A 121896-nucleotide genomic window follows, 5' to 3' on the forward strand; every position below is an offset into this window, starting at 1 on the left:
GGTCATGTTAGAAATGTTTCAAAGCCGCAGATCTGTGATAGTTTTGGATGGTAAAATTTAAATTTAAGTTTACCAGGTCTAAAGCTTTTGTATACCAGTGAAACTAATCTGGAGGTCAACTACATCGACATGTATAAATCATTTAACAAAAAAATACATTGCAAAGTTCTAAATAATTTTCTGTAATATCTATATTTTCAAGAGATCCAATTAAATTATTAAATCTATCAGCAGTCCTCAATTTAGATAAATTTCTTAGGATCTTCAACAACTCAGGCTAGTACATTTTAAAACTTCTAAATTTCTAAGGTGTCAGGACCACCTCAGGATTTCCCTGCATTTCTGTTCTCCTTCAAGTCAAAAGAACATGTAATTTTCCTGGGAGGGAGAGCTAGGAAGATTCTTTCCACTTGATTTCTTGTGCATGAGAACCACTCTGGGGAAAGTACAGTCAAGGAAAAGAGAATGGGAAGAGCTGTCTATGAGCTCCATAGAGAACAGTCTACTTGATGTTGATAATTGGTAATGCACTAGTGAGGTTGTTAGTGAGTGTTTGGAGCATATCAAATGTTACTCATTTCAACACTTGGAGTGAATAAAACTTAAATTATGTAAGCATTCTTTGGATCTCATCATTGAATTTCATATTTCCTTATTATTTCCTCTTTAATATCCAAATACTAATATCCATTAAAAGGTTTTGTTGTAAACCATTGCAATAGAAAGTCTAATGTCTTTAGGTTGCCTTAATAAAGACTGAAAAAATAATCTCTAAAGCTGGCACTGTGGAGGTCATGGAAACGAACATGATTTGAAATTTGTATTTGATCAGTTGGATACTCTTGCATCATCTTGACTTGCTTTATTCATAATATGTTTCAGCCCATCAGTAAAGCAATGCCAAAATATTAACAATGCAAGCTTTTGAAGGCTTGTTTCATTGCATTATATTGTATCATCTTTGGCTTCATCTTTAAAGTTCAGTTTTTATGTTTCTCCTTAGGTAGAAAATTCTTTCCCTGAAGGGATGTCATTCACACTGTCAGTGAGTAGGTGCTAAGAGATGCAATAGACTCTCTCTAAATTATATTAGCCAGTTTTATTGCCTTTTCTGATGGAATTCCTGCACCTAGTGTTCTAGTGTTGATTGGCCCCTGATGGGCTTTGGCTCTTATCTTCACTGCGATGCAATAGTCCCTTTCCATGCTGTTTTAACATTAGATTTTAGTCCACACAATCCTTGTAGCCTAGTAAAAACTAACTGAGCTTCCCTTAAAACCAATTTCCTCACTGGAAGGTTCCAAGTGATTTCCACAGACTTACACTTGAGTCTCCCAAGTCCTTTTGGGAGATAAAAGTTTCTCAGCCAGTGGCCCTTGTTAAAGGCTGTACATTTCAAGCAGGTGCCTCACATTGTAAAGCGAGTAAAGTGGCTAGAGTAAAGAATGATTTTGAAATTCCCATTATTAACTCTTCCTGTCTGGCTGCCTTGCTTACCAGATGGCTTAAATGTGTTGCTGTGTCACTCTTATACATTGACTCAGCTAGACTGTGACCTGAGATTTACCTCAAGGCACTCAAGCCAAAGGAAATAGTTAAGTAGGAGCTAGAGCAAACAAATAGGCCCACATGCCTTATATGTTTACTATAATCACCTGCTCAAATGGAGACACTGTTCATGCAACTAAGAATTCTTTCTGCATTAATAAAAAATATATATTTCTGGTTATATCTAATAGCTAAAGTAATTTTGATTAGGAACAGTGGTTGCCAGAGGCAGATAAACTAGATGGCTAGCTTAAAAGGGAGGGAGGTATAAGTGGGGAGACTTTGTATTTCACTGAATGCCCTTTTGGACTTTGTATAATGTGCAGGTATTATCTATTCCAAAATAGAAAATAAAAGAAAAGTAAATATAAACAAAGACAGAGAAGGGAAAGGACATAAGTAATTTTGCCCAATTACTTTGATTAAAATGGAAGCGTAGGCACACTGGTTTTTGGAGATCTTTTTTTGTTGTTATTGTGGTTTGGCTTCTGACGTGTTTGCAACTTTTCACAACCTAAGGTAAAACTCTGCGGGGGGATACTTGGGTGAACTTTTCTGCAGATGCTATTTAAGGTAAAAACTCTGTTTTTGCTCACATGCCATATCAAAGCATGTGCCATTTTGCATCTTAGGTTTCATTTGAATAGAATCAGAATCAGAAGAGATGCTATAGACCATCATTTGGAATTAATATATGTCTTTCTTTCCCTCTTTGCAAATGAGAAAGCTGATGTTGAGGGACCACTCTAAGACACATTTAAGGTTATACAGGCCTACAAGAACTGGATGGGATGCCAGATTGGGGGCTCCTTCCCTAATACAGTCATATCTGATGACTTACTTGAATAGAGGATTGTCCACATGATCTAATTAGTGAATGTAGCCATACTTAAATTATTCCACACAAATCTTAAAATAATTTGTTCTAACTCTCTGAAGAAAGTCCATGGTATTTTGATAGGGATTGCATTAAACGTGTATATTGCCCTGGGTAATAGTGAAAGGGAAAAGAAGGGAAGGGGGAAGAAATGTGTGGGAAATATCAGAAAGGGAGACAGAACATAAAGACTGCTAACTCTGGGAAACGAACTAGGGGTGGTAGAAGGGGAGGAGGGCGGGGGGTGGGAGTGAACGGGTGACGGGCACTGGGTGTTATTCTGTATGTTAGTAAATTGAACACCAATAAAAAAATAAAAAAAAATAAAAAAAAAGAATTTAGTGCCAGTGTCAGGAAACCCTAATGATTCTTTATGATAAGGTATTTTAAAATAAATATAAAAGCCCTATTGAAAATAATTTCATCAAGGGAGGGACAGTGTAAAATACAGTCCAACTTCATTTTATTACTGGAGTGAAAATTTGTATGGGAAAGGACAGACTTTGTGCAGCAACGAACATTCTTAAAAGTCTTGTACCTAGTGTGAGAATTATTCGTTTTGTTTTCCTTGTTCCTATATGTTTGCCTTTGTGCCCACTGAAAAGTGGGAATAGAAATAGCAAGACCTTTCCAGGAGTCTAGGTTAGATGACCTGCTCTTTCAAGACCTCCTAGTAGCAGGCTATTAGGGAAATCTTGTATTAGAATGGGACTTTCGGTGATTAAAATCCAAACAATCTTGTGAAAGTAGATCAAGAAGCATGTGGCAGAAGGAAGTTGTGTTGTCATGTAGATGCCATCCTGGGGTGCCTGGTAGCTCATTCTGTTAAGCATCCAACTCTTGATTTTGGTTCAGGTTATGACCTCAGGGTCACAAGATCATGTCCTGGATTGGGTGCTACACTCAGTGGGCAGTGTGCTTGAGATTCTCTTCCTCTCCCTGTTGCTCCTTTTTTTTTTTTTTTTGTCTCTCCCTCCCCCTCTAAAATAAATAAATAATTCTTAAAAACCCCCAACCCTGTATCTTTGAAAAAAAAAAAAAGAAGAAGAAGAATCCTAATAGCAAGGGGAGTGTACTACTCTATACTAGGGATTCTCTAGAATAGGGATTCTTGCAATTGGGGCTGCATTAGATTGTGCCCAAGGATGGGGCAGTGGTCTGGACAGAAGTGACTTGACTGGTCAATTTTTAGTTGTAGCTTGCAAGAGCCTCTGAAGTCATTTTCCTGACATTGTATTCATGTCACTGCAACCCATCTACATGTGGCTGATAGAATATAGTTTAGAAAATGCTCTTCTCCTCTGGTCAGTATTAAAGTCCCTTGACAGCTTCTCATCGCCTTTGAAAATTCCTTAATGAGGCTTGAAAAGCACTTCACAATTTGATCCTTGTCAACATCTCAGACCCATTATCCTCCATTCACTATTAAGCCTGAACTACTTACAATGCCTTGAGCATTGTGTGATCTCTCATGTCTCTGAAACCTGGTTACCAGAAATTGTAAGGTGCTTCTCTCTCCTTTAAAAAAAAATCCACTTCCTGCTTATGTTTGATATTTCAATTCAAGCACCATTTCATGTAATATTTATTCATCAAACACTATTGTCATTGGGGATTTAAAGATGTAAAACATGGTCCCTGCTCTGAAGGAGCTTTAAGTCTATGACGGATAGTTATGTAAACAGGTAAATGAGCTATTTATAGACACAAGTTATAGTTGGCACATGTGACAGTAAAGAAGAGGAACAAATATTCTTTGATGTCTCTAGGCTCTCAAAGGCTCCAACTCAGTGCTCTCATGGTCCTAAGCCAATAAACCTGCCATTTACACATATCACTTGAATCTTAATTATTGGCTTTTTTCTCCTGGAGTGAGAACTACTTCAATAATTTTTAAGTCTTCAACCCCTACTGTATTATTGGCCTATGGTAGGTACCCCAAGAATGTTTTCTTTTTAAGTGAATAAATGTAGAAATAACTACACCCAAGAAGTATTGGAACCCTGTGTCATGCAGCCAATGGTAGGGAGCTAGACCAAAAAAGTCATGAAGAATCAGACCCAAAATCTATGGCATACCAGGCCAAACCTATCCATAAGCTCAAACCACAGGACAACAATTAGAGTCTTGCAGAGGAAACCATTTTGCAGACAGGATAATGGAACAAATGCCAGAAAGAAGTAGAAAGAAACCCTACGAGCAGGAAAGAAGGGGAAAGAGAGAGGTGCTAATTCAGTCTCTGGTTCAGGAAAGTCAGTGTGATCTAATTTAGCTGAATTGCATTTCTGACAGAGCTCCATGTACCTACCAAGATGTTCTGTTTCCCCTCCCTCACACCTTCTCCACTCTCTTATTTCCTTAATTTTTAGTGGACTTAGTTAGGTTTTTGTTTTATGCAAGCCCAAGACATTTGACTACATGCTATTAATGTACTGAGACTTTTAGAACAGCACAGGGGAAAATGATCAGTATATAATTCATGAGCTCATGAGAACTCTTTTCCCTGCTGACTATATTTCAATCAGCTGTCACGTGGTTACATTTAAAAATATTTCTGGATAAATTAAACAGTTTTAAAGAGTTAATCTTGTTATCTGAAAATGAAAATTACTGGGACTACTAAAGCCCCGAGAATGGATTAAATGAATCCATTATTTACATTATTTAACTAGTTGTCATTGTTATGTTTTGGTATAAATGACCCAAAAGAGTGTTCCAAAGTATCTCCCAGGAAACCTAAGCAGTCCTGAACCTGCAGGAGTAGGAACATCCAGATCTCTGTAATTATCTAACTATAGTAGTAAATGGCAATGTAACCCAAGAATAATTGGTAGAACTTTGAGTACAAGCTATACAAAGAAAGTGTTCTATTATAATAACAAAGTCAGATGTATAGTGATATTAGTAAAATCAAGAATTTCCCAGTATTCTTGAAAAGGATTAAGTTTTGACTTATTATTTTGATATTTAGATGTAGAATAGAGAAATAAATTCAATTGTGCCAAACTTTCTAATTATTTAAAGCTAAAAAGGGCAGCCCGGGTGGCTTAGTGGTTTAGCCCCGACTTGGGCCCAGGTTGTGATCCTGGAGACCCCTGATCGAGTCCCACGTTGGGCTCCCTGCATAGAGCCTGCTTCTCTCTCTGCCTGTGTCTCTGCCTCTCTCTCTCTCTCTGTCATGAATAAATAAATAAAAGTCTTAAAAAAAAAAAAGCTAAAAATGTATCTGGAGGGATTCCAAACACTTATAATTTTTTATAAATATATATAAGAAAAAGAAGTCTTTCTTGGTTTTAGGGAAGCATAGGTCTGCAAGCTATGTTTCACTGCAGAAACTTCTTATGTTGCAGTACATCTATTTCATTCTGAATTATGTTCTTTTGTTCATATGTTAATGGTTTATTATAGATATATCATCTATATTAAGCCACCCTTAAATCTTTTTAAGAAGGAATCAGAGGCCTAAATAATGAAGAGAGGACATTTCCCATTCTTGTGGCTGCATTGGCAAACCTCTTGCAATTTGTATTTGATTGAATCAGAATTGAACTCCCTACTACATAAGGCAGACAGGAAAGCCTTGTATATATTTAGACAGTAGGCTGGCCCCAGAAGGCAGCAGAATTTTGTTCCTTCTAAGTCCAAGACCTGACTTAGAATCTCTAAATAATGTACAACTCAAAGTTCTGGGCAATAAAAATGACTGTGACTGATTTTATTGTATGTAGGATATTTATGATTGTATGTAGGATATTTATGATTACCAACATTTGTTAATAATATATGCTTTCATGTTAATAACTAATACCTTGAGGAAGTAGTTTATATATCCCCACTTAGAGAGGAGGAAAGCTAAGGCCCAAAAAGAATCTTAGGGGTGGGTATTTATTTATTTTTTATTACATATTACTAAAGCAATACATGTTAATTATAAAAATTCAAATAATACACAGTAGGGAAGGAGAATTTCTTCATATTCTGGAACCCTCAGTCTTTGCCTTTAAGGTCTTCAACTGATTGGATGATTTCTACATTCCCACATTCTGGAGGGTTATCTGCTTAACCTAAAGTCAACTGATTTCAGTGTTAATCGCATCTACAAATATCTTCACAGCAATATTTAGACTGGTGCTTGACCAAATAACTGGGTACCATAACTTAGCCAATGAGGAACATAAAGCTAGCCATCATACAGTAGATGCAAATATCCAAAAGGAAGCACTAAGCAATGGAACCTAAATGTTGATCAATCAGAAAAAAAACCTATTATGATCAAATTAGTTTTATGACAGGAAATGCCAGAATGGCTTCACATCAGACCTGGGCTTTTAAATCTTATTCTTTGGATTTCAATTAGCCTGTTGATGATCTACTCAATGCTTCCAAATTGATGTACTTAAAATTAATTTCAAATTCTAATACTTTGGTTGAAATTCGCCTTGGAAACTATGGTATACTGCTGGATGGGATCTGAGAAGAAAGATGACAACGATGTGGGATATCTGGGAAAGGAAGCTTCCATTGACAAGCACCTCTTCCTTCTTGGTCCTTCACATATCTTTGGTGACAGATGGTCTCAGTGAAGGTCTGCATTCTTACACATCTATTGGTTTTGGATTGAAGATTCTGTTTTCTGAAAAGCTTGTTGGATTTTTCTTGCCTGGTTTTAGAAAGAGATGTATGCTATGTGTATGATTTTTTTCCTCCAGAAGATACTAATATATATATAGTTGTATAAGCCTTCAACCAAGAATGACGTCACTTAAAGTGGAAGGATACCACATATTCACATTGACCTTTCTTTTGTGATCCAAGTCATATTCTGTCCATACTAATTTACATATGAGTGCTCAAGTTAAGAAAAGCAAAAAGGCAAAAAATGTCCTTGGACCTTTGCAAAAATGACTCAAACTGTTAAAAAGGTGACAGACATTTTGAACATGGGCAGTTATTTGATATTATGGAGTGATTGTTAATTGTTTTAGTTGGTGTGATGACTTTTCTGGCAATTTTGAAGCATAATTATTACATAGATAAATATAAATTATAGAAATATATCCTGAAATATTTATGGATGAAATAATATGTCTGGGATTGCTTTGAAATAATACAGAAGGAGGAAATAGGTGGGGATATGGGTCAACTAACTATGAGTTGCTGATAGTTGAAGGTGTGTCTTGGGTATATGGGAGTTCATTATTAATTCTATGTACTTTTGTTAGCATTTAAAACTTTATGAAATAAAAAGCTGAAAAATAAAGTCAGAGTTTTAAAATGCTCTACAGATAATTCAGATCTTCTTCCTGCTGTCAAGTCAGGTCTTGGTTCTAGGAATTATAGGGTTGAATAGAGAGAGGAAAAAGACCAGGCACAGAGCTGGTTATTGCAGGTTGTGATTGTGTGTATTTGTGTGGATTTTTTTCTGTAACTATGTGTTTGGTCATCCATATAGTTCATTGATTAACTTCAAAATTTCAAATATACATCAAAAGCTTAAGAGTGTATGTACTGTTTTTATTTTTTAAAAGATTTTATTAATTTATTTGAAAAAGAGAGAAAGAGCACAAGTGGGGTGGGAAGGAGCAGAGGGATAAGGAGAAGCGGACTCCCTAGTGAGCAGGGAGCCCCACATGGGGCTCCATTCCGGGATTCCAAGACCTGAGCGGAAGGCAGATGCTTAGCTGACTGAGCCACCCAGGTGCCCCGGTATAAATGGGTTTTTTAGATGGATATATTGAATTGTCCTTATCCCTTTTAGTAGTTATGTGCAATTATATAGTAGCAATTGACATGTGAGATATCTTTAGTTCTCATATTTATTAACCGTGCTATCACCAAATTTTCAGGTAGACATTGTTACTTTTGCTTAATCATTGAAAAAAGTTTTAAAGATTAACTTTCCTTAACATTCATTGAGTTAGTATAGGCAGAAAATAAGACCCTGATAGAGATATTTTTAGCTCCCAGTTTACCAAATCTTCATGTCATCCTAACATTCTCATGAGTTTTAGTCACAATTTTTGTTTTTTTACTATAACAAGTCAAATACTTTAAAACTTAGGCATCATGGAACAAGTTCTGATAATGAAGTGCCAACTGGATTTTGGCCCCATTCCTTACATATTTGTCATCAAGAGTCAAAAGTAATAGGAAAGAAATTAGGCAGATGAAAGCAGCTTGGTTTTGCAGGAACGGAACTGACTTACAGTCAGAGCTGTGGAATTCTGAATTTTGCCACTGCAACTACCACCACCATCCTCTCTAATCAGTTTCAGCAGATGTGTTAGGTTGAATTAATATCCGGAAATCCTCTACTACAATGAAACTAAACATTTCTGCCTAAGTCTACAGTATTTAGTCATAGCTCATGTTTTTCCTTTTACGTTCCGAAACTATTATACATGGCCTGTCATTGAATTACCTTCAATCAATATTCTCTTATTGAGTTTTGCCAGGAAGGCTGCTTGGTCTTTTGACCAACTAATATGGTATTAGGAGGCTTTTGGAACTTCTTTTTTTTTTTTTTAAAGATTTTATTTTTTCACGAGAGACAGAGAGAGAGCGAGAGAGAGCGAGAGAGAGAGAGAGGCAGAGACACAGGCAGAGGGAGAAGCAGGCTCCATGCAGGGAGCCCAACGCGGGACTTGATCCCTGGTCTCCAGGATCATGCCCTGGGCTGAAGGCGGTGCTAAACCGCTGACCACCCCCCCCCACCCCCGGTTGCCCAATATAACAATGTTTCCAAAGTCAAAGTTTTAAATGAATTCTCTTTGTCTGCTTCTTTGATTTCACTGACTTGAGTACAAGTTGATTCTATTTTAAGGTAATCTCTCTGTTATGTTTAACCACCAAGTATACCATTTTTTAAAAAAAGATTTTACTTAGAGTAACTATTACCCCAATTTCTTATATATGATTAAGTAGAAAACATTTTGTAGCTACTTATGTGGACTTGGAGGGAGTTCACCACTTGTTATAGAAAGACTTACTACTTTGCCTAGAGAAGACGTGAAATGTGTATACTGCACTTGAGATCTCCATAGGCTAGAATGAAGAGCCACAAAATGGGTAGAAGAGTCAATAGTCATTATCTTTCCAGGTATAGTTTATTCCTTTTGTTTTTGCCTAATTCACTCTTTCAGTGCCAAGTTGGTAGAAGATTCCATAGGGGGAAAATCGATATATCTCTCTCATCTATTTATCTATCATCTATTATCTATCTATCTATCTATCTATCTATCATCTATCTATCTATCATCTATCTATCATCTATCTATCATCAGGTAAATTGTGGGCAGGGAACAAAATCCAAAGCTTATTTTTGCTTATGAGTAATTTTTAGGTAATTTTGAAGATGTTATACTAGTTTTTATACCATGGTAACCAATGTAGTTCCTCTGGAAGCCAGTTTGCTGGTGACAGAATTGCAAAAGTCATGAACAAATAGCATTTTGCCTTTGTATAAATCCATATGATTGGTTTTAAAATTAGGGAGCTTCTACCATTTTCAATGAAAGAGCCTAAGGAAAAAGGAAAGTATATTAATGACACATTATGGTCACATTGTTCCTCCCTAGCCATTGAAGAGCACATTATAATAATAGAGGTATTAATTCTTGCTTGTCCCACCATTAAACAAAGATATAATGATGATCAGGGTTCTGAATGGAAAATTTCATTTGTGTAAGTAAATTATCCTACAAGCACTAATCCTTAAAGAAGCACAGAAGAGGTTAAAACAAGAACAGAGAAAATTTCAAAATGTTTCTATGGTCATGTAGATGGCTGCTTCAGAGTTTAATCATCCTCCATTTGCCTTTTAACAGACTGGGCCCCTCATTTAGGTATCACTTGGAACAGCCAAGTAACAATTCCTCTGCAGCATGGATTCAGGTGACAGTGTCCCATATCCTTCAGTGGCGATGCTATTAGAGGTCAGATCCAACCACAAAAATATACACCACTGAGGTATTGGTAGGAAATTAAATCTAAGAACTATTCTCTTCTATTTCAAAGTCGTTCTTTCAGAATTGGGTCTTTTTCACTTGAAAAGATCAATATGTTTTAGAAAATGCCTAACTTCTTATTGAATAACTAATTTGCTGAATAATAAAATTGGTTCAGAAAAATCTGAAGTTGCCATCTATACAGTTTTCACTCACATGATGAAGAACAAACCAAAATAATCTTTGCATTAGGTGCCCAAACATGGAGAATAAAGAAAAAAACCCCAAAGACCACTGTTTGTGCAATTCTTGACCAAGCATTGAAAAGTATGATATGAAATGCTTATTAAACACCTTATAGACACATATTAACATTCTCATTAAAATTAACCTGATCTTGGTTCAATAAACTTGTGCCACCAAGAAATGTGACATCTGTAAAATGTTTAAGCTCAGTAATTGGGTCACAAAAATACTAAACAGAGACCTAAACTCACTTGGAAATGTTTACTTTTATTTAAAAACAGAATTCTCAAGTGCCTCTCTGCTTTGTGATTTCATCCAGGACAAGAATGAAAATACTGAAATGTGGCAGGATTTCTAACAGGATGAAAGCCAAGAAACACTGAAAACACAGTCTTGAGATTTCCGGTTTAATTTCCAGGACAAAGAGATTCATTGTCAGTTTATATCATCTTTGCTACATGGATACCTGGATCAACAAAAGCTGTTGACCTCTGTGGGGTCACCCTGTGCCCCATTTTGGCTCTGATTTTGCACTATTCCTCACAGTAGTGAAGTGCTGGGATGAAGCCAGGCTTTCTTTACCACATTGGCTCCTAATCATTCCCAAAGGAAGAGCTGGAAAATATTTGGGATTTTTCTTCTATACTTTCACATTGGTTTATTCTCAGAGCACTTATCATTTGTGTTTTCAGCCACATGTTGGGTAAAGATGGAAGAAGCATTTAACTACTTTTTTTCCCTAAAGAGCAATATATTTTTGTTAGTATAGTGCTTTGTTTTGTTTTGTTTTGCTTTGACACATGGCTTCTGTAAAAACTTTAGTCTTTCTCTTTGGACTTAAGTACCCAATTCAAGGGAATAAAAACAAACACCAGTGCCTGACTTTTTCATGTTACGAATTCAGTTGCTTTTCATGATCAATCTTTTTTATGGTATCATTCAACTTATTATCATCTTACACCTATTATATGTAAAATATAAAAAATATAAATTTTGTGAATTTTGTGACAAAATTCATTAATGCTATGGGTCTCATGTAGCTTTATTCTTCATACCTCATTTCCTTTCTTTGTAATCATACTTCATTTTTATGGTCAAATGTGGGAATAAGATAAAAAAGCAAGATTTTGTTAGCAGTCAAACCTTTCATATCACCTTGACAGATACAGTTTCATGAAATAGGACAAAGAAGAAGACAAAGAACTGTAAAGGGAAACAGAGGTTATTAAATTTGTCCAAAGGATGAAATTTGGTTCTCTACTCTCCTGATTTGTTTTGGGTCAGAATGCATTGAACAGATGTTATTATTTGTTCATTGCTGAAATCTGTATGTGGCTATGTTCTGGCGTGTCAGTGTATTTTATGATACTTTACCGTGTTTTTCATATCCATTTCCTTTTTTACATTCCCATAGCCCCCGCTCTGTGTCAACTTTTAACACCTTACACTTCAGAAATCAGCCATAGTTTCCTAGTTGGAAATGACAAACTTAGGTGACTGTCCACAAGAACAGTAGGGTTAAGCTGGGAACAAGTTGACCTGAGAGAGGCTAGGCTCAGTAGATAAAAGTTCTGGAGTCACCTTATTGCTCATTTGACTTCCTATCTTGAACCACCGCTGCTGAATCACTCTATCTATACCCATTGTCTTTTTACTACCTGAACCACTGCTTCCTAATAGATTCCTCCAGTGACTCAGCCACTAAACCAAAAGCTCCTGGTTTGACTTCAGTTTGGCAAGTAGGAATGACTGCTCTTCCATGTTCTATCCTGATATCTATCCCTCGTTTTTGTTCCCCATTTATGCTTCCCAGTCTCCTTCTGCTCTGCATTTGCTTTAGAGAAGCAGCACTTTACAGCATGAGACTTCAGCTTTCCTTGACATAGTGAAAATTATGGAAGAATTACGGCTCATCTTGATACTCAGGTATCAGTCACCAAGGGAATTGTTCTAGTGATTTGTCTTCTGTGTACACTGTTTGTTCCCTTTTTGGAAACACTCACCAATTATGTCTTTATAAATGCAAATTGTTCTCTCTATTGGAAGGGAAGATAGATGGTATTAAAGAATGTTGTTGTTTTTTAATCTGGCAAATTATCAAAATGAAAGAGAGGGTTTCTAAATTGATTAGAAGAATCTGCCAGGTTACATGATATCTTTTAGCGCAGTGGCTTTTTATGTTCTGATATAATTCATTTTAAAGAAATAAAATCAGTTCACAACACATCAATATTGCTATCCATTCCATGGCCTTGACTTATTTATATTTGTATCTTCTGATTGATCATTGAAGGAAATGTGTTATATGGTTTATGGCATCTTGATCTTTGGGTCTTTGTCTTGCTTCTCCCTGTTCTATGCTGGGTGTTCTGCTCTGTTCTTAGTTTTATACTAATCTTTTCTTTTTCCTTCTGGTATCTTTTTTTTTTCCTTCTGGTATCTTTTGATACTGAATAAACCACAGACAAGTCCGCCCTTTTGGCAAAAATTGCCAGTCACCCTCCTTTATATAACCTGGCCCTTAGTCCCCAACTTATATCCCAATTTTAACCCATCTGCTATTTTTAGGCCTGTCTGCTAATCTGCTTTCCCCAGCTCTGACACGTTTTATGGTTGAAACTAATTCCTTTGGCTCTTTTCTTTTTTAAAATTTTATTTATTTATTCATGAGAGGCACACAGAGAGTGGTAGAGACATAGGCAGAGGGAGAAACAGGCTCCCTGTGGGGAGCTGGATGTGGGACTCCATCCCAGGACCCAGGGATCATGCCCTGAGCCAAAGGCAGATGCTCAACCACTGAGCCACCCAGGTGCCCCGCCTTCAGCTGTTTCCAATCGTAGTCACATGGGATGGGATTTCCTTTTGCCCTGTTCCCAGTTCCTGAGAGCTTAAAACTTGATAAGTTTTACTTTTCTGGTCCAGAGAATCTTGATCCTCTAGTAAGGGCCTTCTGACATGAAATGCTGCTGATTACTTTTCATTTTCCTCTCCAAATTCATTCTTTACCCTTCTCTGCCAAGCTTTATTTCTTGAAAGCCTGACCTCTTTATGGATTGTGCCACCCAAACTCTCTTGCCTTCTGGTTTTCATGTGAGCTTAGTAATGATGGAAATTAGCAGACAGAAGATAAAAGAAAGTGGAATTTTATTCTCTCTGTTTCTCCTTGCCTTGTTTGGTCAATGGCCATCTTCCTTTACCTATAGTTCCAAGTATTTTAATTAGGTGGTCCTGTTCTTATGACTCTGGCCCTCACTAGGGTAACATGATCCTCTTTTTTTATCTCATCTAGTATGGAGGAGGTAGAAGCTTTTCATGATAGCTGGTCCTTGCATGTTTCATCATTCTTCATTGGTAGTCTTAATCTGGTCCACATTTTTTATTTTTTAAAGTCTTTATTTATTTGAGAGAGAGAGAACATGAGTGGAATGGGGGAAAGGGCAGAGGAAGAGGGAGGAGCAGATTCTCTGCCGAGCAGGGAGCCTAACACAGCCTATCCCAGGGCACTGAGATCATGACCTGAGCCAATGCAGATGCTTAACTAACTGAGCCCCCCAGGTGCACCTGGTCCACACTTTTGTAAAGGTACATTATTGAGGCTTCTTCAGTTAGTCCTTTGTAGCATCTATTTCTTACAGGATTTCTGACTGATACATAGGTTTGAGAATAAGACACAAAGCATATGTAATTGATGCTAATAGGTCTTTATAAATATGACTACCCTTTGGGGGATGGTGATGTGATGGTCACAATATATGTCCCAGAGTTATATGTACATACATTTTAGGCAGATGAAAAACAGTTACTGTGAAGAGAGGATTGCTTGAGGAATATGGAGAGTTAGGATTTTCTCTCTAAGGGGATGAAATATTAGAATGCTTACACTTGGATAACATTCTACTCTTCTGCTAAGTTAGTACTTTATAGAATAGGCATAGTAACAGGCAATAGAATAGGCATATGGAAGGTTAGAGCAGAAGTTGAAGTATATGTGCATGAATCAGTTAGTCCGCCCAGAGTAGATTTGGACTGCTTTTCTCCTTTGAGGATAATGAATGTCTACCATGCTAGGGTCAACTAGTGAATTAAGTGTAAAACTGCATAACCTTGGTGATTGGCTTTCCCCTCTGAGGCAGAAAGAAACAGTGGGCAAAGCTCCATCCACACCTCAAATAGGGAATAGTTGGAAGATTTTAGGATCCTGTTGAGGATACAACAGAGTCATTTCTGGTGGTAATTAGACTTTAGTGGCTCTGTGCTTCATAAGCTGAACAAGAAGACACACCATGGGCATGCATTTTGTTAAGGGTAATGACACAGGATGCTGAAACTTTCTCTAAGACTGGTGAGGCTATCAGAGCAACAGGAAAAGTGGGACCATTAAGAAGTTAGATCATCCTGATGTGCACTCATTTTCTGGGGAGACCTCTTTGTAAACATGACAGTGATGCTACATTCAAAGTTCAATTGTAGGTTACCAAATTATTGCCTTAATCCACTGGTCTACAGCCCAAACATGTCTATGTATCTTTAAGCCTATCAGCAGAAAATTTGGGGTATTCAATCACTGTGTGCAGACTCCAGTACTTTTGTCAAAAACGTTGAACTACACAGCCAGATTTAGGTGGGGAGTTTAGGAATTATCTGGTAAATTACTTTGTGCCAACAGTTAAATGGATTCATCCTGGACCCAGGTTGATTTCTTGGGGGGTGGGGCTCTTCAGCCAATCTGAACTGGCTGTCTATGGCAGACCAAATTTAACAGATCATGGGCTTTTAGACAAGGGACTATCACAAGCAGAATGAAGTGGAGTCATATTCAGGGAAATAATGAAATCCCTGTGTTTTAGCTGGGATTAAAAAAGAAGAGCAAAGAACTATATGTATGTAACTTTTTTTGGGGGGGGGAATATTGATTGAAAGTTAGTATTAAAAACAGAGTTCCATGTTCTAAAATTTCAGGTCACAGAGAAAGGGAATAGCAATAAATATTAATCTTTTGACCTGTATCAATTGAAATGGCTGATAATACAGACCCAATTCACCAGGTTTTTGTTCTGTGTTTATTGGGCAAGGGTGATTCCAGACAGTCCCTCAGCTTTTGTCTGAATTAAATCTCTACTCTTTATGTTTCTCCAGTTTTGTCCTACTCAATAAAGAACCACACAACCCACACTCATAGTGAACAAAGCTATTATTTAATGGAATCTTTCCACTGTGAAACCAAATTATTTTAATTGGCTTAAAATATTACTAAATGCTGAAAGCCAAGTACATGACCTCCGGCCCTGCTAGTGTTTAAGATATCATACTCTTCATACTTTCTAGTGAAAGTCTCAGGCCTGTTTCTGAAGAAGGGCCAAATGTAAATAAATTCATATTGTTTAGATCAGGGTTTTGCCAATGTATATTATGTCTCATATAAGCCTTTATTATATAACTTCCTTCTTTTGGTTTTATAGAGTTCTTGTTTGTTGACATTCAGGGTGTGTCTAGAAAGTATATTTTTGATTAATCCTGCTCACCTAGGCAGAGTGCCCTGGACATTAGAGGATCTGCTTTATGCTTCATGGTTTATTTTTTGTGGTTGTATATTTCCTACATTTTGTTCATGTGCCCTTGGACTTCTTAGGAAAAGCTTGACAGCTCATTTTTATATATCAATAAATAAGTAAGTAATAGATCATGGATCAAAGGCCACAGCAGCAGTACCGTAGAGAGAATTATATTGTCCTAGGCACTTATGTACTTATAATGATGATATCCTTGGACTCAAGGCCTAACACATTTTTCACTAGGACTATTAGATTCCATACAAGATCAACAATTACAAACACTCTAGTGAAGAATATTAAAATTCAACAGACTTCTTTTACAGGCTTCAGAGTTTAGTATTCTCATATCTTCCTCTTTGGCCTGACTTCTTTCTGTATTTCAGAATTCCCTTGTTTGATTTCCAAAAACTACTCTGTTAATACCTCTTAAACCCAGGGGCATAATTGAAGAAGAATGAATCTTGGAATTTTCGAATCTTTAAAGGGCGACCTAGGAGGCAGGTCCAGTTTAGGAATTCCATCCAAGAGCAAGCATGTCTATCACTCTACATGCTCCAGGTCAAACTTTAGCACCTCTAGTCCAGAGGGGATTTTATCTTTTGTAAAATCCACCAGGTTTCCTTTGGGAAGAAAAGAGCAGGCTTGAGAGGGTGTACTCTTCAGAAGCTGTGTTCTAGAATGTACTTTCTGCATATGTGGATATTCATCTCCTTATTTAGCACTGTCTCCCAGCCCCTAGTATAGTGCCTGGCTTAGAGTAGGATTCACACATTATTTGTTGAATCCATGAATGAATAAATATAATTTTTAAAGGCAGGTAGAAAAAACCAACAATTTTGTAGGTAGTCTTAAATCTTTAACTTACACATATCACCTACATTTTAAAGCAATACAAAGGACATTTTATGAATAAAGGAAAATAAAATATAAGGAGATGGGGAAAAAAGGAGAGACAAAGTGGAAGGCAGAGAAGAAACAAGATTATAACACTTTGTTCAGATAATGTGATTGAATATTTTAGTATGATAGTATGCTTAGTTGTCTGTTAAATTATCTTGTTTTGACTTTTTCTGTTTTGTGGTCAATGTACTGGACTGACTTAAGCAAAATTACAGTCATTGAAATTTGTCTTAAAAGCATCTTCATCCCTTTCATCATTTCATTCCCAAGTAATTAGAATAACAATGTCAACATCAATAAAGATAGCTCACATGTTTAGAAGCTTTACTCTGTGCCAGGCATGAGCTTAATGGTGCTATATTCATAATTGCACTGAGTCCTCATAACTATTCTATAAACTAAATGCCATGATTTCTTAAATTCTACAGATGAAGAGATTGGAGATGAGGAGATTTAGAGACTGAGTTCCTTTGCCCAAGGTCACACAGAATGCATGTGGCAGGTTGGAACCTAGGTAGCCTTTCCCTATATCTCCTTTCTGGGTGTCCAGGGTCCTTAATGCACCCTCCTGGTATACAACCACACTACAGTGCTCACTCCTGCTATGAGGCCTCAGGGGGCCTACAGTGTATCTTGGCTTTCCTAATCTTACACCCTTCAAAACTTGTTTGTCTTGTGTGCTTCAGAGCCCCACACTGAGAAATAAATCCTTGCTAATTGATTAAGAGCTGATAATGAGTTAATTTGTTGTTGTCATTCCAAGGAGATTTATTTATATATTTAACAGAGGCTTCCTGGAGATTGTGCTTTGCCCAGAGGAGTTACTACAATATTGAAAAGTTTAGACAGTTGGTAGATCTTTGGAAGAGGGACACTAATTTGGTCTAGGCTGACTTTTCAGTGCCCTTCACATCACACTAAAAAAGCAGACGTCTTTTTAGCATATGCTCTGGGAAGATGTGATGAGAGAGTAAGTGTTGCATGTTCCTTCATTATTTATAAGTAATTCTAGTCAGGCTCATTCATATGTATTACTCATTTCCCCTTTTGGCTATGAGAGCACCCAGGGAAGTTTTTGCCTGTATCCTTTGGGGTTTCTTGGGAGAGAGGGCAGTTTGACACTGGAGAAGAGAGACTGCATTGCTCTTTTTGATTGACATTTATGCTGATGCAGCAAGCAAACAAGTTTCTCTGTGGGTGTGTGTGTTCTGAATCAATTCAGAATTACTGTTTTTGTGGTATTGTTTGTTGTGTATGTATGTGTGGGTGGAGAAAAGGAGAGAGAAGATGAGAGAGGGTAGAGAGAGAGAGAGAGAGAGAGACAGAAGGAGAGAGAAAGAGAAAGAGAGGATAAAGCTCTGGATTTAATTAGAATTTAGTTCACATCTGTGCCTTTCTTTGAGAACCCTCCTGTATCCTAGCTGTGACACCTTGGGCAAGGTAACCTACTCCTCTGATACTCAAAATGTCTATCAGCTCTGGAGTGTTAGTTGTGCCTCAGTGTTGTCACGGCATGAGGCAAGGGAGCTGGGTTTTCTATCTCTGTTAGTTGTTAAGGGGCACCTTGTTTCCTCTGTTCATCTTCTCCCCAGTTCCCTGAACTTCTCATATCTCCCAGGTATGCATGCCTGAATACAAAGGGACTCTAGCAGCCTGAAGATAGTTCTTTTGAAAAAGAATGGGTGCTAGCAGTTAGAAGTTAAAGCATATTCAGTTTACATAGAGAGGAAGATGGTAAATAAGACTTAGAGAGCAATCACTCTCTTTCCAGGACTCACCAGTGAGGCCAGTTGCCATTGTCAAACTGAGTCAATTCTTATCCTCAAATCTGATTGCTAGCAAAGTTTCAGGAGACATGGGAAAGGCTGCAGTATAGAACTTTGATTCTCTCCTAGATCAGTATCCACCTAAGGCAGAGTTAGCCTTAGGACAAAGGTTATCTGCTCTTGGGTTGTCTGGGTGGTTCAGTTGGTTAAGTGTCTGACTCTTGATCTTGGCTCAGGTCAGGTTCTTGGGATTGTGGGATTGAGTCCTGTGTCGGGCTCTGTGCTTGGCATGAAGCCTGCTTGAGATTTTCTCTCTCCCTCTAACTCTGCCCCTTCCCCCACTTGCTCTCTCTATCTCTCTCTCTCAAAACAAATAAATAAAATTTTAAGAAAAAGTTGTTTGCTCTTTGTGTATTATGTCCTGAATCTTAAAAATGAGAATATTCTAAAAAAGAATCACATGAAGGGTAAAAACTAAAAGATAACTGGGGGAATCTATGCATATTCAAATATCCTTAAAAGCCAAGATATTTATGTTCAATTTTCAGGCAATAGTTTTATTCTATTCTCAGACATACTTATTTTTTTTAATGAGTTACTCATTTCTTTCAAAACATCTACATACTTAAAATGTTTTCCTTATGAATCAATTTTTTATTTGACAGAAGTGAAGATACTTGTGCCCATAAAAAATGCCATGTGTTTTTGAAGTGTTAGAAAAAACAGCTCTTTGGCACTAAACAAAGCTGAGGCAGGAACGTAGGAGAGCAGCTGCAGAATGACAGAAAAAATGTAAGATAATGAGACATGTGAGAGAATGTATAATTTAATGTGGGGCTTGAAGCAAATGGCGGGAGGAGGAACATAAATGAGAAAACAGTTAAAAATAGTGACTAAAATGACTTTAAATCCAATAAAACATAAAATGAATCAATTAGTGCTTAAACGTTGGAGGAGGCATGATGCTGTGAAAGAATCTGGAAAAGGCTGACAGATTTTTAGTCTATGAATTTAAATTCATAGGACCAACAATTTCTCTGCCTAGAGAGATTTATCTGCTGTTTTTTCTTCTTATACTAGTTGACAAAATGACTTCCTTTCTTTTCCACTTTCTGAGATGTGAATCAATCTGTTATAGAAGCCTCGGTTTTTAGTTTTCTGAAAACATTCCACAAGATGTATGGAAAAATGTGTTCAAGTTTTAGAAAATTCTTGGAACTCCTGCAAAACTGTGGATCTCCCTGCATATGGATATTAGAAGTACTTCTTAATTATTGACCAGAGGTGGCTCATTGTGCTGGGTTGATGGAATTCTGGGGAATGATGGCAAGTACCATGTGGCCCCCTTTGATGTCTATTTACTTCTCCCTGGTTTTTAATGATACTGTCCATGATCATTAGATCCTGAAACAAGAATGTTCAGAGACTTTGCAGTGACTGTGTATTCCACGGGAAATTATGGGAAGCTTTTAAGAACCTGAAAGCTTTTAAGAACAGTCTATCTGTCTTCCTGGAATAGTTTACCTGAAACTTGTATTCATGGAAGTAAAGGGCTGGATAGTTTCTGGAAATACTTCCTGTTTCTAGGAAAATAGTGTGTTCTTCATAACAAGTACTCACTCACTACTGGTTGGATACATGAAGGGATAAAATAATAGGAAATTGAGGTTCACAGGTTATGCCAGCAAAATGACAAATTTTCACTTAGTATTAGGGGGCAATAAGAAATCTTTTATTTTTAACTAAAGTCCAGTCTAGCAAACATCTTTGTCGCACTTAGTTTTTTACATTTTCAAAAATCTAACCATTGATTTCTCTTATAATAGATGTGTGCCTCTAATGGATTAGTTTTCTAGTTTTTTTTTCCCAATTTTCCTCCAAACCAACGTTATGTGTAACAATCAGCTTAGCGTGAAAGAAGCATGGTAGGTAACATGTTTCTTTCTAAGAGCTCTGAAATTTCCCTCCTATTATCTTATTCATTGCAAGAATATACTTTGTGGAGAAATCTGTTCAGACTGTTGTGACCAGCTATGGTCTTCTATTCCTATCCATTTACATTTAAGGTAGTATTTCTAGAACATGTCTGTGAACACACTGCCTCAGAATCACCTTGAATACTTGTAAAAATCCAGATTCCTGGACTCCAAGCAAACCAATGAAATAGATTTCTAGGGCTTGGGATATGAAATCTACATTTTTCCAAGATCCCAAAGTAATTCTTGTGAAAAGTTGAGAACCACTGGCCTAAAGCGTAGAGGGTACCTCAGGCAAAATTGTGCAGTAGGTTTTGTCTTCAGGGATGTTTGGCTACTCTTCCATATTTCTTCCCTGCCTTCAGCCCCTCTGCTTGTTACATCAGTGCACCCAAATATATTTTACAATGAATTTATACTGTTGTGTGAATGACATGATTTGTTGCCTATCTTAGATTGTATATTTTAAAAATATGACTGCTAAGGATAGTAAGCTAGGACTAAAAATGACTGCCTTTCTGATGGTGGGTTTTTAGTCATTGTAACAAGAGTTATTTGTCCGGGGGGAGGGGGATGAGTAACCTCCCCAGCAACCATCACATCACTAAGGCAACCTTCAACCATTCACCTACTCACCAGATGGCCCTTCTAAAGTCACTTAGTGCAAGGTCTCTGGAAGCAGGAGTCTGAATAGGGATAAGGCAAAGCCAATAGCAATCTTTTGTTTCCCACTGTCACTTGAAAACTATTTAATTAGGGAAAATTCTTGCCCTATCCCCTATGAAAACTTCTGCAGTTTCATGACATTCTGGTCCTTCAAAGTAAAAAAATGCAGTCTCAATGGAGTCATTCACGGTGTCTAGTTTCATGTAATAATCAAAACTTTGAACTTGATTTAAAACTAAATCTTCCCTTTTCTCCAGCTAGGCTTTGCCTTGGGCCGTCTGTTCACAATGGCCTTTTTCCTTTTTTCCCATCTGGTATTTCTCCTCCTCTCTTAGCTTGATAACTACTTGATAAATATTTCCTATCCTGCCAGGATTGAACTAAGGGAACAGTGGAAGAGTAAGAGGGATAGGAAAGTTCTTATTGGATTGGTACTATCTCAGGATGGTTTGGCATTCTGAATTATAGAGTGCTTCAGTCAGTTCTTCAGAAACTGCCATTGGACCCATTTGATTGTGTGTCTTGTGATATGGATGATACTTAAGTTGTCTATCCCCTTCTCAGCTCATGGACCCCCCCCCCCCCGCCCCACCTTCATTCCTTCTTTCCTGCTTTTCTTCTCTTCTTCCATCTTTTTCTTTTCTCTTTGTTTGATCACTCCACACAGATGTGCTCACCCCAAAGTAATTCTCTTAAGCAGTATTTTAAATGGCTTCAAATAATATCAAATGCTCTCTTCCTTTTGTGTCAACACATATGGTTCTTTTTCCTCAATAAATCCTGGGAACACAGTCAAATTACAGTACAGCTGCAGCCTCTCCTTTACATTGTACTAGTTAGCCAGCTGTTTCAGATATCTATTGCTGCATAACAAACAACCCACACAGTGACTTAAAATAACAATGATTTGTTATTTCTAATGGTCCTTTGAATTGACTAGGTGATTTCTTTGCCTGTTTTGGCTGGGTTTGCTCACAAGCTGCATTCAGCAAGGGGGTTGGCTGGATTGGATCACCCAAAATGGCCTCATATGTCTAACAGTTGGTACTGGTTGTTGCCTGGGGTGTCCCTCTTCTCCCCTCAACCCGTGTCTTTCAGCAGGTGAGATTGACTTTTGAAGTAGCAGTCTCTGTATAACATCCCAAGAGAGAACAGTAGAAGTTGCAAAGCTTTTTAAGGCTTAGACTTCTAAGTCACTAAATGTCACTATTGTCACATTTTATTGGTCAAAGGAAGTCCAAAGACCAGTCCAGATTCAAGGAGTAAGGAAATAGATGCTGTGTCTTGATGGAGGAAGTGACAAAATCACAATGCATAAGAGCTTAAATAGCATGATGAGAGGAATCTGTGGTCATATTTTGCAATTACCACATTGACTTTTTAGAGTTTTTCAGATTTCTGACAAATACCAGTTCACTGTGTCTCTCTATAACTTGCAGAAGATATATATTGAGTTCTCTTAGTGGTTCCATTGAAGAAACTCCCTCATCCTGGGCTTGAGGGAAGGCAAAACAGGCGACAGAAGGACACATAAAAAGCTCATCCCAAAGAAATCCTCTTTATAAATATCTCTCTAATTTCTGATACCCCATCTTTTTATTTCATCTGTGTGGCTAAGAATCAAGTAACCTGTTTATAGGAGACTTCTTTGTAAATTCTTTATGTGGTCTCATACCTCCTTTCAAATTCAATATTTATTGCATTTTGGCATCTTCATCCAAACTTTATCTTAACATTCTCTTATCTTATTTGAAAAAAAATTTCCCAGACAAGCTTCTCTCTAACTTCTGGGCAAACAATAACGAATAGGGTAGCTTTGGAGTCATATGGGCTCTGGTTTGACTCCCATTTCCCACTCAGTTCTTGTGTCTGAACCTTATGCGATCATCTCTGTAGTGAAACTAATAAGACATATCTCATGTGAGACTTAACGTGCATTTTGATAATCCCATTTCTTTTTATCAATTTGTCTACTGTGTGGTGTGACCCAGTTCTGGCTAATTACATGTGAGATGAAGATGAAGTCTGCTTGGGGTTTGCAAGAGAGCTCTAAAAGACAATGCCTCTTCCCTCCTTTTTAAAGTTAGGATGCTATTATGCAAGGACATATCTGGAGCTAGGGTAGTCATGACCATTCATCATGACCATTCATCTCATGAAGAGGTGTGAGACTCGAAGAAGATCCTGAATGAGACACTGAACCAGCCAGAAATGCCACTTCCAGAATCTTACTAAGTGAGGGAATTAAGTTTCTTTATTATTTTGTTACTGAGTGCTGAGTATTTTACTTGCAGCCCAAAGTATTCTAATTGATATAGTGATTATTATTGTATGCAGAGAAGGGGTTAGTACCTAACTTTTTCAGATAGATTAAAAGAAGAATAAGTAAACAAGGCTGAGAGACCATCCTATTAATCAATAGCAGTTAGGAGACTAGGGACTTTTGACTTCCGGGATATATTTCCAGTCAGCAAATATTTTACTGAGCACCTACTAAATGCAAGTCCTTAGAAGGTACTATTTCCATCATTGGACTTGCATATCAGGAGGCAGTGTGATGTGGGGAGAACACAAAGGTGGCAAAGTGAAGAGAACACAGGCTTTGGATCCATAGATAGCCCATTTCTGTCGCTTAAACAACATGTAATTTGGGGCACGTCCCCTTCCTCTAAGCCAAGTTCCCACAGCTATCATGTGCATTTATACTGACCTAGCAAGGTTGTGAGGAGGATTATATGTAAAAATAAGTAAGGTAGTGTCTGTGAATTGTGTCCAAACTAGCTTTATTAAGATGTCAACAACGTGGTTGCTTTGGAATTTGTTCCCCAAAGGATGGTAAAACAATACAAAATTGTTCTGAAGGGCAATTTGGAGTCCTTGGAGCAGGAAGCAAGCCTATCTGGGAAGTCTTTATCCTAAGAGCAAACTCAGGGGTCAGAGACCAGCTCCAGTTGATGACAAGAGTGGTAGGTGGAACTGGAGTCAGAGGGGGCTATATTGTCTTAAAAATATATATTAAAAGCCTTAGGTCCATTCTTTTCTTCTCTTCCAACTGTTATAATAACAACCAGTGTATAATATACTTGGTTTCTTTCTTTTTCCTTCCTTTTCACTTGGTTTCTAAGATTGGTATTACCTGTTATTTTAACATTAGCCCCTGAGATAAACATTTAATGAGTGACTACTATGTGTTCTTTACTAAACACTTTCTATGTATTTTTTCTTTCAATCCAGGCACCAGCTCTATCAATTAGATACAACTATACCCCCATTTTATATATGATGATACTGAAATGTAGAGGTGAGGTGATTTGCCCGAATTCTTGCAGCTAGTGGCAGAGCTGTGGTTGGAACCCACGTGGTTGAATGACAAAGCTTGAGTGCTATCCTTCTACAGTGCACTGGTGATCACTCAACCCTATCCCAGAAGTTAATAAGAAAGATATGAGTAAATACCTTGATCTCTAGAAAATATAATGCTATTACATTTAAGAAAATAAAAATTAAGAAATAAACTTAAGATTTTTAAGAAAGGGCATAGAAGTACTATTTGAAGATCATTTATACGTACATCAGCTGCTTTGCATATCCAGCATAGTTTGATACCATGGGTGACTGGTGCAGACCCTCCATCTGAAGCAGACCAGACAGAGTCCTAACAGCAATAACCTTTAAATCAAGAAAGTTTACCCCAAATGTTCTCAACATAGCCTAAAGCCAGAAAAGTTCACAGCTCTACATTAAAATGTTAGAAAAAGATCACATTGCAGCAGCTGCTTATGTGGATTACCTAGTCTAGCCATTCTGCTAAGACTTAAAAAAACCTGTCTGAGTTGTAGGAAGAAAAAAAAGTAAGCCTCTAAAATATCAAGTTGGTGCTTGTTGGTAGAGCTGTGATTTCCCATTTGTTGCCCCAGAAGACTCAGGTGTATCTGAAATAGAGTCAAGATGTTTTTCCAGACTCTAAGGCAGTGGAAGGTTTCATTTTTGTACTTACCCTCACTCAGTCCTATGCTGTTTCCAGAACCATAGCTTCCCTTGAAAAAAATTTAATCCTTGAGGTGTTTCTCAGTGATCCAAAGCATATTAGGAAATCATAGTCTTATAGCCAGTTTATGCAACTTCTTTTTAAAACTTTCCTAAAAAATAAGATGAAATGGACTCTGACCTTTAATGATGTCTTCTGAATAAAAGCCAGTGATTCTATTATTTTGTGTGTGTGTGTATGTGTGTGTGTGTGCGCGCGCATGTGTACACACTTGGCCCTTTTGAGATTTAATGCACCTTAACATTAAGATTTTTATCTTTAAAATATCAAAGCATGGTCTACAAGACACAGTATGATCTCCATTTTATAGAAGGGGAAACTGAAGTACAGCCTTGGAAAAGCTCTCACAATGGAATTAGAAACCGTTGTTGGGCTTTTCAGCTACTAAATTGTATATCTCTTAACTGAACTGCTTACATTCTCATTTCTCTCCATAGACCTCTTTTCAACAATATTGGTTTCTTGACTTTCCTTGTTGCTATGGTTATTGTTGGGGATTAATCACAGTAAGAAAAATGCTGAAAGTAGATCCACCAATAGAATATTTCCTTGTGTGGTGTTATTAAAGACCTGAGTTGTGACATCATAAATTTAATTCCAGTATTGCCATCTAGACTCATGGTAATGAAGTAGAAATAATTTTCTTTTCAGAGTTAAGAGATGCATTGAGAGGGAAGAAAGTATTAGAGTATAAAGGTTCTGGCCCCATACTACAATCTTTTTATCACAAGGAACAAAATAAAAGCTAAATCGTCAATCTAACATTGAGGATGTTTATGAAAAGTTGGGATTACCTGTAAAGTATCTGTGAACCTGAAACAGAGAGATCATATTTCTCATTTTGCTGCTTTTAATTTCAGGATATTTAGGCTTCTGTTGTGAAATGTTTTCTCAACTTAAAATTCCAGGTTTCCTCATGCATGGAGAGAAGTGGCATAAAAATATACACAACTGATGTCACTTCAAGAAAGGCCAATGAAATTCATGGTGTTGCTCTTGGAAGATAAACAGACTAAAAAGAATCTGCATGATAGATCTCTTGGTTTATCCTTTGCATAGTTTATTGGTTAAAATTTTGTTTGGCCACATGTAACCTATAGTTGAACTACAGTGGCTAACCAAATATGGGTTGAGTTTTCAGAGTGATCAAGGGCTATGGAGGTAATCATTCCAGGGTCAGTGTTTGAGGATGTCAACAAGGAATCAGGATCATTTCTTTTTTTGTTGTTTTCTCCCATCCTTAAAATATGGCTTTCATCCTCATGGACTTAAATTTCATTTTTAGGCATTATGTCCACATGTCAGGCCAAGGGCAAAAAGCAAAAAAGCAAAGGCACACATGAGCTTGCTCTATTCCTTTTAAATAATAAGTTTTAGAAGTTTTTCAGAATCCCATCTAATAAAGTTGCTTTTATATCTCATTGGCCAGCTGCAAAGGAGTTGGAAGAGGTATTTTAAAGTGGTAATATAATCACCCTGAATTTTGATGTTTTTTATTCAGGAAACAGTAGAGAGTAATTATTGGATGGGAAGACAGAATTAGGAATCATATTAATGCCTATGGGAAGGAAACATTATATTTTTTTTAAACGTTATACTTAATGCATTATATAAACTTATATGTTCCATTTTCCATAAATTTTTTCTACATTCTTCTGCTTTTTCTGGATTTCTGCGGCACTTTTTCTATTCTGTTAAATAGAGTATCATTGATCCTGTTCTATTCAGGTTAGTTGTTCACATGCTTATTTTTCTCAATCTAAATAGTGAGCTCCTCAAGGATTAGAGACCTCATTTAATTCACTTTGGAAATCTCATCATTTACTACCATGGCTGGCACACCAGAAGGAACTAAAAAGATTACTTGAATAAACGTAAGGACAAGGCAAACCATGGTAGGTCATGATCTCTAGGAAATAGACTCTGAGATTCTAGGGTCTATCTACATGCCTCTTTCTTGGTCTTTCATTCTTCCTCCTCCTAAGCACTTGAACATTCATAACCTTCTTCCCCCATCTGCACTTCTCACCCCAAGATTCTGCATACACCCTTGCCTTGGGCCAATTTCTTTCTACACGAAATGTATGCCCGGCATTACCTAAAGTCCTGTCCTTGGAAGGATTACTTCTCACCTTGAGCAGGATTATAGCACAGCAATAGCCCAGTGTTGGCTTGCACCACACAGCAAGTTGATTCACCAGCCAATAATGCTCACTTGTTTTTCTTCAGAGGAGTTTCTCACCCCCATTGCATTACAAGAGGTAAGCTGAATGAGGGGCTTAGATGCATCAGTTGTAGAGGACATGGGGGTTGGCTGTTTGCTTAGGGCACTTTCTTGTACTTTCTGGCCCTGTTTGTGGTTGATCTTTACTGTTCCACTTTTATCTATGATTTTTTATTTGATTGGTCTGAAAAAACTTTGGCCTGCTGGCTGAATCTGGTCTATTTTTGTAAATAAAGATTTATTGTATCAGAGCCACACCTACTCACTTGTCTATTGTTTCTATCTATAGCTGGTTTCATGACACAAGAGCAAGGGTGAGTACATGTGATAGCAACTCTATGGCTCACAAAGTCTAAAATATTTACTATCTGGCTTTTTATGGAAGAGGTTGGCTGATCTCTGGCTCAGGGAATCTGGGAATTCAAGATATTTGACTGAATCAACTGAGATGTTCTCATTCCAACTTTCAGAGTTCCATTCTTTCCCAATCGGGACCTTGGCCTTGGTAGAACAAAACTGCTGAGATTGAGAATTCAGCTCTCTTTGGAGCTATGCTACTACAGTCATTAAGTATTCAGTCTTTTCTGCTCTTTGGTGGCAGGAGATGGGATTCTCATTTGCCAAAATGCCCTCTGTCTTTCTCATTTCACCTTATGTTGGTGACTAATCATGATCAGCCTTCCATTGTCTTTCTCCAGTGCATCAATGGCTCCGGTAACAACCATGCAATTCCATAGTCCTTACGAATCTAGCAGATGCCTGAGATGTTTCTGCCAGTATATTTCCTTCTCACAATGTCCCGACCTAGTTCACAGTCAAGGCTAGCATTATGGATTTGCAACCAGCAGAACTGCACCAGGATCCGGAGCTTAAAGAAGTCCTAGGCTTGGCTTAACCTCATGCTGTCACTATCTTGAAATTCTTCTTCTCCTTCCTCCTCCTCCTCCTTCTTCTTCTTCTTCTTCTTCTTCTTCTTCTTCTTCTTCTTCTTCTTCTTCTTTTTTGGAAATTCTTAATAATTTTATTTTTGCACTGTATTTTGTAAGTGAAGTCAAATGGGGGCAATGGGGTATGTGAATAAGCAGCAGAGATAGGTGCATTATATTTGACCATCATTCTTCACCATTTTATTAGCACAAAGCATTGGTCATGTTTCATGAATACAGAATTCTCCCAGCATATGTGGGAAGTCAGGGAGCTGCAAATCAAGTAGAAGATAAGCATTTTAAAGTTACAGCTAAGAAATGGGAGCTGGGATACAGAAGGAAAGAGAAAGATAGGGCATAGCTTCTTTTCTTTCCAGTCCTATATAACTCATCAATAAGCCAAAGATAGTGTTGGTAGGATATGCATATATAAAAAAGTTAAATGAAAACAGTAATTTTTGTGCAGTGTTTCCACTGTTCTGCTAAGAATGAAATACAGATATATGCGTAAGTTAGGAAATACAAATTGTATTATTTCACTGCCTCTGCATACAAGTTAAATAATCTTATATTTGCATTTAAAAATGATATTGCACAATATAAAAATGAGCAGTAAGACTCGAACTAATAATTAAAACTTTTAATTGACCACAATAGATAGCAAATTAAAACCATATGAGAAGTCAGAGACTGCAGAAGAAAATGAAAAAGCCTTATATTTAAGCAAGACTTCTGCTCTTCCCACTTTTATTTTGAACAAGGGGCCCCACAAAATCTTAAGTCTTTGCAATAGGTCCTGCAAATTAGATTGGTGGTCCTTTCACTTCTGAAGTTTTTCACAATTGCATTGCATGTTAAGGGCAATCAGTGTACCACTTACCACTAGCCTTCATTGCTGTCCAGTTGGTGATAAATCCAGCTCCAAAATCTTATTTCAGGGTGTGGTTCCCAGAACAGCATCTAGGAGCTGCCATCAGTTTGGTTACCCAGGTGAAAAATCTGGGATAGAGATTTGCTCATAGGTGCACGTGGGTATGATCTCAGGACTGTGAGAGGTGAGGGAAACAGGAAGTCAGAGGGAAAAGTTGCATTGTAATACAATTGCAACAGAAGCTTCAGATGATCTTATGGGGAGTTCTGGAGTAGGGATGGTCCTTTAGAGTTGTTCCCATTGAGATAAGGGGCTTGTGACTTTCTAGTGTCACAGTGATCAGACATTAGATACAGGCTGTATCTGGGGGAGGGGAGGTGTCATAATTTTTGGTCAGGCTTTCTCCTTCAGCTGAGGGCAATTTCTAGAGAACCACTTGGTTGAAAACCTCCTAGTTGAAAGCAGTTAACACTCACAGCAACTGGGGAATGAACACCTCAGTCCTGAATGCTGTTAGATATACTGTAAGATTATTTCAGTGGATTAATTATTATTATAAAAATAGTTGGGCAATACTAGTTTTAGTACAAGAAGACTCGTACCTTTTTTTTTTTTAAATAATTCCCTTCTACCCCTTTTTTGTTGTTATTGTTTCTCTGTTTCAGGCTCAAAGCCTATCCTATCTAGACTTACAGAGAAATGTGGAAGCTAGCATACTCTTTTTAAAAAGTGTTAGCCTTGTCACTCTATTATAATAGTAAACAAGTTAAACATATCAATTGCATGAGACAACTGTTGGGGCCCACAGTCTAAAGGTTACAAAACCATCTGTAGTATATAATGCAGTTTTAGAATTAAAAATAAAATACTCCCTTATGATTGATGAGATTACATATGGGATGGGCTGAGATGGCATGTGAATGTGTGCATGTGTGTGGGTATGTTGGTTGGGGGTAGAGTGGAGGGGACACACCTACAAGTTTGAACTGGGCAAGCCCAAAGGAATCATGCTTGGCCTAAATCCCATGGTACAAGTTTGTACTGGGCTGAGAAAGATGATGCTTGGTCCCGTGTGTGACACCTGGTGAAGAGGCTGAAAGGAAGGCATGCCTTGTCAGGGATTTTCCCAGATGTTTTCTGGCTTTCTCCACCATTGTCAGTGGCTCCTTTTAGACATACAAATCATGTGTACCATGCATTGCCAGGGCACTGTTCCCTCTGGGAGGAACCTGGCAATTGTTCATTCTCATTGGTATAATCTGGGTAAAGAGGGAAGATCAGCAAGAAATCAACCTTTTCCCTCCACATAATCAAGAACTCTGTATTTTCTGGTTTGAAGGACAAAATCAGATTGTGCACTGGACAGAGTATCCAGGGTTATGGTGAGAACCAGATTGTGTTTCTTTGTTGGCTTGTTTTGCCCAGGGTAGTAGGATCAGAAGAATAGGTCAAATTTTCAGGGCAATAGAGGGAAGCTCAAAGGCCTGGCTTTGAATGGGAAAGACAGGTTGAACTTCTCAGACCTTTTTTTAACATTAAAAAAAATTAAAAAAAAATCTTACCTCTCCCTCTCCAGTTATGGGCAAAGGAGTAGGAAGAGGAATGCAGAATTAGATCTAACCATTAGTTACAATTTTGATAAAGGAGCAGAGTATTACTCATTTCAGACCTTGAGACTGACTAATTTCATATGGTTAAGTAGAGTTTGAATTGCCATTAAATGAACTTAAAATAGAGGAAATGTATTTCATGAGGTAGGGAGAGATGCTGGTACATTATTGGTGCATCCTGAAAGACCAAACTTGGACTAAAATGTATCTTCATGAACAGAGCAGATTGTCCATCATAGTATCTAGTGAAAGACAGGACCACAGAAATATTCCCTGGTGTTTACATGCATCTTCATTGCCACAGAAACAAAATTCTGACTCCAGAGATTAATACAAATTCTTGTAAAAGTGGAAAAAAATCTCATAAATGCCTCCTTGATAAGGCATTCAGCCACTAGACTTTTCTCTCATTGAATACTATGTCCCTCTCACCTTCTAGTTTTTCTGGCCCCTAGGAAATAAAATTGTCACAGCATTCAAGATGCCTTCTTTTCTCATAAAACAATAATTGCATTGTAAACCCCCAAGAATGCTGCAATAGGTGTCTCTCTGGTCCTTTATTAATGCTGCTGGTATTTGTCTAGCCTTAGAAAAGCTTTTGGCTCAATATCCTACTCAGATTTTTGGGCTATAGCTTGCTAGAGTTGTCAGGACAAGTAAAACATTTCCCTTTCAACATTCATTACAAGCAAAAAAAATCCTATTGTATTTTTTAAAAAGTGGCTTGTGACTCATCTCCTTTTTTGGGATGGAGTTATAGCTTAAGATTTATTTGGTCAATGGTACTTTTTGGTTGTGGAAGTAATGAAAATGTTTAGAAGCTGAGAGATGCTAAAATTCATATGAGTTTTATTCATTTGCTACACCTATAGGATGCTGGAGGACTGTATAGAAAGGTTTTAATGAATATATTTTATGGGTTCTTAGTATAACTTCCCAACTTAAGATTGAACTAAATTCCAGGTGAAATTCATATTGAGGGAAAATAATTAATTGACACTTTAGTGCAGACTTATTTTGACTAATATTTTTTCTTTTTTTTTAAGGATTTATTTTATTTATTTATGATAGATAGAGAGAGAGAGAGAGAGAGAGAGAGAGGCAGAGACACAGGAGGAGGGAAAAGCAGACTCCATGCCGGGAGCCCGACGCGGGACTCAATTCTGGGATCGCGCCCTGGGCCAAAGGCAGGCGCCAAACCTCTGAGCCACCCAGGGATCACCATGAGCCACCCAGGGATCCCCGACTAATGTTTTTTCATTTCATGTTTTTAAATGAAAAAAATTTTGTTTCTTTATAATATTAGATAAATGTTTATATGCTTAAATTTAAAAACTACTATATTTACAAGCAGGAAAAAACAGTCATGCATGCTGCCTTAAACATTTCAGAAAAGACTGACATGTAAGGAAAAAAATATATTCATAATCTCATCAATCAGAGATAATCAGCAGTAAAGTAGTGGTTTATAGCTTTATAGTCTATTTTTCTATGTGTATACATGCACAAGGAATTATATGGTACATGTTGGTTTGTGGTTTGCTTTTTAAAAAATTCATCAATAAATGAGCCATATCACTTCTTATCTTTTTAAATGAAATAACTGTATCCCTCTTTAGACTGCATGCTGTGGCAAAATGGGAATATTCACATAGCAAATGAATTGTTCATTATTTTGTTAGCAATTTGATGGAAAAACTGGATTGGATGGAGGAAACAGCTTAAAACTTAAATTTTTTGCTTTGAATATCTTATGTAATTATATTGAAGGAAAATTTCTAAGGACAATGGGTTTTTGACTATCATAGAGCCAAAGTGGCCAAGAGTTGTCAAAGGCTCTCAGGGTATTATAGTGTTGTGGGTTTCCTGGGGATCTGCTGGACCTTGTTAGGAAATAAGAGGATGTTAGTTTCACAGATGTTAGTCTGGGCCTTCTATCTGATAGAAAGCATATGAAATACATTTTTGAGTCATTTTTTTGACTGCCAAGAGTCCATATCTAATTCTATAGTATTATTTGCTCCCAGATTTTTCCTTTCATTTTTATTTCTAGCAGTGTATAGAACCAAGACTGAATTAAGGCCAGGGATGGTTATGTGGAGGTTATAGGTATGTTATGTTTGAAAGTGCTTGGCTTATATAGACAAGATCAAAGTTCTTTTTAGTCAAAATGTAGTATACTTCTTTGCCCTTGAATCACGTGTTGTTTATGTAAAAAAAAAAAAAAAAAAAAAAAAAAAGATTATACAATGGAACTAGAGTCCAGTAAAAACTTAACCTATTTGGGGTTTTGTAGAAAACCATAGTTGACCAAACTTGTCAAGTGCTGCCAAAGGTGAGAAATGTGAATTGGTTGAAATTTGGCTATGTCTCCTGAGTGTGAACTCACTTATTAAGTGAATATCCGGACTGAGTCATGATGGGAATGCTCAAGAACATATAGGTGTGACTGCTGAGGTGTAACTGCATAGCCCACGTGGCCTTCCAAGTTGATCCAAAAGGAATGCCTGTTTGCTTTATCATACTCATTTCCCATATTTCTGAAATGAAGCTTATAGCCCAGAGAGGATAAAACTCCTGGGAAAATGTTGAAAGACATTGAAATTACCAGCAGTCTTGGCTTATGGTATCACATGACTCTGAATGCCTTTTGCTGATAGAATCATACGGTTGGAAATGATAGAAGGAGGTCATTTAGTTTATTCTCTTGCCCAAGGCAGAACTATAAATGTACCACTGGTAGCTTTGCTCCTTGTGAAGATGGTGTTTCTTTAACAAGAAAATACCCCCCCCCCCAAGTAACTACTAATTTGTGTTTACTTTGGTTTTAGTCACAGTAACTCTGTCTCACTGTTGCAGAACAAAAAAGAGATATTGGATACTGAGTGATTAGGTTTCTCATAGAATTAGTTTGTAACACCAATGAAATTAAATGGTCAAAATGATCTAATAGAATAATAACAAGTTAAAGTAGTTAAAAATGCACACACACACACACACACATATCATGTCATCAGCAATAGCATAGTGTCATAGACATATTTTCAAAACCCTGTTTCCCAGTAATTAAGTTAAAGTTTGGGAAAAAGTGTATGAAAATCTCCTAGAGCATTTTACCACATCCAAAGCTTTTACCCTACATTCAACTGTGAAAACAATCAGCATTTTTCCATTTTTCTCATTCATAAAAACAACCAGTTCTCAAAGAAACAAATGGAATTCATAAAATTTTTTGAGGCTTTCCTAGGTTGAATTCATACTGTTAAAAATAAAACTTTCATGTTTTATTTCTTCTATTTCTGCCTCCAAAATGTATTTTGAACAAAAAGTCTTGTGCAAATCAATGCCAGATTTTCTGGTTACTGGCAATGAACATTAGACCAAAATAAACTTGCAAATAAGCACTACCTACAAGAAGATTACAGTTGGATTTGGGAATTAAGAGATAGGTAAACTAAAACAAATAGCAAATTAAAAGATAGCACAATACTGTTATAGATAGTGCATAATGAATTACCAGATAGGTGGTAAAGACAATAAAGACAATTGCTTAAGGTCAAAGGTGGAAGCAGATCAATCATATAATCTTTATTATAAAAGAGATTCAGAATAGATGATAACCTTTAAGGATCCTGTCAGGTAATAATCAAATGATACCCATTTAGCCAATGAGATGCAGTATGACTGTACTCACTGAGGTTTTCTTTCTTTCCTTGGAACTACAGAGAAAAATATAAAGAAAAGGCTCTTTCCTGTGGAGTTTATTGCCTATCCTGTTTATTGTTTATTATCCTCCTAGGGGAGACAGAAGTTTAAAGATATAAACAATGTACAGAATTTATCTTGATGCTATGCCTTTGTTTCAGCCAACCATGAAGCCCATATTCAGTAAAAATAAGCACAGAATTTTCAGTCCCCTTTGGTGATAGCCATCTTGGCCCACTTACTTGCTTCTGCCTTTGCTCTTCATGCCCTGTTTCATCACTATTAACTATATCTCCCTTAATCAGATCTTTTTGGATTTGTCCTATTTTCTTGCCATGTGCTTGCCCTTGAAGTTGGTAACAACTTGGGCTTCCTTACTTTTAACTCTGGGCAGCCTCTGGGGGCTTCTGGCTCTTCTGGCTGTTGAACCTTCTGTCTTGCCATTGACTCAGTACCTGGGGGGCGTGGGTGTATTTGGATTGTGTCTTGAAGGATGAACTGAATCCATATAAGATAAAATAGAAGAGCATTCAAAACCAAGGCAATAGCATATTCAAAGATAGAAAGCCATGAAAGAAGTTGGCACATTCACTATGCTGTGATAATATATTTAGATATTAAATCATCTTCAGAGGGACTTACATGGCTTCATATGCAATTTGACGGATTGAATCTTGGCAGAACCTACAAAATGGGCTGCTACAGTTGCTCTAATGCTAGGTATGTATAGGTTGAACTTTAGGAATGTTATCTTAGTACCACAAGTCTATCTTTGTCACCTTTGTCACTTTGAACAAGATTACTCACTTTGAAGCTTGTTGTAGGTCACCCATGATCTTTTGAGATGTTTTCTAGTTCATCTGCCACCTTTGCCACATCCCCTCAGAGCAAAGCCTTCAATTTTCATCCTATTTCTAAAAGGTCATCTTGAAAGAACTTCACGTTTGCGTGTGCTACTTTACCTCTACCCTTTAATTAATGCCAGATTTTCTGGTCACTTGGAAAGACCTGGAAAAACAATTAAACTCACATGCAGACACTGCCTACAAGGATATTACAGTTGTATATGGGTGATATTCCTTTAGCATAAAATATCTCCTAATATTTGAACAACCTATCCACCTAACTTCTCAGGAAAAAATTATAGCAAGTTAATACATGCTAGTTCTTTAAACAATACTTTTCCTTATAGTTTAGTGTACCTCACCTCCTACTTCTCAGCTCAGTTGCTGAATGACCCCCAAATACCTAATACATTTTAGAGAAATCCTTTTTTTTTCACTTTTGAGAAATCTTAACAGATCTTTCAAACCACTTTGTATTCTTTAAAAAGGTAAAAGGCCACAACCAAAATGCTATGCATGGGTGGGGCTGGTAAGGTCTTATGGTATGAAGTAAGAGAGCAACAACTATGGTAGTGAGTCACGGCAACATAATAAGTATATATGGAAATATAGGAGGTGGAGGATTTGGGAACCCGTGGCTATTGAGCAGAGAGGGCCTGGTATTGGTTTTATGGAATTAGGGTCTATGCAGAGAACATATATTGTAAATCATCTACATATTACCAACATGAAGTGAGAGTGGATAAAGTCACCAAATGAGATTGTGCAAAGGAAAGTAAGAAGAGAAATGAGGAAAGCATTTGAGGAACATGAATGTTGAGGCAGTTGAAACTTAATCAACTAGGATATCATCAAGTAGGATATGGCACCAACATAATAAGCCTTAGTGGTAAGCAGGAACATCACTAGAATTTGGCATTGAAACATGAGATACATAGGGGACATTCACAAACAGATATTTAGTTTTGATTGACAATATTTATCATCAGTAAAGGTGAGGCATAATTACAGACTGATGTCAAGTGGACAGATGGTAACATTTTTAAAAGATCTTTCATGGGAAACTTCAAATTTCAGAAAGTGACATTCCTAAATATACAAAATGGCAATAAGATCCAAGGTAGGAGTAATGAGATATTCAGGAAAAAGTTCAGGAGAAGAATGTGCTAAATCATATTTTGCTACTTTTTTCAAATTCTCACATTCTGACTTTAGTATAGATGTTGACATATTTTCTTTTCTTAGGCCATCCTTTCTCCAAAAGGCTAAATGTCCCTAAAATTTATATTCTCACTCTAGGTTGGTGATATGGCAGTCAGAAATTTTATTAGGAAAGGCCGATTTATTTAATCACTTTGCACAGGCAAGGAGTGGAATTAGACTTGGCTGTTCCACTAAAATGGACATCATCTGATGAAAAGATGCCTCATTAAGCTTCATGGTCTTCAAAGCTCTCTCTACTCTGTAGGGCATTCCCTGGTTGCCTCTAATTCTTACATAAAAACAAATACACAAACAATATGGAAATATGCTCATTTCTTTTTTTTTTTTTCACGATACATAAGGTTTTTGATTTTGCATTGGCAACTAGCTGGTCTCTTGAGACATGGTACATGATATCCAGAAACAAGTTTAGTGTCTGAAGAGGAACATTATGAAATCAGTAAGAGATCCTTGATGATCCAACTGAGCAAAATAATTTTTGTTTTTTTTTTTCTGTGGATGCTCCACGCAAAAAAACGTATGGGAACCTGAGAGTTCTACTTCTCAGTTGACTCAGGATCAGTTAAATTTAATTTCTGTTGAGTCTTGGATCATGATTGGATAGAACTGTTGGTCGCTATAGGGCAGCTCACTCATTTCCTTTGACACATGTTCTTGTTTTGCCATGAACACTAAGTGACCTCAAACACATTTTTTTCTAAAATTGTAGCAACAAGGGACTTGAAAAAAAATGAAATTCATGAGACAGCTATCTCTTTTGGCTCCTGAAAAGGCTACTTCTTAACTGCCCCAAGAAAGATGAAATGATGTTACTGATCCTATTTCTCAGGAATGATAAATGGATGCTTCGGCAATAAATGCAAGAATAGATACTGGCTAAGAATGCTTTCAGAGATTTATTTTTGCCTTATATGTTTATCATAGACTCAACCAATTAAAAGTTAAACCAAACTAGAGCTTAAGACATCATTTTTTTTATATTACAAGGATTTCAAATATAAAATCACCAAAGACCTCATATGCACTTTGAATATCTCTTCCCCTCCCCCAAATTCCACGTAAACAAAGCATGTTTCTTGCATTATACCATTAACTCTGCCAGATTATCAATTTTTCTTCTGAACAAAGTTGGATGCTTTCCGTACAATTTCCTTGTAATATAATTATGATATTTTGAAGGAAATAAAAAGTCATCAGGAAATATTTTTTAAAGATTATTGGCAAAGTTATCTGCTTAATTCTGGAAGGAATCAGGTTTAGTGCTTAAGGGACAAAAATGATAGAAGTCTATCTCTTATTTGGTCATCTGGAGAGAAGGCATCTTTATTTCTTGCAAAAGGAAAACAAAATCCTTCATCTCTAAAGAAATCATTAAGTAAAAGTTCTCTATGTGGAGTGGTGATGGTAGTAGGGTTCCGAAATCTTTTTGTTTGTTTATGTGTTGATCTATACCTCACATATTTTTTCCAAAAATGATTGAAGGTCACCAAGAGAATATGGTTGAAAGATTCAAGAGGTTTGTTACAAAAAAGATCAAAGTGTGTTACTTAGCAGGTGTAGTTCAGAATTAGATAATTTTTTAATGGGATAAATTGAAGGATATTTTCTTCTATCTAGGTATCTATGTATCTAATATATCATCTATCTAGGTATCTATGTATCTAATACATCATCTATCTATCTATCTATCTATCTATCTATCATCTATCTATCTACTTTGGTGTTTATTTAACAAATGTTTATCCATTCCATTCTTTGCAGTTTTAAGTGCTGGGTACCAAAGAAAGTATAAGATTGAGACAGGCCTTTAGCTGCTATGTGGGAGATGAGTTGAGTGGTCTTCACTCTGTTGAGAAATTACATAAATTATTATTTACGATCAAAGAGAAAATTGTTCTTATACTCATCAGATGTTTGTTTTACTAGACCAGTGTTTCCCCAAACTTGACTAATCATCAAATTATCAGAGACATCCCTAAAACGTGAAGATTTCCAGCCTTCTCATTGGACCTTTAATCTAGTGGGCTTGGTGAGTGGGGGTGGGAATCCCTAGTTTTAACAAAGAGCCATGTGATTTGATACTTCGCAAAAGATAACATGGTACAGAAATATGAACTCAAGCTGGGTAGGGACCATATCTTGTTTACCTTGGTATTTGGTACTTAGCATAGTGCTGGGCACATAAAAGGTGCTTGATTAATCTTTGTTAAACAGAATATTTCACATCTGTACAAAAAAGCCTTTTTGGAAGGACTCATTTTTTGTTACAGTTCTAATTTCATTGCTATCTGGATTCTTCATCTCTTAATGCTTTTCCCACATAGTATAAACATTCTTCTCTGCTCACCATGTCTTAGCAGCCTCATGTCATCTGGATCAATAGCATCAGTTTGAATAGAAAATTAATGACCTAACAGGATATTACTCAGTGTCTTTTGGCCTTCAGCTGGCTGATCTTTATGTAGCAAATCAGTGTCTACAGAGCTGGGTGTAGATCAGTATTAATAATATCATAACCCGTGTTTATGTAATATCTTTTCTCTGAGTACTGAAATCCTTCTTCAGACATTATTTAGCAAGTACAATCTATTCAATCCTCTGTAGGTGTGTATGTTGTCTTAAGGATGCCTTATACATGAGTCTAGTTGATTGGACCACCAAGAATTTAGTAGCAATGATTCTTCCACCTGGCTGTAGGGCCTCCGGGTGCCTGAAAAAGGTGTGTCCCAACAAGCAAAGGCATCTCCCTTTCAAACGGGCAATAGTTTGACACTTAGTTTATAACTAGGTGTTACCTTAGCTGGAGGGGTGAAACAGGGCTGGGGCAGGCCAAGGGAGGGGTGTCTTGGCAAAGGGGATGTGGTCGATGTGGTCGATGGTAGAAGCTCAGATGGGAGGACAGGAAGAATCTGACCCAACAGGTCAAAAATGAAAGTGAAATTGAAGATTGGCATGCTGAAGAGATTTCCCTGAGGTCACTGACTGGTTGACATACCACGAATAAAACTGAACTCTGACCTAAAATCCAGTCACCAGACCACATCCTGTAGAGGGAATACTCAACGTCCTCAAAGGTCTAATCAGTGAACTTGGCTGGGATATGATTTGACATAGCTCTGTGTTGTCTGGGCAAGGTTAATTGAAAATTTGTTCTCTGAGTTTTGTTTTTCTTTTCTCCCTATTGAGCCTAGATTCTAGGAGAAAAATTCCTGGGGTTATTCATTCCATTGCTTCTGGGAACACATATGTGGAAGAACATATCTTAGTTAAGATAAATTTCTGTAGAAAATTAACAGGCACTGAGGCCTTTCCTGACAAGGCACATATTTCTGTACTGTTGGTTAGAATTTGATACCAGCTAGGATCAGATATTACATCAAATTTTTCTTTAATTGTAGATTGACTTCTGCATATTCTGAGAAGACAAGTATGAATCACAGGCTATCTAACAAGTTCCCAGTATTTGCCAATCTCTGTAGTAACTTGAAATTTTCCCAGTTGGCTTATAGCCAATGAGCCCTGTAGGCAATATAAGATGTTTATGGAAATCTATTGTGCAGATTACTTCCAGGATCTTTTAACCCCAGGGATAGTAAATGTTTTACACAGTGAAGAATACTAAGGAGATGTCTAGTCCACTCCCCTACAACTTCAGCCTTCTCCCAGGTATAAATCTTACTTAGTATTCTCATTTAACTCATTACTCTCTATTAAGGCTGTGGCTGATGGAGTGAGAATTAGCTTTTTCAGAGAGTTTATGCATAGTAACCCCTTCAGAAACAAATCTAATGAGATAGTCATTAAGGAGGATTGTTCTAGAATGGAAAATGGAAAGTCTCATTGTCAGTACAAGGGAAGAGTCACACATTGCATGTAGCACAGTGACAAACCCAATTATCATTTTTGACTTATTATGTGATATTGTACAAGCTCTTTTATTCTTCTCCCTGGTCTCTGATAAGCCTTAGGAAAAGCCTACCTTAGAATACAGTGAATCTTTATTTGTTAACTATCATCTAAGAGCAGGGAATTAATTCCTCATCGCAGCCCTGTAGGATAGGTTTCTTCACTTCCATTTTACTACAGAAACTAAGCCTGAGTGAGGTTAGATAATTTTCTAAGCTCACACATTTATCAAGAGGTAGTAATAGGACTTTAATCCCAGCCTGCCTAGCTTCAGAATCCAAGCAGCACAACTGGTAATGGAAGTTTGGGGAAATAGATGAGTTGAAGACTATAGTTTTCAGCTTGGTTTCATAACCAAGTGTGGACCTAATGGAATTTTATTCTTTCCAGTATCTATCCCGATCTACATGCTGGAGCTCTCATTTTATCCCACAGATAAATATGACAGTCCTATGACAGCCCTGGTACTAAAGGTTCAACCATAATGAGAGACCCAAGAACATCAAAGAAAACTCAAAGTAGCAATTTTCAGTTACAGAAGACAGAGACTAACAGGTTTGACACAGAGAATATTCTCCAAAAATGAATATTTAGGTAAATGCCCAGTTGTATCTTACATTTTTTCTCCTAAACTCCTGTGTCCAGTGGCTGAGTGTAGTTCTGAGGGTTATTCTGTCTCTAAAGCCTTTAGAGAATTTCTAGGCCTGCCTTGGTGGGATAAAACAGTGGTTTAATGCAGTAGTTAATTTAAGGACAGCCAGCATTCCCTTTTAAGGTTTTCTAAACTATTAAGTGTTTTGGTACCTAGCATAAATTGCTCTAAAATTTCAAGTTTCATCTTTGAAGAAAGTGAAGGAATATATGACCTGAAAATGTAAACTTTATAAAAAAATTAGAGAAATCACTGTATGTCAGCTTTTTTGTTTTTTATTTTTTATTTTATTTAGAATATTTTAAAATAGGATTTAATTTTCAAAAATTTGTTTTTTCACATGACTTTAATAGGAGATACCTGCCTTATGCAGCATCTTGCAGTGGCAGTGATCTATGTAGTTTGTCAGAAGATTTATGTTTTTGTTTTTGCTCTCCCATTAGTTACTGTGTGTCTTGGAGCAAGTCACTCAACCTTTCTGAATTTCATGATCATTATTTATAAATGAGAAGACTGGGGTCCTTGAGATCTTATGGTCCCTGCCAGTTGTTAAATTCTTTGATCTTATTTCATTTGGTTTCTCATTTAAAAAAATTCCCTGTGGAATTATATTATATATACTATTACTGCTAATAATTCCTTGTTAATTGTTTTCTAGAATGCTATGGTATGAATTCATTAGTCATTAAGAATGAAGAGTTCAGGAAATACAGCCTTACATAAACATTTTTATTAGGGGGAAAAGAGTGTGATTCCAAGTATTTTATGAAGAATCAAGTGTTGTACTTCTCCGTTAAGCTCTTTTACACACATAGAGAGATGAGGAATACATGGGTTGTGGGAAGCTGGGAGTAACTTTAATTTTATTCTGGAATGAGCATTTTATTTCCCAATATTTTAGTGTTAGAATTATAATCATGTCTTTGTTCTCTTCTTCTTTACTTTCTGGCCAAATAAGCATACATGTTGTTTTACATAGCAAGGGTGTTGATGGTGTCTGAAAGGAAAACAATCTGATTTTTGAGCAGATTGTTTTTTATGGGTCAGCACTTTTGTGACCATAACAGACCGTGACTGATTAAGACAAATGGTTGTTGGATGACTTGAAGGAAGGAGAGGTTCATTCAGTGAGTGACTAGAGAGGATAATAATTCTGGGTTTTTGAGAGCTGCCAGGAGTCTCCAGCCATCAAGCACAAATCTTAGTTATGGACACTGAAGCTTGGCAAAAATCAGGTCTCATTTGGAAAACTTCTTACACTTCAATATCTCTGATTCTCAGCTGAAAAGAAGTAATACTGATGATATCCTAATCAAAGACAACTCTGATAAGACTAAAGAAATGTGAAAACTAAATACAAGGCATGATCTTGGGATGAATTCTGGGCTGACAAAAAATGTATAAAGAATATCCCTGAGACAAATGGCAAAATTGGATTACTGACTATGGATTAGAAAATAAAATTTTGAATTTCCAAGATTTTAGTTACTATACTGTGATTATTGTCAGAGAATGATTGTGTTCTTAGGAAGTACACACAGAAGTATTTAGGAGGAAACAATAGTTGTGTATGTAATTTATTCTTAAAAAGTTTATAAAAATAATATATATACACACGTAGAAATAGTAACTGATGAAGCAACTTTGTAATTTTTTGTAAGTTTGAAAATAATGAATTACAAACAAAAAAAGATAAAAGATAAAAGACTGCCTGATTTGCAGAATTGGGGGGGGGGGCGGGGTGGAATGTGAACAGTTCATCACATTCCCTTTGGCCAGAACTGGTAAGCTGGTGAACTTCTAAACTAGAAATTCAAGGATTTAGCTGAAAATAAAAGCCTTAAGCTTATTGGTACCATGAAACCATAAGCCTCACTCTCTCTCCTTACTCAACATCACAACCTGTTCTTTTGTATCATTATCCTTTGTCCTGAGTCAGTCTGGGTAAGAGCTTGAATTAATCAGTTCCACTCCTTAAGAGAGACTTTCTAATACCTTGACCTAAGTCAGAAGAAATATGTGTAAAAATCTCCACAGGAATTGGGGGACAACTTCAGTATTTTTTAAGCTAGTGGGCCTTTTTTGTTGTAAGCCAAGGATTGTGGATTATATTTCACTTCTCTTCCACTCCAGCTTAGTCTTTTACCTTTTCTCACTGTAAAGGGAAAAACCCAAACCCTAGCTTTTATGGAACCATTTTTTTTGGTCAAGTTCTACCACTCCAATCATGAGGAACAATACTGCACAAATAATACTGCACAGCAACCTATTGCCCTACTAAAGGTCAAATTAAAATTGACACATCTAATTCTATTTTACCTAAGACTCATCCAAGTTGTAAGGGGAAGGCATTGATGGGCTAATCGAAGGAGGGCAACATGTTAGGGTCTTTTATTTTAATGGGACTATTTGTTTTTACATGTGGATTTTAATTGCTTCTAGAGTATTAACAACTTAATGCTGACGATACCAGTCTTGTATTTGCAATTCCCACCCAAAAGCCACCTTTGATCTTACTGGAGTTCATATTCTTAGAGCCCTGTGGAATAAAAGTTTTTTCTTCCTACTTCATGGCTACAAAAGCATGTCTGATTTGGGAGCTTCATATAAGCTGCCTATGAAGTAGAGGGTGCTTTGAAGGAGTCTGGTCAGCTGTAACATTCCTGGAGGAGCAGGATATTCAGATGGTACGATTTTTTTTTTTTTTTTGAAACAAAAATCCACATCAGAGTTGTGAGGCTGAAGGAGGTTAGAAGGATACTTTTGCCTTCAGGGTGTTCCATCTCAGCCTCTGGGTACTAGTCTGGGCAGGTAACTAGTCTGAGCAGGCTATGCTTTAGTTGACACCTTCAGGATGAACAGACAGGGAGAAACTTGTAGTCATTTTTCTTGGCAGAAGCCACAACCCAGCCCAAGTTAATTATGTCTGAGAAGAAGAATAGTGTCTGGGCACCTGCAATTTTCAATTTGGTACCTCATTTTCCAGTGCCAAGTATTATATCAAGGCATTCAGATGTATCTTCACAAAGTTTCTTCCTGGTTTCACATCAGACAATGGGAATACCGTGTTTAGAAACTCCTATATAATTGTCACTGTTTACTGAGAACTTCATATATGCCAGAGCTGATTAAATGTTGTACATATTTCCTGTCATTTAATCGTCATAACAACCCTCTGAAGGAGATATGATTACTGCTCCCACTTAATAGTTGAGAAAACTGGGGCTTAGATAATATCTTGTCCCAAATCACGTGAATAAATAATGCAACACTGGTGCTTGAAATCAAGCCTACTGGACTGAGACACTCGAAGATTTGTATAAAGTTCTATCTAGGAATATTTTTTTCTCTTAACATTCCTATGAATTAGAGTGTGGGCATTGTTGGTTCTGATTTCATAGCAAACTCTTACTTAGGGGTATTTGTCCAGAACTACAAATTTATTAGCGTTTAACCCATAACAGTTATTTTATATATTATTTAAATATATTCCTTTTCATAATAATAAATATTACTAACAATGTACTGTCTTTGGAAAAGCTCTGAGTTAAGGATTAGGAAAAGCTGAGAAGATTACATTCAAGAGTATTTAACTTGCCTCTTTACTGACTCCTTCCCCACAAGCCATAAATATGCAAGTTTCTCATCTAAAACAACACAAAATAAAACAAACAAAACAAGAAAGCAAACAATGGTTACCTCTCTTAATCTTGCATCCTTCTCTAGTCATAGTCCTATTTGTCTTTTTTCTCTTAGCAGTCAAGTTTCTCGGAAAAAATGTCTACAATTATAGTTTCCTTTTTTTTTTTTTTTTTTTTGGCATCCTGCTCATTCTCAAACCTACTGCAATCTGTTTCTTACACATATCTCCCAACTGCACTAAAACTTCTCTGGAAAGGTCATCAATTTACCCACTGTCAATTCAATGGATTCTTCTTCCCAGCAACATTTTATTATAAAATGTTCAATCATTTAGAAAAGTTGGGACAACTGTACAGTGAATACCCCTGTACTTAATACCTAAATTCTATAATTAATAATTAATGGTATTTTCTTTTTCTATCTATTGCTCTATCCATCCATCAATCCATACGATTCAAAGTAAATTGCATATATCCGTTTACTTCACTCCTAAGCACTTCAGCAGATATATCATTGAATAGAGTCTAATGCTATCTTTCTTGCTTGCTCGCTCACTTGCTTGCTTGCTTTGAGAGAGAGAGAGAGAGAGAGAGCAGGAGGAGGAGCAGAGAGAGGGGGACAAGCAGACTCCATGCTGAGCCAGTGCAAGGATTGATCCACAACTCTGAGATCATGACCTGAGCTGAAATCAAGAGTCAAATGCTAAGTCCACTGGGCCAGTTGGGTGCCCCTAATGTATTCTTTTAAATATCCTTCTTTCCTGAATTTCATTTGGTGTGGTAACTTATCACATCTTTATGGTAAAACTTCCAAATCCAGTCTTAACCTCTCCCATTCTTGTTATCCAATTGCCTAATGAACAGTTGGATATTTGAGTCTTATAATTCTCTTTTTTTTTTTCATTGTTTCTTCTTTACCTCTATGTCCTTTCCCCTTTCAATATATTTTCTTTTCCTTTTCTTTTGCCCACTCCTTACACATTGGTGTGTTCAGTCTCTCTGATTTTGGCTATATTCTCTTGAATCTCTGTGAATTTCCTCTATCTTAGATTTGGTTTCCCAAGAAATAGATTATAAGATGGAGGTTTACCTGTAAGAAGTTTACTGGGGAGTGCTCTTAGGGAACAACACAGAGGGAAGGAAGTGGGATTCTGTTATTGCAGAGGTCACAACTGACTCCAAGAAGAGCCTTAGAATTTGGATAGCACTTCAGAACTGTCCCAAATCAAGGCAAGATGGCTAGGTTTTTACTCATATATCAAGCAGTGATTGGAAACTCGGTGTCCACATTGGGCCTTTTTGCTAAAGCCTCTGTGGTGTTACGATAAACTAAAATCCAAACTTTGGGAAATCACAGCTCTGAATTGTTATGTATTATGGCTTTCCCTGATTAGAGACTGTACTATTTCTGAGAATTATTGTTTGCTCAAGAGAATCTGTGTGAGTGTTTGTGTATGTGTGTGTGCACACACACATCTATTCAAAGTTACCAGTGAGAAATTAAGGTATTCAAGAAGAATCTTGAGAGAAGGACATATCTTTATCACTCATTAGTAGAGAGGCCCTGAAGTATAATGAGATTGGGAAATGAGTATATCACATATGGCAGGGACACTGTACACTGCCGAACTCCAGGGGTTGTCTTTCATCTTATAACTAAACCTATTACTATCCCATTCAAGTTACCTGTCTTTCCCAATTACTTTATAAGACAAGCTCACAGTCTTGAATTTTGTATTTTTCTTCCCCTCATTTTTATTCTTTCTGATTTTTTGTCTGGTTGTTCTATCAATTATTGAGAAAGAGTATGTTGAAATTTTGACTGTATGATTATGGATTGTTATTTCTTCTTTTAAGTTCTATTCATTTTTGCTTCATGTATTTTCAAACATTGTTTTTAGGGTGCTTATATATTGATGATTATTATGTCCTCTTGACTTCTTTATCATTATTAAATATCCCTCTTTATCCCTGATAATATTTGTTGTTCTGAAGTTTACTTTCTCTGACTTTAGTATACTCGCTGCAGCTTTCTTAGACTTAGTGTTTTCATAGTATATGTTTTTCCATCCTTTTATTTTTAACCAATCTGAGACTTTTATTTAAAGTGAATTTCTTGGAAACAACATATCCTTTGGTTTTACCTTATCATCCAATCTGATGATCTTTGCTCCTTTTAATTGGAATGTTTAGGCCATTTACACTTAATATGATTATTGTATAGTTCTATTTGAATCTATCATCTTGGTATTTGTTTTCTATTTATCCTATATCTCCTTTGTTCCCCTTTTTTCTTGCCTTCTTTTGGATGAATTGAATATTTTGTATGATTGCATTTTTACTACTGGTTTTTCACTAATAACTCTTTGCTTCATATTTTTGGCATTTGAAGTAGGATTTATAGTACACATCTTTAATTTATCATGTGTTACCCTCACATATTACTTCATATTTAATACAAGGGTCTTATAGCAATATTTGTTCAATTTCACTTCTCATCCTTTATGGTATTTTGTATATAAGCCCTACAATACAATATTATTATTATTTCTTTAAACAGTTATTTAATTTTTAAAAGAGATTTAAAAAACTTCTTTATATTTACGAACACATTTACTATTCCTAGTGCTCTTTATTCCTTTGTGTAAATCCAAATTTCCATCTGGTATCATTTCCTTTCCGTCTAAAGAACTTCCTGTAGTGCAGCTCTGTTGGTGATAAATTCTCTCAGCTTTTGTTTGTCCCAACAATCTTTATTTTGCCTTTATTTTTGAAAAATATTTTCACTGGATGTAGAATTCTAGGTTGACAGTTGTTTTCTTCCATCACTTTAAAGATGTCATATCATGAAAAGCAAGCCCTGGAGTTTTGTGTTACACAGCCTGCATCACCATATGTGGCAATCCCATGTCCCAATTCAGGCACACTTCGGGGCTTCTTTGCTAGTGTGATAAAGATATGTCTTCCTCCCTGAATTCTTCTTGAATCCTTCTAGTTTTCTACTAGCAGCTTTGGAAAGAACACACACACACACACACAGTTCCTTGATCAAATCATAATTCTCAGAGATAACACAATCTAATTCCCTATTAAAGCAGAGAAAGATTTTTTTTTCCAAGTCAATGCTATCTGCCTGCAACACTTTATGTCATCATGCAGAGAACATTTGATTCCCCCTTTCTGATGTTTGGATTCCATAATGTCTTGCCTTGTGTAAGATATTGGATTAATAGTATAACTAGATAACAGGGTTATCTTCTAATGCCTTCTCTTCCTTATACAAAGAATTGGTGAGAATTTTGGAATAATAGTTTTTCCTTATATTGGGCCACTTCAAGTTCTTAATCTACTCCTAATTAGAGAGATGTGGCTGTGTGTATGTTTTTCACTTTCAGTTATAGTTGTATAATATTGTTCCTCTTCCCTTAAAGATAGAACTGATTATTCTATCCTTTGGGATCTCATTTTATCCTGAAGATCAGTGATAACACCTGTAACATTTCACTGCATTTGTTTATTTACATATCATTTTTTATTCTATATATCTTTAGAAGATTTAGGAGAAAATATGTAATTTGTTTTTGTTTCTACAATATTGCATAAAGCATTAGACATAATCCTCTAAGAAATATTTGTTGGTTGAATTAATGAATGAATGAAGTCCTATGTAATTATTTTGGTGCTATTGCCTGAATCCTGATATTAATCAAGGAAGTATGATGGTCAGTTTTGTTCAAAGAGTTTTGATTTTAGCACTATCATCCTGATTTTCTAATATGTATATTCAGTCTATTTAATGAAGTCAATATGAAGATTACAGCAAGGACTATTATTGGTGAAGTAAATCTGTGATCTTTGGGAAAATCTTTCAATGTAATCGAAACACTTGAAGAAATCAGTTCTTAGTTGCTTTTTGACAATATTTGGTGTCTAAAAATATGAAAGACCTAGTAGGAACTGGGTGGAAAAGTGGTTTGAAGTGGTTAAATTCTTTAGTACATGAGATCAAGACAAGACATAAAAATGTACAAAAAGGGATTGGAAACATGGCAATGGTGTAGATCCTTTGAGAATTCAGGCCTATCCATTTAGACCTCTCCAGATTGGTGCCAGAGGGGTCAGGAAATTAGGGCAAAAGAGTCTTTACTATCTTTTCTTTTTTATTGCTTGGAGTCCAAGTGGAATGCTTTGGCAGAACCCTAGAGGCTAATAGTTTGTCCAATCTAAATACGTTGTATTGAAAATCACCCTTAGGAATGAACAGTAGCCCACTGGTTCTTGTAGCCCAGAGAAAATTTAAATTGTTTATTTTATAAGCTGGTCACATATCCATCCACAATTTCCAGAGTTAATATCACAGAAGCAGCACAATAAGACTCATGTATATGAAACTGTTTTAAAAAGAAGGAAACAGAACATTACTATATACGTATTACCAGTGGACTCCTGGGAGTACATTTATTGGAGGAAAGGGGGATGTGCGAAACTTTGTGTAATTTAGTTAGAGCTGTTTGTACTGAGAGAAGTTTGGTAAAGATTAAAAACTACAGAATAAGAGTTAACTTTATTTTTCAGAAAAGGAAGAGTCTTGTATGTTAAAAGGACAACAAAATTAACACTATTCTGTGCACTCTGGGCCACATCTGTGCTGCAGATTTGGCTATTGGTTGAGTGGTTGCATTCATTTTATAGATACAGATCTGGGAAAACAGTCATGACTTATTATGATTATAAATACAGTCCATGTAAATGCACATGTATGTGTTCAAACACAATCATAGATGCCCTTACATGCTCCTCCTGATAAATGGTGCTACAATTCTAACATAAGCTACATCTGCTAGGTTAATATTTACATGTGTTTTCCTCTAACAGCTGAAATTCAGAAGTTATTTGTGAACTAGTTATAGCTAGAACCATAAACTCAGAACTTTTCACAGCATGTTTTTTAATTTGATGACCCTAACTTTTGGTGTGTGTGTGTATTTGTTATATTTTGCTGCTGTGTGTGAACAAGTCAAACTGTATTTAAGGTAGCAGTTATGGATCTTCAAGATGGAACACAGCTTAGACCCAAATAGGATTTTTTTTCAATTATATTTTGAAATATTTTAAGCCCAGAAATTCATTTCCCTTAATCTCTGTTTATAAGAGACTAAATAACATGCCCTTGACCTTCTCAAAAATTTTGCATAGTGATTTAAAAATGGTTTTCTGAAGTTAGAGAGCTTGACTTTATGAGCGGGGACTATTATTTATAAGGTCTCTATTTTCTTATTAGTGATATGTGGCTATTAATGACATTGAAATGAGAAGGTTATTTTGAGAGGCATGTAAACTGCCTCTCACAGTGCTTGGTTCCTGGTGAGTTCTTAGTAAACACTAGGTATTTTAATTACAGTTAAAACAATTATTATAGTTCAACTACAAGAGGGGCTTAAGTAATATCACTTATTTACTCTCTGAAAAAGTAGTCAGATCTGTTGAAGTACTGGTAAATGGCTAGCTTCATGGAAAATCAGGTAAATGTAAATTACATTGTTACATGCATCACAGATATATAGGGTAAGAAGGTAGATACGGCCATGAATTTCACTAGGGCTTTTTTTTTTTTTTTTTAAGCATAGTGCTATGAGAGTATTAAGTCAAATAACAAGCACTATGAAATCAACACTGTTTTAATATTACATTAGCAATTACATGGAATTATCCTAGAGTGATTTCCAAGTGATTTATTCTATAACACAAACCAGTGCAATTGGTACAGACATACACAAGCATACACTTGCACGTGAGCATTGATTTAAGAACAAAGACTCCCTGAGGGAGTTTTAAAAACTGCTATGTCCCAGTGTGCTAGGCTATATTTTATATACATTTCTGAGTCAGCAGAAATGTGTGTAGAATCGTATTAAGTCTGATAAGTCCCTTGCTAGCCCATGAAGCCATAACCCATGAATTACTTATCCTAGGTCTGGAACATGTCATTATCACAAAATTCATTCCCTATGCAATCATCAGGGCTGATGGTAATTAAAGAACAGTTGGGGCATGAAACTGTAGTAGATTGTTAGGATTGTCTAGCGTATGGTAGATCAGAAACAGAGGTATTGCCTTCTGCTTTTTGTGGAAGCAATATTGTGCTGTAAGCTGGGCAACAGGTATTAACTTGGGGGCCTAATTATAATTGTTTGTCACTAACCTGTGGTGCCATCTGCAGCTAGTCACTTGGTTTCTTTTTATGTAGATGAACATACACTCAGAGGCTCATCTATATAGTTGCAAATAGTCTTCAGAACAAGCATTAAAGCAAATCACAGAGACTTATTCTGAAGTCCTCAGAGTGTAAGGGTCAAATCAACAAACCATTCCAGTAAGGAGCAAAGGCTGTCCAGTCTCACTTTGCATGGTAAATGTTGTGGGAGGATGAAAATAAACCTGTTGTTTGGCTCTCTTTATAACATGGAGTGGCATTCCTGCTGCTTAATCCAAATGGTATGGATCCTATGGTCTTTTTCAGTGGCTCTCAGTTTGGTCAGGGCATTGAAGAATAATGAGAATCAAAGGTAGAGAACTTGGGTTTTGGAGACGGACGGTCAAGAGTTTGAATCTCAGTTCTGCCATATACTGTTGCCTAACATTGGGGCAAGTCATTTAACCTTTTAAAGACTGTTTACTCATCTATAAGATGGGGAAAAAAAATAGAACATTCTTCATGGTGTGGTTATGTGGATCATAGAAAATCTTTGGTATATTTGTTAGCTTGTAGTTAGCTACAAGTTAATAAATGTAAGGTGAAACCATTGTTATGCATTCAAATGGATGGCATAATTACCATTTTGGACTATGAAACTATAATTGAGATTTTGTAGGTATTAATAACAAGGGGATTCTTAGGATTATCTGCCAGGAAGATTCCATAAACCCAGGAAAACAGGGTGAGATTTTGAGGATAGTAATGATCAGTTAATGTCAGCATTACTAAGTGCTGTGGGAAATCTCCAACCCTGAAACAATTTAATAATATTTATTCCCAAAGGTTGTCTTGAAATGTAAATGAGATAAGGGAAATAAAGGATAAGCACAGTGTTTGATACATAGTAAACACTCAAGGACAATATTTTTCATTCTTTTATTTCTTGGATGTAGTTGCCTTGGACCTGCAACTTGGGTTTGTCTCAGGGTTGCTCGGGGCCACTTTAGGATCTGGTTCTTTCTCAGGGGTTCCCAGTAGGTGCCTGGGTCCAAGGTGGAGTCCACCTGGAGAACCCCTGGGATATTGGATTGGTTGCAAAACGGCTTCAGAGAGAGGGATCCTATAAGAGGGAGGCAGTATGGTATATACAGAAAGAGCCTGGGAATCCCTGGGTGGCTCAGTGGCTTAGTGCCTGCCTTTGGTCCAGAGCATGATCCTGGAGTCCCGGGATCAAGTCCCATGTCGGGCTTCTGTGTGGAGCCTGCTTCTCCCTCTGCCTGTGTCTCTGCCCCCCACCTCTCTCTCTCTCTGTCTCTCATAAATAAATAAATAAATAAATAAAATCTTTAAAAAAAAAAAAAAGGAAGAGCCTAAGGAAAAGTACTCAGGAATATTGCTTTTTAATCTTATTGGCCTTATGACCTGAGTGTTTTACCGATAATCTACTAATTTTTTTTCCTCCTTAAGATGGAGGAAATAGTCTATACCATAGTATCTATGGTGATATATAAATACCAAATGTCAAAAGTGACTTAATGAGAGTGCTCTGAAGATAGGAAAGCATATAAATATATGGAAAGTGGGAAATATATATGTTGAAATCAGTCTGGAGCCCCTCAAGTAGGACAAAGCTAGATCTTGATCAAATTGCAGTGGTCATAGATGATGTCAAATTCAAGTTTGTTCCTTCTGAAACCTCTTCCTGCATTTCTCATATGAGTCGAAGCTTGAGAAAGTAGCTCAGCTCAAATGCTAGACTCCTCCAAAGTCTCCTTTGATCTTCTGCTCCCCACTCCCTCAATGCTAAAAGTAATTGCTAAGATTTCTAAACATCTATAATCCCTTATCTGTATAAGCACTGTCCAACAGAAATATAATGTGAATCATGTATGTAATTTTACATTTTTTGGTAGCCACATTAAAATGTTAAAAAAAACAAGTTTGAGTAATTTTATTTTATTTTAAAGATTTTATTTTAAAATCTTTAGTTTATTCTTGAGAGACACAGAGAGAGAGGCAAAGACAGAAGCGGGGAGTCTGATGTGGGACTCAATCCCAGGACCCTGGGATTATGCGATGAGCCAAAAGCAGACACTCAACCACTGAGCCACCCAGGTGCCCCCAAGTTTGAGTTATTTTAATACTTTACTTAATTAAATACATTAAATGTTTTATTTAGTTTTAATATTTTATTTATGCCAAATATTATAATTTCAAAATGTAATCAATATAAAACACTTTAATGAAATATTTTACATTGTTTTTTTCATATTGTCCTCAAAATCCAGTGTGTACTTTACACTTACTGTACAAGCCAAATTTCAAGTGCTCAGTGGCCACATATGGTTAGTAGCTACATATAGTCAGTACAGGTGTCTATCTATCTTCCATGTGGTATTGAGGTGTGTCTTGTATTTGATGTATGTAAATGCTACAAATGTGTTATTGGACTGTGGACTTCTTGAGGATTCCTGTATGATTGGACTTTGTTTCCTTCACAGTGCATGACACTTCATTTTGTGTATAGTAGGTACTTGCCCAGTGGATTGAATAAATTAGTATATTAACAAAGGAACAAACCAATGAATAAAAAAAAATGGAAACCCTGAAGAACTAGTTTTTTTTTTTTAAGAATTTTATTTATTTATTCATGAGAAACACAGAGAGAGGCAGAGACATAGGCAGAGGAAGAAGTAGGCTCCCCACTGAGCAGGGAGCCCAATGCAGGACTTGATCCCAGGACCCTGGGATCACGACATGAGCCAAAGGCAAACGCTCAACCACTGAGCCACCTAGGTGCCCAAACTAGTTTTTAAAAAAATCTGGGAAATACCACTTTGATCAATACAGTTGGGCTGTGACTACTCAATGCAACCAGTATTTACCAAGTACCTACTATAAGCAAGGCAAGTGCTAAATTCTGCAGGGTTTGTCATGTTTAATAAAGATACAGTTCTTGCTCTAAATGACCTTAGTTGCCATGGTCACCTAAGTTTGGGAAAATTAGTGTTCCATGTGCCAGCTTTGATAAGGGAGACATAATTTATCATGCTATTTATTCAGCAATCTAGGATTTTGCACACCTAACAAATTACATATATTTGCCTAAAAATTTGTCATTTTAACTATGCCAAACAACTTTCATAAAAGATGTGTTTTCCCCCCTGTATCCCACCATTTTAGAGGCAAGAAAAAGATAAGGGGGTATTTTAAATTCACATTACAAATTTGCAATAAGTTATCCCTGAGGAACTTAAGAACTTAATATTATCTTGTGCTTCAGGAGAAAAAATGGACACTGAGTGCTATAAATATATCAAAATCTAATCCAGTTTAATGGAATGGGCACAAAAATTTCCTCAGGGGAGTTCCCAAATTCCATGTTCTGAGCCTGAATACTTGATTTTGTTTTTTGGGTTTTTAGTCAGTAAAAAATGTTTACTTGTTTGATGACTTTCCTGATGAAGGATATCTTTGAGGGTCAGGAGTATTATCTGTCTATCTATCTATCTACTTACCTACCCAACATCTATCCACTCATTTATATGTTCAATTATGCACCTACCACAATTCCTGGCTCATATTGGGAGTTCAACGTGGCTTTTGCGTGAATAATGCAAAGTAAAACCCATGATGATTTTTATTTGTGATTCATTACATGTATCTTCTGAAATTAGTAATCTGCATTTTCCAGATGAGGAGAAAATGAATGACCAGGGTTATGCACCCTATATACTTTCTTATTCATGACTAATCATGCTCACAAATTTGTGATGTACTTTCCTATGATGTTTTTATTTCCTCATACCTTTTCCCCTTCATATGACTCATATTGTTACAACTCTTACATATTAATCATTTTGAAACCACAGTACTCTGAATCATTGATGGATCCTGGGTTACAATGAAATACATCCACTTGGAAATGAGAGCCCTTCTAGGAAACATCTTGGTGCCACGTGGCTCTTCTGATAAGGTTCCAGGCTACCAACTTGAGTCTATCTAGAGGAAAACGTTGGAATTGATCTTCAGTATTCTGTAGGGAACTAAGAAATCCAAGAGAGGTTATGAATACTGGCAGTTTCTCAAGACTTTTGTATCAATGTGAATGCACTGCTCTTTATACTTATTTCAACCACGTTATACTTTTTATAATGGAAGTGAGGAAATGAGTTTTTACATAGCAGCTCTCTAGTGGACATCAAACTAGTTTCCTTTTCTATTTTTGCATGTCATTAGATGCTGAATTTCCACAGTTTGTTTCTAGACATAAAACTTGATTGTCAAAGCCTCTTAGGCTAGAAGTCTTTAATCTTCCTATCTAACCATCTTAACAGAGGTTATATTTGTTTTCATAAACATACTAGTAAGATTTGGGCTTCATATGCTGACTGAATAACTGGATTATTGGAAGGTTGTACAGTTTGTGTTTTACTGGTTGTGAAATCAAAGGCTGTATAATCTCCATTTATGTTTAAGTGTCATCCTGTGCTGCCTACAGACTGGGGAGGTTACACATTGAATCAATCTTGAATTTTAAAACACTGTATGTCTTTATGTTATATATCTCAATGCTTTTTTTTTCCACAGTTGAAAGTTTGCTTTTAACTATTTTTTTTAAAAAGTGTAATATATGAGCCAATTCTTTTGAAACATTTTCACTTTATTCTAGGATTATAAAGCTCTATAGGATCTCAACTTTCTCTTGAGCCAATTTGGTAAAATAGCATATGTTGGCAGAATATTCAAAATTGGAACTTATAGCTTATAATCAAAGCCAACGTTATCATTCCACATATTCCCATCTAACCCATTTGTGGGTCTAGTTCTTCACTGTCCCTGGTCCCATATTTTCCCTTTAGAAACCTTTTACCCTTCAATTACAAGGGCAGTTTTATTTTCAGAATGTACATGTCATGCCTGTTGTAATAATTAAAATACAAACAAATGCTGGGCCTCACTCCAACTTAAAGCTTGGTTTCTCCCTAACTTAGGCCTGTCTCAGCCAGCCTTTAGGACCAAGGAGGGTCTGATGGCTTCTCTAGTTCCTCTGCCTTCTTCCTCTCTTCCTCTGCTCCCATTTCTCTGTGTAGTTTTGGCTCCTGCAAAGTGGAGGAAGGATAGGGGCAGGAGAGTCATATTTGCAGGACACAGTGGCAATCTGGCACTGAGTTTCTCTGCTAGAGGAACTTTGCCCTGGCGTGCTTTGTAGGCATTTTAGAGATGTCACTGCAGGGCCCCCTAGTACACCCTTCTTGACTCAGGCAGCATCTTGTCCTCAGCTGGGTAAATCTGCTAAATCTGTTTCTTTCCCCAGCAGATGCTCTTTTAGGTGGTGGTGTGGGCTGAATTGTGTTCTCCCAAAAAGATATGTTGAAGTTCCAACTCTTGGCTCTTGTGAATGTGACCTTATTTGTAAATAAGATCTTTGCAAATGTTATTCACTTAAAATGAGTTCATTAAGGCAGACCCTAATCCAATATGACTGGTGTCCTTATAAGAGGAGAAGATAGACACACAGGGAGAGCACTATGTGAGGGCAGAAGCAGGAATTATAGGGAGGCAACTGCAAGTTAAGAAACACCAAGGATTGATGGCCACCACCAGGAGCTGAGAGGACAGGAAAGACTCTCCATAGGCTCAGAGGGAGCTCAGTCCCGCTGACACCTTGATTTCAGACATCTAGCCTCCAGAACAGGGATAGAACGTGTTTCTGTTTTTAGTACCCAGTTGATCATACTTTGTTACAACAGCTTTAGGAAACTCATACAGATAGGATCTCTTTTGGGAGTACTCCATCATGACATTCCTACTTCGGGTTTCCCATTTGGTCTTTAGGGATTATGCATCTTTAATCTACCATTGTCAAGAAAGCAGTAACTCTTCAGTTTTGCACCTCAAATCTATTTTCAAGGGTGAGTCAGGCAGCAGTCCACTGTGTGTCCTAGGCTGCAGGAGACACACTTTTACCCATGGAGTAGGAGGAGAGCTGCCAGTGAGCCAACACTCTTTTAATTTCTAACAATTTCAACCCTTTCAAAGCCTCTCTTGTATGGGCTACAGGTAAGGAACATCAATTGCAGGCTCTGCACAAGTCATTTAGCACCTCACTTTGGCGATTAGGAGTATTTGCATCTGTTCTTTTAGTTTTTGCCTTTTGGAACCTCCACCAAAACTGAAACAAAAATGTTCCATTTTAACATTCTGACTTAAGTCTAAATTAATTTCTGCCAAATTGTCAAGTTTACTGATATTATGTTGGACAGAGATTTTTTTTTTTTTTTTTTTTTTGCGTTTTAAAAGTCTCTATATTTGTAGTTATGTCCTTTTTTGGTTCTTAGGTTGCTTCTTTCTCCTTTTTTCCTTGTTCAAACTTAGTAATCTTTATTTTATGTACTGTTCTAGCCTTTTTAAAAACATCAGCTTTTGATTTTATTGATAATTCTGCTAATATATTTGTCATTGTCCATTTCGTCTATTTTTTGTTTAAATTTTATTAATTTTTATCTTCTTTCTTTGGTTTACTGGGTTTTGCTTAACTTCCAGAGATGGAAGCTTAGTCATTTGTTATAAGCAGTGTTTTTTCCAGTAAGTGTATTTTTTTTTCCGTGAGTACCGGTGTGGCTATGTAGCAGATGTTCATTAAATGTTCATCTACTCTGCCTTATTCTCTTCCCCAGGATCACAACCTGAGCCAAGGGCAGATACTCAACCACTGAGCTACCCAGATGCCCCATTTGATTTCTTCTCTAATCCAAAAGTTATTTAGAGGCTTTGGTTTTTCTGGTTGATACTTTGAAACTGCTACTGACCTTTTGTTGTTACCTTTTGAGTTGCTGTCCTTTTCATGCTAACTTTTAAATTTTAATTGGATTTTATTTTATCGGATTTCAATAGCATGTTATTGGATTACAATCAGTTAATATGGTTGCTTGACTCTGCTTTGGAAATTTATCAACATTTCCTTTATTTTTTAATACATGGCAAATTTTTGTGACTGTTCCATGTATTTGAAAAGAACATATGTTCTGTTTGTTGGGTACAAAGTTCTATGACACACCAGGTGATATGCTGTATGTTGGCAAACTGAACTCCAATAATAAAAACAAAAAAACGAACAAAGTTCTATGACAATTTATAGATTAAACAACTTAATTGTGTATCACAAATTCTCTATATTGTCATTTGTGAATTAATTTTTAAAAATATTTTATTTATTTAATTGAGGGAGAGAGAAAGAGAGAGAGCATGAGCAGGGGGAGGGGCAGAAGGAGAAACAGTCTCCCTCCTAAGCATGGAACCAACCCCGGGCTTGATCCCAGGACCTTGAGATCATGACCTGAGCTGAAATCAAGAGTTGTATGCTTAAATGACTGGGCCACCCAGGTGCCCCTTGTGAATTAATTTTTTTAAAGATTTTATTTATTTATTCATGAGAGACACAGAGACAGAGGCAGAGACCGAGGCAGAGGGAGAAGCAGGCTCCATGCAGGAAGTCTGATGTGGAATTTGATCCCGGGACCACGGGATCATGCCCTGAGCCAAAGGCAGACGCTCAACCACTGAGCCACCCAGGCGTCCAGTGAATTAGTTTTTAAATATACATGTGTTAAAAAGTTCTGTGATTTTGAGTCGATTTTTATTTGTATTTTTATAAGATTTTAATATTAAGGGCTGTCAGGAATACAAATATCTGAGACCCTGAAGTTTTAATAGTTTTAATATATTTTATATTTCATTAATATGAAATATCTACCTTTGTCACTCATTTGTCATTTTTATCCTGAATTTATTTTATCTCATATTGTTACTATACCTATTCATTTTTTAAAAATTATATTATTGTGCTAAGAATAGACCTACTTAATATGAGATCTACTTAACATGAAATATACTCTCTTAACACACTTTTTAGCAAAGGAAACAATCAGAGTGAAAAGGCAATGTATGGAATGGAAGAAAATATTTGTAAATCATATTTGATAACGGATTAATCTCCAAAATATACAAGGAACTCTTACAACTGAATAGCAGAAAAACTGACAACCTGATTTAAAAATGGGCTAAGGACTTGAACAGACATTTCTCCAAAGAAGACGTACAAATAGCCAACAATTGTTTGAAAAAATGTTCAATGTCACTGATCATCAGAGAAATGAAAATAAAAACCATAGTGAGATCACCTCACACCTGTCTGGATGGCTATTATCAAAGAGCAAAAGACAACAAGTGTTGGCGAGGATGTGAGAAAATGGAACCCTTGTACACTGTTTGTGGGAATGCCAAATGGTGCAGCCATTATGGAAAACTGTATCTGCTATTTAGCTTTTGTCTTAAATACCTTTTTGCCTTTCTTTATTTTTTAACCTTCCTGAATTGTTTCATTATACTTGGATCTCTGAAAAAGATATATGGCTATGTTCGAGATGGATGAGAACTTTTATCCTTTAATACATGAATTTAACCCACAGCAATTTATCACAGTTACTAATATACTAGAATATATTGTTGCAATTATATTTTATGGTTTTCTTTTGCGTGCTTTCTTGGTGTTTCTTTTTCTTTACTGATTTTTATATGACTTGGTTCTCTTTGTTCCTTTTTCCCTGCAAATGGTTTGGAAATAATATGTCCTAACTCTTAGTGGTTAGCCTTAAGTTTTTTAACAAGCACACTTAAACTTATAAAGAAAATCAACACCTAGAGTTGATCAGCATCTATATGTCTCCTCCTAGGACAGTAAGAACACCACCCCTCATTCTGCTATACTTCCCTGTTCTTTATCACATACCCCTCATTTCTTTCACTTTCTTTTTACCTTCTGCAACCTTCCAGCATCCAGTCAATAAATTTCACCTGCATTTTTTCCTCTGTGGAGTTGGGTAGATGAAATCGGGGTGAGGTAATTTCAGGTTCAGTTCTGCTTTGCTGATGGAGGTCTTAAATGCTTAAAGTTCTGAAAAGAGCTAAGATAAAACTTTCCCTTGATAATACTAATAATCTTGTGTAACATAGTTTTGATGAATTACTTACTCCAACACAATCATTGTCCATTATATGGATAATAATCATATCCATTATATGGATAATAATCTTGTGTAACATAGTTTTGATGAATTACTTACTCCAACACAATCATTGTCTGTATTCTCCATCTAACCAGAGATTCAGTCCTGTAAACCAAGAGAAGGGAATGTAGAGAGAAAGGAAAGGGGAGTAGAGAAGTACCATTCACACTGCAGCATTTAAAATGTATATATCACAAAATAAATTTTAGATGAAATAAAAAGACCGAAAATATAGGCAGTACAAGATTTGTAGCACATAAATATATAAAACCTTAGTAATAAGATTGCTTCTGAAAACATTAAGAAATGGAACATGACATGAAGAAAATTTGCTGAAAAATACAGTTAATATATAAAGATAATGACAATCATTAATAAGCAATACAAAACAAATTTAATTGACAATAGATGCTCTTTCTTTTTTCTTATTGGATTGGTGAAAAAATTTTAAATGAGTGAAAATACCAAATGTTGATGAAGATGTGGGAAAATTATTATAATGAAAATTCATTGCTGAAAGGACTATATATAGATTGATACAATTTTGTAGATGGATTGGTACAAACTTTTAAAAAATGTAGTTATTTCTATTAACCTAAAATGCAAATAAATTATAACTATTGGGAACCAAGATCTCACTGCTAAGAATTAATCCTATAGAAATAGCAAATTGATTTTTTAAAGACATTCTTTCTTCTTTCAACAAAAATTTTTAAAGTTTTATTTAAAATTCAGTTAACATACAGTGAAATACTAATTTCAGGTGTTCAATTTAGTTTTCAACACTTCCATTCATCTGGTACTCATCACAAGTACACTCCTTTTGACTGCCTACTAAGTGTCAGGCATATTCTATACACTTGAGATATATCAGTTAGTAAAACAAAGATCCGCACTTTTGTGGAACATACATTACCATGGGGAATCCTGGAATCTAAGCAATTATTTTTGAACTATTATCGGTTTTCATGTGTAGGATGTGATATTACTTGGACAGGAAAGGTATCTATAAATAGCCAAAACTAAAGATGTTAATGATGAGGATTCATTTAAATGTGAATTAAATACCTAAAAGGCTGCCAAAATACTTAAGATATCTTGACTAAAATCCAGAGATAAAAATCTTATGTGACTTATTTCAGATTTAGTGTGTTTTACTTAATATGGTAAATCACAAAATATTTATTCCATGTAGTCAATTATCTTGTTTCGTCTTATGGAATAATGAATATCATTTAATATCTTAACAACTTATATTCATTTAATATATTAACCTTAAATGATATTCATTCTATATTTTCCATCCTTTATTAAGAAAAAAATATATCTACTTGTCTTAACACTTTTTGACTGTACTATATATAGCTTTCTCTTTTATTACACATACATAAGTTTTGAAAATATATAATTAAATTACTGGAATTATTTTTTATTTTATTTATTTCTTATTTTAAAGATTTTATTTATTTATTTTAGAGAGAGAAAAAGAAAGAGTGTGAGTGGAGGAGGGGCACAGGCAGAGGGAGAGAGAAAATCCTACAGCAGACTCCCTGCTAAGCATGGAGCCCAACATGAGGCTCAATCCCAGACTGAGATCATGACCTGGGCTGAAATTAAGACCCAGCCACATCACTGACTGAGCCACCCAGATACCCCTATTCCTTACTTTTATGAATAATTCTTATTTAATTATTCCTCATAGCCAAATGCTGAGGTTTGATGCATAAACACATATAATATTCTTCAAATAATGACTGACACATTAGTCACACAAAATATTGCTTTTATTACAAATTAAGAAATGAGAAAGTGCATAGTATTTTTATAACAAATTACAAATTATAACAAATTGTAATATACATTTATTACATTAGACCTATACCATAATAATCTTGATCTTATTACTTTCAGTAATCCACCTTTTAATGTAATCTCTGTGAATTTGTTTCTCCGTGGTTTTATATTTTGCAACCTATTAAGTATTTTATTTACATTAAATGAATCCTCATTAAAATGTTTATTTTAACTCAAAAATAAAGTCATTTTTTTTTAATAATAGAAGATAAGTCTGACTTAACTCAAAGACTTGACAACCATTACTGTCTTTGCTAATTAAGTTACATGATGGGGAGTTTCTACATAAGTCATATGATAAAAATGATAAATTTGTAGCTCCAAACATATAACAATATGTATTTAAAGCATATAAAATAAAACTATTTTATTTTTAAAATTATATTGGAAAAATGTACTGAAATGAATGATAATTCAGATTTTCCATTCTTCCTGGGCATATCATGTTATACAAGAGACCACTAACTGAAAGAGCAACAGATATAATTAACAATAATTTGATAAATCTTGGTTGTGAGAAAGTGAATGATAAATGTATATGTAATAGATTTGACAAGTCAAGTAGTCAAGTATTTCTATTTCATTTTATTTTATTATTTTATTTTATTTTATTATTTTTTTGTTTGTGTGTGTGTGTGAGAGAGAGAGCACAAGCAGGGGGAGCGGCAGAGGGAGAGGGAGAGGCAGGCTCCCTGCAGAGCAGGGAGTCCAAAGTAGTGTAGAGGCAGGCTCCCTGCAGAGTAGGGAGTCCAAAGTAGAGTAGAGGCAGGCTCCCTGCAGAGCAGGGATGTGAGTCTTGATCCCAGGATCATGACCTGAGGTGAAGGCAAATACTTAACTAAATGGGCTACCCAGGCACCACTGCAAGTCAGGTATTTCTAATCCTTTGCTTTCAACAAAATTTCAGAATATCTTATTCAGGTTGCCAGCTGATGTGATTTGGCAGTGATCACTATGACATATTGGGTATTGCTAATAATTTCATATTTTAATTTTTCTTAGAATGACTTTAAGTAGTAAATAAAAGCCCCATGACAAATAGAGAGTGAGGTCTCAGAACAGAGAAGAGTTTAATATGTTACTATTGTTAACAGCATCTTTTCTCTAATTTTGAGCAAAGGGCCCTACATTTGTATTTTGCACTGGGCTCTGGAAATTATATGTATCTGACCCTGGTGCTCCCTTTATTTGGGAAAAGGGCCAACAAATAAACATAGCAAAAACTCCTTCTGGGGAGTGAAGGGGAGATGGGGAGGTAGGGGTAGACCAAGGGAAGGTTCAGAACTCCATAAATGTTCAGAATTTCCAGGGACTGGGAAGTAAGTTCAGTAAAGCGTGGGGGAGTAGCCTCTTGACTCCAGGACATGTTCTCTAGTCCAGCAATACCAATAACACAGTGACAGTTTGATGGCCTTCTGACTTCAGTTTGGTGTTGCTTTCTAAAATGGATATTGAGTAAAATGTCAGCAGGGAAATTTACTTTTTCTCAAAGAGAATTCAAAGTCTGAGGATGTGTTTGTTATAAAAAATACTATTAGGAAATAATAGAATAATAACCCTAATCTTTTGAAAGTACTTTTATAGTTGTCATTGCTAGATTCAGAGGACAGACTCTAGCATGAAGACAAGGGAGCTTCCTTGCTGGAACGTTTCAGTGACACTGGAGCCATATAATGTAGTGGTTGAAATTTAATATGAGCTTATGGAATCAACCAGAACTGAAGTTGATCCAAGCTTCTGTTCCTTCCCGGTTATATGACTGAACATCTTTTTTTTTCAGGTAGTCCCATCACATAGGCATGTTGTGAGAAAGAAAAGAAGTAATACTAGGATATCCTTAGCACAGTGTATGTTATGGAAAATCTAAATAAATAAACATTAATTTATTATCATTGATAAAATTTGGAAGCAGTTTTACTTAGGAGGAAATGATTCCTTTTGAGACTCCCCACTCCTCTTATTCCCCATATCCTTGTTCTTCCTCTCCCTTAATGCAGTCACTTATTAAGAATATAGAATCATAGGCCATGATTGCTGATGGAAAAATGCAGAAAAATATTCAGACACATTTAGATACTGTCCTGCCTCAAATAAGATGAATGAAAGTGGTGATTCTCAGACATCCTTCCAGTTTTGTTTGAGGATTATCAGTGTCCTAATGCAGTGTATAGTGGTTAATTCCTCCTCTAATCCATTTTTTCCCCCACAAACATTTGTTTAGTATCTACTTTCCTCAAACTCAAGGAGGTTGTAGTCTAATGGGTGGGCAATCATATAATTTTGATGATGTGCCACTATACAGAAGGGGATACGGTGTACTAGGGGAGCATGTGGGATGTCACCTAATGCAGTTAGAGTGATTTCTGGAATGCTTCTTGGAATTGATAACAGGTTAACTGAATTTTGAAGAACAGAAGTTAGCCAGATGGGTAAAGATGTCTCTGGTTTAGAGTTGCAAGTATAAAACATGGAGTTCTGTGATGAATTTGTGGGTTTAGAGACTAAGAGATTGAACAGTAACCATTTATTTTCCCTTGTTCTACTAAGCATATTGTTCCATTCATTACTTTATACATTGTAATTCCCAGAAAATAGGAATTAAAGACTCTTTTGTGATCACATAAATGGTTAAAATAAACTTAGATAATAAAAGATCTCTTCGGCCTAAAATGATTTTATTAGGTGTTTCATATACTTAGAACTGGTGAAAAATAGCACCCTGATATTATTACTTTATATCTCTCTTAAATATTTTATTCTGCATTGATTCTGTTTTTCTTGAGAAAAACTTACTTTAGTCAAATGTCATGCTTATGAAGCAATGGATTTATCAAATACTGGCATTATCTCACTGTAATGACTCATCATTCTAACCCCTAGACTTTATATTCCCTTGAATGGCTTATGTTATTTATTTGTGGAAATTCCAGTGGGGTGGAATGCAGTTTTTATTTTTGCTTTCAATTCATGATTTTGTTATTTAGTCATCCTCAACAAGTACATATTGACCACTTATTCTGTTCCAGGCACCGTGCCAGATACTGGGAATGAAACCATGAACAAGAAGACTTTGCTTATCAGCAACTGACAGACTAATCTATGTGTTAGCAATAGAGGTGTGGATGGAGTCTGAAGTAGGCGTAGGATGAGTGGGGGGTGAGGATGTAGAGAAGCTAAAAGGCAGTTGCAATGAAGCTATAATGTAGGCAATGGGGAGAGGGGGGACAATGCACAGGCTCATTTGAGAGTATTCAAGAAAGAAAGATATCCCGGCTGAGAGAGTTCTCCTAAATTAAACTAGGGAAGAAGGGAAAGAGGAAAAGTTACGATTGCAAGAAACGTTTAGAATCTATGGAGATTCCCTGATAAAAGAAGCTCCAGAGACATAAGTGAGGTCTGGGGTTTTATAGTATCATTCAATCCTTCAGTCCACCAGACAAATCACAAATTCATGAGAGAGAGTGAGAGATTCTAGATGAATCCAGCAACAATGACAACATCAAAAGCATTGCTGTGATCAGCCCTAGTTTGCAGAATCATGAACAAATAGATGGCTGTTACTTTAGATCTCCATGTTTTTGGGTGGTTTGTTACACAGTAACATATAACACAAATACCTGGGTTAATCATCCATTTAAGCACAAGTTCCTTCACAAATCCCCTCTTGCATATCATCCACTGGGAAAATCCTTCTCACAAACTATGACATTATGCTATCCACAGGGAGCTCATAGCCTGGGGACAAGAAAATTTAGTCATTATCTAGTACCTCTTCTTGCTTTCTTACCATTATCAGCTTTAGCAAACACTTCCTAGCCTGAACTACTCTGGAATTGGAGGAAAACATCAGGAGTATGGAAGAGTCCAATCCAAGTTGCAGTTTTACTCTTGGTTTTAGTTCAATGCAGTTTGTTGTATTGCAACTAGAAGGCAAATAGGAATGTCCCTAAATGATTAAAAGAATTGTGTTTATTGCCAACAAGGAGGTATACTCTCTTAGGGTAATAAAAGACAAGACTTATTTTTTCCTCTGTAGAACAGTTAATTAAACCAGGAGTGTGAACAGCCCTTAGAGACATCTCTAATTTCATCTGAGGTGTAAGTGGTGAAGGATGCCAAAGAAAGAACTAAGATGGGATGGAGCAGAGAGCAACTTCTTCAAGGATTGGTTTTTGTATTAGAGGAAGAACACCTGGGCTGTGTCTTTTTAAATTATTATTATTAAAGATTTTATTTATTTATTTATTTGAGAGAGGGAGAGAGAATGAGCGGGGGGCGGGGAGGAGGGCAAAGAGAGAGAGAGAATGAGAGAGAGAAGCAGACTCCCTACCCCCTCCCAGCAGGAAGTCTGATGTGGCACCTGGCCTGTGTCCTAAAAAGATAATTTTCTACATCTAGAAGTGATTCGACGTTTTTTTTTTTTTTTTTAATAAAGGAACTGAGGTGTAGGTAAGGGTGGATCATGAGTCTATCATCTTTTTCAGGAAGATTATTTTGAAAGTTTCCCTAATTATGTACCCCCAAATTATGAGTTGTCTTCAGCTATATTTTGCAATAGCAAATGGCAAGTTTTGCTGAGAGAAGCAGTCTTAACTCTCAGAAGGTAGTTCTCCAGAGTCTTATTACACAATAAGAGATTACAGAATCAGCACTTATTCTGGAAATTTGCAAGTTTGTGCTGAAGTGACCCTCCCTAAGCTTTGCGTATTTGGCAAAGAGAATGGGATATAAAAGGCAAACAGAGTTCAGCTATTTATTTCTTTATTAACTAAATGTAACAACCAGAATCCAAGTGATGACTCCATAGCAATGAACCAGTTTTGCTTTGCAAAGATTTGATGAAATATTTGATTATATGATAACAGTTGCCATTACATCACTGAAACTTGAGACAAGTATGAAAGAACAGCACTGTCTTATCGCTTCTAAACACTAGCATAAGTTGTCTTTGATATTGAGTTCTATTTATATGTCTTATGTAGCTAAATTTCTCTGGGAAAAAAAGTTTTATTATGCACTGGACCTTATTCAAGGTGATTTCTGACTTAAAACTCTCTCCTGGGCAACATTCTTAATAATACTGCCTTCTTGTCCTGCTGATACCCATCTATTCATTAAACCTTTAATCAACTCAAATGTTTGCCTATGCTCCTACAACTTAGCAGCCGGAAGAAGTGATAAAATTGCACAAAATGGTGCTACTGAAAATTTGTAGACAACTTTCAGATGGATTTTTTCACATCCATTGTCAGTTCTTGTACTAACTCACCAAAGGAGCAATTCCAAATTATTATCATTTTGCTCAAGCACAGTGCACACTCTTGTCTTTAGTGAAGTGGAGGGTTGAGAATTGGGAACTTTCAAATATGGCCAATGAGATTTTATTTTATTTTATTTTATTTTTTTTATTTTATTTTATTTATTATTTTTTTTAATTTATTTTTTATTGGTGTTCAATTTACTAACATACAGAATAACACCCAGTGCCCGTCACCCATTCACTCCCACCCCCCGCCCTCCTCTCCTTCTACCACCCCTAGTTCGTTTCCCAGAGTTAGCAGTCTTTACGTTCTGTCTCCCTTTCTGATATTTCCCACACATTTCTTCTCCCTTCCCTTATATTCCCTTTCACTATTATTTATATTCCCCAAATGAATGAGAACATATAATGTTTGTCCTTCTCCGACTGACTTACTTCACTCAGCATAATACCCTCCACTTCCATCCACGTTGAAGCAAATGGTGGGTATTTGTCATTTCTAATAGCTGAGTAATATTCCGGCCAATGAGATTTTAAATTGGTGTAATATTTCTTGAAGATTATATTGGCATAAATTATAAAAGATTTAAATACACAGATTTTATTTCTGACCACGATGAAATAATAGTGGCTTCACTTCCTTTTTTTTCACTATTTAACTATTTTTATATCTTCTATATTTTGTATTTGTAAGAGCCTTAAATATAACAGATATCATTCTTTGGCTTGTCACGTATATTACAAGTATTTTCTATAATTTCTACTTTGTTTTATGATTTTATTTATTGAGATTGGAGCTAGGGTTAGGCAAGTGAGATGCCTAGGGTGAAAGTTTTAAGATTCTGGTCTTGCATTTGTGTAACCCCAAGAGTGAATGCCTCTTTTTCTTTTCAATATTATAAAATTTTTAAATAATCTCTATACCCAACATGGGGCTCGACTTTATAATCCTGAGATCAAGAGTCACATGCTCCACTGACTGACCCAGTCAGAACCCCAGAGTGATTGCCTCTTTAGGAGTAAGCTGCCAAAAGTTTCACCCAGGTTCTAACTCTATAATTTATGATATTCATATTTTGCTGTAAACAATTAGAAAGTTGAGCAGGCATATGAAATATCTGTTTTTAGTGCAAAATTTGATGTCTAAGAAAAGAAAAACAGTATGTCTGATATCTGTGATTTTCTGCCTGGAGGTACTTTCTGGATCACTGTGCAGGGAGGAGATCCCCCAAAAGTAGGTCAGTTTCACTAAGTTGAAGAAACAGAGGTAAGATTTCATGGTAGTTTAAACAATAGGAAGTGTGACACCTCTGGCTTTGCTTTGTTCTCAAGATTTCTTTGGTTATCCAGGGTCTCCTGTGGTTCCATACAGATTTTAGGATTTTTTTTCCATTTCTGTATAACATGCCATTAGAGGTTTGGTAGGGATTAGGTCAAATCTGTAGATTGCTTTGGATAGGTAGCATGGACATTTTAGCGGTATTGATTCTTTCAGTCCATTAACATAGGGCATCATTCCATTTCTTTGTCTCTTCTTCAGTTTCTTTCATCAGTGTCATAAGATTTTCAATGTGCATATCTCCCGTCTTCTGGGTTAAATTTATTCCTAGGTATTTTATTCTCTTTGATGCTATTGTAAATGTGATTGTTTTCTTAATTTTTTTCAGATAGTTCACTGTTGGTGTATAGAAATGCAACTGATTTTTTTTTTTAATGCAACTGATTTTTGTACGTTTATTTTGTAAGCTAATTTTGTTTGTTCGTTCTTTTTTTTTTTAGATTTTATTTATTTATTCATGAGGGACACACAGAGAGAGGCAGAGACACAGGCAGAGGGAGAAGCAGGCTCCATGCAGGGAGCCCGATGTGGGACTTGATTCCAGGACTCCAGGATCACAGCCTGGGCTGAAGGCAGAGGCTCAACCGCTGAGCCACCCAGGTGTCCCTTGTTTGTTAGTTCTGATAACTTTTGTGGAGTTGTTAGGGTTTTCTATGTGTAAGATCATGTCATGTGCCAAAAGAGATAGTTTACTTCTTCCTTTCCAATTTGGATGACTTTTACATATTTTTTTCTTGCCTAATTGCTCTGGCTAGGACTTCCAGTAGTATATTGAATAAAGTGGTGAAAATAGGCATATTTGTCTTCTTCTTGATCCTGGAGGAAAGCTTTTAGCTTTTTACCATTGTGTATGACGTTAACTGTGGGCTTGTCATATGTGACCTTTATTATATTGAGGTACATTCCTTCCATACCTAATCTTTTATGAGTTTTTGTCATGTATGAATGTGGTATTTTGACAAATGCTTTTTTTGCATCTATTAAGATGATCACATGATTTTCTCCCTTTTTTGTTAATGTGGTGTATCATGTTTATTGATTTGCATATGTGGAACCATTCTTGCATCTTACAGATAAATCCCACTTATTCATGATGTATGACCTTTTAACATATTGTTGAATTTAGTTTGTTATTATTTTGTTGAAATTTTTTTCATCATGTTTATCTGGAATATTGGCTGTAATTTTCTTTTCTTGTAGTGTCCTTATTCAGTTTTGGTGTAAAGATAATACTGGTCTTGTAAAATGAGTTTAAAAGTAATCTCTCCTCTTCAATTTTTTGAAAGAGTTTGTGAAGATTAGTATTAATTCTTTATATGTTTGGTAGGATTATCCAGTGAGTTTTTTTATTTGGTCCTGAGCTTTTCTTTGTTGCGAAGTTTTTGATTACTATTTTAATCTCCTTACTTGTTTCTGGTCTGTTCGGATATTCTACTTTTTCATGATTCAGCTTTGGTAGGTGGTATGTTCCTAGGAATGTATCTATTTATTTTAGATATCCAACTTGTTTGGCATATGATTTTTCATAGTACAGTTGATGCTTGAACAACATGGGTTTGAAGTGCAAGGGTCCACTTACTGGATTTTAAACAGCACAGTATTGTAAATATGTTTTTTCTTCTTTCTGATTTCTTAATAATATTTTCTTTTGGGCAGCCCCGGTGGCGCAGCGGTTTGGCGCCGCCTGCGGCCGGGGGTGTGATCCTGGAGACCTGGGATCGAGTCCTGCGTCAGGCTCCCTGCATGGAACCTGCTTCTCCCTCTGCCTGTGTCTATGCATCTGTGTGTGTGTGTGTGTGTGTGTGTGTGTGTGTCTCATGAATAAATAAATAAAATCTTTAAAAAAATAATATTTTCTTTTCTCTAACTCATTTTATTTTAAGGATACAGTGTATAATACATATAACATACAAAAGATGTGTTAATGACTGTTAATGTTATCAGTAAGGCTCTGTTCAACACTAAGCTATTAGTTAAATTTTTGGGTAGTCAAAAGTTGTACATGAATGTTCTATTGCATAGGGGGTTGGTGCTCTGTTTTTAACCTCCACATTATTCAAGGGTCAAGTGTAATTTCTTAAGCCTTCTTATTTCTGTGGCATCATTTGTAATATATCCTCTTTCATTTATAATTTTATTTGAGTTTTCTCTCTTTTTTTTTCTTAGTCTATATAAAGGTTTGTCAATTTTATTTATTTTTTGCAAAACTCATTCTCAGTTTATTGATCTTTTCTATTGTCCTAGTTTCTATTTTATTTATTTCTGTTCTAATGTTGTTATTTTCTTCCTTTTGCTAACTTTGGGTAGTTTGTTCTTTTTCTGGTTCCTTGAAGTGTAATGTTGGGCTGTATATTTGAGGGCTTTCTTTTTTCTTAATATAGGCATTTATTGTTATATGCTTTCCCTAGAACTGTTTTTTCTGCATCTCATATATTTTGGTATACTGTGTTTGCATTGTTGTTTCTGGATATTTTTTTTATTTCTCTTTCAATTTCTTCTTTGACCCGTTGGTTGTCTGGGAGCATGTTGTTTAATTTCCACATATTTGTGAATTTCCCAGTTTTCCTGTAGTCATTGACATATAGTTTTGTACCCAACTATTAGACTTTTATAGAATACTCCACATCTCCACACAACATTAGGAGATTGTTTATGGTTTTCAAGCATACTTGGAATGTCCCATAAGACCATGTGCCGGAACATAAAATAGGTATAAATAATTTTAAAATTATTGAAATAAAAATCATAGAGTATGTTTTTGACCACAACAGAATTAAACTAGAAATTAATGATAAAATATTGTCTGGAAAATTCTTAAGTATTTGGAAATTAATAAACACTTCAGAAAATAACAATCAAAAGGAAGAAATCAATAGGGAAACTAAAAACATTTTAACTTAATGAAAACAAAGGCTTAGGATGTAAAATTTTGTTGGATGCTGCTAGAACAATGCTAGGAGACATTTAAAGGTTAATAGTGTTCATATTAAAGTGAAGAAACATTGAAAATCAATTATCTAAATTTCCATCTTATGAAGCTAGAAAAACAAGAACATGTGAAAGGTAATTTAGAATAAAAGAGGTTATTGAAGATAGAGAATATGGACAACTAATAGAGAAAAATCAAACCAAGAACTGGATGTTTGGAAACATAAGCAAAATTGGCAAACCTCTAGCTAGGAGGTTTGATCAAGGAAAAGGAGGAAGGGACAACTTGCAAATATCAGGAATGAAAGAGAGAATAGCACCACAGATACTACAGAAATTAAAACAACTTTCAAATGTGCATATCCCTAAATCTAGTAAAGAAATTGAGTAAGTAAATTTCTTTCTACAAAGAAAACTCTAGTACCAGGTGGACTTACGGGCGAATTCTACGAAATATTTGAGGATGAGATAATACCAATCATACCAACTCTTTCAGAAAATGGAGTAGAAGGCAATAACTCCCACCTTATTTTATGTGGCCAGCATTACCTTGATTCCAAAACCAAAGAATTACAAAAAATGAAAACTGAAAGGCAAATATCTCTCATGAACATAGATGTAAAAATCCATAATACAATATTAGCAAATTGAATCCAGTTATTTCTGAAAAGGGCAATACACCATGGCCATGTGGAGTTTATCTTAGAAAAATGTTGGTTTAACATAAGAAAATCAATAAGTGTTATTTACCATATGAATAATAAAACATAAAAACAATATAATTATTTCAATAGATGCAGAAGAAATATTTGACAAAGTTTAGCATTCATTTATGATAAAATTATCCAGCAAACTATGAATGGAAGGTAAATTCTATGAAAATATACAATAATTATATTTAAAAAATTTATTACTAAGGTAGAGAATGAAGCTAGGCTGTTCACTTTCACCACTTCTATTATCATTTTATTGAAAAGCTTAACCAGTGCAAAAAGGCAAGAAAATAAAGGAAGAGGTATACACAATGGAAAAAAGAGAAGAAAAACTGTTTTTATTCTCCTATGACATGATTGAATGTGTAGAAATACTAAGGAATCTATACTTACCAGACCTGAAGGAAAATTAGCAAGGTCTTTAGAAACAAGGTTAATATACGAAGGTTAATTGCATTTATATATATTAGCAATAACATTTTGAAAGCAAAATTTCAAATATTTGATTTTATGGCATCAAAATAGAAAATTTTAGTAGTATATCTAACAAAATATGTGCAAAACCTGTATACTGTTACAAACATGGGTAGGAAAATCTAAGTAAGACCTAAATAATTGGAGAATTATGCTGACTGATTGGAAGACTGTTTTGTTACAAAGGTCAGTTCTTCCCATATTGATCCATATAGTCAACCTATTCTCAATCAAAATCCTTGCAAGTGTTTTGGAAGAAATGCACAAATTGATTCATATATATATATGGGAACAATATATATATTGGTCCACTGGTCAATTGATTCTAATATATATATTATATATATCATATGTATATATATATAGGTCCAATTAATATTCATATGCCAAAGTAATTAAATGGGGGGAAGGAAAATCTTTCTAAACACTAGTGCTGAAAAACTGGATATCCATTTGGGAAAAAATGAATCTAAACCTTTATTTCATACTCATTTACATAACACCCCACAAAATTAACTCTACATGAATCCTATGCCCAAGCATAAAATTTAGAAGTATAAACCTACAGGAAGAAAGTATAAAGAAAATCTTCTGGACTTCAAGTTAGGCATAGATATTTTTTTTACTTTAACATTTATTGAAATGGTGTACTCTTTATACTAATGCAAAAGGATAAAACTCTTCTTCCCACTCTAAACACCTCTTCTGTACCATAAAGAATTCTTACTGCATTGGAACTAGAACTCTAAAGCTCTCAGCAAAGGAGTTTGGGATGACTGGACAAAATCAGTCAGCAGGTTCCCCTTTTCTCAATTAAAAAATAAGGAGAGGGAGAGGGAATATGACAAATTGCTTCACATATATGCTAGGTAAGAAATAAGAGGTAAGGTAAGAAATATGGAGGTAAGAAATAGTTCATACTTTCACAGTGTCAGCTTCCAGAAGAAATCTTCAGGTTTTAATCTTCAGGTTTGTATTTGGCCAGTCATCTCAGATCTTTGATTTGTTCATTTTTCTTGGTGTGAATCTCTTTCATGTTTCAATAAGCTGTTGTTGTTGGAATTTCTCTTCTAATTCTTTTTTAGCCATCCCCAGCTGCTCCTGAACCCTGAGTAGGTCATGCTTGGCCATTGCTAGATTCTCCTCCAGGGACTTCTGGTTTTCTGTCTTGTCATTAAGTGTCTTCTGAAATTCACTCTTTAAAGCAACAAATGTGTTTTCCAATCATTCAAGTCTTGGGCCTTTATAAAATCCTTGTTATTTCCTTGGTCAAGCTGTAGATCCTGCAGTTCCCCTTCTAGCTTTGACTTCTCATCTAATGCATGTGTTGCCTATATTTCAGTGGCCTTCAGCTGTGACTTCAATTTCTCATTCTCCTTGAAATCTTAAAATTTCCTTGTTCAGAAGTTCTGTTGTTTTACTCTCGTTAAGTGGTGCAAGTTTCGGCTTCGTGATATCTATGATGGGTGTTCTATTTGAAGATGTAAATTCTGCAACTTGTTCTAATAATTCTGTTTTCAAGTTCAGAGATACCTGTCTGTAGCTTGAGGTACCTTCTCAGCTTGTGAGAAAAGCTGCTGCAGAAGTAACACACTGGTATGAGCTGTGTTTATGAGCTCAAACTCCACCTTGCTGTAGACCACAGCGGGCAGCCCTCTCAGGACCTTGGAGACCTCTTCTACAGTGAAGGTCTCCTCTACCAGCCTGCTTTGCTTGACGTCTTGAAGGCAGGAATCTATACTTTTGAGTCTTAAGCCTCTTTTTGAACAAGCAAAATGCATGTACTTAGTAACTTCATTTTGATTGTGCTCATTTAAGCGCAACTCTGCCATGGCGGTAGCAGAGGTTGCAGCCCTGAGAAGCTCCACCAAGCCTATGGTCACTGAGGGTGTTGGGCCAAAAAACATAGGCACAGATTTCTTCCTTCCTTCCTTTCTTTCCTTCCTTCCTTCCTTCCTTCCTTCCTTCCTTCCTTCCTTCCTTCCTTCCTTCCTTCCTTCCTTCCTTCTTTTTTCTTTCTTTCTTTCTTTCTTTCTTTCTTTCTTTCTTTCTTTCATTTATTTGAGAGAGGGGGAGAGAGAGCGTGAGTGCATGAGTAGGGGGAGGGGCAGAGGCAGAGGGAGAAGCAAATTCCCCACTGAGCATGGAGCCTGTGGGGGCAGGGATGGAGGAGGAGGGGGCTCAATCCCAGGGCCCTGAGATCATGATCTAAGCTGAAGTCAGATGCTTGACTGAGTCACCCAGGTGCTCGGGCACAGATTTCTTAAATGGCATACCAAAATCATGATCCATTACAAATTATAAGTTGGTTATTATTAAAATTAAAATCTTTCTTTAATGAGAGATTTAATTTAAATAATTAAAAGGAAAGATACAGACTGAGAAAAAGATTTACAGTACAGATATATTTTTAAAGGATTGTACTCTAGAATTTATAAAGAACACAACTCAATAATAAGACAAACAATTCAGTTAAAAATAGGGAAAAATCTGAGTAGACACTTCAAAAAAGATATAAAAATAGCAAATTAGCATATGAAAAGATGTTTGACAGCGATATTTATTAGGAAAATGCAAATTAAAAGCACAAAAAGATAACACTGTACATCATATCCCAGTAGAATGGCTAAAATTGAATAGACTGACAATATCAAGTGTTGCGAGGATATGGAAGAGCTGAAACTCAGGTTGCTGGTGGAATGTAAAGTAGTAAAACCACTTTGGAACAGTTTGGCAGATTTTTATAAAATTATCTATATATTTACAACACAACCCAGTAATTACACTCCATAATTTTTTAAAGATTTTATTTATTTATTAGACACACACACACACACAGAGGCAGAGACACAGGCAGAGGGAGAAGCAGGCTCCACGCTGGGAGCCTGACGTGGGACTCCATCCTGGGTCTCCAGGATCACACCCTGGGCTGAAGGCAGTGCTAAACCACTGAGCCACCCGGGCTGCCCCACTCCATAATTTCTACCCAAGAGAAACCCACATATCCACTCAGATTTGTGTGTGAATAAAGACATCTTTATTAATAATATCCCAGACTGGAGTTAGCCCAATTTTTCATGACCAGATAAGTGATTAAATAAATTTTGTTTATACCCATGCTACAAAATGCTGTTGAGTATAAAAAAAGAATGGACTATGGATATGTGTAATAATGTGAATGAATCTCAAAAATATGTTGAATGGAAGATGCAAACATAAAAGATTACATACTGTATGATTTCATTTTTGTGAAATTCTACAAAAAGAAAATCAGGTCAATACTGACAGGAAACAAATAATTGATTTCCTAGGGCAAGTGGTGGGGCTAATGTTGACTGTAAATGATCATGAAGAAGCTTTTTATATTGATGTACTCTATATCTTGACTGTGGTGGTAGTCACACGGATGTATTTGTCAAAATTCATTTGTTAAAGCTCATTAAACTGCATGCTTATATTTTTTTTCTGTAAATCAAATCTCTATGAATTTGATCAAGAAGAATTAAATGTAATTATAATTTGAAACAACAATCCCATTTCCCAGAATTTATCATAAGAAGTTGGACAATTGTGAAAAATGTATGAACAAGAATATTTATTCCTGTTGTCTTTGTAATCTTTACAAATCAAATTCAACTCCATTCCCATCAACAGAAGATGGCTGAATAAATCCATAGAATGGATTATTCTGTGGCCATCGGGAAGTGTGAACTAAAGCTGTGTGTATAGTCCAAAGAAGTTGCTTATAATAAAGAAGGAATAATGTATAATGCAGAAGGGATTTGTGCATAAACTGTAAATGTGTATTTATCTCTGTCTAAATATATGTATGTATGCATGTATATTAGAGTTCTCCAGAGAAACAGAATAAGATGTGTGTGTATACAAGTGAGATTTATTTTAGGGACTTGATTAACACAATTATAGATGTGTGATGAGTCTGGTGGGGATACTGTCAGGCTGCAAAGAGTTGCAGTTTTACTCTAAAGGCAGTCTGCTGTAGAATCCAGAACTGCTGTTGCAGATGAAGTCAAAAGACAGTCTAGGGGATCCCTGGGTGGCTCAGCGGTTTGGCGCCTGCCTTTGGCCCAGGGCACGGTCCTGGAGTCCGGGGATCGAGTCCCGCGTGGGGCTCCCGGCATGGAGCCTGCTTCTCCCTCCTCCTGTGTCTCTGCTTCTCTCTCTCTGTGTGTGTCTATCATAAATAAATAAATAAATCTTTAAGAAAAAAAAAAAAAAAGACAGTCTACTGGAGAAGTCTCTCTTGCTCCGGAGAGGTCCGCCTTTGTTCTATTCAGATCTTCAACCGATTGGATGAGATCCATCCACATGGTGGAGGGCAATGTGCCTTACTAAAAGTTCACCAATTTAAATATAAATCTAATTCAAAACAACCTTACAGAAACATCCAGAATAATGTTTGAATAATGTTTATTATCCAGAATAATATCTGGATACCCTGTAGTCCAGCTGACACGTAAAATTAACAATCACAGTATATGTGTGCTTACCCACAGAAATGTCCTCCCTCCCTTCCTTTCTTCCTCCCTGCCTTCCTCTTTTCTTTCTTATTTAAATTAAATTAGCTAACATCATTAGTCTCAGATGTAGTGTTCAACAGTTTATCAGTTGCATAGTAACACCCAGTGCTCATCACATCACATCCCTTCTTAATGCCCATCACCCAATTACACTGTCCCCTCACCCACCTCCTCTCCAGCAACCCTCAGCTTGTCTCCTATAGTTATGAGTCTGTCATGATTTTTCTTCCTTTCTGATGACTTCCCATTCAGTTTTTCCTCTCTTCCCCTATGATTCTCTGTGCTGTTTCCTATATTCCACATATGAGTGAAACTATATAATTGTCTTTCTCTGACTTATTTCTGTCAGTATAATACCTTCCTGTTTCATCCATGTCCATGCAAATGGTAAGTATTCATCCTTTCTTTTTTTAAAGTTTTTAAAAATTTAAATTCATTTTGCCAACATATAGTATAACACCCCGTGCTCATCATATCACGTGCTCTCCTCAATGCCTGTCACCCAGTTATCCCATCCCTCCACCCACCTCTCCTTCCACAACCATTTGTTTGCTTCCTAGAGTCAGGAGTGTCTCATGGTTTGTCCTCTCTAATTTTTCCCCACAGTTTCCCCTCCTTCCCTTATGGTCACTTTCACTATTTCTTATATTCCACATATGAGTGAAATCATATAATTGTCTTTCTCTAATTGGTTTATTTCTCTCAGCATAATATCCCCCAGTTCCATCCACGTCAATGTATTCATCCTATATACCACATCTTCTTCATCCATTCATCTATTGACGGACATCTCTGCTCTTTCTACAGTTTGGCTATTGTGGACTTTGTTGTTATGAACATTGGGTACAGGTGCCCCTCTAGACCACTGCATTTGTATCTTTGTGGTAAATATTTAGTAGTGCAATTGCTGGGTCATAGGGTAGCTCTATTTTTAACTTCTTGAGGAATCATCATACTGTTTTCCAGAGAGGCCATACCAGCTTGCATTCTCACCAACACTGTAAAAGGGTTCCTCTTTCTCTGCAACTTCACCAACATTTGCTGTTTCCTATCTTGTTAATTTTAGCCATTCTGACTGGTGTGAGGTGGTATCTTATTGTGGTTTTGACTTGTATTTCCCTGATACCAAGTGATGTAGAGCATTGTTTCATGTGTCCCTTGGGCATGTGTGTGTCTTCTTTGGAGAAATGTCTGTTTACATCTTTTGCTCGTTTCTTGACTGAATTATTTGTTTTTTTGAGGGTGTTGAGTTTGATAAGTTCTCTATAGATCTTGGATACTAGCCTTTTATCTAATATGTTATTTGCAAATATCTTCTCCCATTCTGTAGGTTGCCTTTTAGTTTTGTTGACTGTTTCCTTTGCTGTGCAAAAACTTTATCTTGATGAAATCTCATGTTTGCTTTTGTTTCTCTTGCCTTTGGAGATGTGTCTAGCAAGAAGTTGCTGTGGCCAAGGTCAAAGAGGTTGCTGCCTTTGTTCTCCTGTAGGATCCTGATGGTTTCCTGTCTCACATTTAGGTCTTTCAACCATTTTGAGTTTATCTTTATGTATGGTGTAAGAGAATGGTGCAGTTTCATTCTTCTGCATGTGGCTGTCTAATTTTCCAAGCACCATTTATTGAAGAGACTGTCCTTTTTCCATTGGATAATCTTTCTTGCTTTGTCAAAGATTAGTTGACTATAGAGTTGAGGGTCAATTTCTGGGTTCTCTATTCTGTTCCATTGATCTATGTGTCTTTTTTTGTGCCAGTACCATGTTGTCTTGATGATCACAGCTTTACAATATAGCTTGAAGTCAGGCATTGTGATGCCCCCCAGATTTGGTTTTCTTTTTCAACATTCCTCTGTCTATTTGGGGTCTTTTGTGGTTCCATACACATTTTAGGATTATTCGTTCCAGCTCTGTGAAAAATGTTGACAGTATTTTAATAGGGATTGCACTGAATGTGTAGATTGCTTTGGGTAGCATAGACATTTTAACAATCTTTATTCACTTCTTTTTCTTTTAATGGTTTTGCACTGATTTTTTTAAACCAAAAGCATTTTGATATAATCAGAAAAAATCATCAATATAAATCTAGTCTGCTTTTAAAACTTTTTCATTGTATTATTTTTATTGAGATATAATAGTAATTGATGCATAGCATTATGTAAGTTTAAGGTGCATACAGAGTGTTGATTTGATAAATTTATATATTGCATTTATTTTGCCTTTATTGTATAAAATATACATAACAATATTTACCATTTTAACTATTTAAAAAATATTTTATTTATTTATTCATGAGAGATACAGAGTGAGAGGCAGAGACATAGGCAAAGGGAGAATCAGGCTCCCAACAGGGAGCCGGATACAGAACTGGATCCCAGGACCCTGGGATCATGACCTGAGCCAAAGGCAGACACTCAACCACTGAGCCACCCAGATGCCCTGATTTTAACTATTTTTAAGTGTACGGTCCAGTGGCATTAAGTAAATTTACATTATTGTGCAATCATCACCACTAACCATCTATAGAACTTTTTCATCTTCCTAAACTGAATCTATTTGTTTTGTTTTTAAGTTTTTATTTCAATTCCAGTTAGTTAACATAGTGTTATATTAGTTTCAGGTATCTAATATTCAACAATTCCATATATCACCTGGTACTCATCATAATGAGTACACTCCTTAATCCCCATCACCTATTTAACCCATCCCCCTACCAACCTTCCCTCTGGTAATCATCAGTTTGTTCTCTATAGTTAAGAGTCTGTTTCTTGGTTTGTCTCTCCCTCTTTCTTTTTTTCCCTTTGCTTGTTTCTTTAGTTTGTTAAATTCCACATAATAGTGAAATCATATGGTATTTGTCTTTCTCTGACTTATTTTGCTTAGTATTATACTTTCTAGCTCCATTCATGTTGTTGCAAATGGCAAGATTTTGTTCTTTTTTTGTGGCCAAATAATATTCCAGTGTGTGTGTGTGTGTGTGTATAGATATCTCTATCTATCTATCATCTATCTATCTATCTATCTATCTATCATCTATCTATACACTGCATCTTTTTATCCATTCATAATTGATAGACATTTGGGCTGTTCCCATAATTTGTAAATAGTGCTGCTAAACACATAAGAGTTAACGTATTCCTTTGAATCTGTTTTTTTTTTTTTTTTTTTAGTCTTTGAATAAATACCCCGTAGTGAGATTCCTGGATTTTAGGGTAATTCTATTTTTAACTTTTTGAGGAACTTCCATACTCTTTCCCATAGTGGCTGCACCAGTTTGCATTTCCACCAACAGTGCATGAATGTTCCTTTTTTCCCACATCCTTGCCATATTGTTGATTCTAGCCATTCTGATAGATATGAGGTGATATCTTATTGTACTTTTGGTTTGTATTTCCCTGATGGTGCTTACCATGGGTATCTTTTTATGTGTCTGGTGGCTGTCTGTTATGTCTTCTTTGGAGAAATGTTCATATCTTCTGTCCATTTTTAATTAGATTACTTGTTTTTTGGGTATTCAGTTTTATAAGGTCTTTATTTTAGATACTAACCTTTTATTGGATATATCACTTGGAAATATCTTATCCCATTCTGTAGGTTGCTTTTTAGTTTTGTTGATTGTTTCCTTTGCTGGGCAAATGCTTTCTATTTTGATGAAGTCCCAATACTTCATTTTTGTTTTTTCCCTTTGCCTCAGGAGACATATTTAGAAAAAAGTTCCTACAGCCAATGTCAAAGAAGTTACTGCCTGTGTTCTTTTCTAGGATTTTTATGGTTAGAGGTCTGACATTTAGGCCTTTAATCCATTTTCATTTATTTTGTGTGTAGTGTAAGAAAGTTGTCCAGTTTTACCTTTCTTTTTCATGTTGTAGACCAATTTTCCTAACACCATTTATTGAAAAGACTGATCCATTGGATATTGTTTCCTGCTTTATTGAAGATTAATTACCCATATAATTGGGAGTTTACTTCTGGGTTTTCTATTTAATTCTATCAATCTAAATATCTATTTTTTTGTGCCAGTATAATACTGTTTTGATTGCTACAGCTTTGTAATATCACTTGAAGTCTGAAATTGTGATGCCTCCAGCTTTTCTTTTCCTTTTCAAGATTGCTTTAGTTATTCGAGGTCTTTGTAATTCCATGAAAAATTTTAGGATTCTTCTAGTTCTGTGAAAAATGCTGGTGGTATTTTGACAGGGATTGCATTAAATATGTAGATTGCTTTGGGTACTATAGATATTTTAACAATATTTGTTCTTCTAATCCATGATCATGGAATGTTTTTCCATCTCTTCGTGTCTTCCTCAATTTCTTTCATAAGTGTTCTGTAGTTTTAAGAGTACAGATCCTTTACCTCTGTGGGCAGGTTTATTCCTAGATATCTTATGGCTTTTGATGCATTTGTAAATGAGATCAATTATTATGTTGAGGTATATTCCCTGTAAACCTACTTTGTTGAGGTTTTTTTTTTTTTTATCATGGATGGATGTAGTGCTTCGTCAAATGTTTTTTCTGCATCTATTGATATAATCATATGATTCTTACCCTTTATCTTATTGATATGATGTATCATGTTGATTGATTTGCAAATATTGAACCACCCTTGCAACCCAGGAATAAATACCATTTGATTGTGGTGACAATACATTAAATACCTGTAAGTTGGATTCACTTTCCTAGTAGTTTGTTGAAGATTTTTGCATCTGTATTCATCAGGGATATTGGCTTGTAGTTCTCTCTCTTTTTTTAAAATTTTTTAAAAAATTTATTTATGATAGTCACAGAGAGAGAGAGAAAGGCAGAGACACAGGCAGAGGGAGAAGCAGGCTCCATGCACCGGGAGCCCGACGTGGGATTCAATCCCGAGTCTCCAGGATCGCGTCCTGGGCCAAAGGCTGGCGCTAAACTGCTGTGCCACCCAGGGATCCCTGTAGTTCTCTTTTTTATTAGTGTCTTTATCTCATTTTGGTATCATGGTGATTCTGGCCTCATAGAATGAATTTGGAAGTTTTGCTTCCTTTTATACTTTTTTTGGAATAGTTTGATAAGAATAGTTATTAACTCTTTAAATGTTTGGTAGAATTTGCCTGTGAAACTGTCTAGTCCTGGACTTTTGTTTGTTGGGAGTTTTTATTTTTATTTTTTATTTTTTAAAGTTTTTTTTTTTAATTTTTATTTATTTATGATAGTCACACACACAGAGAGAGAGAGAGGCAGAGACATAGGCAGAGGGAGAAGCAGGCTCCATGCACCGGGAGCCCGACGTGGGATTCGATCCCGGATCTCCAGGATCGCGCCCTGGGCCAAAGGCAGGTGCCAAACCGCTGCGCCACCCAGGGATCCCTGTTGTTAGTTTTTAAATTAGTGATTCAATTTATTTGCTGGTAATTGATCTGTTCAAATTTCCTATTTCTTCCTCTTTTAGTTTTGATAGTTTATATGTTTCTAGGAATTTATCCATTTCTTCTAGGTGGTCCAATTTTTTGGCATATAGTTTTTTATAATAATCTCTTATAATTGTATTTCTGTGGTTTTGGCTGTTATTTCCCCTCTCCCATTTGTGATTTCATTATTGTAGTCTGTTCTCCTTTTTTCTTGATAATTCTGGCTCGAGGTTTATAAATCCCCCCCCCCCCCCCCCCCCCCCCCCCCCCCGCCCACCCGGCAGAACCAGTTCCTGGTTTCATTGATCTGTCCTCTTGTTTTTTTTGGTATCTGTATCATTCATTTCTGCTTCAATCTTTACTATTTTCTTCCTTCTGCTGGTTTTAGGTTTTGTTTGTTATTTTTCTAGCTCCCTTCAGTGTAAAGTTAGTTTGAGATTTTTCTTGCTTCTTGAAGTAGGCCTGTATTGTTATAAACTTCCCTCCTAGAACCATTTTTACTGTATGCCAAAGGTTTTGGACCATTGTGTTTTCATTTTAAGTTCTTTCCATGTATTTTTAAATTTCTTCTTTTATTTCGCGATTGACCAATTCAGTGTTTAGTAGGATATTATTTAGTCTCCATGTATTTGTGGTCTTTCCATATTTTTTCTTGTGGTTGACTTTAGTTTCATAGCGCTGTGGTCAGAAAAGATGTATGGGAAGACTTCAAACTTCTTGAATTTGTTTTGTGGCTTAATATATGATCTGTTCTGGAGAATGTTCCATGTGTCCTTGAAAAGAATGTGTGTTCTGCTGTTTTAGGATGGGATGTCCTGAATATATATTTTAAAAACACCTGTTCTGGTGTGTCATTCAAAGACACTATTTACTTGTTGATTTTCTGTTTAGGTGATCTGTTCATTGATGTAAGTGGGGTATTAAAGTTCCCTACTATTATTGCTTTATTATGTATTAGTTCCTTTATGTTTGTTATTAACTGTTTTATGTGTTATCAGGTGCATATGTGTTAATATGTTGGATGCATAAATATTTACAATTATCTCTTTTTGTTACATTTTACTGTTTATTATTATAGTGTCCCTCTTTGTCTCTTGTTATAGTCTTTGTTTTAAAGTCTATTTTGTTCAATATAAGTATATAAGTGTTGCTACTCTTTCTTTTGCCACCCATTTACTTGATAGATGTTTGCCCATCACCTCCTCACTTTCAATCTGCAGACATCTTGGGTCTAAAAGGAGTCTTTTGTAGGCAGCATATAGATGGGTTTTGTTTTTATAATCCATTCTGTTTTTTCATTGAAGAGTTTAGTCCATTTCCAGTCAAAGTAATTATTGATAGATATCTATTTATGTCATTTTGTTGTTTTGTGGTTGTTTCTAAAGATTTTCTCTGATCCTTTCTTGTCTTTCTTTCATAGTTTGCTAATTTTACTGACATGCTTGGCTTTCTTTTTCTTTGCATATTAGTAGTTTTTGCTGTGTAGTTAGGATTATATTTATATATAACCTCTTCTGCAAATAGCAGTCTATATTAAGTTAATGGTTGTTTACATTTGAACCCATTCTTTACCCCTCTCCTCTCCACATTTTAGATATATACAATCATACTTTATACCTTTTATTCTGTGAATTCCTTTATTTTTTTTAACAGAAATATTCAATTTTACTGCTTTTGTGTTTCCTGCCTTCATACTGTCACTTTTGGTATCTTCTTTCCACTCAAAGAGTCCCCTTTAATATTTCTTGAAGGGCTGATTTAGTGATCATGAGCTCCTTTAGTTTTTGTTTGTCTGGGAAACTCTTTATCTCTCTATTCTGAATGATAGCTTTACTGAGTAGAGTATTCTTGGCTGCAGATTTTTGCCATTCAGCACTTTGAATATATCATGCCCATCCCTTCTAGCTTGGAAAGTTTCCACTGAAAAATCCCCTTCTAGCCTTATGGGGCTTCCCTCGTATGTTACTGTCCTTTTTTTTTTTTTTGTCTAATTGCTTTAATTTTTTTTCTTTATCACTATATTTCACCAAATAATTAAAACATGTCTTGATGTAGATCTGCTTTTGTTGGTTTTGTTGGGGGTTCTCTTTACCTCCCGGATCTGGATATCTGTTTTCTTCCCCAGATTAGGGAAGTTTTCAGTTTTATTTATTTATTTATTTATTTATTTATTTATTTATTTATGAGAGCAAGCGAGCAGAAGCAGGGAGATAGGGGAGAGGAAGAAGGAGGTTCCCCATTGAGCAGGGAGCTTGATGCAGGGTTGGATCCCAGGACTCTGGGGTCCTGACCAGAGCTGAAGGCAAATGTTTAACTGACTGAGCCATCCAGGTGACCCTCAGCTATTATTTCTTCAAATAAATTGTCTGTCCCCTTTTCTCTCTCTTCTTTTTCTGGGACTCCTATAATATGAATGTTACTATATTTGATAGAGTTACTGAGTTCCCTGCCCATTGTTGTTTTCTATCCATAATTCCTTTTTCTCTCTTTTGTTCATGATTGTTTTTCATTACTGTGTCTTCTAGGCCATTAGTTCATTCCTCTGCTTCTTCCAGCTTGTTGTTCATTCTATCAAGTATGTTTCTTTTTTTTTTTCTATCAAGCTTGTTTCTAATGTCATTTGTTGCACTCTTCATCTCTGATTGATTCTGTTTATCTTTGTGTTAAGGGTCTCACTAATTTTTCCCCCTCTTTTCTCAAATCCAGTGAATGTTCTTATGATCATTGCTTTTAATACTCTATCAGGAATGTTACTGATATCTGTTTCAGTTAGATCTATGGGTGTGGCCACAGATTCCAAATGTATTTGGAATACATTTCTCAGTCTTTTCATTTTGTCTAAGTCTCTGTGCCTGTTTCTCTGTGTTAGAAAAGTCAGCTACATCTTTTGTTCTTGAGGGTAATGGCCTTATGAAGATTGGTCCTATAGTGCCCTGCTGTGTAGGGTACCCTCTTCACCAGGAGTGTCTCCAATGTGTGCTGTGTATGCTTTGCTGTTTTATCCTGGCCACTATAACCTGCAGGCCATTCATCTTCAGAGGTTCTCTTTGCATATTGTGAGCAATGTATTGTCCCTGGCCTGAATGTGGCACTTTTTAACTAGGTATGCTGGTATATTTGTGAGTTGAAATCTGTTGCTACCACACCACTGGAACAAAGGCCTCACACAACTCCAAGGTTGAGCAAGGCAATGTGAGCAGGGGTTTGGGCTGGTCTTCTGGAGACAGGAAACTGCCTCCTCTCCAAGAGAAGCACAGCGCTCTTTGTGCTTTATCTCACCCAAGCCCTTTAAAACTCCAGGTTTAATTTATTTTGATTTGAATTAAATTTAGTTAACATATATAGTGTATTGTTAGTGTAGTATCTGTATATCTGTGATAGACATATGGGCTTTTTCCATATTTTGGTTATTGTGGACATTGCTGCTATAAAAATAGACTGCATGTACCCCTTTGAATCACCATTTTTGTATTCTTTGGATAAATACCTGAATCATAGGGTAGCTCTATTTCTAACGTTTTGAGGAACCTCCATACTGTTTTCCAGAATGACTGCACCAGTTTCCATTCCCACCAACAGTATAAGAAGGTTCCCCTTTCTCTGCATTCTCACCAACATCAGTTGTTTCCTGAGTTGTTAATTTTAGCCGTTCTGACTGGTGTAAGGTGGTATCTCACTGTGTTTCCCTGATGGCAAGTGGTGCAGAGCATTTTCTCGTGTGCTTGTTGGCCATGTCTATGTCTTCTTCTGTGAAATTTCTGTTCATGTCTTTTGCCCATTTCATAATTGGATTGTTTGTTTCTTTGCTGTTGAGTTTAATAAATTCTTTCTAGATCTTGGATACTAGCCCTTTATCTGCTATGTCATTTGCAAATATCTTCTCCCATTCTGTAGGTTGTCTTTAAGTTTTGTTGACTGTTTCTTTTGCTGTGCAAAAGCTTTTTTTTAATCTTTTTTTTCAATTAGCTTTTTTTTAATCTTGATTAAGTCCCAGTAATTCATTTTTGCTTTTGTTTCCCTTGCCTTCATAGATGTATCTTGCAAGAAGTTACTGTGGCCAAGTTCACAAAGGGTGTTGCCTGTGTTCTTCTCTAGGATTTTGATGGATTCTTGTCTCACATTTAGATCTTTCATCCATTTTGAGTTTATCTTTGTGTATGGTGTAAGAGAATGGTCCAGTTTCATTCTTCTGCAAGTGGCTGTCCAATTTTCCCAGCACCATTTATTGAAGAGATTGTCCTCTTTCCAGTGGATAGTCTTTCCTACTTTGTCGAATATTAGTTGACCATAATGTTGAGGGCCCATTACTGGGTTCTCTATTCTGTCCCATTGATCTATGTGTCTGTTTTTGTGCCAGCACCACACTGTCTTGATGACCACAGCTTTGTAGTACAACTTGAAATCCGGCATTGTGATGCCCCCAGCTCCAGTTTTCTTTTTCAGCATTCCCCTGGCTCTTCGGGGCCTTTTCTGATTCCACACAAATCTTAAGATGATTTGTTCCAACTCTCTGAAGAAAGTCCATGGTATTTTTTTTTTAAGTCCATGGTATTTTGATAGGGATTGCATTAAACGTGTATATTGACCCGGGTAACATTGACATTTTCACAATATTAATTCTGCCAATCCATGAGCATGGAATATTTTTCCATCTCTTTGTGTCTTCCTCAATTTCTTTCAGAAGTGTTCTATAGTTTTTAGGGTATAGATCCTTTACCTCTTTGGTTAGGTTTATTCCCAGGTATCTTTTACCTGCAGCCCAGGAATAAATCCCACTTGGTCACAGTGAATAGTCCTTTTAATATACTGTTGGATCCTATTAGCTAGTAGCTTGTTGAGAATTTTAGCTTTGATGTTCCTCAGGGAAATTGTTCTGTAACTCTCCTTTTTAGATGGGAGGTTGTCTGGTTTTGAGATCAAGGATAATGCTGGCCTCAGAATGAGTTTGGAAGTTTTCTTTCCATTTCTATTTTTTGGAGCAGTTTCAAAATAATAGGTATTCTTTAAATGTTTGGTAGAATTTCCCTAGGAAACCATCCAGCCCTAAACACTTGTTTGTTGGAAGTTTTTTAAAAAGGATTTTACTTATTTCTTTGAGAGAGAACATGAGTAGGGGAGGAGCAGAGAGAGAGAGGGACAAACAGACACTGCACTCAGCATGGAACCTGACATGGAGCTCAGTTCTAGGACCCTGAGATCATGACCTGAGCCAAAATCAAGAGTTGGATGCTCTACCCAACTGAGCCATGCAGGCATCCCTGTTGGAAGATTTTTGATTACTGATTCAATTTCTTTGCTAGTTATAGGTCTGTTCAGGCTTTCTATTTCTTCCTCTTTGGGTTTTGGTAGTTTATATGTTTCTAGGAACTTATCCATTTCCCCCAGATTGCCTAATTTGTTGGCATATAATCGCTCATAGTATTCTCTTAGAATTGTTTGTGTTTCTCTGGTGTTGGTTGTGGTTTCTCCTCCTTCATTCATGATTTACTTATTTGGGTCCTGTCTTCTTTCTTTTTGATAAGTCTGGCTCTTGGTTTATAAATCTTGTTAATTCTTTCAAAGTACCAGCTCCTAGTTTCATTCATCTGTTCTACTGTTTTTTTTTTAATTCTATAACATTTATTTCTGCTCTGATTTTTATTATTTCTCTTCTTCTGCTGTATTTAGATTTTATTTGTTGTTCTTTTTTCCAGCTCCTTTGGAAGTAATGTTAGGTTGTATATTTGAGACTTTTCTTACTTCTTGAGGAAGGCCTGTATTGCTATATACTTCCCTCTTAGGACCACCTTTGCTGCATCCCAAAGGTTTTGAACTGTCATATTTTCATTTTCATTTGCTTCTATGTATTTTAAAAATTCGTCTTTAATTTCCTGGTTGACCCATTCATTCTTTAGTAGAATGTTCTTTAACCTCCATGTATTTGTGGTCCTTCCAAATTTTTTCTTATGGTTGACTTCAAGTTTCATAGCATTGTGGTCTGAAAATATGCATAGTATTATCTCAATCTTTCTGTACCAGTTGAGTCTTGATTTGTGACCCAGTATGTGATCTATTCCGGAGAATGTTCTATGTGCACTTGACAGGAATGTGTGTTCTGCTGCTTTAGGATGAAATGCCCTGAATATATCTATTAAATCTATCTGATCCAGTGTGTCATTCAAAGCCCATGTTTCCTTGTTAATCTGCTTTGATTATTTGTCCATTGCTGTGAGTGAGGTGTAAAAGTATCCTACTATTTTTGTATTAATATCAGTTTTTAAAAATTTTGTTATTAATTGGTTTATATATTTGGCTGCTTCCAAGTTAGAGACATAAATATTTATGATTGTTAGATCTTTCTGTTGGATAGGCCCCTTTATTTATACTATAGTGCTCTTCATCTCTTGTTACAGTCTTTGGTTTAACTTTATTTTTTATTTATTTATTTATTTTAATTTATTTTTTATTGGTGTTCAATTTACTAGCATACAGAATAACCCCCAGTGCCCGTCACCCATTCACTCCCACCCCCCGCCCTCCTCCCCTTCCACCGCCCCTAGTTCGTTTCCCAGAGTTAGCAGTCTTTACGTTCTGTCTCCCTTTCTGATATTTCCCACACATTTCTTCTCCCTTCCCTTATATTCCCTTTCACTATTATTTATATTCCCCAAATGAATGAGAACATATAATGTTTGTCCTTCTCCGACTGACTTACTTCACTCAGCATAATACCCTCCAGTTCCATCCACGTTGAAGCAAATGGTGGGTATTTGTCATTTCTAATAGCTGAGTAATATTCCATTGTATACATAAACCACATCTTCTTTATCCATTCATCTTTCGTTGGACACCGAGGCTCCTTCCACAGTTTGGCTATCGTGGCCATTGCTGCTATAAACATCAGAGTGCAGGTGTCCCGGCATTTCATTGCATCTGTATCTTTGGGGTAAATCCCCAACAGTGCAATTGCTGGGTCATAGGGCAGGTATATTTTTAACTCTTTGAGGAACCTCCACACAGTTTTCCAGAGTGGCTGCACCAGTTCACATTCCCACCAACAGTGTATGAGGGTTCCCTTTTCTCCGCATCCTCTCCAACATTTGTTGTTTCCTGCCTTGTTAATTTTCCCCATTCTCACTGGCGTGAGGTGGTATCTCATTGTAGTTTTGATTTGTATTTCCCTGATGGCAAGTGATGCAGAGCATTTTCTCATATGCATGTTGGCCATGTCTATGTCTTCCTCTGTGAGATTTCTCTTCATGTCTTTTGCCCATTTCATGATTGGATTGTTTGTTTCTTTGGTGTTGAGTTTAATAAGTTCTTTATAGATCTTGGAAACTAGCCCTTTATCTGATATGTCATTTGCAAATATCTTCTCCCATTCTGTAGGTTGTCTTTGAGTTTTGTTGACTGTATCCTTTGCTGTGCAAAAGCTTCTTATCTTGATGAAGTCCCAATAGTTCATTTTTGCTTTTGTTTCTTTTGCCTTCGTGGATGTATCTTGCAAGAAGTTACTATGGCTGAGTTCAAAAAGGGTGTTTCCTGTGTTCTTCTCTAGGATTTTGATGGAATCTTGTCTCACATTTAGATCTTTCATCCATTTTGAGTTTATCTTTGTGTATGGTGAAAGAGAGTGGTCTAGTTTCATTCTTCTGCATGTGGATGTCCAATTTTCCCAGCACCATTTATTGAAGAGACTGTCTTTCTTCCAATGGATAGTCTTTCCTCCTTTATAGAATATTAGTTGCCCATAAAGTTCACGGTCCACTTCTGGATTCTCTACTCTGTTCCAAATCTATGTGTCTGTTTTTGTGCCAGTACCACACTGTCTTGATGACCACAGCTTTGTAGTACAACCTGAAATCTGGCATTGTGATGCCCCCAGATATGGTTTTCTTTTTTAAAATTCCCCTGGCTATTCAGGGTCTTTTCTGATTCCACACAAATCTTAAAATAATTTGTTCTAACTCTCTGAAGAAAGTCCATGGTATTTTGATAGGGATTGCATTAAACGTGTATATTGCCCTGGGTAATATTGACATTTTCACAATATTAATTCTGCCAATCCATGAGCATGGAATATTTTTCCATCTCTTTGTGTCTTCCTCAATTTCTTTCAGAAGTGTTCTATAGTTTTGAGGGTATAGATCCTTTACATCTTTGGTGAGGTTTATTCCTAGGTATCTTATGCTTTTGGGTGCAATTGTAAATGGGATTGACTCCTTAATTTCTCTTTCTTCAGTCTCATTGTTAGTGTATAGAAATGCCACTGACTTCTGGGCATTGATTTTGTATCCTGCCACACTACCGAATTGCTGTATGAGTTCTAGCAATCTTGGGGTGGAGACTTTTGGGTTTTCTATGTAGAGTATCATGTCATCGGCGAAGAGGGAGAGTTTGACTTCTTCTTTGCCAATTTGAATGCCTTTAATGTCTTTTTGTTGTCTGATTGCTGAGGCTAGGACTTCCAGTACTATGTTGAACAGCAGTGGTGAGAGTGGACATCCCTGTCTTGTTCCTGATCTTAGGGGAAAGGCTCCCAGTGCTTCCCCATTGAGAATGATATTTGCTGTGGGCTTTTCATAGATGGCTTTTAAGATGTCGAGGAATGTTCCCTCTATCCCTACACTCTGAAGAGTTTTGATCAGGAATGGATGCTGTATTTTGTCAAAAGCTTTCTCTGCATCCAATGAGAGGATCATATGGTTCTTGGTTTTTCTCTTGCTGATATGATGAATCACATTGATTGTTTTACGGGTGTTGAACCAGCCTTGTGTCCCAGGGATAAATCCTACTTGGTCATGGTGAATAATTTTCTTAATGTACTGTTGGATCCTATTGGCCAGTATCTTGTTGAGAATTTTTGCATCCATGTTCATCAGGGATATTGGTCTGTAATTCTCCTTTTTGGTGGGGTCTTTGTCTGGTTTTGGAATTAAGGTGATGCTGGCCTCATAGAACGAATTTGGAAGTACTCCATCTCTTTCTATCTTTCCAAACAGCTTGAGTAGAATAGGTATGGTTTCTTCTTTAAACGTTTGATAAAATTCCCCTGAGAAGCCATCTGGCCCTGGACTCTTGTGTCTTGGGAGGTTTTTGATGACTGCTTCAATTTCCTCCCTGGTTATTGGCCTGTTCAGGTTTTCTATTTCTTCCTGTTCCAGTTTTGGTAGTTTGTGGCTTTCCAGGAATGCGTCCATTTCTTCTAGATTGCCTAATTTATTGGCGTATAGCTGTTCATAATATGTTTTTAAAATCGTTTGTATTTCCTTGGTGTTGGTAGTGATCTCTCCTTTCTCATTCATGATTTTATTGAGTCTTCTCTCTCTTCTTTTTAATAAGGCTGGCTAATGGTTTATCTATCTTATTAATTCTTTCAAAGAACCAACTCCTGGTTCTGTTGATCTGTTCCACAGTTCTTCTGGTCTCGATTTCGTTGAGTTCTGCTCGAATCTTTATTAACTCCCTTCTTCTCTTGGGTGTAGGATCTATTTGCTGTTTTTTCTCTAGCTCCTTTAGTGTAAGGTTAGCTTCTGTATTTGAGTTCTTTCCAGTTTTTGAATGGATGCTTGTATTGCGATGTATTTCCCCCTTAGGACTGCTTTTGCTGCATCCCAAAGATTTTGAACGGTTGTATCTTCATTCTCATTAGTTTCCATGAATCTTTTTAATTCTTCCTTAATTTCCTGGTTGACCCTTTTATCTTTTAGCAGGATGGTCCTTAATCTCCACGTGTTTGAGTTCCTTCCAAACTTCTTGTTGTGATTTAGTTCTAATTTCAAGGCATTATGGTCTGAGAATATGCAGGGGACAATCCCAATTTTTTGGTATCGGTTCAGACCCGATTTGTGACCCAATATGTGGTCTATTCTGGAGAAAGTTCCATGTGCGCTTGAGAAGAATGTGTATTCAGTTGAGTTTGGATGTAAAGTTCTGTAGATATCTGTGAGATCCATCTGGTCCAGTGTATCATTTAAAGCTCTCGTTTCTTTGGAGATGTTGTGCTTAGAAGACCTATCGAGTATAGAAAGAGCTAGATTGAAGTCACCAAGTATAAGTGTATTATTATCTAAGTATTTCTTCACTTTGGTTAATAATTGATTTATATATTTGGCAGCTCCCACATTCGGGGCATATATATTGAGGATTGTTAAGTCCTCTTGTTGAATAGATCCTTTAAGTATGATATAGTGTCCCTCTTCATCTCTCACTACAGTCTTCGGGGTAAATTTTAGTTTATCTGATATAAGGATGGCTACCCCTGCTTCTTTTGAGGACCATTCGAATGGTAAATGGTTCTCCAACCTTTTATTTTCAGGCTGTAGGTGTCCTTCTGTCTAAAATGAGTCTCTTGTAGACAGCAAATAGATGGGTCCTGCTTTTTTATCCAGTCTGAAACCCTGCACCTTTTGATGGGGTCATTAAGCCCGTTCACATTCAGAGTTACTATTGAGAGATACGAGTTTAGTGTCATCATGATATCTATTCAGTCCTTGTTTTTGTGGACTGTTCCACTGAACTTCTTTTTAAATGGGAATTTTAAGAGTCCCCCTTAAAATTTCTTGCAGAGCTGGTTTGGAGGTCACATATTCTTTTAGTTGCTGCCTGTCTTGGAAGCTCTTTATCTCTCCTTCCATTTTGAATGAGAGCCTTGCTGGATAAAGTATTCTTGGTTGCATGTTCTTCTCATTTAGGACCCTGAATATATCCTGCCAGCCCTTTCTGGCCTGCCAGGTCTCTGTGGAGAGGTCTGCTGTTACCCTAATACTCCTCCCCATAAAAGTCAGGGATTTCTTGTCTCTTGCTGCTTTAAGGATCTTCTCTTTATCTTTGGAATTTGCAAGCTTCACTATTAAATGTCGAGGTGTTGAACGGTTTTTATTGATTTTAGGGGGGATCTCTCTATTTCCTGGATCTGAATGCCTGTTTCCCTTCCCAGATTAGGAAAGTTTTCAGCTAGAATTTGTTCAAATACATATTCTGGCCCTCTGTCCCTTTCGGCGCCCTCGGGAACCCCAATTAAACGTAGGTTTTTCTTTCTCAGGCTGTCGTTTATTTCCCTTAATCTATCTTCATGGTCTTTTAATTGTTTGTCTCTTTTTTCCTCAGTTTCCCTCTTTGCTATCTACTTGTCTTCTATGTCACTCACTCGTTCTTCCACCTCGTTAACCCTCGTCGTTAGGACTTCTAGTTTGGATTGCATCTCATTCAATTGATTTTTAATTTCTGCCTGATTAGCTCTATATTCTGCAGTCATGAAGTCTCTTGAGTCCTTTATACTTTTTTCTAGAGCCACCAGTAGCTGTATAATAGTGCTTCTGAATTGGCTTTCTGACATTGAATTGTAATCCAGATTTTGTAACTCTGTGGGAGAGAGGACTGTTTCTGATTCTTTCTTTTGAGGTGAGGTTTTCCTTCTAGTCATTTTGCTCAGTGCAGAGTGGCCAAAAGCAAGTTGTATTGGGAAAAAGAGAAAAAGAGAGGAGAGAAGGAAGGAAAGAAAAGAGAAAGAGAAAAAAAAGGGAAGTAAAAAAAAAAAACACACAAAAAAAAAAAAGAAGAAAAAAGAGAAAGAAAAAGAAAGGAGAAAAAAAGGGGGTGGGGGAAGGAAACAAATCAAAAAGCAAAACAAAACAAAACAAAAACAAAACAAAACAAACAAAAAGAACCACGGGGGAGTATCTTCTGATTCTGTGTACTTTAAGTCCCTTGGCTTCTCCTGGGAGTTGTCAGTCTAGCTGGTGTTCTGGGGGAGGGGCCTGCTGTGCTGATTTTCAGGTGTTAGCAGTTGGGGGAGCTGCTGTGCCCCAGCCTGGTGCAGGGCTCAGTGGGGGTTGTTTACCCCGTGAGGCCGCAGGAGGAACAGCCCCAGTGGCGGGTCAGCTCTGGAAACCTGGATTCAGCTCCGGCAGGAACTCCGTCTGCAGGGCCTGGAGGCTCCGGGGCGGGGCCGCTGATCTGCTCAGCTGGGGCAGGAGCGTCCTCGCTGTCCTGGGCCCTCCCGGCCTCTGCCTGTCCCGGGGGAGGCGGGATCCTGGGCTGTGTCCCGGCGCCCTGTGCTCCGGGGCCTGCGCTGTTGGATTCGCGCTCCCGGGCCGCGCAGCCCCCTCCGCGGAGCCGCCGCCCGAGCGCCCCCGAGCTGCTCCGGGTCCCGCCGTGCGCGCTGCAGCCCTTAGGGAGCTCGGCGCACTCTCCTGGGTGCGCAGTTGCTGTTACTGTCCCCGGGAGCCCGAGGGCATCCCCGCCCTCCTGGGTCCTGCTCCAACTCCCTGGAGCCCCTTTCCGCCCGGGAAGGTCGGTGCAGCTCCTGCTCCTCCGGGACGGGGCTCTCCTGTCCTGGGGACACTCGCCCCGGCCTCAGCCCGGCTCCTCGCAGGGCCCCTCCCCCTTGGAGGCCTTTGTTTCTTTATTTCTTTTTCCCCCGTCTTCCTACCTTGATAGAAGCACGAACTCTTCTCACTGTAGCATTCCAGCTGGTTTCTCTTTAAATCTCAGGCCGAATTGATAGATTTTCAGGATAATTTGAAGGTTTTCTAGGTAATTTGGTGGAGACAGGTGATTTGGAGACCCTACTCTTCCGCCATCTTCCTCCTCCCCCCTCCCAGTCTTTGGTTTAAAATCTAGTTTGGGGATCCCTGGGTGGCGCAGCGGTTTGGCGCCTGCCTTTGGCCCAGGGCGTGATCCTGGAGACCCGAGATCGAGACCCACATCAGGCTCCCGGTGCATGGAGCCTGCTTCTCCCTCTGCCTGTGTCTCTGCCTCTCTCCCTTTCTCTCTGACTATCATAAATAAATAAAAAATTAAAAAAATATAAAATCTAGTTTGTTTGATAAAAGTATTGCCACTTGGCTTTCTTTTGATATCCATTAGCATGATAAATGGTTCTCCGTGCCTTCACTTTCTATCTGCAGGTGCCTTTAGGTCTAAAATGAGTCTTTTATGGCCAGCAATATAGTTAGGTCTTGTTTTTTTTATCCATTCTGGTACCTCGTGCCTTTTGATTGGAGCATTTAGTCCATTTACATTCAGAGTGATTATTGATAGATATGAATTTAGTGCCATTGTATTACCTATAAGGTTGGTGTTTCTGGAGATTTTCTCTGTTCCTTTCTATTCTTTTTTGTTTTTAGTCTTTCTTTCCCACTCAAAGCGTCCTCTTTAATATTTCTTGCAGGGCTGGTTAGGTGGTCATGAACTCCTTCAGTTTTTGTTTGTGTGAGAAACTCCTTACCTCTTCTATTCTGAATGACAGCCTTGCTGGAGAAGGTATTCCTGGCTTCATATTTTTCCCATTTAGCATGTTGAATATATTATGCCACTCCTGTCTAGACTGTCAAGTTTCTGTAGATTCATCTGCTGCTAACATTTGTCTTCCCTTGTAAGTTAGGGATTTCTTTACTCTGGCTGCTTTTAGGATTTTTGCTTTTCTCTGTATTTTGCGATTTTTACTATATGTTTTGGTGTTGGCCTGCTTTGGTTGATTTTGATGGGGGTTCTCTGTGCCTCCCAGGAATTTGATGTCTAGTTCCTTTCCCAGATTAGGGAAATTTTCAGCTATAATTTGCTCAAATAAACCTTCTGTTCCCTTTCCCCCTCTCTTCTTCTTCTGGGACTCCTATGATATTGGTCCTTCTTCATCTATTTTTACAGCCTTTTGTTTAAAATCTAGTTTGTCTGATATAAGTATGGCTATTCCAGCTTTCTTTTGATGCCCATTAGAATGATAAATGGTTCTTCACCCCTTCACTTTCAATCTGGAGGTGGCTTTGGGTTTAAAATGAGTCTCTTGTAAACATCATATTTATGGGTTCTGTTTTTTATCCATTATGATACCCTATGTCTTTTGATTGGAGCATTTAATCCATTTTCATTCAGAATAATTATTAAAAGATATGAATTTAGTGCTTTTGTATTACCTGTAAAGTCACTGTTTCTGTAGATTGTATCTGTTCCTTTTTGGTCTTTATTAATTTTAGATTCCCTTTCCCCTTTAATATTTCTTGCAGGGCTGGTTTAGTGTTCATGAATTCCTTTAGTTTTTCTTTGTCTTGGAAAGTCTTTATCTCTCCCTCTGTTCTAAATGACAGTCTTGCTGGATAAGCTATTTTTTGCTGCATGTTTTTCCCATTTAGCATGTTAACTATATCATGCCAGTTCTTTTTGGACTGTCAGGTCTCTGTGGACATGTTGCTGCAGCCTTATGTGTCTGTCCTTGTAGGTTAAGGACCTCTTGTCCTGAGCTGTTTTCAGGATTTTCTGTTCATCTGTAATTTGCAAGTTTCACTATAATATGTTGTGATGTTGACATATTTTTGTTGATTTTGAGGATTCTGTGTGCCTCTTGGTCTTGAATGCCTGCTTCCTTCCCCAGATTAGGGAAGTTCTCAGCTGTAATTTGTTCCAATAATCCTTCTGCCCCATTTTCTTGCTCTTCTTCTGGGACTCCTATAATATGGATATTATTTCACCTTATGGGATTGCTGAGTTCTCTATGTCTACCTTCATGATCTAATAGTTCTTTTTTTCAGTCTTCTTTTCAGGTTCATTATTTTCCATAATTTTATCCTCTATATCACTGATTTCCTCTACTGCTTCATTCATCATTATTTTTATGGGCTTCATTTGGGACTGGGACTGCATCTCAGTTACAGCATTTTAAATTTTGGCCTGACTAGACTTTAGTTCTTCTAACTTTATGCTAAGGGATTCTCTAGTGTCTTCTATGTTTTTTCATGTCCAGCTAGTATCTTTTGTAATCATCATTATTTTTTTAAAGATTTTATTTATTTATTTATTTATGAGAGAGAGAGAGAGAGGCAGAGACAAAGGCAGAGGGACAAGCAGGCTCCATGCAGGGAACCCAATGTGGGACTCGATCCCGGGTGTCCAGGATCATGCCCTGGGCTGAAGGTGGCGCTAAACTGCTGAGCCACCTGGGCTGTCCTATAATCATTGTTTTAAATTCTAGTTCAGACATCTTACTTATATCTGTATTGATTAAATCTCTAGCTGTGAGTATTATCTCCTATTCTTTCTTTTGGTGTGTATTTCTCTGTCTTGTCTTTCAAATGGTGGTTGCTTTTCTACTTATAGACTTGCAGCATTTGTTTCTCAAACCTCCGATTGATGTCTTGGGTGTTCAGAATGATTTGATAACTATCTAGATGTATTCATGGGATGAGACAAACTTAGAGTCCCACTACTCCTCCTAGGCTCCTTTTTTCCCCAAAAATTTTATTTAAATTCCAGTTAGTTAACATATAATGTAATATTAGTTTCAGGTATAGAATTTAGTGATTCATCACTTACATACAACACTCAGTGCTCATCACAAGTGCCCTCCCTAATACACGTCACCTATTTAGTCAATGGTCCCTGTCCACCTCCCCTCCGGTAACCCTGAGTTCGTTCTCTGTAGTTAAGTCTGTTTCCTGGTTTGCTTTGGCTCTCTTTTCCTCTTATGTTTATCTGTTTTGTTTCTTAAATTTTACATATGAGTGAAATCATATGGTATTTGTTTTTCTCTGGCTGACCTATTTCACTTAAATAATACTGTCTAATTCCATCCAATCATTGCAAATGGCAAGATTTTATTCTTTTTTTATGGCTGAGTAATATTCTATTATATACATATTATCCTATTACAATATATATAATATCCTATTATATATATGATATAGGATATGTATATATGATTTATATATCACCTCTTCTTTTTCCATTCATTAGTGGATGGACATTTGGGCTCTTTCTGTAATTTGCCTATTGTTAATAATGCTGCTATGAACATTGGGATGCATGTGTGCCTTTGAATTAGCATTTTTGTATCCTTTAGGTAAATACCTAGTAGCACAATTGCTGGATCATAGGGTAGCTCTATTTTTAATTTTTTAAGGAAACTCCATACTGTTTTTCAGAATGGCTGCTCCAGTTTGCTTTGCCACCATCAGTGTAAGAGGGTTCCCCTTTCTCTGCATCCTCAATAACATCTATTGTTTCCTATGTTGTTCATTTTAACCATTTTGACTGGTTTGAGGTGATTTTTTCACTGTAGCTTTGATTTTTATTTCCCTGATGATGAAAATCTTTTCACGTGTCTGTTAGACATCTGAATGTCTTCTTTGGAAAAATGTCTATTCATGTCTTCTACCATTTTATTTTTTTTTATTTTTTTAAAGATTTTTTATTTATTCATGCATGAGAGACACACACAGAGAGAGAGAGAGAGAGAGAGAGAAGCAGAGAAACAGGCAGAGGGAGAAGCAGGCTGCATGCAGGGAGCCTGGCGTGGGACTCAATCCTGTGTCTTCAGGATCACGCCCTGGGCCAAAGGTGGCACTAAACCGCTGAGCCACTGGGGTTGCCCTCTTCTACCCATTTTAAAATTGGATTATTTGTTTATTTGGTGTTCAGTTTTATAAATTCTTTATATATTTTAGATACTAACACTTTATTTTATTTTTATTTTTTAGAAGATTTTTTAAAAAATTTATTCATGAGAGACACAGAGAGAGAGGCAGAGACATAGGCAGAAGGAGAAGCAGGCTCAGCGAGGAGCCTGATGTGGGACTCAATCCTGGAACCCTGGGATTATGAACTGAGTCAAAGGCAGATGCTCAACCACTGAGCCACCCAGGCACCCAGATACTAACCCTTTATTGGATATTTGTTTGTTTGTTTGTTTTTATCTCAACGAAGTCCCAATAGTTAATTTTTGCTTTTGTTTTTCTTGCCTCTGGAGATATATCTAGTTAGAAGTTGCTATGGTTGATGTCAAAGAACTTACTGCCTGTGTTGTCCTCTAGGATTTTGATGGATTCCTGTCTCACATTTAGTACTTTCATCCATTTTGAATTTATTTTTGTGTATGGTGTGAGAAAGTGGTCTAGTTTCATTCTTTTGTATGTTTCTATCTAGTTTTCTCAACACCATTTGATGAAGAGACTGTCTTTTTTTTCCATTGGCTATTCTTTCCTGCTTTGTTGACCATATAGCTATAGGTTCATTGGTGGGTTTTCTATTCTGTTCCATTGATCTCTGTGTCTGATTTTGTGCCAGTATCATACTGCCTTGATCACTATAGCTTTGTAATATAACTTGCAGTTCATAATGTGATGCTTCCAGCTTTGCTTTTTCAAAATTGCTTTGGCTATTTGGAGCTCTTTTATGGTTCCATACAAATCTTAGGATTGTAAAACTCCAGGCTTTAAGCTGCACTGGTTGCCAGAAGCCATGAAATTTGGCCCCTCTTACTTTCTAAGCCAGTTGCTATGGGTATTTGTCTTCCCCCTGCGTTCACCTGTGTGGTAGTCTGTTTCTTGCTCTTCTCTGAGTTCAACCCCATTGCCACCACAGTGGCTATGATCTGTTTCTCTCCCAAACTGTGTCTCTGTATATTCTACCTTCTTTGATGTTGCCTCTTCTCTACCTTTAGTTGTAGACTTTGCTCTGTCATTCTTAGGTCAGTTTGCAGGGTATTTAGGATGGTTTGATAGTTATCTAGTTGTATTCATGGAATGGGCAAGCCTAGGGTAATTATACTTTGTCACCATCTGTCCACTCCCTTGAATCTCTTGGTTTTTAAGTGTGGCATTAAATAGGCAAAGGACAGACATGTAAAATGCCATGATCTTATTTTTAAGGTGATCTCATTCTCCAGTATCAGATTTAGTTGTAATAAGCTTACATTTTAATTTTCCTCTGTCTGACCTTGATGCCTATTTCTCAGTTGGTTTGAATGCCTAATGGGATTTGAGAGGGGATGTTATGTATTCATGTATCTGCCTCCTTAAGTCCTAATATGGTACATAGATTCATCTCTACTGTTAAATGCGTAGATACTCCCCTTCACTCCCATGCCATAAATCCTCTTGGCTGCATGTCTGCTGATGGGTGTTAGAGTTGCTACATCATTACATTGTTTGTAGATGTACCACAAGAATGCTGTGAGCCCTAGCCCTCTTGGCTTTTAGGATACTACAAACTTAGTAAATGAGAATAATATATCATAACCTTTCCTGTGTGAGTTTCTGTGTGAATGTTTGTACCTGTAAAGGACATGGGCATGGATGCCTCTCTTGGGATTTTTCTCTTTATACTGAAGAACAGATTTTCATAGAATCAGGATAGCCCTATGTTCATTTTGTAGAGGTAGAATTGAACTATAGAGGAAGTAAAGCTATATGTCTGGTCACTTAGAAAAAGTTTTCTTTCCAGTTTGCCCGTAAAATTATGATTTTTTGAATAAGAAGTGGTATATTTCAGTGCAGTCTTATTCAAGTTATGTTCTTGATTAAAATTATTAGAATATGAATTCAGCAATAGAAGGATGTTGTCTAATTCAAAGCATTCAAAACTGAAATCAGAATATTAAAGTACTAAACTTATGTGTAATCTATCCAACTACTATTTTTCAAATGGGTAAGATAGAATATTTTTTATTTCCATCCACATTATTTTGTGCATTCAAGAAAATCTTGTGAAATATTATAAATAGACATCTACTTTATTAGCCCATTATATTTTTTTGTGCAACCTACATTTCAATAAATGCACCTCCAGGTGCTAAAAATAAAAACTGGTATTCTAACCTAGTTATCCAACAGAAATCAGTATTAACATTAGAAATTCAATGAGTGGCTATTGGTAAGGCAGTACATGATTTAAAATGGGGAAAACAATAAAACCAACTTTAGTATTGTTAGTAACTGAGATGAATATTACGTGCTTTGGGAACTATGTTTGTATTACATGTCACATCCCATTACAAAATATGTCACTAGAATGGAAAAGTTAATAGAAAAGAGCATATCCACACCCCTGGCCAATGGCTCACTTATTTAAAATGACATTCAATGTAAAACAGAGATATTTCCACTGTCTTTGGAATTCACTAATAAAATTTGGCTTGTATTGCCATATAACTCCTGCCAAAAGATTCACATCTAGTGCACATTTTCCTGTGCATTGATCCTAGAACTGTATTCTTCATGATCCCTTTCTACATTCTCTTGAATTCCCTCCCCACATTCCTGCTAGACTCTTGAACTAGACCATGGATTTTCTTCTATTGAAATTTCAAAATGGGTGAAAAGTATTTAAGGCAAGCCAGGAATTCTTTAAGAGCTTTTCTGAGATCTAATTATTCCAGATGATAAAGCATTAGCTTCTAATACATGTCAGGATTGGGTAGCATAATCTGCTGATATCTAAGGAATGTAGTTCAGTAATCACTTTGGTTTTAGGGTTTTCAGAGGATTGATTTGGATGGGTAATGGTTCTGTTGCTGAATCAGAATCCAATTTTAGTGATAATTTCAGAATCTCTGGTGATAAAATGGAGAAATATATGATATAATTGTTCAATTGAACAAATTTCCAATATAAGAAGCATCTATAAGAAGCATCTAAATAATTTCTGGGAACTAAAACTTCTTCTTGAATGTACTGATTTTACATACGAAGGTTATCACCTAATTTGTAAAGTGCCACAACTGGAATATGAGAAACTAGATCTCAAAGAGGAAAATACTCCTTGGTAAGGCTTGGCCTTACCAATAGCCACTCATTGAATTTCTAATGTTAATATTCAGTTCATTGGTCACACTAGCCACCTTTCAAGCTCTCAATAGCTTCATGCATCTAGTGACTATGATGTTAGACAGTATAGATATAGAACATTTGCATCATCATGGAAGGTTTATTGGACAGTGCTATTCTAAAGCATATAAGATTATAATATATTGTACTTTTTTATAAAATGAAACAAAACTTACATTATAACATTGTATTTTTTAAGATTTCTAAGGCAAGCAATAGGAGTCCCATTGCAAAAATTCTAGGCTTCCAGGCAACCAATAAGAAATCCTTACACAATCATGTGAATTTTACTCTGCATTGTTTATCTTATTTTACACTTCAGGAAACAGCGAGAGGTCACAGGACTTGTCCCATCATCCTTACAGGGTTAGTGAGTGGCTCAGGTAGAATGAAAGCTGACAGCCTAGACCACTTAATCTGTGGAGAATCCAGGTGCCAGACACAATGGGGATAAACATCACAAGTGAAGACAATCTCACATGGGCCTCTGGAAAACCCTTCAAAACACCGTGCAAGTGTTCTTTGCACTTGCACAGACTAAAATAGAAGAGTGCTTATTTTGTTTTCTTTTCAAATTGTCCTTGGAACTGAGAGCTTATTCACTTCATTACCTTCAGTAGACTTGTAGTGACTATAGAATTCATCAAGTTATTTAATACAGAAACATGGAAATATAGGAGATGGTTTTACATTTTTAAACTTGAATGGGGACATTCAGACATTAGGAAAAACTAATTAGCTCAACCCTTGGTAACAGTATAACTGACTTGATTAGAAATAGAGGCATGACATACTGGAACTGGCTTGTACTGGCTCACAAGAGCCCATTGTTAAAATTTCAGGAATTCTGCAAACCGGTTGTTAAATACAGCTATTATTAAAAGTTAAATTATGAAAACTTATAATTAAATAACCATATTAAAAACAAAGGTAAAAATACTCAACAATCATGTTTTCTAGTGGTTTTACTACATTATACTGTTACGTATGTTCTTGAGGTTATTTATGCTTACTATGTCTGGACAGCAGACATACCATATAAGGAATGCTGTTGTACATTTCCCCCCAATTACCTGTAACTGAAATGGTCTGTTCAATGTTCAGTTTCCCACTACATTTGGTGCATTTGGTGGGAAATCTTTTTTTTTTTTTTAAGATTTTATTTATTTATTTGAGGGAGAGAGAGAAAGAGAGAGAGCACAAGCAGAGGGAGTGCCAGAGGCAGAGAGAGAGAAGCAAACCCCCTGCTGAGCAGGATCCTGGGACCCCAGGTCAAGACCTGAGCTGAAGACAGACTGTTAACCGGCTGAGCCACCCAGGTGCCCTTGGTGCCTTATTTTCAAGGAATCATGTTATACAGAGATGAGGAAAAATTAGAGATGCTTTCTGAAGTCTTACATATCCCATTTCTCTCTGTAACTTGTTAGAGAGCAAAGTGAACATTTGAATACAGTCTCCAAGCATATAGATGATTCTAGCAGTCAGAGAAAGGGTTAAAGGATGGTATTCCAGATTAAGGAAATAGCATGGTCATAAAAGTAGAGGAGGAGAAACATATCACATGTGTAACATTCAAAAAGATTTCTGTAACTCAGATGTTACCTAGATCTTCCCAGCCCTTTTGGTAAAATAGATTTAACACCCTAGTTCACCTCATATAGAAGTCCTATACAATAGGAACAACCTATTCCAATAACTCTCTGAATTTCTGGGAGAGTTAGAGTATCATGGAGACTTAGAATCTGAGTTCCTACTTCTTTTAAATTAGCTGAGTTTAGGGATTTCTCTCTTCAACTGTGCAGGTTACTCCCCTAGTATGTCATCCAGATATGTCACTTAGCTCATCTCATCAATTCTACCAAAAATAACAACAAACACTCACATCAAACCTGTGAATGTTCATATGCGTGCATGTATGTGTTAGGTTCTTGCTATGAGAAGTGTGACCCACAGACCAGCAGAATCAGCCTTGCCTGGGAGTTTGTTAAAAATGCAGAATCCTAGGCTTCTATTCAAGCCTACAGAATTAGAATTTGATTTATATGTACATTGATGTTTGAGAACCACTAAAGGTAAATGGTGGTAAGAAGCAAGATATATATATATATATCTTAAAAAGGCGGGAAGATCTAGATGACATCTGTGTTACAGAAATCTTTTTGAACATTATACATGTTCTGTGTTTTTCTTTCTCTACTTTTATAACCATGCTGTTTTCTAATCTGGAATATCATCCTCTAACCTTTTCTTTGACTCCTGGAATCATCCATATTCTTAAATTTCAATTCAAATACTCATTTTGCTCTCTAAGAACTTACAGAAAGAAAAAGCAGATGTAGAATTCCAGAAAGCATTTCTAATTTTTCCTCCTCTCTATATAGTGTGACTCCTTGACAGAAAACACCAGATATAGTGGGAGTTGAAACAGCAAATAGACCATTTCAATTATAGGTAGTTGTATGTGTCCTAATTTAAAAATAAATTTGCTGGGGGGATTTAAATGTATAAGCCCTGGGTATTGACGATCTTTGGGAAAAGTGAGAGTAGTGATTATTGATATCTCCATTTCATTTTTAAGTGAGATGGTCATACCATTGGTCTAAAACATCCTGATGTAGAGAGACAACTTCCCTTCGATCCCTTTCTCTGATGTTACTTCAATAAATTATTCATTAGATATAATGATAAGCAGCCAGGGAGAACATTTGGGTGAATGCTTTGATCTTGTTTGTACACCAAACAAGGTAACAAGTAAGGCTAGGTTCCAGACAGAATTGTTCTAGCTCTGTATAGAGGGCAATCATATGTCAGGGGATGTGGGAAAAGGGAAGGCGTGTGAGTAGAAGCAGCACTGCCTGTACAGTGAAGAAGCTCAGAATCTAGTACTAGTTCCAGCAATAAGATTGTTTAGAGACTTTGGTTTTCTTCCTCTGGGTTGTATCCCCTTTCTTAGTCTCTTTTGTGATCAGTCATCGGAGTACAGAATATCCCAGGTCACTAAGTATTAGTATTATACTCAGTATTATTTACTCAGTATTATTTACTTTGGGGCCTATGGGACACCTAGAACTGCTACAGCTTTTCCAAACTCACACAATATCGAATCCAACAATTTTTGTAACTTAGAGAACAATGATTTTGCTCATCTTGTCATTTTCTTAAAACTCTTTCCCTTAATTACCGATAACATTTTATTCTTGTCTCTGCTGTATTATCAGCATTGCTATTCCGGTTACATTTATTGGAATACAGTGGATGCATTAGTTGCCTGGATGTGAAACAAATGCTAAATAAAGATGTTTTTTTCTTTTCTCAGTGGTGCTTTAGCCTTGAATAACCTATTTTCTGTTGTGGTAACAATGTTATATGAAAACTAAGAATAATTATCGGAGATCAGGGATAATTCTTATTTTCAGAGGAAACTGAAGTCCTTCCTGAGTCTTGCCTACCAAAAGTCAAATCCAAGTACATTATTGTAGAAAATCTAGTGAAGTTTATTTTTTACTTCCTTCCGCCTTCCCGCAGGGATATGCCTAATGATGAACCTTTATCAAAGATGTGGTTTCCTCATGTTACCTTTTGCTTTTCTAGTTCTTCCTCAAGTGTCTGACATCCTAAACTTATTGCCTTGGCTCAAACCTCCCTCTTTCCTCCTCATTTCTCTCTGAATATTTGTTCTAATACTGGTTGGAAAGACTTGACAACAGAATTCACAATAAAATGTTGATGTGTTTGATCCTGTTGAAAAAAGTTTACATTTCAGGGTTTTCTTGTTTAGCCAAAACAAATGAATACTTATGTACCACATCTTTATCCATTCATCTGTTGATGGACATGAGGCTTAGGGGAAAGGAGGGAAAATGAGTGGGAAAAATTGAGAGGGAGACAAAACATGAGAGACTCCTAACTGGGAGATGAACAAGGGGAAGTAGAAGGGGAAACGAGCAGGGGGCATGGGGCGACTGGGTGACAGGCACTGAGGAGGGCACTTGATGGGATGAGCACTGGGTGTTATACTATATGTTAGCAAATAGAGCTTCAATAAAAAATATATAAAACAAATGAATACTTATGTTAGAATAATCAAGAGACTGGTTAGCAGTCCTAAAATTTAAGCCAAACCTCCATTCCTCCTACATCTAAGGGTGGCCTTTGTCCCAAAAGGCCATTAAGAACAGCCAATATTCAATAGGACAGAGGAGCTGGAAGGCATGAATCAGAGCCCCAAGAATACCGCTGTTCAGTTTAAACAATGATATTTTACCTGTATATTTAGTATATAGTAGGCTGTTGGTACCCATCTAGATCCCATTTACCATGCTTGTGTGCCCATCCCTCATCTATGAGTGTCAGCTCCTAAAGACAGAGTAGTCTCTGTCTCTAGACAATTTCTCATGACCTAATGGGAGATACTTCATCTTGTCTGCTATGCCTCGTGGGTAGGAGAGGAGTTGAAGACAGCAGTGCAGAGACCCTTTGCCTTAATGTAGGAACAAATCTGTGATACATTCATGCTTCAGAATTCCTATATATATTAGGCAAAGCTGATCTCTAGCTGAGGCTTCATTCTTGTTTAGTTTTATCATGGCATATCCGGTTTTCTTTGCCCTCTTCTGAAAATAATATTTGAGTAAATTTGTCATACAAGAATTCCATCTCAGGCTCTGCTCCTAGGGCATTTGGTACTAGGAATAGTACTAAGAAGTGCTCTCTGCAGACAGGATTCTGGAGGTGGGTTAGTCACTGGCCAGATGGCAGTGAAAACCCCATCTTGGGTAGCTGGAGCCTTGATAGTTCCTGACATGCTGCAGAAGTGCAGTTGCTAAGATGCTCACCTATGGTGAATTGGCATAGGGTACAGATGGAAGGAGGTATACTAACTGGTTCAGTGTTTCTGGCAATTGAAAGGTACAAGGAAAAGAGTAACTCTATGGATTGTGAAATGGTTTGCTTTTGCAAAATGGCATTTATATGTTGAAGAGAGATGATGACAATCTCCAATCTATTAATCAGCAGTTTAAAGCAAAATATAAGTCAGAAATCCTCTAATTTCTGTAGATTGAAGGCAGACAAAGCCAATAGCCTGGAACAGGACTTAACTGCAAGTGGCAAGAAACTTTAGAGAAAGTTGAATTCTCAGCCTTAGAAGGTCTCCTAATCTAAAGGTAGAGGTTTGATATGAGAGAAATGGGAGCCTGAGATGGGAATATCTAAATAGATGCATTTGAGTACCTTGAATTCCTAGATTTTCCTTAACTCTCTGAGTTTTCAGAATTGACCTTTATCCTTTATTGGAAGATAAAATTTTCTCTCTCTTGCTTAAAGACCATGTAAAGATCTCAAAGGAGAAAAGCATCTTTGGGAAAATCTTCCTCAGGAACTGTTTCTATTTGTCTTTCTGCCTACCATACCCATAACTTGGGTCAAATTTCAGCAAAATTAGATTGGAGAATTGTTAGCCTATTAAAGAAGAGGTATTGAATACAAAAAAAGCCGCTGGACTTAGTTAACACGTACTGTCAGGATCAAAGAGATGATGCCTAGGAGTGGATCTTGAAGCTACTGGGAAGGATTAGGGATAGTATATTGATATGGGGGCACTTTTCTGTGACACAGGATTTAACACTCTGGCAGAGGTCCAAAGAGGCATTTTTAATGCCCTACTGGGATGGCTCTTAGAAGATTGGAAAAAGCAATGCCATGCATCAAGTGTTAGCAAGCTTTTTCTGTAATGGGCAGGATAGCAAATATTTTAGAACTTGAGTGTAATATAACCAATATATAAACAAATGGGTGTAGCCAATAAATTGGGTGTTCCAATAATACTTTACTTACAGAAAAAGGAAAGGGCTGGATCTGGCTCAAGGGTCATAGTTTGCCAACTGCTGCTCCACACTTAATGAGATAGAGGTGCCAACATTTCTGTGGCAGACTATGAAGGAAAGTATTAAAAGGCTTAGAAAGTAGGCATGTTAGAATGGGGCTGTTACTTAAGACTGGAAAAGCCACCATTTGACTGTATTCCTTGGGAGGTCCTGGAGGAGATTTTACTTATTATAACAATAAGGAGTGTGCCAGTAAGAGAGAGCCAGTATTTTTAAGTAGCTATGAGGTGGCTGTTCTATACACTAGGGCTGAGTAGGAGATGCTATTACAGACCTGGGGATGATAGGATATGGGAATAGCCAGGTGGTAGCACTTAATTGTTAGAGCAAGGTGGGCATAGTTACCATAATGCGCAGAAGCTTGGAATGGCAGCCAGGAAGGGATTATTCACAGGGATCTATGGAGATTGCTAATATAGCATCACATTCCTAGGGGCAAGATAGATGGGCAACAAACAAGGGTATTTATTGCTTAATAAACGTAGCAATCAGAATAGATCATAAATATGTGATCAGAAAGCCGAAGGCAGCTGCCAGAAAAGTCACAATTCCTTGCCCAGTTTATCCTGAGGAGATTCTTAGACATACAGCCCATCAACTGAAAGAGCAGTCAGAAATCCATGCAAAAAGACTTAGCAACACCATGAGTATATACAGCAGTGAGATACTCCATCTTTCCCTCAAAGATACCTACTGCCACTTACCTGGGTAACTAACTGTATACTTTGGAGAAGGATACACCCTAACATTTCACTAACTGATGGATCCCTGTCTTTGTTGATCCTGATGCCTAGGGACCCAAAGTCCCTCATTTGTCCCCTGTTAGAGTAGCAACATACAAGATCAGGTAAAAAAACAAAACAAAACAAACCCAAAGTCTTGGTCTATGTCTATTCGCTCTGTTCACTGGGGTTAGAGACTCACCTAGTGGTCATTTCCTCTATTTTTGAATGCATAATCAGAAAGAACATACTCTGTAGTCAGCAGGGCTTTCATATTACTTCCTTGACCTTTATTTTTATTTTTTAAAATTTATTCATTTATTTATTCATGAAAGACACACACACACAGAGGCAGAGACATAGGCAGAGGGAAAAGCAGGCTCTCTGTGGGGAGAGAGTTCCCCAATGTGGGACTTGATCCCCTGACCCAGGATCACCCCCTGACCTGAAGGCAGACACTCAACCACTGAGCCACCCAGGCATCCCAGTTCCTTGACCTTTAGAGTAAAAGCTATTGTAGTCAGAGAGCCAGGTAGAAGTATTTGAAACTGCCTCCACCCTGTCAGAATAAGTAAAAACAATATCATTTAAAATGATATTTTTGAAAGGGTTGGTAGATTAAAACCTAAGGGATGCAGGGCTGGTAATCTTTATCCCAGTTAATTCACCAGTCTTGTTCTTGCAAAAACTGGATGTCTCATGGGAGGATGACAGTGGACTAATGCAAACTTAACTAATTGCAGCTGCTGTGCCAAATCTGGTATCTTCATGAGAGCAGAATAACACAGCCTCCTTATGTGGTATAAAACTATTCAGCTGGCAAATACATGCTTTCCATATCCATAAAAAATGAGAATCAGAAGCAGTTCCTATTCATGTGGGGTGGGCAGCAATACACATTTGCAATCTTATCCCAGAGAATTTTCCTCTCTTTGTCACAACGTAAACTAAAGCAACTGGATCATTTGGTCATTCTGCAGAAAGTACATTGGCCCACTTTATTGATGATATCTTATTAATTAGATCTGATGAGCAAGAAGTGATTAATGTATGCCTTGGTAAGACACATGTGCTCCTGAGGGAAAGAGATGAATTCTAAAAAGATTCAGATTAGTGACACATTACGTGTCATTTAACATTAGTGACTTTTTTTTTTACAGGTTCCAGTGTTGTGAGGCATGTTAGAACATTTTCATTGAATATAAAGGATGAATTGTTGCACCATACACTTCCTAGCACTAAGAAAGGAGCACATTCCTTAGACCTGTTTGGGTTTTTATTATATATTTAGGAGTATTGGTGTGACCCATTTTTTGAGAAGATGAAAGGCTGTTTTGAGTGGATCTCAGAGCAAGAAAGAACTCTGAAGCAAGTCCAGGCTGTGCAACAAGCAGTTGTACTCTTGAACAATATGGTCTGACAGACTCAGTGGTGCTAGAGGTATTTCTACTAGAGAAAAGCACAATCTGGAGCATCTGGAAAGTCCCAATAAGGGAATTTCAGCAAAGGGTTCTGGATCAAGGTCATGCCACCTGTAATAGAATTACTTCCCATTTGTAAAACAGATCCTGGAATGCTATTAAGCCCTGGTATAAGTTGAACATCTAATCATGTGGTACCAAGTGACCATTCTGACATAACTTCCCATTATGAGCTGGATACTATCAGCCCACCAAGTAGTAAATTTGGGCCCAACATCAATCCATTGTAAATTGGAAGTGGTAGATCCAGGCTAGGGCTTGGGCAATTCCAGGGAGCAAAAGTAAGCTGCATGAAACACTCATGTCACAGACCAGTGTTTCACCAATGCCTCTCCCTCAGCTCACATCTACAGCCTCTGGGGCTTTCTTACAAATGGATGATGAGAGGCAAAAGCCTGAGCTTGGTTTGCAGATCATTCAACTTGATATGTGGCTATAAACTAAAAATGGACTATTGCTCTGCTATAGCTACATGCAAGGGTGCGACTGAATGACGGTGGTAAGAGGAAATCCTTCAAATGGGCAGTTATTCAGTGATTTAGTGATTTGACTTAGTCACTTTGTTGGAGTGGAAGGTGGCCTGAGATATGGTGTTTGCAGAACCATGAGTGGTGGTGAATGGTTTAGCTGGTTGGATATATGTAAACTCATGGGCAGTGGTGAATGGTGTAGCTGATTGGTCAGAAGCTTGATAAGAGCAAGATTGGAAGATCAGTGATAATGATGTCTGGGAAAAAGGCATATGGTCAGAACTTTAGAAAAGAGTGCAAAGTGTAAGTAACTTTATATTGTACCTTAATGCAGAAGATGTACTAAACAACTAACCAGACAAGATAGATATCAGCCTTCCTCTCCCCTCAGTCATGTCAGGGCTTGTGCAATGAGCTTCTGAATGGAGTGTCCACAGTTGGAGGCCATAGTGAGTGAATCTTTGAATGACCCAACAATTTAAGTTCTCTCTCATTTGCAAATACTGCTGTTATTAATGTCCAATCTATCAGCCACCAAGACAAATACTGAGTCCCTACTAAGCTGCCATTTCTCAAGGAGACCAAGGAGTTATTTGGGGGAAAGTTTTTGCTTTGATCTCCCTTTTACCCTAAAAGGGACAATGATTCATTCTGCCAGGATTTTCTTGTATTTCAGGGTGTATTGACCTTTCCTACCTTGGCTGTAATCACCATCCAAATGTTCCCAAACTATCTAATCTATTGACATAAGATATCATTTGATATTGGCTTGAACAAAGAACCAAGTTATGGCAGGGCGAGTGTGATGATAATCACATGACCATGGGATCCACTGGTCCTACCACCTAACACACCATTCCAAAACTGGATGGCCTGGTAGAGCAGTAGAATTGCCTCTTTCAGGTGAGGTATCAACTTGAGGATGACATCTTGTGTGGATGGGGTACCATCCTTCAGGATGTGAGGTATACATTAAACTGATGGCTATCATATGCTGTTTTATGTGTCTGAGAACCAACAGGTAGAAGTAGAAGTGGCTGTACTCACTATTACTTCTCTTGACCCATTTGGGAACTTGTGCTTCTCATTCCTGCAACTATAAGCTCTGTGTATCTGGAGGTTCTAGTTGTCAGAGGGAGAATTCTTCCTCTAGAAGACATAGTAAAAATCCATTTAAACATTTGGTGCATGGTTATTTTGGGGCTTTTCATGCCAGTAGATCAGCAGGCTAAGGTTATAGTTACATAATGGTAGGATAATTGACCCCAGTTATCATGAGGAGGTAGGGCTTCTGCTACATGATGGGGGCATGGAAAAGTGCTTTTGTTACTAAGTCGATCCATTTGGGTATCTTTTCATTTTACCATGTTCAATTTTAAGTGTAAATGTAACCATAGCTACCACAGCCTGACAAGGAGATGGTTATTAGGATTTAGTTTCTCAAGAATGAGGGCCCACCAAGCAAACTACTTACTTAGTCACAGATGCTGGCTATAGAGGAAATCAGTTACAATGTTGGAAGCAGCTGCAGCAGTTGGTTGATTGTAGTTTGATCTATTAAACTACATTTTGTAGTCTTCACTGAATTTGTAAGTGATCTAAATCTTGGAGAAACTATTCCTGGAAGGAGTAAACTTAATGTGATAATCAGGTGGGTCTGAGCAGTGTGACGGGTAGACTGTAGTTGATGTTGGTGTCCTGTGTAGAACCTCTTTAAAGGAAGGTGTACTTAACTCCTAGCTGCTGTGAATGTTGGCTGCCTAATGGCTCATAGCTGCCTCCTTCTCTGGAGGTTTGCCTTTGGCCAAATGGGAGCCCTCCTTTGTGGGAGATGACTCTTCTCTCCAGAAGATTGACCCAGGGTACGAAAATATGGCTTCTTTGCCTTAAGATGGGACCAATTTTATGATGCAGTTCTTGCTTCAGAGCTCCCTGTGAGATCAGCCTAGAGTTAGTCACTATATATATATATATATTTTTTTTTTTCCTTAGCTTCCTCCCCTCTCCCTGACAACTTTTGCAATGAAGTCCTATTACACTGATACAATAACTTATAAGTAGCTGGAGTGAAAGGAGAGATAAGATTATCTGCCCTACCTTGCATGCCTTATTTTCCTTCTCCTTATTTTATTTTCTCAATAAATTGTTGCACAAGAATCCTCATCATAGGCTCTCTTTCTAGGGAAACTGACTTACAATAAAGCATAAAACAAATTTCCAGGAATGTTGGTTGTTACTAATTTTGAACACCATCAGTTATAACCAAAGGATTTCTCAGTAAAGAAAGATTTGATCCAAGAGCTATCCCAAACATACCAAACATATGTATATACACACGTACATGTATATGTACATAGGTTATGTGTATGTGTTTACATAAATAATAGATACTGTGTATGTTGCATTGGGTAAGTAAGCCAAACTTCTACTCCCCAAAATGGTTTGGGACCCTTTACCTTATAGCAGCCAGGAAATGTGAAGGTTCAAATCCTAAGTGGTGGGCATGCCTGTTTCAGTGACTTGTGAGCACATGTATCTTCTTCTTGGAAAGGAATGTAGGCTGTATGCCTGCCTGGGAGTGCCTGGAATGAATGCATGACTCAATCACATGTCTTGGAAAAGAACCAGTAGACTCATAGCCCGCTGACTAGAGCACAGGTGAAGCCGTTTTGGTTTACAAATGTACTTTGGGAAGATTTTATATTAGGCAATAATTAGGACCTTCAAACTAGGCACAAATCTAATTTTTTGAACTTGGACATAAGTGGACTTTTGTAGTTAGAGATATGACATTAATAATTTTTAAATAGCTGAAATGAGAAGGAGAGATAAGATCATCCATCTGCCCTGTAGACAGAGATGGCGTGTATACTTTTAAAGTTATGATAATGAGAGAAGATATTCAGTGACTTGCAAAAATCAACATCTCAGCAGGAATAAACAAGATAGATCAGAAGATCTGAATCTGAAAACTGTCCAAAATAATAAAAACAAACAAACCACTTTATTTGCATGCTAGAAGCCTTACTGAAGCCACATGTGTGGTTATTGAAATATTCGATAAATGTCAAAGTTGTTCTGGCCCAACATTTTAGTACATTTGGTCTAGTTTCATTAACTATATAATTTTGAAGTTGGCTTTGTCAGCAATCTTTCACATGCCAAAAATACCAAAAGAAAACATAGACAATTGATTTTATCTAATAATAAATAAAAGTTGTTCAGGCCCTTTTCTATGAAGGCAGAGATGCTTCAAATCCCTTTAGGGATTTACCCATCAATTTGCTTAGGGTGAGAATCAATGAAAAGAATGTTAAAGAAGGCTGATATGGGGCATAAAAAAGAGGGCTCCACAGGAGTAGAGAAAGAAGTCAAGAGAGCAATGCCTGAATATTTGCTCTAGACAGGTGAAAATCTGTGGCACAAATACAGAGTTGAGGGTTGCTGTCTTTACAAATTCTACTCGCTGAGGTCCTTGTGAAATTTCTTCCGGGTCTTTGAAATTCTGGCTCTAATAGCATTTCTTCCAAATTCAGCTGTATGTGGTTGGTCTGTTATTCTTCCTGCCTGTTTCACACAAACTTGACCAAGAATATATCACTCAAGAAGATTGCTGTGGCAGGCTATCCATTTATATTGCAACAACTCCGATATCACAGTCCCTGTCCTTGGAGTCATCCAGTATGGGCTGGAGATTTGGAACTTGATCAGGATCTAATCTAGGCAAGTGATAAGATGACATCAAGACTGGTGCTCAAGTCTATGGAAGCACCTGATATGGGTACTTCTCCAAACCCAGAATACTCTTAAGAGTCAGCAAATCTGGACTGGAAATTTTAGAATAAGATGATTTGCTATGATTTTTCTGGTAGTTTTTCTTTTCCATCAGGTCATAAATGTTATGAGAACAGCTTTTCTTATTATATTTAAATTTATCCAGTGCTAGCTTAGGTCTTGGCCCAAAGTAAAAAACTCAGAATAGGGATATATTAAAAGAAAAATAATGGTCATTTTGAAAGAGCCTAGAAAGTTCTGTGTAGATTATGATCTAGAAGATTCTGAAGGACGGAAGGCAGATGGTTCTTATTTTTGTAAGCTTGTTCCTTCATCCAGGTGGTGGTTTTGATGGGCCTCTGGGCTGAAGGTCTCTACTTGAGTCATCTGTCTGCTGAGAGGCAACTGTTTCAAGTGAACAATGTTGGACAATGTTATTGTAATAGAAGAATTTCAACTGGTACATCAAATAGGTTAGACTTGCAAATCTTAAGTCATGTGTACATAAACAGACAAAAAAAAATTCGGGATCCCTGGGTGGCGCAGCGGTTTAGTGCCTACCTTTGGCCCAGGGCGTGATCCTGGAGACCTGGGATCGAATCCCACGTCGGACTCCTGGTGCATGGAGCCTGCTTCTCCCTCTGCCTGTGTCTCTGCCCCTCTCTCTCTCACTGTGTGCCTATCATAAATAAATAAAAAATTTAAAAAAAAATTCCAGCTGAAGATTTAAGTTTTCTGGAATGAGAGGAACCACTAAGTTTAGAGTATGGAACATAGAGGAATAAAAAGGGCAAGAATGAAGTTGCAATGTTGTACTGCAAAGTGTACATATAGAGGAGGCCTGAATGGGAAGTTGTGGTGGTGAGAAGAGAATCAAGTGTGGAAAGAAGTACATCCTTGCTCTCAGCCTCCTAATTTCCTAATAAAATATCAGAATCCAGTCTCTTGGGTATTGGCATACATTTACATATTTCTTTATGGCTTTTAACTTTTTAAAAGTCTCTGAAATAGGTAGAAAAGAGGTCTGTATATATGAGGTAGCCAGTACTTTTTAACTGATTAATTAATCTCTAATTTCATCTACTAGAAATTCCAGGTATAATAAGTGTACAACAGGAGCAAATTTTTAATTTTTTATTGCAAATGAGTTCTACTTTTCTTTATTATAGAATAATATATAATTCTGGGGGCTTGCTGCTTATTGATTTGTCTTCCAACATTCATTTACTGAGTGCTTGCTCTCAGACACTGCAATAAGCTTGGGTGTTACAAATATAATAAGATAGATTATTGGAGCAAAACTGGCTTCATAGGTATGCAACCTTTATAGTGGTACAGGGTCGCATTCTCAGAAGGCCCAATGCTTGGCTTAAAGCTCAGGTGTCCCTGTCCTGAAATTTTTAAAGATTTTTAACAAGGGGCCCTGCATTTTCATTTTCATTGGGTCTATGAATTATGTAGGTGGTTCTGCTTCTGAGGCTTGTCTGAGGGGAAAAAACACATTTAAATAAGTAACTACAATACAACAATATCTCATACAATATGATAATGTTAACAAAAAAGAAAGCAATAAGCATATATCCAGTGTCGTGTTGTGAATCCCAGAAGGTATATTTATATGTGCTTGTGTGAGGTCATGTTTTCATTTAGGATGTGTTATTTTGGTGAGGATTGTAATACATATTTGTACCTTATAACTCCATTTTGTGAAGACAATGCAAAGTTGTTATTAATTTGTACAATTAGTTTAGCAAAGCCTAAAGTACAAAGAGCCAGACAGTATAATTTGTTAAATAATTTTGCTTCTAACTTATCACGCACTATTCTTACTTCCTGTTGGGTATCATAACGGAGCAAACTTAAGGAGAGGGAGCAGAGAGTATGATGAAAAGGATTGTGTGTGTCTCTGTGTGAGCATGTATGTGAATGTGTATGCAAGCATTTCAGCTGAGGACAGGCAGGTAGACATTTGCTTATTAATTGTTTGCTTTAAGTTGGTAATAAATGCACTTTAGTAATCTCACATGACTAAATTTTCAGAGGAACCTGCTAAGGCTAAGTTAAGGTAGGTATTTAGTGCAGACAAAGATCTGTATTTAGAGACAAATTTAGGACATATAAGGATGAAGATAAAAAGAAACTTAAAAATAATGGTCTTATCATATATATATATATATATATATATATAGTTATATAGTTATATAGTAATTCCATGTTTTATATTCTAACTCATTTCTTTGGCCAATTAGCAACAATAGCCCTTTGTCTTTTCATCAAGTGGGTTTTTTTTTTTTAAGGAAGCAATTTAAATGTCAGAGTTGAGAATTGGAATACCAAAAATTTCTACTCTTTTCCAAGATGTGTTTTGAAGCTGTAGGCATATATTGTCTTTAAGGATATTTTTTTTTTTACTACATGACATGAGCAATTCTTTTTTTTTTTAATCGTAAGAGTTTCCCTTTCACCCAGCATTGTCCCTCTTTAAAAACTGAGCTTTCCTGCTCTTCATCCCCTCAAACAAAACAAAACAAAACAAAACAAAACAAAACAAAACAAAACACAAAAAAACAAAAACAAAAACAAACAAACAAAAAACACACAAAAAAGGCAGCTACCCTCAAATGCCAAATGGAAGGATTTCCATGTCATTCAGAGGAGAACAGTGACAGTGCTTTTTGTTTTCATTTATGAGAATTGGGTTTTCACCTGAGCTGTAGTCTACACATCTAGAATCACGCAAGGTAAAAGAAGAATGTATTGGATATTGAGAAAGTATTCAATTGAGATGGAAAGACAGAGGCCTTGACAATAATTTAATATGATAAAAATAAAGAAGAGGTTATAAACCTAGAGGCTTAGGCAAGAGAAAGGAGGTAAGTTAGGTACATGGGACTCTTCAGTTTTGGTAACACTCATAATAAAATGGGCATTGTCACAGTTAAAGCAACATTTGTAGATGCGAGTTAAAAAGGGAGATGTTTTCTAATTTGAAAAGATATCTGCACCCCTACGTTTATTGCAGGAATATTTATAATAGCTAAGTTATAGAATCAACCCAAGTGTCCATCAATAGATGAATGGATAAAGAAGTTACACACACACACACACTCACACACACTGGAATATTACTCAGCCATAAAAAAGAATTAAATCTTGCCATTTGCAATAATGTGGACAGACCTAGAGGGTATAAGCTAAGTAAAATAAATCAGTCAGAGAAATACAAATACCAGATGATTTCACTCACAAGTGGAATTTAAGAAACAAAGAAGAAAAGAGACAAACCAAAAAACAGACTCTTTTTTAAAATAAATTTATTTTTTATTGGTGTTCAATTTGCCAACATATAGAATAACACCCAGTGCTCATCCCATCAAGGGCCCTTCTCAGTGCCTGTCACCCAGTCACCCCCCCACACCTCCCTTTCTACCACCCCTAGTTCGTTTCCCAGAGTTAGGAGTCTCTCATCAAAAAACAGACTCTTAAGCACAGAGAACAAACTGATGGTTATCAGAGGGGATGTGAGAGGGGAATGATGAAATAGGTGACTGGGATTAACAGTATACTTATGATGAGTACTGAGTAACATACACAATTGTTAAATCACTATATTGTACACCTGAAACTCACATAACACAATATTAATTATACTAGAGTTAAAATAAAAAAATAACAGAAGAAAGGAGATGTGTGCAGGGTAAGAAGTTTGAGAGAAGGAACATATTGACAAAAATTTTCTTAAAAATTCAACATACATAAACCCTACAGAGTGCTGTTATGCAACACAGAAGTGTGTCTGTACAGGTAAATTCTCGGAAAATAAAGCAGTATGAATAATTTTTACAGTTGTACATATTGGAAAGATGATTAGAAAGTATGCATTTATTTGAAGAGGCCAAGAGGATCTGTCTCAGTTTCATAGATAAGTGTGTGTAGGTTGTGATTTGTGGTTTTAGAACCAAGGTGCCCAGAGGGAGGGTAACACAGCTAGGTTGGTGGCTGCAACCTTTGTTATTACCATCATCATCATTAGGCAACAAGGACACTGTACATTTTGGGGGTGCTGAGCCCCACAAGTGTGATCCAAATATCAACAGCCTAAATATTTCCAATCCTCCCAGATTACTGAGGTCACCAGTCCAGCCTCAGTGCCAACTGGGTAACCACCATCCTCAACTACATTCCTTATCTCCCCAACCTCTAAGGATTCCAGGGGTTCTCCAGGGGTTCTTATTTCTTATTATTCCTAGTCTCTACTGTGAATCTTACTTTATGTGACTGCTTCTCTCTTCTTCATATCACTTTGCCCCATTCTGGACACTGCCTTGCTTATTTCGGTTCCCCAAACTGCCAATAAAACAAGGCTGAGCATGTGGCAGAGTTTTACTTTGAGGGTATTTGCTGCAGACTGAGTGTTTGTATCCTACCCAAATTCACATTTTGAAACCTTAATCCCTGGTATTGTGGTATTTAGAGATAGGTCCTTTATGAGGTAATGAGGTCATGAGAAGAGCGCTCTCATGATAGGATTTGTGCCCTTTAAAGAAGAGACAAAAAAGAGTTTGCTTTCTCTTTGCAGTGCACACTGAGGATAGGCCACGTACGGACATAACCAGGAAGAGGGGCCTCACCAAGAACCCAGTCATACTGGCATCCTGATCTTGGACTTCCAGCCTCCAGAACCATAAGAAATAAATGTTTGTTATTTAAGCCACACCGTCTATGGTAATTTGTGATAGCAGCAGAAACTAGACAGTAATAGAGTGATTACATGGTAAAACTATAGAGACAAAACAAGAAATAGAATTTATCATTGTTCTAACATTCATTACCAATTTCCTATCTTCACATAATTTTTGCTTTACCTATGACCTCCTTAAGTTTTGGTTGCCTTCATCTTTTTGTCTCTGGTTCTATCTGCTAGCCTCCAGCCCCCAAATTCCTATTAGTTTTTTAGGCAATACGATTTAGTTTTCAGCCTGCTACTCTAAACTAGACATGTAGTTGAGCATGTTTTAACAGAAAGGACTTTCTACTGTCTGTGGCTCTCATTTCACAGCATAAAACTTTTAAGAAGCTCTGCTAATCTAAAAGGCTTTCTACCATATATGTCTAAAATTTAACAGTAGAGGGAAAAAAACTAGCAGAAACTCTGTAATTTTTCTTTTAACAAAATCAAAACTTTAGACAATATTTCCTCTCACTCATTAGAGCACAACACATGGAATATTTTGTTTCCTCTCACTCATTAGAGCACAACACATGGAATATTTTGTTCTCCTTCCTTTAGAAACACAAATTGAACACAAATGATACTTGTAATTTTAATGATAATAAAGGGATAAATAGAAAAATGTATTTATACAAAAATCTTTAAGAAACTTTATAAGTCAAACTTTGTGTCCGAGATTTTCACATACCCAATTTCTTTAATTTTTACGAACAACCTGGTGGCTAGTTTTTAATTTCACATATTGCTGAGATATTGACATTCAGATAGAAATGTTGACCAATGGGTCATTACATTTCACATTGTGTTCTTAGTCCGACAAGTTAATACTCTGTTCAATTTCATATACTCTAAAATGATCAGGATTATAGTAACAGATTCATACTACCTTAATCCAAAAAAGGCTGATATATAGTCCAGAATTCCAAAATTTTAATTTATAATGGAACACTTCCATCCTCAATTACCATAACTTTTGTGTATTACATCCTTGGGGACTACTTCCTTCTTCCTGGAATCAATGTATTTGGGGGTCAAATTAATAATCATAAATATATCATTGGAAAATAGGAAGAAGGGTTGCTTAGAGATATTTTACCTACATTCAGAAAACCTTGATCAGCTATGAATACCCCAACATCTCTTCCAAGTAGGCGTTTTCAGTGCGGGCCACCCTCTTTTCCTTGACAAATGTTTTCTTAAGATCTAGCTAATATTATTGATTAATACATAATCTAGCTAATATTATTGATTAATACATAATCCAGCTAATATTATTGATTAATACATAATCTAATATTAATCTATTAGATTAATAATCTAATTAATACATAATACATAATTAATTCACAGAGCTGAGAAAGAGTCCAATTCTCAGAGTGTTGGATTGCCCCAAATCATAGTTTAGGTACTCTACAGAGAAAACGGAAGGCTGAGATTAAGTGACTCATTCAGTGTCCCAAGGGGAGCAGGTGCTTGTGTGTTTTGCTTCTCTACCACAGAAGGAGAGCCACTTTACTTTAAACTAAATTGCTACAGCATCAAGAGCTATTCTAGGGGAAAAATCAAATCAATATGACTGAGTAGACCCTTGATTTATAAGAGGAATAATATTATTAATGTGTAATCTGGACACAAAACATTGCTAAATGTATATTTACATCTGTTCCCTCCTTTCACTTTCATCAGAGGGAAAGATTCTTGCCCTCTCCATCAGATTCTGGGGTCTCCTTTGGGGTAGAGAACATTAGTAATGGGCAGAGGAGAGAAAAAAATTAAAGAGAAATCCAAGAGGTTGAGTTGATTTACCTAAGAACTAGGAGTGGGGGTGGCGAAGGGGAGAGCAAAAACTTTTATGGACTTTTTATTTTATTTTATTTTATTTTATTTTATTTTATTTTTTTTTATTGGTGTTCAATTTACTAACATACAGAATAACACCCAGTGCCCGTCACCCATTCACTCCCACCCCCCGCCCTCCTCCCCTTCTACCACCCCTAGTTCGTTTCCCAGAGTTAGCAGTCTTTACGTTCTGTCTCCCTTTCTGATATTTCCCACACATTTCTTCTCCCTTCCCTTATTTTCCCTTTCACTATTATTTATATTCCCCAAATGAATGAGAACATATAATGTTTGTCCTTCTCCGACTGACTTACTTCACTCAGCATAATACCCTCCAGTTCCATCCACGTTGAAGCAAATGGTGGGTATTTGTCATTTCTAATAGCTGAGTAATATTCCATTGTATACATAAACCACATCTTCTTTATCCATTCATCTTTCGTTGGACACCGAGGCTCCTTCCACAGTTTGGCTATCGTGGCCATTGCTGCTAGAAACATCGGGGTGCAGGTGTCCCGGCGTTTCATTGCATTTGTA

At 36.8% G+C, this 121896-nt stretch overlaps 1 long non-coding RNA gene and 1 pseudogene across 1 annotated transcript; one reads left to right on the plus strand and one right to left on the minus strand.

Moving 5' to 3' along the window:
- The first annotated feature begins 12237 nt into the window (after positions 1–12237).
- LOC125754995 (uncharacterized) lies at positions 12238–119502 on the plus strand. Its single transcript, XR_007410347.1, has 2 exons — positions 12238–12543; positions 119368–119502. It is a non-coding gene; the product is annotated as an uncharacterized LOC125754995 (long non-coding RNA).
- On the minus strand, positions 73920–74793 carry LOC112651205 (leucine zipper transcription factor-like protein 1; annotated as a pseudogene).
- Positions 119503–121896: the final 2394 nt, after the last annotated feature.

The sequence above is a fragment of the Canis lupus genome, chromosome 4 (genome assembly GCF_003254725.2).
Source record: "Canis lupus dingo isolate Sandy chromosome 4, ASM325472v2, whole genome shotgun sequence".
NCBI classification, from domain to species: domain Eukaryota; kingdom Metazoa; phylum Chordata; class Mammalia; order Carnivora; family Canidae; genus Canis; species Canis lupus.